Source organism: Bubalus kerabau, chromosome 13 (genome assembly GCF_029407905.1).
Source record: "Bubalus kerabau isolate K-KA32 ecotype Philippines breed swamp buffalo chromosome 13, PCC_UOA_SB_1v2, whole genome shotgun sequence".
Taxonomy (NCBI): domain Eukaryota; kingdom Metazoa; phylum Chordata; class Mammalia; order Artiodactyla; family Bovidae; genus Bubalus; species Bubalus kerabau.
Window position 1 is genome coordinate 46258335 of NC_073636.1, and position 144179 is coordinate 46402513.

General features: G+C 41.4%; 1 pseudogene; it reads left to right on the forward strand.

Moving 5' to 3' along the window:
• The first annotated feature begins 47166 nt into the window (after window positions 1–47166).
• LOC129625179 (small kinetochore-associated protein-like) lies at window positions 47167–92977 on the forward strand (annotated as a pseudogene).
• Window positions 92978–144179: the final 51202 nt, after the last annotated feature.

The following is a 144179-nucleotide window of genomic DNA, read 5'->3' on the forward strand; positions in this document are numbered from 1 at the left end:
CAACCCAGGGGTGGAACCCAGGTCTCCCTCATGGTAGGCGGATTCTTTACCAGCTGAGCCACAAGGGAAGCCCAAGAATACTGGAATGGGTAGCCTTTCCCTTCTCCAGCGAATCTTCTGGACCCAGAAATCAAACCAGGATCTCCTGCATTGCAGGCGAATTCCTTACCAACTGAGCTGTGAGGGAAATATATTATAAGATGCCTCCAAAAGACAGACTCCCACATGTCCCACTAATCCGTTTGTTATTTGGAATCTCACATAAGATGTTTCTGGTGAACCTTTTGTACTTCATTTTTCCTGAAGGAACATGACCTAAATAATGGCAGTTGCTACTGTACAGCGTACCCATGAGCCCAAGGTGGGTCGTAGAAGTCAGGCACCTCCAGCATTCTCCCTCTGCAGAGAGAGTAACCCATAAGTATCTATAGATTCATTTTATTAAATTTCTTAAATTATTGCCTCAGAACAAATAATCAACTTGGTTATTCAGTCTATATAGGTTTTTTTCAGAGTTTTAAAACACTAAGTAAATTCTCTTATCACTCTGCTGTCTGATGGATCAGTTGGAAGACTATGGTTTCTACCCAGAGTGACACAGACATCTCTTCAAACAGATGCTCTGCTGTGCAGAACACACTTTAAATATTTTGAGGTTCCACTCTGCTCCAGCCCATTTACAGGTGTTCTACCTTATCTAACAAGAACATTTTTCTTCAAGCACAAACAATCCAGTGTATCAAAACTAAATACGGATTTATACAGAGGTTGTGTGAAAATTAAAATGAGATATGGTGTGATGCCCAGCAACTTTAAGATGAATTGTTTTAAGCATTAGGGAAAATGTGTAATGTTCGGAACTTAATAAACCCTAGGAGATCTCACAAAGCCTTTGTCTTTAAAATCATTCAATCTTGAATCAACAGGTAAAAATGCTTTGGCACAAAGGTAAGAGAGATAGAAGCTAACGTTGTCTACTCTTTGAAGAGAACCCCATCTGGGCCACAGACCCACTCTTTGTGGAGGTCATAGAACTGGTCCCCTCCTTGCACTCTTAAATTCTGCCAAAGTAACAGAAATCAAGACGATTTATAGAGTCTGCTTTGTAATGACTGAGAAACTTTGGCCTCTCCCCAGAAGGTCATCCAAAAAAACACAGGATTCTTCTTAAAAGTCCATGTCATGTGGTTGACTTATAGGCACAGATCTAAATGATGAACATGCAAAAAACCCCAACATTTTCAAACAGTCAATTAAGACTCTCAAAAATGTGGAGATGAAGATTTTTTTCACTGTTGGACCACTTACAGGTATTCTGAAGAGAAGTTTTATTAACTCCCATGGGGGCACAAGTCACTGTAGCAAATACAAGAAATAAAAAGAGGTAAGAAATGCAGCCTCTGTCCTCCAGTTACCTTTAATACAACTGAAAGAACAAAATTTATTACACAATAAGCACAGCGCAAAGAAGGTACACTTTTATTTGTCCCAATGTATTCATTGAGAAAATATGATGAATCTTAGGAACGTATGTCTACCTGAACCCAATGAATGGTGACATTTCAAAAATAAAAGCAGAGCCCGGGTACTTGGCATGAGAGAAAGCAGCAGAAATTTAAGAAGCCTATGCATAATGTAGGCAAATGTACTCAGTGTAGTTTCTTTATCAGCAGGCATAAATCTCCTAAGGAGGAAGGAGTTCTTTGCATGGATGTGTTGGAGAAAGAATTTAAAACCCTAAAGACACCAGAAGACATATAACCAGTCAATTACATAACCTTGCTGCAATTTATAATTCGAAGTTCAGAACTATGACTATAAATTCATCCTATTTTTATTGGTGCTCTGAGACCAAAGATGAAACAATAAAATATTCACTAACTGACCAATTGTATTGAATTCTGAACTCTTACCACCATTGCATGTATAAGATATTTTTTCTGTATGCATGCATAAATTATATTCATTCATATATATTTCACATGTATATAAAGTATAATAGACAAGAGAAATTTTTATTAAATTACTCTCTCAGCACAAATAATCAACTTGGTTATTCAGGCTATATAGATTTTTTTCAGTACCTTAAAGGGCTAAATGAATGCTTCTCTTATCACTATGCTGTCTCTGACATATCAGCTGGAAGACTACATTCTATCCAGTATTATTTTGGCCATGCAGCAACGATATAATGATCAAGCTGAGGGTTAATTCAATCCATATATCCTGTGGGATTGGCAGGAGAAACAGGCAAAATGGACTTTGACAACCCAAGCACAATTTCAAAAATTACTAACTACATGTATAATTTTATTAAACAACAGTGTCAAGCAGCTGGATTAGGAAGAGCTAATACGTTATTGTTTGTAAAAAGTCAATTAGGAATCAGTGGCATTTAATAAAGCTGATTTTTCAGGATGTCTATCAACATCATATTTTTTATAATTTGGGAAGGTCACATTTTACTCACCTTATTAAAAAGATTCTAAGTATATGAATTATGATAAAGGTATTCACTGTACAAATGAGTCATCAGTGTGAAGACCAATCATTAAAATTTCATGGTCCCTAATATTGAGGAAGGTGTAAGTTGTATGCTGGCCTTCACACACCACCTTATTTTCATTTTATTTATACTGCATTTATACTGCCTGATTAAATTATTTTGTTATCTCTCTAAACATGGCAACTTTATGCAATTTAATTTTGACTACCACATCCACAATGTATTTCCTTGATGATGTGGTCTAAGAATCTGAATATATTCATCAAATCCTAAAATGTTGAACCTTTAAGTTCTCCTTGGTATCAGTAGCTCCCAATGCAAGTATCTTTAATTTGCTAAATGCTTTGCTTGTGTTTCCTAACAGTCCCAAACCACAGAACCAGAGCATTCACCCAACTGTAATTACAATTCAGAAATCATCTTTCGTAGAACCTGATCAAGAGACATTGCAAAATAATTTTCAGAAATGCAATTTTTATCACCTTCTTTACTATCTATCAATATAATTCATAACTGTCATTTTAAAGCTTTAATTTCCTGGTGGATATTGCATTATTGCACACCCAGGATAAAGGATTAGGAAAAGCCACATCCCTTAGCATGCACGTTCCAGCAGACAGGCGTCTGCTTTTCAGAGCTTTGCCCACTAAGCTGATCTTTCTCAATCCCATGCTGTCCTAAAGCTAATTTCCACACCCTCTTTCTCATGCCCATCCGGAAAGAGGTGCAAGAGCTTAAAACTAGGAAATCATCTTAAGTGAATTTCCATATAATTTAACTCTTGACTGCTCTGCTGTTCTTATAGGTTTTCATAAAAATTGACAGGTCAAGAATTTAAATAAAATAAAGGTATATACGTGAAGCATACAGTATCAGTCAGCGTTTTGAGTTTTTTATAGCCTGATTTTCCTGAACAGTGCCCTTTCATATACAGAAATCAACTTTATTTTTTCCAGAAATTCAGAAACATGAAACAAAATTATACTGGGACGTGTGATAGTGTCTGGGATCTCTAAATAGGGAAAGGACAAATATTGAAATGAAATACTGAAGGAAAGGAAGTTTTAGGGAGAGAGTTTTAGAGCCTACTTTTTATCCAGTTTATTAATTTCCTCCCAGTTTCTGATCACATCTAGGAAATCTCTTACCATGATGTATGTAATATGTTCATGTATCTCCAATTCTTATCTTAATGAGAATATATGTTCACAGAAAGAGAGCTACATCAGAAACTTTACAATACTGATTGAGATAAATTCATACAAAAAAATGCATATATACCATCCTAAAGTACTGTGTGAGAGAGTGGAAAGGCTGGATAATTCCAGGGACATGAGATGAGGCATGTATATTGATTTCAAACACACAAAATGATCAACTTACATAGTAGGCTCTGCTGCTGCTGCTGCTAAATCACTTCAGTCGTGTCTGACTCTGTGTGACCCCATAGACGGCAGCCCACCAGGCTCCCCGGTCCCTGGGATTCTCCAGGCAAGAACACTGGAGTGGGTTGCCATTTCCTTCTCCAATGCATGCAAGTGAAAAGTGAAAGTGAAGCCGCTCAGTCGTGTCCGACTCTTAGCAACCTGATGGACTGCAGCCTACCAGGCTCCTCCGTCCATGGGATTTTCCAGGCAAGAGTACTGGAGTGGGGTGCCATTACCTTCTCCGATAGTAGGCTGTATTAGGATGTAAAGAGACTAAATGAGTTGATTACCTGCTCTCAAGTTTTAGGGGAAAAAAAAAAGACATGTTCAGCAGTCAGAAAAATTCCAAGCAACACAGAATTAGAGTATACATTGAGTATTTGTTGTTGTTGTTGTTCAGTCACTAAGTCATGCCAGACTCTTTGCAACCCCAAGGACTGCAGCATGCCAGGTTCTTCTGTCCTCCACTATCTTCTGGAGTTTGCTCAAATTTGTATCCACTAAGTCAGTGATGCTATCTAACCATCTCATCCTCTGCTGCCCGCTTCTCTTTTTGCCTTCAATCTTTCCTGGCATCAGGGTCTTTACAGTGAGTCAGCTCCTCGCATCAGGTAGCCCAAGTATTGGTATTAGTATCAAATTGAGTATTACTGTCAAAGTATATGCTAAATATCATACTATCGAAAGTATGGTTTTGATGGAGGGAAACAAATTTTGATGAAAATAATAACACTTTCTAAAGGAGGTGATATTTGAGTCAGAAATTAATAAATAGATAGGAGTATTTTATCATTATCATATCACTTTTCTACCCCGTTGACTTTAGCTAAACCAATGCTATCTTTTCTAAAGTTAATCAACAAAAGATCTGTCAATAAAAAAAATTAAAATTATTGTTAATTTGGACATGCATCTAGTTACTTAAATGCTGTTTGTGCCAATCTTGTAGATGATAAGTTGTGTTTTGGTTGATTTTTTTGTTTGTTTGTTTTTTGCTTTACTATGATGAATTTGAAATGTGATGATTTTCAGACCTTAAAAACACAAAAAAGCTAAAGTCAGGGAAAGAATGACTAGAGGCATATTACCCTGACCCATTCTTTCTAACAGAAACTGATTTATATTCTGTTCCTGATTGTGATTGTTTGCTCCTCTATGGAAAAAATTGATTTTATCCTGCAGTTCAAGCTTGGGTAAGTCAAAAAACAAAGTGAAATCAGCAAAAGTTATAAATGACCCAAGGCTATGGAAAAATCTTTTTATTGCAAACAGAACTCACTCCCCACTCTCTAGAAGTTCTCATGAGTAAATATCTGGTAATATCCTTAGAATTTTGGATGAGGATTCCCAAGACCATGACACAGCAAAATACAGAGTCTTATGAAGCTTTCTAACATGGGAATGTTTATAGATTCTGCTAATTACTGGATTTTTCTTCCTAAATGGCCAGAGCTAACTTACCCTTGACAACACTGAGTAATTTAAGTGCCATGTGAAATAAAGGAAAAGAAGTAAGGCCTTTGGCAACTGAAGAGTAACTTCAGAGACCATCAGAGATGTTTCAAGAGAATTAAAGTGAGGATCACCATGTTCTGTGCAATGCAATCATTTTTTCCCTGTATTTCAGTGAAGTTTTCTGACAAATGCATGGTAAAATGGCATCTGTTTTGGGAGTTATGACAAAATAGTGAATATATATTCATGGAATAAGAAGAGTCCAAGGAACCCTAAGAAGACACGATGTATGGAATATGTCTGAGCTAACTGAATAGAATCTCATTTTCCTTTTTTTCCCCAAATATTCATGTTCGTGCATAAACATGTTCATTATGTGTAAAATCCTTATATAAAATGTCAAAAAATGAACCCAAACAAACAAAAAACCCATGTCATTCTCTTCTACCTCCATTATCTGAGAGTTATTCTCATGCCCACTGCACTTTCTACCACATTCAGCATCTTCCCACAGTCCTCTTAAGAGTTACTATATTTCCTGTCATCCAGGCCCAGCAAAGGTGTGTGATTATTACTAAGAACAAAGCAAGTACCCTTAATAAAAAGACTGTGTCTAGATACTGCCGTGACAGTCTTAAATGATTAGTATTCCACTTCCTACCTGCATACCATTTTAAACTCAATAAACTAAATTAGACTGAATGACTATTCTGTTTTTGCATTGGTTTACTTCTTTTGTATTGTTCAACTAATCTTCTCTTCCAATAATTTGGCTTTTGTATCAGACTGCTTATAAAGTATAAAATAAACTAGGAGTAAGAAAGAATCAAGCATTTTTCATAATATATAGAAATAGGGAAAACAGCCCCCCCACTGTTTCATGACTTATTTTCAGCCAGGCCACCTGTAACATAATGAGGGCTGAGTAAATACAAAACGTCACCTCTTACTGTCGGTTTCCTTCCAGCTACCTTCCTTCTCTTTCCTTAGAATCCTGAAATGTAAGATTTCATGATCACTATCTTCCAGATTGCCTCTCACTATCACATTCTCATTCCTGCCCTCTTGATTCTTAGAATGGGTCAAGAATAACCTGCTGCCTACCACATTTCTCTAGGCTATTTATCAGAAAAGAAGGGATCAATGTTTACTTTAACATATAAAATCAAATCACAACAAATGAGTGTGTTCTACTAACTCTATGAGCTATTCTCCACACTTTTTAAAAGCATAACATAGTGAATCTATCTAAAAGATCAGGCCCGTGCCTACACAACAATTTCCTAAGAGTTCAGCCTTGATTGAATATGTATACTTTAATAATGGAAAAAAATTATATTTCAACCATTTATAAAATACTGTGCATTTATCCTACATACTCAAAACATTTAGCCAAATTATAAACAATATTTTACTTTACCACTCATAATTTTCAGCTATTATTTAATGCATATAGTTTATTTATTTCCTATTTCTATACTATCCATAAACATTTAAATACCAGAGATATTTTTAAAATATGTTTATTCATATTTATTTACTGCTTATATTCTTTAATGAATAAATCATCTGCAAAGGTATTACTAGCAATTTTTGCTTCCAATAATGTCAGACAATCTTCAATACACTTCAAAGGTTTAAAATCCTACAGAATATATTTTCCTGACAGCTCTGTAAATCACACAGTACTTCTACAACATTACCATAAATTCAGAAATTAAGGAGACTACTTCTAAATTACCCATAGGGTAAAGAATAAATATGAAGAATACTAGAAAGTATTATAACTATAAAACTGCTTTCCCAACATTTTAATATGAAGCTTTTAATATTAAATTTATTGTTCTTTTTAAACTTGAGATAAGTGTTTCTGTAATTAATTTTCAGGAAAAAAATTAAAAGAATATAAAAGATAAGGATAGAAACATGAAATATCCTACAAACATGCTCTAAATAGGTCAGTGAAATCTAGAATAGCTCTTTGAAAAAAATTAATAAAACTGATAAACTCATGGGAACACTGATCAAGACAAAAGACAAAACAGAAACAATCAATATAAGAAATGATAGGGTACATCATTATTAATCTCAACAATGTAACAAAGATAATAACAACAGGGACTTCCCCAGTGGTCCAGTGGTTAAGAGTCTGAGCTTCCATTGCAGGAGGCATGGGTTCTATCCCTGGACTGGGAACTAAAATCCCATAAGATAAAGGATGATGCCAAATATATATATGGGAAAATTTCAATGATTATGGATTATAGATTAAATAGATTAACCTTAGAAAATATGCATATATATATAATTTTTTCTTCCATTTCTAGTTTGTTGAGTGTTTTTGCCATGAAAATATGTTGGACTTTGTCAAATCGCTTTTCTGCATTGAGATGATCATATGTGGTTTTTTTCTTTACTCTGTTACTATTACATACTCTGGTAATGTAGACTGAGTTTCAAATATTGAGCCCACTCCCTCCTCCTCCTCCTCCTCCTCCTCCTCCTCCTCCTCCTCCTCCACTCTATCCTCCACTCTGGATATTTCTATGGCTCAAATCTTTACTCATTTCCATCTGTGTTTTAAATACCACCAGTCACTAATGTCTACTGTGACCATTCCACTAGTCCTGATTTATTCCTTTTTATTTTTTTTCCTATAATACAAGATGGCTAGAAATGGATTCTTTTAGTTTTAATTTATGTTGAAATGTCCTAATTTTCTCTTCATGTTTGATGGTAGTTTCACAAAATACAAATATCTTGGCTGAATATTTTCAGGGTTTTGAATAAGTACCTCTGCTGCCTGCTGGCCTCCGTTTTGATGATGAAAAATCAATGCTGATCTTCTTGATCTACCCAAAATACAAAGTGCCCTTTGTCTCCTGCTGGTCTTAAAATTTTGTCTTTAACTTTGTCTTTCAGCCACTTGACCATGATGAATCTAAGTGTGGTTCCCAAGTGTGGTTCATTGAGTTTCTTCAAGATATAAAGTAATATTTTAAATCAAATTTAGAAAAATTTGGTTTGGTCATTATTCCTTCAAATATTTTTTCTGCTCCCTTTTCCTCTTCTCTAGTTTTTATTTTATACATATTTTTAAATGCTTGATATTCCCCATCAATATTTCAATATCTTTCACATTATTACTTGAGTTATACAGTTTCTGTTTACATATCCTCAAATTCACTGGCTCTTCTGTTAATTCAAATCTATTGTTGACATCAATTAATTGATTTTCCATTTAAGTCACTATAATTTTTAGCTCCCAATTAACATTTTCTTTTTTATAGACTCCATTTCTCTTTTATTTTTCTTAATTGCTGTGAAAGTACTGCACTCAATACACCAGCAAATTTGGAAAACTCAGCAGTGGCCACAGGACTGGAAAAGGTCAGTTTTCATTTCAATCCCAAAGAAAGGCAATGCCAAAGAATGCTCAAACTACCACACAATTGAACTCATCTCACACGCTAGTAAAGTAATGCTCAAAATTCTCCAAGCCAGGCTTCAGCAATACATGATACGTGAACTTCCTGATGTTCAAGCTGGTTTTAGAAAAGGCAGAGGAACCAGATATCAAATTGCCAACATCCGTTGGATCATCGAGAAAGCAAGAGAATTCTAGAAAAACATCTATTTCTGCTTTATTGACTATGCCAAAGCCTTTGACTGTGTGGATCACAATAAACTGTGAAAAATTCTTCAAGAGATGAGAATACCAGGCCACCTGACCTGCCTCCTCAGAAAGCTATATGCAGGTCAAGAATCAACAGTTAGAACTGGACATGGAACAACAGACTGGTTCCAAATAGGAAAAGGAGTATGTCAAGGCTGTATATTGTCACCCTGCTTATTTAACTTCTATGCAGAGTACATCATGAGAAACGCTGGGCTGGAAGAAGCACAAGCTGGACTCAAGATTGCCAGGAGAAATATCAGTCACCTCAGATATGCAGATGACACCACCCTTAGGGCAGAAAGTGAAGAGGAACTAAAAAGCCTCTTGATGAAAGTGAAAGTGGAGAGTGAAAAGGTTGGCTTAAAGCTCAACATTCAGAAAACGAAGATCATGGCATCCGGTCCCACCACTTCATGGGAAATAGATGGGGAAACAGTGTCAGACTTTATTTTTCTGGGCTCCAAAATCACTACAGATGGTGACTGCAGCCCTGAAATTAAAAGACGCTTACTCCTTGGAAGGAAAGTCATGACCAACCTAGATAGCATATTCAAAAGCAGAGACATTACTTTGCCAACAAAGGTCCATCTAGTCAAGGCTATGGTTTTTCCTGTGGTCATGTATGGATGTGAGAGTTGGACTGTGAAGAAGGCAGAGCGCCCAAGAATTGATGCTTTTGAACTGTGGTGTTGGAGAAGACTCTTGAGAGTCCCTTGGACTGCAAGGAGACTTGCATTCTGAAGGAGATTGGTCCTGGGTGTTCACTGGAAGGACTGATGCTAAAGCTGAAACTCCAATCCTTTGGCCACGTCATGCGAAGAGTTGACTCATTGGAAAAGACTCTGATGATGGGAGGGATTGGGGGCAGGAGGAGAAGGGGATGACAGAGGATGAGATGGCTGGATGGCATCACCGACTCGATGGACATGAGTTTGAGTAAACTCTGGGAGTTGGTGATGGACAGGGAGGCCTGGCGTGCTGCCATTCACGGGGTCGCAAAGAGTCGGACGTGACTGAGCAACTGAACTGAACTGAATTGTTGATTACCTGTCAGCACACATTGCTTGAATACTGTGAACATATTTTCATTCAGTTACTTGGGCACTTTTATAGCATCTGCTTTGAAGTTTTTGTCTGCTAAACCCAACATCTGTGTCCACTTGGTTTTAATTTCAAGTGGCTGATATTTTCTTAACTATAATCACACATTTCTGTTTCTTTGCATATCTAAGAATCTGGGTTGAGAACCCAACAATATAAATAATGTATCAGATAAAGTGGTATTCTGTTTTATTTTTCTGAGGGCTGTTGCTTCCTTACTTTAGGAATATGCCTTGACTTTAAACTAAAATGTCTGACCCATGAGTACAGCTCCTCGTATATGATGTGATGTCTTGGCTTTTCCATTCCTTTTTTCTCCTAGATTCCTGAGCTATGTGTCAACTGAAGGACTCACTCAAAGGTTCTCTCACTGCCAACACCTCCCAGTTTCTGGAGAATCTGCTGTGAGCTCCCACTCCAGACCTTAGAATCCATCCAGGAAAGCTGTGGGCATTTGCTGCATGCCTGAACTGAGGCTGTCAACACCAGCTGGTAAAGCTGTGGGGAATCTCTCTCACCTTGTGTCAAGTCCTCCACCTCAGACAAATAAATACTTTGGGGTTTTGCTTCTCACCCAAATAGAGTCCGTTACCTCTTGCTGGCAAAGCTGCTTGGTTTTCACTGCCAACCACAAAGAAGCTATCTTTAATTCTGTCCAAGGCTGGGTGGAAGCACAAGCACTCCCAGACAGAACAGTCAAGTTGAGCATCTTTCCCTAGCACAGCAGCAGTTTCTCATGAGTAAACAATTCTCAACTGATAGTCTGCCTTTTATCATTTCCCTGGGTCTTCAAATGATTGTAAAAATGTTTCCAGTTTTATACTAGACTTAATGGACTATGATTAACATTTCTTTTCATACATATTCAATTCTTTTGTTCCTGCCTCCTTTTGCCAGAATACTTAGAAAAAAAATTTTTAACAGTTTCAAAATCATATTCTAAGCTTAGGCAATAGGCTAGGAGAGAATGCAGAGGGAGAAAAACACAAATCTATGATTCACTTTAAAAAACCACGCTCACACACATCAACTGAGCTTTCATGGTTTCCTGAAAAATATGATATTTTTGTCAATTTATCTTCCAACTCTTCCCAACTGTACTAGTCAGGATTCTCCAGACAAAGAACCACAGGAGATTTTATATATACATATAACGACTGCTATGATAGTCACCACCTAGGTGTGCCTCACAGGAGGATCTTAGGACACTTTACAGATTAATGGCATTTCATAGAATCCATAGGAGTTCCACTATCAAGGTTTCATAACTCTCAAGTGTACCGTTTGTGGCCGAAGAATACTGGCGAGAATTAACATGAAGCCAGTCAAACCATCCTGCCACCTTATGTATAAATGGAGCCTAAATCTCTCCTTTACACATTTAAGTCTTTGGCTAATATTATTTAAGTAATGTTCTCTTTCATGGTAAAACATTTCAGAGTAATCCAGAGGGTTCATGAACACAAAATTTTCCATTATATTAAACTGCTCCTACCTTTAATCCTCTAGCCCTTTTTATAACTTTTCTTGTTCACCATTAATTTTTAGCTATTTTGGTTTGTTTGTTTGTTTGGAAGTCTTTTTCCTTTGAACATCTACTGAATAGTTGAGATGAAAGATGTGTTCAGGTTGATCATAATAAGGAGTCATTTTGATCATGTGTAAATAAGATTCTGAGCAGGAAGCACTGGAGAACTGTTTCTGCTGATAAGACAACATGCTATAGGAATGAAATTTCATGGCTGTATTTTCCTGAGCACATTGAAACTGGAAACCGCCAAAAGTTGTGTAGGGCTAGTCTCAGTCTCTTGTTTATTCTGCCAAGAATGATTGGATGGTATTGGACTCTTGGAGTGTCCCTCAGGTAGAATCATACCAAAAAACTTCTTTCCATTTCCAGTTCTCAATTCAAAACCAGCATCGTGAGTCTGCGGGGTTGTATATACAATCCTACAAATGACTACTCATGGAGATAGAACATGTTGTCACCAGTGGGAGCATACATTATTTTAAACACTGCCATTTTGGAAGAACGCACTTCAAATAACTGTATTTGAAAATAAAGGAAATCATGCACCAATTCCACTATACATATAAATATTTTTATGCAGACAACTGCACTGCTCCATGAGATGAATGTAATTTCAAAGGAGTTTCAGTTCAGTTCAGTTCAGTCACTCACTTGTATCTGACTCTTTGCCACCCCATGGACTGCAGCACACAGGCCTCTCTGTCCATCACCAACTCCTGGAGTTTACTCAAACTCATGTCCATTGAGTGGGTGATGCCACCCAGCCATCTCACCTTAGGTCGTCCCCTTCTCCTCCGGCCTTCAATCTTTCCCAGGATCAGGTTCTTTTCAAACGAGTCAGTTCTTCACATCAGGTGGCCAAAGTATTGGGGATTCAGCTTCAGCATCAGTCCTTCCAATGAACACCCAGGACTGATCTCCTTTAGGATGGACTAGTTGGATCTCCTTGCAGTCCAAGAGACTCACAAGAGTCTTCTCCAACACCACAGTTCAAAAGCATCAATTCTTCCACACTCAGCTTTCTTTGTAGTTCAACTCTCACATCCATACATAACTACTGGAAAAACCATTGCTTTGACTCTACAGACCTTTGTTGGCAAAGTAATGTCTCTGCTTTTTAAAATGCTGTCTAGGTTGGTCATAGCTTTTCTTCCGAGGAGCAAGCATCTTTTAGTTTCATGGCTGCAGTCACCATCTGCAGTGATTTTGGAGCCCCAAAAAACAAAGTCTCTCACTGATTTCACTGTTAGACCATCTATTTGCCATGAAGTGATGGGACTAGATGCCATGATCTTCATTTTTGAATGCTGAATTTAAGCCAGCTTTTTCACTCTCCTCTTTCACTTTCATCAACAGACTCTTTAGTTCCTCTTCACTTTCTGCCATAAGGGTGGTGTCATCTACATATCTGAGGTGATTGATATTTCTCCCAGCAATCTTGATTCCAGCTTGTGCTTCTTCCAGTCCAGCGTTTCTCATGATGTACTCTGCATATAAGTTAAATAAGCAGGGTGACGATATACAGCCTTGATGTACTCCTTTCCTAATTTGGAACCAGTCTGTTGTTCCATGTCCAGTTCTAACTGTTGCTTCTTGACTTGCCTACAGATTTCTCAAGAGGCAGGTCAGGTGGTCTGGTATTCCCATCTCTTTCAGAATTTTCCACAGTTTGTGGTGATCCACACAGTCAAAGGCTTTGGCATAGTCAATAAAGCAGAAGTAGATGTTTTTCTAGAACTCTCTTGCTTTTTCAATGATCCAGTGGATGTTGGCAATTTGATCTCTGGTTCCTCTGCCTTTTCTAAAACCAGCTTGAACATCTGGAAGTTCATGGTTCACATATTGCTGAAGCCTGGCTTGGAGAATTTTGAGCATTACTTTACTAGCGTGTGAGATGAGTGCAATTGTGCGGTAGTTTGAGCATTCTTTGGCATTGCCTTTCTTCGGGATTGGAATGAAAACTGACCTTTTCCAGTTCTGTGGCCACTGCTGAGCTTTCCAAATTTGCTGGCATATTGAGTGCAGCACTTTCACAGCATCATCTTTCAGGATTTGAAATAGTTGAACTGGAATTCCATCACCGTCATTAGCTTTGTTCATAGTGATGCTCCCTAAGGCCCACTTGACTTCACATTCCAGGATGTCTGGCTCTAGGTCAGTGATCACACCATCGTGATTATCTGGGTCATGAAGATCTTTTTTGTATAGTTCTTCTGTGTGTTCTTGCCACCTCTTCTTAATATCTTCTACTTCTGTTAGGTCTATACCATTTCTGTCCTTTATTGGGCCAATCTTTGCATGAAATATTCCTTTGGTATCTCTAATTTTATTGAAGAGATCTGTAGTCTTTCCCATTCATTTTCCTCTATTTCTTTGCACTGATCACCGAGGAAGGCTTTTTTATCTCTCCTTGCTATTCTTTGGAACTCTGCATTCAAATGGGTATATCTTTCTTTTTCTCCTTTGCCTTTTGCTTCTCTTCTTTTCATAGCTGTTTGTAAGGCCTCCTCAGACAACCATTTTGCTTTTTTGCATTTCTTTTTCTTGGGGATGGTCTTGATCCCTGTCTCCTGTACAATGTCACGAACCTCCATCCATAGTTCTTTAGGCACTTTGTCTATCAGATCTAATCCCTTGAATCTATTTCTCACTTCCACTGTATAGTTGTAAGGGATTTGATTTAGGTCATACCTGAATGGTCTAGTGATTTTCCCTCCTTTCTTCAATTTAAGTCTGAATTTGGCAATAAGGAGTTCATGATCTGAGCCACAGTCAGCTCCCAGTCTTATTTTTGCTGACTGTATACAGCTTCTCCATCTTTGGCTGCAAAGACTATAATCAATCTGATTTCAGTGTTGACCATCTGGTGATGTCCATGTGTAGAGTTCTCAAAGGAGTTTAGGGCACAATGTTCAACAAACTATTGATTACATCTGAAAAAACGATTCTCATGAGACTCAATTCTCAGGTGAGGTGTAGGGAGAAAACATTCATTTTGAAACCTTTAACACTTTGTACATAGGAACTTTTACTAGAATAGTTTCTGGTATCATTAGTCAACCTTGATTAAATAACTTTTTGTTGTTGTTTTTGTGTGTGTTTTTTGTTTTTTACCTGGAATGAATTTTCATCATTCCTTCTACTATTGACTTTATTGGTCAATAGTAGTTGGGGTATATTTCAGTCAAAATTAAGTCAATTAGACAAATGATGAAGCTAAGAATTTTTTGGTTGTCATTGATAACAACATTCAAATATTGGATTTCCATATTAGTCTCCTTCCTCTGCAGGCTCCCTGGTGGCTCAGTGGTAAAGAATCTGCCTGCAGTGCAGGAGACATGGGTTTGATCCTTGAGTTGGGACGATCCCCTGGAGGAGAAAATGGCAACCCACTCTAGTAATCTTGCCTGGGAAATCCCAGGGTCAGAGAAACCTGGTGGGTTACAGTCCATGAGGTCACAAAAGAGTCAGACACAACTTAGCAACTAAACTATAACAACCCCTTCCTCTGCATCCTAAAGTTTTTATCACATGCCCAAGGAATGGAGACTACTATTATGATTTGGTAATTCCACATGTAAAAGGAAATTCACCATTTGTAAGAATTATCACATGACCTGACACCACTTTATCATATAATTGTATCATCCCTTTATATAACCAAGAAGTAATAGAAATAATAATAGTAATCCTCTTTCACAGAGATTATTTTATATAATCATCACAATAACTCTATGAAAAATGTATTAATCACCCTGAGCTACAATGCCAGAAAAGAAAATAGAATCCAAGTCTATCATAGTATAAAGTCTGTTTTCTTAACCACTTGAAAGAAACATTTGAGGTAAATTACACAGTTCTCCAAGAAAGATTAGCCTTGATAATGTCACTTTTAGTGATGTGTGTAGAGGGGGTTGAAAGTGACAAGACACCTAGATAGACTGGAGCAAAAAAAAATTAAAAAAACATAGGATTCCCCCCATTTATGAAGAAAATAATTTTCAGATGTGTTGAACAACTTCCCCCAATCATAGAGCTATTATCTGAAGCTCCATACCACTTTAAATAAGACCTCTGAATCTTCAGATTCCAATTTTTCAGACTCTTCCAGTTTTCACTGTTACCTCCATTTCTACTAAAGAGGGAGTTGGAACAGATGAGAAATAAAGGGAAATATTTCTCAGCCGTGAAACTGTACAGCAAGTATCGGACCCCTCTAAAAAGATCATACAAGCCTTCAATGATACACGAGCACTCCATGTGATTTGGAGTGTCTCAGAAAACAATACTGAATTTTGACATGAAGAAGAAATTGTGTGTCAGCTAAGCTGCACCTGTGTCAAGGCTGTGAAAACTCTAAGTCAGGAAACATAGGGTTCCATCACTGATCCATTACTTGCTAGCTGAGTAACTTCTCTCAAGTTACTTTACTTCACTAGACCTTAAGAGTTACAGAAGCATAGTGCTATTGTGTGAATTAGATATGATGATCCATGTGAAGTGGTTAGTACACTGTTCCATACATCAGTTCAGTTCAGTTCAGTTTCTCAGTCATGTCCTACTCTTTGTGACCCCATGAATTGCAGCACGCCAGGCCTCCCTGTCCATCACCAACTCCCAGAGTTCACCCAAACCCACGTCCATCGAGTCGGTGATGCCATCCAGCCATATCATCCTCTGTCATCCCCTTTTCCTCCTGCTCCCAATCCCTCCCAGCATCAGAGTCTTTTCCAATGAGTCAACTCTTCGCATGACGTGGCCAAAGTACTGGAGTTTCAGCTTTAGCATCATTCCTTCCAAAGAAATCCCAGGGCTGATCTCCTTCAGAATGGACTGGTTGGATCTCCTTGCAGTCCAAGGGACTCTCAAGAGTCTTCTCCAACACCACAGTTCAAAAGCATCGATTCTTCGGCACTCAGCTTTCTTCACAGTCCAACTCTCACATCCATACATGACCACTGGAAAAACCATAGCCTTGACTAGACGGACTTTTGTTGGCAAAGTAATGTCTCTGCTTTTGAATATGCTATCTAGGTTGGTCATAACTTTCCTTTCAAGGAGTAAGTGTCTTTTAATTTCATGGCTGCATCACCATCTGCAGTGATAGTGTCTACTTAGTACTTGTTAGCTGCTGCTGTTCGTTTAATATGAACCAAGGGAAATTGTCACATCCAAACAAGATGCTTTGTAAGTAGTGAAAATAGCATTCTCTGACTTAACCACGATGAGATACTATCTATTGTGCTGATTCAAATGTAACATTATAAACCTACTAGAAGAAATGTGATAAATATCTATAAAGAGACATTTATAACCCATGAGATCAAACCAGGGAAACAGTGTAGCCGAGACACATTTTGGCTTACAAGTGATGGAGTGCAGTAGTAATTTCAATTTCTTGACTCAAGTATTAGTGCAAAGTAACAAAGAAAATCAGAAATGCAAAATCTTCATTTAATAAAATTTAAACACAACTGCCATCACCGTCCACAATATCTGAGTATAGCTGCAAAGCTCAGCAAAGACAACAGAGAAAAGTAACCTGAAGGTGGTGACCAAAAGAAGTAAAAATCGGTCTGATCTCAAATTTCTCCATGGCAAAATACAATTCCAAGAGACAGAGAGCTCTAATACAAAGTATGGAGTGAAAGTGTAAACCAAAAATTTTATAAACAGCCAAACTGTCACTTTAAATAAAAAGTCATAAAATGAAAAAAAATTAAATCCAATAACCTATAAATCCTTCCTTTAAAAAAAGGACAAAATTCAACTAATCAAAAAATGATTTAAAAAATTACTATTAAAAGTTTGCAATGTCATGGAATTTACTTTACTTTAGTGTAAACTAAAACAAATATGTTATTTACGGGTAAAGAACAGAATGTGTGTGTCAAAGGTCATAATAATGCAGCTATGAAACAAAAGTTGTGAAGAAAGACATAAGAAAATGGAAGATAGTATAAACATACAATTTCATCTTTTACAGAAAAGAGATGCATGGTGTGAATAATAAAGATGATAAATACAAGCATAAAGTTAAAGAGTAAAAAAAGTTTCATATACTAAAAATAGGTAGTAAATTAAGAGAAGCATACAAAGGGAATAAATATATTTACTGCACTCTTACTCATGGTGTGAATCAATTTTTACTACATAAAAAAGGAACTTGAGTAAAGTACAGAATTGTTTTTATAGATTTAATGAAAGCCTAATTAAAATTCCTGCATTTATTTTTCAGAAATCTCCTCTTATTCTAGAATCCATTCCGAAACACAAAGGACCAAGAACTTCCAAGGATATCTGAAAGCAGATAAACAAATCTGAAAGACTTAACATGACAAGATAACAAGGTTTATTATAAAAAGATAATGTGGCATCAACACAAGCATTAACTAAATTGCCAATGAAATTCAGTAGCTAATCCTGAAACAGACACAGCTATATGTGGTTAATGGCCAATGTGGCCCTACAATGCAATGGGGGAAATACTGCATTTTTCAATAAGTAGTTTTGTGTCAACTAGTGCATTAGTCTTCTATGGCACCATAAAACAAGAAAAATTACCACACATGTACTGGCTTAAAACAATCCAAATTTATGACTCATCTTTTCTGTGGGTACTGATACAGGTGAGCTGGGGCCTTTGTTCAGGGCCTCACATAGGAGGATGCACAGGAACTGTAGTCAGGGCTGGAGACTCATTTAAGGCTCTGGGTCATGGTTGTTGTTGGAATTCACTTCCTTTTGGTCGTTGGGCTCAAGCCCTCATTTGATAGAGACTGCTATCCTCTCACATGTGGGCCCCTCTCCAAAACAGAAGTACACTCCTTCAAAGTCAACAGGAAAATTTCTCTCATACTTTGGAGCTCTTCCTTCAGAAAGGGCAAAGGCCCTCTGAAGAGCTCATCTGATTAGATCAGAGCCAGTTAAAATAGTCTCCCTTCTAATTAAAAAGTTAGCTTTAAGACATCTGAAAAATCACTTTACCTTTGTTCTGTAACATAGCCTAATCAATCACCTATTCTAGGGGAGGAGACTATTCTAGGCACAAAAGGCTGGAATCTCAGAGGGCATATCAGAATTTTCCACCACAATGAGATATCCCTAGAGACAAAAAAAGAGTTAAATCTTTTTCTCAAACTATAAACAAAATTCAATTCTTATCTTACCTTATAAACAAAAATCAAGGAATTGCAGATTTGGGTGGGGAAAAAAATCATGCTTTAACAAAAGTGGAGAACAGTACATTAGTGATTGTGGTTTTGGCAAATAGCTCCTAAGACAGAAAAATAATACTAACAAACAAAAATGATAAGCTGACTATTTCAAAGTTAAGAACTTCTGTTTATTAAGTGCAAGTCACTCAGTCATGTTTGATTCTTTGCAACCCCATAGACTAATATAGTCCATGGAATTCTCTAGGCCATAATACTGGAGTGGGTAGCCTTTCCCTTCTCTAGGGGATCTTCCTGACCTAGGAATCAAAGTGGGGTCTCCTGTGTTGCAGGAGGATTCTTTACCAGCTGAGCTATCAGGGAAACTCTTCTGTTTATTAAAGCAGAATAAAAATCCAAAGTATGAGAAGACATTTGTAATATATATATAACCAACAAAAGACTCTTATATCCACAATATATAAAGAATTCTTACAAATCATTATAGGAAACAGGAAATTTAGTGGTATACTGGAAAAAAGACTTGTAAAGGCAATTGAAAAAATGTATGCAAATGACAAATAAGCGTATGAAATGCACTCAATTTGATTAACAGTCAGAGGAATGAAAATAAAAAATACAATAAAACATAACACTCACTAGAGTGGCCAAAATTTACAAAAAGATTAAAATGTGAAGTACTACAGAGCATGTGAATGAACTGGGAACATTACTGGAAAATGCTTTGTCCATGCCTACTAAAACTGAACATACCCATCCCTGTGTACAGCAATCTCACTTTTAGATTACACTTAATAAACATGTACCCAAATATATATGTACCATGAGATAGGCCAGCATGTTCCTAGCAGCACTATTCCTCACATCCATAAAATGTAACTACTCAAGGGCTCTTCAGCAGAAGACTGGATAATCATGGTATATTTACTTAACAAAATAATATTCATAACAGGAATGAATGTCCTAAAACAATATATAGTAGTGAAATAAACACCCAAACATAAAGTTTAACAAAATAAGTGATTTGTTAAGGAGTGATTATATAATTATAATTATATAATTTATATATATATTATAAATTATTATTATTATTATAAATTATATAATTTATATCCAGTACATCCAGGAAAACATCTAATTCTGCTTTATTGACTATGCCAAAGCCTTTGACTGTGTGGATCACCACAAACTGTGGAAAATTCTGAAAGAGATGGGAATAGCAGACAATCTGACCTGCCTCCTGAGAAATCTGTAGGCAGGTTAAGAAGCAACAGTTAGAACTGGACATGGAACAACAGATGGGTTCCAAATCAGGAAAGGAGTATGTCAAGGCTGTATATTGTCACCCTCCTTATTTATCTTATATGCAGAGTACATCATGCAAAATGCTGGACTGGATGAAGCACAAGCTGGAATCAAGATTGCTGGGAGAAATATCAATCACCTCAGATATGCAGATGACACCACCCTTCCACCCTTATGGCAGAAAGTGAAGAACTAAAGAGCCTCTTGATGAAAGTGAAAGAGGAGAGTGAAAAAGCTGGCCTTAAACTCAACATTCAGAAAACTAATATCATGCATCTGGTCCCATCACTTCATGGCAAATAGATGAGGAAACAGTGGAAACGGTGAGAGATTTTGTGTTTGGGGGCTCCAAAATCACTGCAGATGGTGACTGCAGCCATGAAATTGAAAGACCTTGCTCCTTGGAAGAAAAGCTATGACCAACCCAGACAGCATATTAAAAAGCAGAGACATTACTTTGCCAACAAAGGTCCGTAGAGTCAAAGCTATGGTTTTTCCAGTAGTCATATATGGATGTGAGAGTTGGACTACAAAGAAAGCTGAGTGTGGAAGAATTGATGTTTTTGAACTGTGGTGTTGGAGAAGACTCTTGAGAGTCCCTTGGACTGCAAGGAGATCCAACCAGTCCATCCTAAAGGCAATCAGTCCTGAATATTCATTGGAAGGACTGATGCTGAAGCTGAATCCCCAATACTTTGGCCACCTGATGTGAAGAACTGACTCATTTGAAAAGACCCTGATACTGGGAAAGATTGAAGGTGGCAAGAGCAGACAACAGAGGGTGAGATGGCTGAATGGCATCATTGACTCGATGGACACGAGTTTGAGTAAACTCCAGGAGTTGGTGATGGACAGGGAGGCCTGGTGTGCTGCAGTCCATGGGGTGGCAAAGAGATACAACTGAGCAACTGAACTGAACTGAACTGATCCAGTACATAAAAGGAAAAAACAGGCAAAACTAACCTATACTATTAGAAGTCAAGATAAAGTTTACCTTTAAGGTATGCAAACAACTGAAGGGAAATGTGGGCAGAATTTTGAGGCTTGGATAATGTTCTTTTCCTTGAGCTGGATGCTATTTACACCAGTGTGTTAAGACTGTGAAAGATCTTTGAAAGGCACACTTCTAGGATATTTGCACTTCTATGTATATTACACAGCAAAATAAACTTTTTTACAAATAGAACGGAATGCCTCCAATTGCATTTAATTTCCAAGTTCAAAATTAAAATAAAACAATGTTAAAGATATCAGTTGCAACCAAAACAAACACACAAAAAAAGGTTAGAGTTACAACTTGAATATCAAGCTTTTATTTCAAGACAGAAAAACAAAATGAAAGAGAGCAGTGAATACCTTTATAATGATAAATTTGAAATACACAATGGATATCTAACAATTTTGCATATACAGGCAAAAAATAACACTATGTTCATCCAAGATGGGCTTATAACAAGCTCTGAAAATTTGCATCTCCATAAAACCAACAAAAAAAATGGCAATAATTCTCATAGTCAACACTTTCAGGACTCTGGAAATCAATCAAAGACTAGCTACAGTAATAAAAAATTGGTATGGTATTGCCATAAGAATAGACATTGCCAAAGAAATAGATTTTAGAATTTAAAAATAAACCCATAGACCCACTGCCAATTTATTTTTGGCAAGCAAGGCAATACCCATCAACTCAGACAAATAATCTCTTTAATAAATGGTGCTCAGATAACTAGACATCCACTTTAAAAGAATGACAGTGGGCCCCCCACCTCCACCATATATAAAAATTATCTTAAAACAGATCAATCACCTAAATATATTGAAATTTTGCAAGAATCTTGGGAGGAAATAAGGAATGAATTAGGGTAATTCACATCTTAGGTCAAAAAGCTTCTGAGTTGAGAAACAAAGTTTATGGTTCAGCTCAGTTCAGTCACTCAGTCATGTCCAACTCTTCGCCACCCCATGGACTGCAGCACGCCAGGCCTCCCTGTCCATCACCAACTCCGGCTCCCACTGGAGCAGCTGTGAGGAGATACCCCATGCACAAGGGCAAACGAGAAGCCCCGGCAAGATGGTAGGAGGCTGAAATTGCATATAGAATCAAACCCCATACCGGCCAGAGACGTTCGAAGGGTTCAAACAAAACATTGTGGGCACCAGGACCCAGAGACTGCATAGAGACTGAGCCAGACCTACCTTAGAGTGTCTCCTGCGGAGGTACGGGTCAGCAGTGGCCTGCTTCAGGGGCTCTGGGTGCAACAGACCTGGGTATGGCATAAGCTCTCTTGGAGGAGGTCACCATTAACCCCACCACAGAGCCGCCAGAACTTACACAGGACTGGGGAAACAGACTCTTAGAGGGCACAAGCAAAACCTTGTGCGCACCAGGACCCAAAAGAAAGGAGCAGTGGCATCACAAGAGACTGACCCACAGTTGCCCAGGAGTGTCCAGGAGTCTCCAGCAGAGGCGTGGGTCGGCAGTGGCCTGCTACAGGGGCGTGGCACTGAGTGCAGCAGTGCCTGCATGGGACCTTTTGAAAGAGGTCACCATTATCTTCAAAGTTTATGGTAAATAAACAAAGTCACTAAAGAACCATCAGAAAATCTAACATAAACTCAGATTAAGGCATGTCCTCCTAGGTATGTTTCAAAGCTCAGAAAACAGGAGGAAAGCTACATCACAGCCACAGTCTTCAGAGCCAAAACCCAGAAACACTAGGAATGGTCACAGGGAGGCAGCCAGTGACCCGGCCCAGGAGCAGCCCCGGCACGGCAACGACTCGCAGGCTGCAGTGCCCAGAGCTGGGGCGGCCATCTCGGCCAGCGCCCTCCGCCAGCAGAGGAGGTCCTCACTGTCACCCCACTGCGGAAGACGAGCACGCTCACCTCGCGCGGCCTCCTGTCACCGAGGCACCTGCGGGCCGGCGTCTGGTCAGGGCGTTCTGTCAGGCGCAGTCGCCTGAGGGCGGGCGTCAGGCCTGAGGCATGGCAGGCGCTGGGCGTTCGCCTCTGGTGCCGCAGAGCGCAGCCTCTGGGGCTCGGCTTTCGTCGGGACACGAGGTTTATGACATGGGGCTTACCTCTGAGCCCTGGGTTTACATCAGGACCCCAGTTTACGGCTGAGCCCCCTTTACAACGTGGGGTGTTAGACAAGGGCTTTAGTCAGGTGACGGTGTCCGGCCCCAGACCATGCCCTGAGTTCCCACAGGACCGTGCCCATCGGAGGGCCGAGGGGTGAGCTCTGCGGAGGCAGAGGCGACCCTCTGGGGCCCCAGCAGCTTCCCGGTCTCTACCAGGTGTGTGTGCGGGTGACCGGGCAGCTCGGGTGGGAAGGGAGCCGGTCCACCAATGGTGACCGTGGCCTGGGGTGGCTCTGCTGCCCTGCAGGCCGCGCCGTGGGCACCCGGGGCCCTCAGGTTTGCTTGGGTTTCGGGGACCCTGTGATTCCAGGATAGGTGGTTGTGTGTGTACTATGCATGTTAAATATGTAGTTTATATAATATTTATAGTATATGCAATACCTATAACATTATAATGCTTATAGTATATATAGTGCATATATAATAGTTATGTACAATACCTATAATATATATAATAGCCACTGTGATTCCAGGATCAATCATTGTGTGTGTACTGTGCGTTTTAAGTATGTAATTTAAATAATACCTATAACATTATAATACTTCTAGTATATCTATAATATATATACCTATAATAACACCTATAATAATACCTATAATATATATAATACCTATAATATATAGTATATATAGTAGTTATATATACCTATGATATATAGCATATATTGTGCATATAATGTATATAACTGTGTGTACATATGTACATATATATACCAAGTGTGTTAAACACACATTTATCAGAAAAGGAAACATTGTTTCTTAAACGTAGGAAAAGATGCTCAAACTCCTTTTTAATAAAAGAAATAAAAATTTAAAAACAATTGACAATTTTTCACCTAGTTAAGTGGTAAAGATGATAGATGAATAGATAGGTAGATATACTTCCCACCAGAAAATAGGAAAACAGAGTGTCTCATTTACTGTTCACAAAGGATAAGTCAGCAGAATTCAGTGAAAGGTAATTTTTACAATACCCAGTGTGTGTTCACATATACACAAACATAAGTATGGAAATTACTTTGATCTAGCGGAATTTTTCTCCTTAGCAGTTATTTGCTCATATTCTTTCACCTGTGGGAAATGAGGCGTGCACAGATTGTTGCAGCGTGGTTTATACAAACACAAATTGGATGAGACATAAATACCCATTAATGGAAGACTTGTTAAATAAATTATGTACATCAATAAAATTGAGAACCCGGTAGGGAGCATTTAAGGGAAAGAGGCAGCTGTATATGTATTTTTAAGTAAAACAGTAGGAATAGATGAATGTGTGTCTATGAGTATGTATGCTTGCAAACAAAAATAAATGTGAAATAAGTAAAGCTTGTTACTTCTGAGGAAGAACATTGGATAGATGGGGACAAATGAACTTCACATTCTTCGTATACATTTGTGTATTACCTGCTCTACAGAATAAATATCAGAAAAGTAAACAAACACCCAAGTTAATAACAATGAGATGCTGTGCAGAGACTGTAGCCCAGGGCTCTAATCTCTGACTTTTCCTTTAACAATCTGTGTCTTAATTAAGGTCAGTCCCTTAACACCTGGACATCCCTATTCTTATCAGGTAGATGAAGAGGGGACTTATAAAGAGCATTTTAGGGATCGTTTGATTTCCAGTCATCTATCAAGCTATTCATGTCATAAGACAGATGCAGCAAGACCCAGTGTTTTATGGGTATTGTGGTTTTTGGGTTTTGATGTCTCTCTCCCTTTTTTTTTTTTAATTGAAACCATATTCATTGGTCAATATGCTTCCTGCACCGTCTGACGGAGGGAAGAGAGACTTTGCTCAAAAACTCCTTTTATTTTATTCATAATGTAAGTCAGTTGCCATACAAACACTGCCTTCAGTTTCTCCCATATTCTAAAAGAAAGACAATAGTCCAATCAGAGTATTATTCCTCATTATGTAATTTTTCTATCAAAAGCTTGGGAGGGTTTTAAGTTCTATCTTGATTTGTTTGCTGCTTCATGCATATGTGCTGTAATTACATTCAAATTGACACCTTCAGAGTAAAAAATTTTTTTCTTCATCATCTCACTGCCTTAGGTAGTTTCTCAGAGTGTGCACACCCCCAAAATAAAGTTATGTGATGCTAAAAATGAATTCATTATGCGCAAATTGTTGCCTAGGAAAAGAGCCATTTAGAGGAAATCGCAGATGCACAGATTTGAGTGAACAACTGCTCATCATTTTCCAATTAGTTCTTGTCTCTGTGTGTGTGTTTTCAGTCTTTAATGCTGTACCTTTCTGTCTTCACTTTTTTGTGTGGATTGTACTGCAGGCTTATTTCTCTGCCTTCGAGCTGCTGTTGAAAGGTTTATGGGATGTTATGCTTGTGGATGAAAGTCTATTGGCCCCACTCGGAAATCTGTTGAAAACAAGCTATCTTGTGTATTCAATTTGAATCTTAAACTATGGAGTAGAGGATCTGGTGAGAATGGCCTTGGCTTATCCACTGAGGTGTGTGGAAGATGAGTTTTGTGAGAGAGACTAAGGAGTGCTGAACTTAGAGAATAGTCCTTGATTATTTGACTGACAGGAATACATGGTGAGGCTTGGGAGCCAGGGATTCTTAGGTCATCCACAGTCATGTGTTTGCTTCCAGGACAGAAAATACTTCTATCCCCAAAAAGTGTTTTCTAATTGAAGAGATGCTTGGGAAACTCAGGTGACTGAATTGACTTCCAAGAGGTTGTCAAACATAGTACAGATGTTCTAGATTTATTTTAAGGGGCATGGGATTTTCACCCTATTGCCCGCGCGCTATAGATGCCAGTAACGCAAGGTGTTGCCAGTAGTGCATTCAGTAAAATGCCATCACATTCAACATTTCATACCGTCCAGCTCAACACATACCCCTTATCTTCACTTGTGACATATGGGCACTGAGCTCACATCCATGAAAGTACTGTGGGTGTGAATGGTGTCCAACAGAAACATTGCTTAAATCATGGGCAAATCCATAACGATAAGACAGAGAATATCCACAGAAAGAAGGCCAGCTATGGACTAAGGACAAAGATCTTAAGGCACTGTGTTTGAGGCTGTTTAGGGAATAGTGAGCTAACCGTCCAGCTGTTTCTTTGTGAGCACATACCTGCTAGGTTTCTGCTCCAGCCATGCACCACAGTGGGTGCTGTGATCCTGTGATTCCACCATAACTTGATCAGTGGCACTACAGCTAAGTAACTGATTGTACATCAGGCAGCAGAGAGATCTTTGATTAATCTCCTCCTGGTATGTTTAAAAGATGGAAAACCCCCTACGGGTTCCCGTTTGCTCTCCTTCTTTGCAGAGATCTGAGACAAATAGTTCCTTGCCGTGTTATTCTTGTCTGTGTAAAGAGGATTTGTACAAGAAAAGTCCCTGGTGTAAACAGTATTGAAAACTTGTCTGAAGGATTAAAGCACCTCTAGTGATCTGCCCCCAGGACTGTCTTCTTGCAGGCTGCACTGATGATGCCAGGAGCAAGCTGCTTTGGATGGTGCTCAGCACCGGCATGGAAAATAAGTACAGACTGACACAGTACAAAATCAAGCTTTGCCTCCACATTTTATTGTAGATATAAAAGGATGGCAGGCTCAAGATATTAGGATATATGCATAATGTATCAACTGAAATTAGAGATACAATGAGCTGTTTTTTATGGGTTCAGTGGGCGTATTGAGCTATGTAAATGGAACTGTTAAGAATAGAGAAAACCAAAGCAAAGAGAAATCAAAGTATAGGCACAACAAAATACTAACACTTGAAAACACTTTAGAGCTTGTGGAAGTAGGATTCAGGATTTTTTCCTGCTACATCAGAAAAGTAGTTCAGTGTCATTTACTAGTTCCCAAACAGGAAATTTGGTTTGACTGTCAAAATAATCTCTTCGGATCAGTGAATCGTTAACAACTTAATCCAGCAAAGCTCTGCTTTTATTTCCAGGCCAAGGTTAGTAAAGAATGTTTGACACTTAAGCCGGGACTCACTGGAAGTCCTCTAATGCACTGACAACATTCTGAAGATTACAGATAAATCTAAAAATCACAGATAGAGCCCTGCCCAGGATGGCACCCATCTGTTCATCTTCTCTGCCCTCCAGAGTGGACAGAAGTCCTCACACACCAGTAACCACCTTTGTACCTGCTCTGTCACGGGTGGGGGTGCTCTACTGACCATTTAAGCTACTCTTTAAGATGGGAAAGTTAGAGTGGAGGAGAGTCCCTGTGAGGAATCTAAACAAAGTGTCCTTTCTGAATTCACTGGACACTTCTACAGGTTCCCATTCACTTAGTGCTGCTTAGCCCATATGCACAAATATTTGAAAGAGAAAATTACTTGTTGCCAGTAATCGCACCACTTGAGAAGATATATCTATAAATATAGATGCCATGAATCAGCGCACCTTAAAAAATTTTTCCATTTAAAAATGACATTTGAGATGGGATCCTGTGGATTAAAAAAAAAGCAGGAACCTGTGGGTTTAACAAGGTAGGAGAGTTGGTTTTTTTTCACCCCTTAGTTTCCAATATTGTATAACATGATAATGTTTGTTGTGAATCTGCAAGATTACATTGCACGTGTGTGCTGTGAGGTTTCTAACTGTTGCCTCCAGCTATTTCACAAGATTATTAAGTGCTCAGAGTAGGTTTACTTTGGATGTCAGTTGTCCAGGGAGCTTTAACTGGTATGCTTTGTCACATATATTTTACAGCATGGTTCAAAGATACTGGATTACTGGGAGCCTTTTCCACAAACTGCTGTCCCATTTCCTTGGCTCAGTGTGTCCTGGACTACATAATGGGGAGGGGCAATCATTTATCTTCCTCATTTTCTCTACAGTTACACACACACAGGGATGAAACATTATATTCCATGTGTCCTACTGCATTTTCTAATAGTCTGTAAAAATCATTAACATTTATTGTTAATATGGACTACTGTGGGCTTCCCAGGTAGCTCAGTAAAAGAATCCACCTGCCAATGCAGGAGACACAAGAGACGCAATTTCAATCCCTGGGTCTCGAAGATCCCCTGGAGGAGAGTATGGCAACCCACTCCAGTATTCTTGCTGGAAAATTTCACAGGTAGAGGAGTCTAGCAGGCTATAGTCCACGGGGATGCAAAAGAGTTGGACACGATTCAGCAACTAAACAACAACAACATGGACCATTATACAGATTTCTACTGAAATGCCAGCATACATTTTTAAATTTCTAGAACACATCCAGTGAGGGACTGTACTCTATTGTGATTTTGCCATTTAGCAATAATTTACATCAGTAAAAAGTCACAAGAATGTTGAGAAGACTTTTTTTTTTAGATTGCGTGTGGTAGGATTAAATGGGAGAATGTTGATGTTTCATTTTGTGATTCCAGAAAACTCTTTTTCTTTTCTTAGTTCCATAAACTATAGGTATGGCATCATTATTTTTATCTGCTACTTTTATTTCATTTTTGTTGTTTGTATATATTTTTAAACTTCCCATATTTTGTATATTCAGGGGGTAGATGGAAACTGCCAGAAAATCAGTTTCTTTACTCTTGGGCCCATATACTCTGTGCTTTCAATAACTGGAAGAAAAAGGAAAAAAAAAATATTCAGTGAGAACGTGAACTTTCCCCTTTTGCAGGCTCCCTCAAAGTGTTCAATTGTCTGCCCACTGAACAGTATGCTCTACTATAAGTTTCAAAATATTGTTGTTCTCACTTACTGTACTTTTTGTGTTTGCATAATTATAACATTTTCTTTCTTTCCTGTACTCCTCAGTTCAGTTCAGTTCAGTCACTCAGTCGTGTCCGACTCTTTGCGACCCCATGAATGGCAGCACGCCAGGCCTCCCTGTCCATCACCAACTCCCGCAGTTCACTCAGACTCACGTCCATCGAGTCGGTGATGCCATCCAGCCATCTCATCCTCTGTCGTCCCCTTCTCCTCCTGCCCCCAATCCCTCTCAGCATCAGAGCCTTTTCCAATGAGTCAACTCTTTGCATGAGGTGGCCAAAGTACTGGAGTTTCAGCTTCGGCATCATTCCTTCCAAAGAAATCCCAGGGCTGATCTCCTTCAGAATGGACTGGTTGGATCTCCTTGTAGTCCAAGGGACTCTCAGGAGTCTTCTCCAACACCACAGTTCAAAAGCATCAATTCTTCGGCACTCAGTCTTCTTCACAATCCAAATCTCACTCCATACATGACCACTGGAAAAATCATAGCCTTGACTAGACGGACCTTTGTTGGCAAAGTAATGTCTCTGCTTTTCAATATGCTATCTAGGTTGGTCATAACTTTTCTTCCAAGGAGTAAGCGTCTTTAATTTCATGGCTACAGTCTCCATCTGCAGTGATTTTGGAGCCCAAAAAAATAAAGTCTGACACTGTTTCCCCATCTATTTCCTATGAAGTAATGGGACCAGATACCATAATCTTCGTTTTCTGAATGTTGAGCTTTAAGCCAACTTTTTCACTCTCCTCTTTCATTTTCATCAAGAGGCTTTTTAGTTCCTCTTCACTTTCTGCCATAAGGGTGGTGTCACCTGCATATCTGAGGTGATTGATATTTCTCCCAGCAATATCCCGTACTCCTGTACTCTTACCACTCCATATACATATATATATAAAGTCCAGAAAAAATGACAAAAGAACCAGAGAGAAAAATCACAAAATTAAATTTGAAGCAGTTTCTATTCCTACTGCTTCAGCTGAACTTTCATTTCTGCTGCTCTGGGCTCTGTGGCCAGCATGCCAACTGCTTGACCTCCCTTGTCCTCATTCCTGTCCTCCAAAGTTAATTAGTTTGCACTTTGTGACTGGCTCCTGTTGTCTAGAGTCCCTGGAGTTAATCATGTCACGAGGGAGCGTGTGTTCACTCAGGGACTTTCTATCACAGTGCTAATTGTACAGTTAGTCTAAGGCGGGTGCAGCGGTGCCCATGTAGTCTCTTGCAGAGGAGGGAGCATAAATCTGAGCGCGGCAGCTCTTCTCTCTGGCAGCTGCTTGTGGAGGGCACGAGACGTGCAGATTGCAATGGAATCTTGGTGTGGATTGCATGTCTATCTGTAATCTCTAAATACAGCTAGAGGAGAGTACTTGTTAAGCACTCAAGTACAGGAACTAAATAAAACATAAAATTTCAGGGAAAGAGTATGGGGCAGATGGCATTACCATATTATGACAGTGTCATATATCAGGACAGACAAGTGTTTCCCATGTTTCTCCAAACATTACAGATATGTACACTGATGCTTTAGAAGACCCCTGAAAACATGAAAAAAATTTCAGTCTTTTTAACTTTACCTCTTCAGTGTATGTGTAGTGGTAGCTCATGGTTTTAAGTTGCAATTTTCTGATGATTAATGATCCTGAAAACTTTCTGTTTGTTCCTTATTTTTATATCTATATTTGCGATGTACCTATTCAAGTCTCTTTTCCAGTTTTTATACATTGGTTTTCTTTGTTTCTGATTTGTAGTATTTCTTTATATAATATATTACAATTAAAAGACCTTTGATAGACATGTATATTGCAAATATCCATGGATTGAGATTCCATTTCTTAGTGTTTGTTGATGAACAGCGATGTTTAACTATGATGAAGCAAAACTTTTCTCCTTGTCCATGTCCAACACTTTTATTGTTTGCCTTGTTTATTTAAAAAATCTGCCAAACTAAAATTTCTAGTGCTTTCTTCAAGATGGTTTATAGTCATGGTTTACATTTCAATCCACATTACTTGTTCTCTATGTGGTAGGGGTCAAAGTTAATTTTTTTTCTATATCAGTAGCCTCTTTTTTAGCAAAAAAAAATGAAAAAAGTGACAAAAATTTGTATGGACTTACCATTAGCTATTGAATTGCTTTGGAGCCTTTGTTGTAAATCAGATGACCAAATTAGCATGAGTTTTTGGACTCCATATTTATTCTATTGGTTTAATTTCCTAGCTTTATTGTAAATATTCTCCCATTCTATTATTTTTATTTAAGCTTAATTATTCTGGGTGCTTTAAATTTCCATATAAATTTTAGAATCAGCTTGTCAGTTTCTACAAATACAAACGAATACTGACACTTTGATTTAGATGCAAAGTACCTACCAAATAATCAGTGTGTGGGCAAAGGGTATATGGGAAATCATATACCCTCCCCTCAATTTTGCTACAAACCCAAACACGTTCTAAGAATAATCTATTAAAAATGACTGAGTCTGTAGGTATGAAGGATATTGATTTTGTGTTTGATTTTTTTATAATATCTTTTTCTAGTTTAATGCTGGGTAAATGCAGACATAAACTGAAAGGTTGGTATAGAATTGTAATTATTCTTTCTTGTATGCTTAATAGAATTCACCACTGAAACTGTTTAATTTTTTTAATAGTTAAAGGGTTAGTCGTACTTTTCTTAAGTGAGCTTTGGTGATTTGTATCTTCCAAGGAATTTTCATCTATTAATACAGAATTATTTTTCCCCTTGTCATTCTTTTACTGGCCATGGGATCCTATGGCCCCCATCTCATTCCCAATGTTAGTAATTCGTTTGCTCTTCCTTTCTTAGTGTATTGATCAGTATAGATTCAGATTTATTCACTTCACTGATCATCTTAAAGAACAAGATATTGTATTCTCTTATTATACTGTGACTATTTTCCTTATTTTAATTGAGTTGATTTGTGCTTTAATTTCCTTCAGCATACTTATCTCACATTTATTTTGCTCTTCTTGGTCTAGTTTATTAAGGTATGCACTTTTCTCATTGACATCAAAGCTTTCTTCTTGTCTGACATGAGCACTCGTTCCTATAATTTTTTCTCTATACTACTTTAGCAAAGCTTCGAGAACTCTCCTGTGCTGTGATTTTATTCAGTTACACGTAGGCTTTGTCTGGTCCTCTCCCCACAAGGTGCTGCCTACCAGTGGCCAGGGGTGGTTGTAGTGCAGCCCATGATGGGTATGTTATTCATAGCATTTCTTGTGTTTCTTATCCACATTTAGATCTTTTATGAGGAGTTGCATTTTCTCCCACTTTGACTAGGAAAACTCCAACAGACCCTACCCAATGTGACCTTTAGAATCTCAGTTCTTAACCTCAGAGCACTCTTTTTGCCTGACGTGATTTGCTGCCCCTCACCCTGAGCATAAGAGCCCTGCTCTGTGAGCTCCTGTTCTCCATGGCAAACCCTGGAGATTCAAGCCCCCACCCCTGCTCCACCCCCAACTCTGAGCTCTCAGCTCAGTGGTATCACAGCACTCTGCTGGGATGCCTTAGTTTTATCCTGTGGTAGGAAATTGCCCACAAATGAAGAACCAGTGTGGTTGTGGCACTCACCCCACGAGCTTCCCATTTCTAAAGCAAATGCCCTCGGATGGATGGCGCCTTAACCGCCTTTACCAGAGCCTGACAACAGTGCCTCGTGTGTCTTGTCCAGCGTTGTGGCTGTCGAGAGTGGAAGCAGTTAGCCCTGTGCCAGCTACTGCATCACAGCTGGACATCAGAATCTCCCTTGTACACCTTTCAAGTAGAGGGATCCTTCAAAAGACAGACCTGTTTCCTCCCAGCAAGTGTGATGTTTCTGAATTGTGGTTACAAAAAGAGCAACAAAAGCAAAAGTGTAAACAGCACATCTGTCTCCCACAGTGTAGCCCTCACGGTCATGTGAAGAGTGTCAGACACACCTGCCACTGTGAGTGCCCTGCCAGACACTGACAGCTGAGAACCCATGCCTACACCAGTCACAGAAAGCCACAAGCCTTTAAAATCACACATCTGGGGGACATCTCCAGCTAGAGCGATTGGCAGTATATATTGCCATGTTTCCAAAATGATAGTAATAGCCACAGAGTGAGAGCATTCAGAGGACACACCATGAAAAGACATGTCACTGGGTGCGTCCATCTGGAAAAGCAGGTTACTAGATGCATCTGCCTCTTATGTCAGCACACTGCTCTGTAGTTACGGGGTTTTTCTTTTTTTCCCAGATTTATTGAGATATAATTGACATACAGCCCTGTATATGCTTAAGGTGTACAGCATAGTGATTTGATTTACATATGGAGCATGAAGTGATTGTTACAATAAATTTAGCGAACATCCAATTATAAGGTAAATATATGCAAAATTAAAGAAATTTTTAAAACATTTTATTTGTGATGAGAATTCTGAGGATTTACTCAATGTAATAACATGAAAACTGAAAGTGTTAGTCACTCAGTCGTGTCTGACTCTGTGCAAGCACATGTTCTGCAGCCTTGCTAGGCTCCTCTGTCCATGGGATTTCCCAGGTAAGAATACCGTGGTGGGTTGCCATTCCTTTCTCCAAGTGATCTTCCCGACCCAGGGATTGAACACGGGTCTCCCACATTGCAGCCAGATCCTTTACTGTTTGAGTCCCCAGGGAAGCCTCAATGTAATAACATACCAGCATTGATTTTATTGTTGTTGTATATTACATTTCTATTATGTATTTATCTTATAATTGGAAGTTTGTTCCTTTAGATTGCCTTAATCCAATTTTTTCTTCCCTGACCCCTTGATTCTGGTAACCACAAATCTGATCTCTTTTTCTGAGTTTGTCTTTGAAGCATAATTGATCTACAACGCTATGTTACCTCCTATTACACAAAATAAAGATTCAATATTTCTGTACATTTTAAAGTTATCACCGTAAGTCTAGTTATAATATGGTTATTGATTATTCCCCACACTGTACATTTCATACCCATGTCTAGTTCATTTTGCAACTGAAAATTGGCACTTCTCGTTCACCTGTGCAGGTATGTTTTTTTACTTCCTTAAAGAAACACCTTTGAATAGTCACCACATCCTATCTTTCTGCATCTTTCTTAACACTCAGCTTTTCTCTGTTCTTCCTTCCTGTTTCTCGTCTTCTACTCACAGAGCACAGGTGGGTAGAAATCTTGAACAGTTGACATGGTCCACGTGTACTGGAAGAACAGGAAATCTAAGCAACTTGTTTCTCCTACTATAAGCCAGAGGAAATCTCAACTATGCTATCTGTGGAAGATAACCATGGCCTAGGGCATGGGTGCATTATCTAAGAATGGTGTGTCCAAATAGTGGAGTACTTTGAAATGCCATAAAACTCACAGCAACATTTATACCTCAGTTGAAAATTAAAACATAGATTCCTGTCTTTACCAAATACCAGGAATTTGTAGGAGGCATGTGTTTTTCCCCAGAGTCAACTTTTGTAAGATAATGAAAGTTGATATGCTAACCTCTGTTTCAATGAAGTAGTTAAGAATTTGTTGCCTGGTAACAGAGTTAGTATATTTAATATTTCTTGAGAAGTACACATCTTGATATATTGTTTAGAGATATTATGAATCAGGTGAAAATATTGATATTAAAATGGTTTATTTCTAATGGCTTTGAAAATTATAATAATAAATAGTACATGTTAGCTCAAAAATAATAGTTGTCTTTGGGACACAAAAAGCTCAGGGGCATATATCAGGCAAACCCCAGTGGAAAATGAGTCCCTTAGGACAGCTATTGATTTGAATCCACTGTGGGCTGTATTCCCTGTGTCCGTATTTCAAGGATTCATCTTCTTTATGTTTTTTCCTGTTTTCACAACAGCTCTCGCTCCAACTCAGGCTTGATGGGCAAAAATGATGTTTGACGCTGAGTACACATCTGGTCACTGCTGACATTAAGTGCTCTGAAAATCCATCCTTGTTGACAGTGGGAAGGGCCGTGTCCTCAAGGAAGTTACTTGCCACTTCGTTGTCATTCGGTCACTCACTCAGTCGTGTCCGACTCTGCCCCCCATGGACAGCAGCAGGCCGGGCTTCCCTGTCATACCATTCTCCTATTTGCAGTTGCAGTAAGATAATTTTGTGGCTGATCTGGTGGCAGCATAGTATAGCTTTTAACTATGTAACACTTTAAAACTGAACAGCTAAAACCATAAAAATACAGTGAAGCTTTATGTTTATTTTTTACACTTATAACACTAAAAACGCACTAATATGGTGACATAAGACAGGAGAATGTCATGTGATTACATTAACTGTGACAGAAAATAAAGTGTAAAACCCCTTCAAGTAAATTTTCATTGATCATTTTTGCTAAGCACCCCATCCAAGGATCCCTTCACTGTACTGGAACTCTGACTCTTCAGGAGAGTCTGATTGCAGGTGTGTGTTAGGTAGAGCTGGCATTGGCTTCCTGGAGCTCCTGGGGTCTCTGCAAAGAGATGTCCCCCTGACACCCACAGCCCCTCCCCATCCACTGCCTCATAGAGAGCCTCCTGCCTCCTGCAGCGTCTGAGCGGGTGGTCTGGGTCTCTGACAGCATACCCCTGAAACTCATCTCAGTTTGGATCATCTTTGTGTTGGATTCAGTGAATATTTAGTTGTGTGCTCATCCTTACCATGAAGTTCAAGTTCTGAAGTTTTATTCAAACCAAAGGGAAGAGTGGAAGACTCACTCTTACTCACCCTTATTTTCTCCCTCCCTGAGAATAGAGCCTCTTCTCCCATCTCCCACCCAGGACCCCAGGGACTGGCTATGATGCTTGTTTCTTAACATGGTAAAAACATCCTGATGCAGAGGGCTTCGTAGGAGGCAGGCCAGGAGGGTCACCTGGATTGTGAAAACTTCGTGGACACCCCTCACACCTGACCTGTGGTCAGTCTTCTTCGTCTTGCATTATTTAGTCATAAATCTGGCCTTGAGATATTGGACCCCCATACTGAGGCCAGGAAAAAAAAAAAAACCAGCTCATCATTGTTTCCTGGGGACAAGTTCACCAGATGTGTCCCTTAGGAGATATCAGTTGGTTGGACATGGCCACTAAAGCACCTGACAGATCACGCCATCCATCAGGCCACCTCCTCCACCCACATCCCTTGGACGCAGCAACAGGAAACAGCCACTCAAGAAAGGAGCGCATCACATTCATACCCACACAGTAGCCTCCCCGACACACCGAATGGGCTCTTGAGGCTGCAGCGGGGCCAGGTCACCTCTGTAATGGGCTGGAGTGCAGTTTTAGCCAGAGTTAAAGGGGATCATCATTAGAAACTGTTTCCTTCCTAATGGCTGTGATGACGACCTTCTACTTAGATAGCTCCACTCAGCTGGAATGGCCACAGCTTATTATGCACTTAAAATAATGCACTTTATCAATCACTAAAATGCCACTTCTTCCAGGTGGGAAAATCACTGTCCTATTAGAGCCAGTGGCCATTGGACCCCCACACTGAAGAAGAGGGGAAGAACATTACCTTCTGCGGGGTGACTTTGTTCTGAGTAACGTGTTTTGGTTTATTTGTTTTACTCACAGTCAACTGTGTCCTTTTCAAACATGCTAATGTTTAATTGTTTTCCTAAGAATACTAAATACAGGCTTAATTTTACAGCTCAACTAAAAGACAGATTCAGTTCAGTTCAGTCGCTCAGTCGTGTCCGACTCTTTGAGGCCCCATGAATGGCAGCACGCCAGGCCTCCCTGTCCATCACCAACTCCCGGAGTTCACCCAGACTCACGTCCATCGAGTCAGTGATGCCATCCAGCCACCTCATCCTCTGTCGTCCCCTTCTCCTCCTGCCCCCAATCCCTCCCAGAATCAGAGTCTTTTCCAATGAATCAACTCTTCACATGAGGTGGCCAAGGTATTGGAATTTCAGCCTCAGCATCAGTCCTTCCAATGAACACCCAGGACTGGTGGTCTTGAGGATGGACAGGTTGGACCTCCTTGCAGTCCAAGGGACTCTCAAGAGTCTTCTCCAACACCACAGTTCAAAAGCATCGATTCTTCGGCACTCAGCTTTCTTCACAGTCCAACTCTCACATCCATACATGACCACTGGAAAAACCATAGCCTTGACTAGATGGACCTTTGTTGGCAAAGTAGTATCTCTGCTTTTTAATATGCTATCTAGGTTGGTCATAACTTTCCTTCCAAGGAGTAAGAATCTTTTAATTTCATGGCTACAATCATCATTTGCAGTGATTTTGAAGCCCAAAAAATAAAATCTGACACTGTTTCCACTGTTTCCCCATCTATTTCCCATGAAGTGATGGGACCAGATGCCATGATCTTAGTTTTCTGAATGTTGAGCTTTAAACCAACTTTTTCTCTCTCCTATTTCACTTTCATCAAGAGGCTTTTTAGTTCCTCTTCAGTTTCAGATTACTCATCTATAAATACAAATAAAAACCATTGAAGTCCCCCCTAAAATCTACTCATCTGCTGCCTATATTTTTTAAGGAAATGTATTTTGGAGAAAAAAATTTTTCTCTTACCTACAACAGTTTGAAGTAAAATCCTCCACACTCAGGGTGTCTTCTTTTGTGGTCACCATTTGTTGGTATGTCTGAGACTGAAGTGCAGTGCTGTTCCTAAAGCTGTCCTCTGACAAGTGCACCTCACAGGGTGACCACCTGGAAACATCCTTGCGGAGAACTGCTGTTTCCCAGGCCCCTGGTATCCAGCTCTGCCATCTCCCAAGGCACACAGATGGTGCATTAGCTCCTGTGAACCCAGTCCTTTCTCTCAAGAAATATATGGGGTTCATCACAGACACCCCCAGAACTCTGACTATGGCAGCCCCCACTCATCTCACTCTAGCCCTAATCCTAACCCTGTGACTACCTCCATACTTGTCTTATTACATGGCCCTTTCCTGAGTGTTCCATCACGTAGTTCTGTTTTCTTACCTGGATCTGAACTCCAAGGGGGCAGAGATCCTCTCCTTTATCCAGACACCTATAGTCCATGGGGTCGCAAAGAGTCACCACGACAGAGCAACTAAACTGAACTGACAGCACTTTGCCCATCCAGGCTGAAATATAGCGTCTACGGTGTTGGCTGATTTTGGCCATGTCCCTGCTGGACTGGGCAGCACTGTCTCCATCCATACCCAACACAGCCAGGTACCTGCTAAGCATGTCACAGCTTAGTGTCTTTCTGGGAGGGAGATCAAAACCAAACGCCCCAGTTCCTGTGCTTTTAAATGTATGTAGGACTCTCTTTTGTCAGAATGACTCAATAACACACATCACAGTTTGCCAGTGAACATGGGATGGGATCCGGGGCCAGTAGTTGCAGCATTTGAAACTTTGAGGTGAACATTCTCTCTTCGAGTTTCTCTGTCTCTGTCCCTGAGGCTGTCTGTCTGTTTATTCTTTCCCCACTTCCCCCTTCCCTTCCAAACCCTTGAATGCAGACTGACTGACTGTGAGCCAGGTGACAGACACCAGTTTCAGGGACAGCTTTCCAGGTCCTCACCACGTCAACAGAGGTGGGAAATACAGCTGCCTTTAGCACTTTGTCTCCATCATTATCCACTGGGTTTTATCAAGTGCAGACTCAGAAGTGCATTTGGCTTCCAAGCTATAAATCATGAACAGGAACAGTATCAAGGCTGAAGGGGAACAACAAACTGAGATCAGCCCTACAGCAAAGTACAAACCAGTAACACCCATTGTCCCTCTGGAGAATTGGATGAGATTTCCTCATGGGAGATTGTCCACAATGTATGGCAAAGCAATTTCCACCCTAACCCGAGGGAACGGTTCCCAAGGGAAGGGACATGGGTCTGTTTCATTTACATGCAGGTCAAACCTCCAATTGATTTTTAACTGTACATTTTATTGTTTGTCAATAAAAAAAAGAGAAGTCCAATTTTAGGGACTTGGTCCCCACAGGCAAGCTACTGTGTATGTAACTGTATCCTGTTTAGCCTCTCTCAGTGACAAGCTTCTCAGCCATGTGTCCTCCCAGCCTGGAGAGCTGCAGGCATGGCTGACAGTTCAAAGGTCATGGGCTGAGTCCTGGAGAAGGCTGTGCACAGTGGTTGTCAGGAGCCACAAAGGCTTTGTCACCTTCTTTACTGCTAAAAATGCCAGTCTATTCACTTCTGAGGTTAAAAGAGTAACAGGTTTCAACAAGTCACCAGCCATTTGTACCTGAGTATGAATTAGGTCCCTCAGATTAACATGGAGCTTCCAGTACACTGGAGGAGACAATGATGACAAGGGCTCAGAAGGCACAGGGAAATACCTAGAGTGTGGTTCTCAGCATTTATACCAGCTGCTCCAAATCACCTGGAGACACTTGTCATAACTGCAGAGTCCTGGCTCCACGCCCAGGAATACACATGCACAAATGGTCTGGTCAATGTGTCTGCTCTTTAATACAAAATATCCCCAAATGTCCTAGTCCAAAATACTGTGTTTTCCCTTAAAACATCAAAACCTAATTGGGCCTGGTTGGGAAAATCCTGAGATATCCATGGCGATGTGAAGCAGAAGGCAAGCAAGGAGGAGGTGGAGGAGGCAGGCCAGTGCAGGCAGCCACCGCCATCCTCAGAAGAAAGACAGCACCTTCCATATCAGCATCCAGTGTGGAGACAGCATGAGTGGGATCCAGCTGGTGTGATGTTGAAATCCCATGTCTAAGGGCAGAAGCAGGAGTTCTTGCTGATGGCTCTGTGTGTGCCTCAGTATACCTGGCACCTTGTGCCACACTGCTAGAAATGGCATCTGCAGCCCCCATGATATCAGCCAGTGACGGTGCAAAGAGAAGCCAGGGGGAGAATTGCTGAGGGTCAACAAATCCAACTTTGGCCAAACCCAGCAAGACCTGGTGTCCAGATCAGACTGTCCTACAGACTACAGATGGGGAAGCTCTCTGTGATATTTAGAAGGAAAAGCTACCATGGTGAGGCACACAGATGCAGAACTTGATTCCCGATTGGAAGACATTTCTGATAACTCCTCCTGGCATGAGCTGCTAGGAAGACATTTCTGACACCTCCTCTGGACATGAGCCGCATTCTGGGAGTGATTTCTCAGCATTTCTCGCTAGAGGCTTTGGGGAATATCAGCTTCCAAGTTCATCCAGTTTTGGCAGGATTCGGTTCCTTGTGGTTGTAGGACTGAGGTTCCTGATTTCCTCGCTGGCTCTCAGCCAGGGCTGGTCTTTGCTCCTGGAAGCCCCCAAATGTCTTCTCAGGTTTCCATGTTTCTCCATCCAGCCATGAAGGTCAGGTTTGCTTCTCAGACTTCACTTCTGCCAGCCTCTCTTGTCTCCAACCAGAGAAAATTCTCTCCTCTTAGAGGCTCATGTGATTAGATGGGCACACTGAAAATAATCCAGGGTAATGTCCATGTTTTAAGGTCTTTGACCTGAACCACATCTGCAGGGACCCTTCGGCCATGTAAAACAGTGTATAATTAGGTTGCAGGAATTAGTGATATCACTGGGATCATTCTACTGACACATCCTTCCATGATGCCATCTGTATGGCATATGAAGAGACTGCACTTCGGCCACAGCAGAAAAACTCTGGCCACTCCCTGAAATGAGGATTCAGCAGGTTTGTGGCAGAGCCCAGGGATCTGAATAGCTTACATGTCTCATTTGATTCTATAAAGGGCTTTGTCTGTATCCTACCACAAGGCCTCTAGAGAGATCTTGGGAGAATTGAGTGCTTGTGGGAATATTTGGAGAGAATAGAGATGATGCAGAGTGAGGCAGGATAAATGTTAAGAAAAATGCCATCTGATTGAAAATGAACGCACCACTAGGAACCTCACTCTGCCAAAGATTCAGCTGTACCTTTAGTTAAATTCCTGGAGGTACAAGTTGTGATGTGTTCCCTGGTGGAACAGGCTGACAGCAGAAGTCAACAGCAGGATGTGTATGGGGATGGATTCTGGAGGACTGTTGGTGAATGACAGAAATGAAGGTGACAGAAGCAGTGTTTGGGGGTCAGGTGCACCTTGGTTTACATTCAGATAAATTTCTTTGAAAAGAGTTCATGTTCATTTACCAAAACTGACTTTTGATTGATATGAAAGGTAAACATCTGTGTCTATGCTTATTTTCTAATTTAGAATATGTCTTAAATGTCAGATGCCACAAACATTTCTTGATAACATATATTAATTGTTCCTAATAATTTAATACATTCAAAAATTATGAAAAGGAACTTTGTGGAAATGTTTCTTAAAGGTTTTGGGTCTTACTTTTATATTTGGTAAAGATCTAGAAGAAGTTTGAGCTAACCAAATGTAAAGAAAGATTTTTAGTGTATGAGAGAAAAATAAAATGCAAATTGTTTAACTGGTATGACCTTGAGATGAATGCAAACATCACCACATTGTTAGTATATGGTGTGGTATTTATGCACATTATGTGGTGTGGATTTATATGCATTTATTACACTTGGAATATTTCTAATCAAATGAAGAACTGTATTGATTACAATAAATTATCTTTTGGTGAAGTCAATTCTAACCATTTGTTCTTTAATAGAAAACTTTCAGAAATAGAGAAGGTTATTACATAATAGCCCTTGGCCACTCTTCCACATCCTGTGGGATTTCACACAGCAGAAACACAATTTCTCTCCATGTCCAGGCTTGATATCTTTATATATCTGATCAAGTTCATCTCACTATTAGGAGCAACCATTAAACTAAAATGGGAACATTTATCTGTGCAAAAATCTCTATTCACCTGATGTAGATACTGAATAAAGAAGGTGAAAGGAGTTTAACAGTTTGTCTGAAGTTATAGGCATGTAATTTACATACATATATAAATATGCAAATATTATTAAAATATTTAATGTTAAATTGATGTTAGCATATATAGAGACAGGCAGATGGAGAGAGAGAAAGTCACATTCCTAGTGTCCGATGTTGAGGAATTCCAAACCAGACATTTGGAAAGAAGAGATGGTTCAGAAGATGACCAAATCCTTTGGTGTGGACTATTAAACAAATTTATCTACCATATAGCAGAGTCCTAGTAAAAAGAGAAACAATTTGTGCCACTTCGTGGATACAGAAACGGTCCAGAGCATGAAGCACTCTTCAACAAGCAGCCTGGGTCGCTTGAGCAGAAGGCGATCTGAGGGTATGCAAAGCAGAAAAAGTACAAAACAAAACAAAGTAGAAGCTCATTCCCACATTGTGTTTACCCTCAAGGAAGTGTGTATGATTGTGTTTTAGGGAGTTCTATATTATTTATTACCATTACTCTGGTTATCTGGATGAAACTGAAAGAATGTCAGGTTTACAGTAGACAGTTTGGGTTTAAGGCCAGCTAGATTGCTGGACAGGCTTGGGCAAGTTGCAGACACACTCTGAGAACCACACAAAATGATGGAAACAAGCCATCTTCAGTGCCTGGTTTATGAAGGGACTGTAAATGTCTGTGATTCATCATATAAACCCTCGCTCCTGCCTGTGTTCACTATTCGTACTTCAGTAACTCCTGTATCTTATTATAACATTGTCCTCATCTTCCAACCCTTGGCTCCTTTTGACTCCTCAAAGTGAGTTCTCGTTCATCAACACAGACCAAAGCAAGGTCTGACTGTCGGGAAAGGTCATTGTGTTTGGCAGGATGAGTCCCATTAGCTGCGGTCCACTGAACTCCAGGGGGAGAAAGTAGACAGCTTCCTCTCAGGCAGGATGAGCATGGACGCCTCCGGAGTCCTGGTGACAGCTGCATTCCTGCTGCCGTGCGACTGGGCCTCCTCCTGCGGTAGAGGACTGGGACCTGGCCCCAGCTTCACCACTGATTCTGATATGACCATGGTCAAGTTATGCAGCTTCAAGCTTGACTCTCTTTATGTGTGAAATGGAGGCCGTGACAACTCCTGTTGATGTTGGCATTGAATGGGGGAGTCCACGTAAAAATCTTCAAGCTCACACTATTTAACACAGTGCTGCCACTCGAGCAGGGCTGGTGGGTGATGGCCTCCAAACCCCATCCAAGAACATTCTGCTGTCACAGTGAGTCCCAGCCGTCCTTCGAGATGGGCACGATCATCCCCGGAGGTCAAGGGAAGAAAATGAGACTCCAGAAACTTACAGCCAAAACCAATCCCAATTTGTACAACCAGAAAATCACCTTGGGCCCAAACCCTCATTGCCCTTGAGACTGTGTGTGGAATAGTCCTCCCTTACCTGTGAGAGGGTTATGTAAAGTCCCCGCCCCATTAAGCTCAAGAGTGCCCTGACACATGGCTTTGGCCTATGAGCAACACATGGAAGCAGGTGTCACCTGTTCCCAGAAGCTTTCAGAGCTTGTGCAGGCTTTCTCCTCACCCATCCACCTGGTCCAGAGAGAGGGAAGACATGGGCATCAAGACACACAATTAATGCTCCTTTCTGCTGAGTTACCTTCCCTCAGACTGAACCATATTAAAGGCCTATTGTCTTTACCATTTAGTACCAAGAAATGATCAATCAATCATGTCCAGTTACCAATAATCTCCTGCTTATTCAATTTGCAAAGCTTCTTTGCAGTGCTTAGTGATTGGGATGAAGTGAAATTTCCATGTAACATAAATACTTGTTGTTTTCACTAAAGTTGTGTTAGCAAATGTTTCTTCCTTAGGCAGTGAACAGTGAATAAAGCTAAATGTGAATTTAATTATTTGGGATAAGGCACAATTCCACAGATTTAGCTTCAGAAACTGTTGAGATTTATTGTTATGATTATACATCTGAGGTGAATTAGTCTTTGAGTCTTAATTTTAAGAAATCCAAATTCAGAAATGAAATTGTTAGTCACTCAGTCATGTTTGACTCTTTATGACTCCATGGACTATAGCCCATCAGGTTTCTCTGCCCACAGGATTCTCCAGGCAAGAATACTGGAGTGGGTTGCCATTCCTTTTTCCAGGGGATCTTCCCAAATCTAGGGATCAAACCCAGATCTCGCGCATTGAAGGCAGATTCTTTACCGTTTGAGCTACCCAGGGAAGTCAGAAATAAAATTAGATCTGGATAATGCACATTTAGTAGATTCTGGTTTGAATGTAACTGAATCATGATGCCATGATCTGATCTGGTAACAGCATTAACCAGTTTACAGGGTAAGCTAATCAGATAATCTGATAACCCATAAAATAATCCTGTGAAGGATTCAACATTTAAAATGATGGGGACACGATATGTAAGGATTAAAGGTATCAGGTCAGAAGAAAATGACTAGTCACATGGAAAAAATGACATTTTATATAGTATCCTTGCTATGTTTAGGATTGGTCTCCTAATGTAATTTTTAAACTATAACACAAAAGGAGCTAGTAGATTTTTATATCACAATGTAAATCAGAAGATTCCTATGCCAACTGCATCACCTACAGAACGAATGAGAAAGTCTTCCTAATTTTTTTTTTGTTTGTTTTATTGTGTGATGACTTTCTGTGTTTCTCCTGCAACTGCTGTATGGGGCACTTAGGAAGCAATGGTATGAAAGTATGGTCAAAACCAGGAGCAAATAAAAAAACGCATTTTTGTTCAGCAATACAAAACATGAAATAGTAGAAACATTTGAAATATAAACAATGAATATATTGTAAACCCAAGAATACCTAGCATTCTGAAACACAAGAGCCAGTGTTTGAAAACACGCAAAAGTGACCATCAGACATGCCAGAAAGATGTGTGTGAGTGTGATACTGTAGAATATTATGCTCACTTTGCTCTTAATTTGATATTACAGAAATGGAACTTGAGCTGAAGAGGAAAGCAAGATCCATACTGACACTCCAGGATCTTACTAGCTCCTCAGAAAGGTTAGTGAAAGTCAAAAGCATTCTTTGAAATGGAGGAGTTGAAGGAGACACAGCTCCTTGAGAGGAGTAAACCTCTTCCGGAAGCAGAGGTCTGCAATGGGTGCTGGAAGGCTACCTGGACAAAAGTCATAGCGTTTGAGGTAAGAAAGGGATGAGCAGCAAAGGAGCCCAAAGGCCTCTCTCTTTCAGAATAAAATTCTGTGGAGACTTTCTCGCCCGTAGTTGATCTGGAAGTGTAGTTTCTGAGACCTTTCCAATTCAGAAGTCTAATATAATGACTCTGGCATCACAAGTCTTTTGCCCCATGTTAACTCCATTTATGCATCATCCCCTCTTCATCAGTCAACAAACATTTGCCAAACTGCTCTCAACTGCCTAAGCCTGTGAAGGCACAGAATGGAGAGATGGAAGGGGCATCATACCTCTCCTCAGCGAAGTTTCTGAAACAAGGACACGTGTGCCCTGAGGACCCCAGAGGGAGGACTGCACTCTGAGCACCTGTCTCAGAATCTGACGTGAAAGGCGCAGCCCTCAGGTGGGGCTCGCTGAGAACAGTCCTGTGGCGCCTTAGAACATGGTCTGAAAAGAGCCACGTGTGGAAGCGACTGGTACCGTTAGTCAGTTTTTACCAATGGCATACAGGGACCTGGGATTTTAGGCATTTTTAATACTCTTCTTCATAAGAGGTTTAACCACCGAGTTGAGCAAGCCAAGTACATCCCTTGATAACTATTTCATTACATGCCTCCTGCACATGATTTAATTATACATTTTGCTGGGTGGTGGTGGAAATTTTAAACATCTGATGTGTTTTGATGTGGAAGATCTCAGTGACCAAATTAGTTTTATTATCTATCCAAGTCATGTCAATACAATCAATAAATAGATGCTAAGGTCCATTAATATACAGAGATTATATAGATTATATCATAATATAATACAGGTAAAGAGATTATCTCCATAGATGATAAATAGATAGAGATGATAGGCAGGTAGATAGATGACAGGTAGAAATGAGACAGAGACAAAGGATATCCATAGCTTCCACCTGGAGTATAGGGAATTCCCTTTATTTTTGAGGGTATCCTGTGACTACACTGAAGAATCTAATTTCATCCATATATTTTGTTAAGAAAACTTTGAGGGAAATATATTAACAGTTGTCATTTCTGAGTTGTGAATATTCAGTTGTTTGCATCTCTTTCACATCTCTTTCACCTTTTTTTGTTTAGTTAGCAAATATCTTACAATTTTAAACAAATCTATTGATTTTCCAAAACAATTTTACGTTTCCATATTTACATGCAGTTGAAATAGCTTCATCTGTCACATATAAAAAGCTTTCCTAGGAAGAATGTTTCTGAAAAGTTTACTTCCCTGTCATGCTAGTTTACTCCCAGAAGCTCTCTGCAGCAGGCATTTTATGAGGAAAGAAAGATTCAGTCATAGGGAGGAATGTGGATAAACATAAATGTTAGACACTGTTAAGAGAAACAGTTACCTTAACAGTACTTGTATTTATTCATTGGGATTCAGCACATACAACCCTATAAACAGACTGGGAGCAGAGGGTTATAATACGAGGCTGTTCTGATGGGATGGGCTAGGACGAGAGTGGGAGTGGGCCAGACCCATGGAACAGAGATGTTGCCTGGTCAGGTTAAGTGCACATGGTGACTTTCAGAAAAGAACCTTTTGAGAATGCAGATCGTGTCAGAATTTTAATGTGATAACAGTGGAACTGGCACACAGAATGGACCAATAGTGGATATATTCAGTTCCTACCATGACATTCTTGAGCTGAAATTTAATCTGAGGAAGAGACAAAACTTCCATGTGTGTAGAGTCTGGCATGAGCTTGAGAGAGCATCACTTCAGATCTTCAATCCACCCCTAAGCAGGAGAGGCCAGGAGAGACTGGCTCAGGGTCCTCCTCTGGTGACTTCCTGGCTCATGAAATCTGCAGAGCCTCTAGAGACCCCAGCCAGGACACACAAGGAGGGACCATGACCTCCTGTTTGGTTCTCTGCTTGTGTCTGTGCCCTCAGGGACCAGGCAGTAATCTGCGGAGGACCAGGAGGGCCACAGAAGTGAGGGTTTAACTCACTAGAGTGTTGTGGTGCTCTGTGAGTTTTGTTGTTTTGAGAACATTTATGTAAGACTGGCCAAGGGAGCTGAGACTGCAGGTGCCAATTTTATGAATCAGATAAATCCTTACTTGTTAGCTGCAGTTGCATACATTTTCCCCTAAAGACACTGTAGCTTCCAGTTTTATTAGTAAACATGACACTGGAGATCAGGTTCTTTGTGAGGCTGGCCATGTGTCTGGCCCAGCAGTGAGTGTTGCTTGTGTCCAGACACACTCATTTCCCGTGAGCCAGCCGTTCAGGATCCATGCAGTGTCATTTGATTTGTTTGCCCCACTTTGTTCAGATATCTAGCTTTTGCCAAGAAGCCAGGAGATACTTCCATCAGGAATGCAGAGCAACAGAGCCATTCTGTGTTCTGGAATCAGACTTGGCTCCCATTGTGTGCGCCCTCAGACTTAAGAGTTAGATGCACTTGGCAATCACTTAAACCTCACAGCTTTAGTTTTCTCATCTGTAAGATGGGTAGGATGATATTCTGCATCGCCCTCAGGCCTGATGCATAGTAATCAAGAGCCAATATATGTTCATTTGGGGCATGAGAGCAGCAACAGAAAAATGTTAGCACAAGCAGTGCTTCTGTGAAGAGGAGGTCGTAATGTGACCGACCTGAGGCATGGCTGAGTTGAAGCACTCTCGGAGGGGAAGCCACCGTCCCATGAACCCTCTGCAGATTGTCTATAGAACAGTTTATTAGAGCAGCTCCTCCCCACACAGGTATCATGAAAACTCATGGCCATCCTCGTGATAAAAGCAGAGAAGAGGAAAACCACGTGGTTACCAGGACAACTTCAGAGGCTACTAACTGAGCAAGGGTTTAACTGACGTCCTTGATAGATGACAGTTTAAGGTGTAGTGAAGACATTTGAGTATGAAATATGAGTGAATCTCTCCACCCATCTGGACTTCCAGAAATGATCTCAAAGGAAATGAAAACAGCAGTCCAAAAGCACTAAATGTGGGTGTTTCCATAAGAGGAACATGAGGAGGGGAGAGTAGTGATGAGCTGGTTAAAGGAGTCTCTAATAGAACAGACACCTCATTGGAATCAACGGAAGATTGTAATAGGAATGACTGAAGAGCAGGCTGGGAGGGAGAGAGGTTTGTGGTTACGTGAAGATTGTCAGGGAGCATAAGCCCAAAGTCCTTTGTCCTAAAACGTCTATGGTTTACCATACTTTCATGCTGATTTCCCATTTCTTTGGACATTTCACCCACAGTGTACTGACATCATTCCGCTACCAAAGTTCATAGCTGGGATTGTTCCAAAGCCTCAGATCAAGATGCACAGTTAGGACTGACATCATTATCATTGCAAATTATGAGTTTTTACCTTCTGACCCTCAATTTAGATAATCGCCTGTGGACTAGAGGGCTTTTGTGAAGTCCAGGGTCCAATAGAGAAGCTCCACACCCCTTTGGAACAAACCAGTAGAGGAGCAGATGCACTGAGAGGGGCCCAGGAGTAGTCTGGCTTTGCCCATGTGGGGCATGGTCTCTCCCGTGGGGAGAGTGTACAATGTGTTGCCCCCTAGGAGTGCCGAGCCTTGTCACAGAGACCCATCTGGAGCACTGAAAGTCCATGAAATCAGGAAGACAGTACACAAAATACAGCAAAGTCCTAACCTGTAATAAACATGCTGTTTTGTTTGTGAGTCAGTCATTTGAAAAGAGGATCAATAGAAACATGGGACGGTCCAGAATAAGACGGGTCATCTGTGTCTGAATGTGAGACCAGACAGGTCCTGCTTGAACAATTTGGGAGGAAAATCATGTGAAAGTTAAAAGATGTGAAACATGACTCCTGACTCAGACTATGTGAAAGACAATAGCATAGAGGAAACACCAGGTCTTCCCTGCGGCCATGGGGCAGTCTTGACCTGCCACAGGGGCCGTAACTCCATCTGGTGAGTCGTGACTTGCTCTTAGTGAACTCCCAGCCATCAGATGCCCGCCTGTGCACTGGTTTGAAAAGTTGAGATAATACTGAGACCTGCTCACAGCCATGCCCCTTAGGGAATCAGAGGACAAGAGAATGCCGCTTACTCTGCTGTTAGCATTATTACACTTGTTATGAAAGAAACGCAGTGTCTGTCAGATTATTCTTCTGCTCGCTCCTGCCTCGGGTGGGAAGCCTGAGCACTTGTCTGTATCCACATATGTGACCAAGACTCATGGGAGTGGGTATGTGTGAGGGAAAAGAAGCATGAGCTATGATATATGTTTAGAATGTTAAGAAAGGATCAAATGGAAGAACTTTTGAGTCAAGATGTGAAACTGAAATTTTCAGAAACTGAACTCTCAGGCCAGTTTCCGGCAGGGAGATAAAAATCCGAGTAACGCTCAGCATCCAGCTTCAGATCCGACAATTCGGGTACTCGCAGGCCTGTGTTTCTGAGAGTCCCTGGGAGGAGGAGCCCCCAGTCTGGTGAGGTCCAGCTCTTCAGAGGGCGTGGCCATACCAGACACACTGCTCATCAGCATTTACATGCGGTTCATTGGCACTGCAGAACGGAAGGTCCCAATTTTGTTCAAAAAGAAAGAGCCACCGCCTTGTAAGATGCCACCATCTGGTTAGCTCGTGCAAGTTCATGGTGCTCTGTCTCACTTTCTTTCCAGTAGAGCACCATATTCCGCATTGACAAGGAGGCCTTCCTGCTCTGCTGCGCCAGCCAATTTTTTCTCTTTTTTAGCCATTAGCAGGGAGGGTGTCCTTGTGGTGCCAAGAGAGAGCATCCAGGGCTGTAATTTTTCCAAATTGCTGGTTTTGTTTAGCAGAATGGAGTTGGCTGTCCACAGCGATCCCGACAGCACCATGGGGGATGTTTAGACCCGCAAAGCAATTAGGAGACTCTCAGAGGAAATCCCACATGCAGCTGATCTCCTGTGAGAGCCAAGCTGGTGTCTCAGAACCAGGTCACACAGAAAGGCTTGTCGACCTTCAGCTTGGATCTGCTTTTTCGTCTGTTCCTGGAGGGTCACTCTGCCCCACGCGGCTCATGGGCCCCTTCCCCTTTGGCCCCTCTCCTTGGGTCCTGAGGAGGGGAACTGACCAGCTCCCCACTGTGTCTTGTTAGGTCTGTGCCTCCCAAAGGCTGACACTCTTCGTTCTGGCACATGCACCTCTCTCAGAGATCAGCATTTTCTGCTTGTCAAATTCCTGCCGATGGTTCATGATCCAATTCAAGTATCATCTGTTTTTAAAATTAAAAGACCCCTGCTCCTTGGAAGAAAAGCCATGGCAAACCTAGGTAGCATATTGAAAAGTAGAGACATCAGTTTGCCAACAAAGGTCCATCTAGTCAAAGCTATGGTTTTTCCAGTAATCATGTACAGATGTGAGAGTTGGGCCATAAAGAAGGCTGAGTGCCAAAGAACTGATGCTTTTGAACTGTGGTATTGGAGAAGACTCTTGAGAGTCCCTTGGACTGTGAGGAGATCAAATCAGTCAATCCTGAAGGAAATCAACCCTGAATATTCATTGGAAGGACTGATGCTGAAACTCCAGTACTTTGCCCACGTGATGTGAAGAGCCAACTTTTTGGGAAAGATACTAATGCTGGGAAAGACGGAAGGCAGGAAAAGGGGGTGACAGAGATGGTTGGATGGCATCACCAACTCAAAGGACATGAGTTTGAGCAAACTCTGGGAGATAGTGAAGGAGAGAGAACCCTGGCATGTTGCAGTTCATGGGGTCGCAAAGAGTTGAACACTACTGAGCGACTGAACAACAATTTGTAGTTACCCTAGCCATAAAATTAAAAGACACTTACTCCTTGGAAGAAAAGTTATAACCAACCTAGATAGCATATTGAAAAGCAGAGACATTACTTTACCAACAAAGGTCCGCCTAGTCAAGGCTATGGTTTTTCCAGTGGTCATGTATGGATGTGAGAGTTGGACTGTGAAAAAAGCTGAGTGCCAAAGAATTGATGCTTTTGAACTGTGGTGTTGGAGAAGACTCTTGAGAGTCCCTTGGACTTCAAGGAGATCCAACCAGTCCATTCTAAAGGAGATCAGTCCTGGATGTTCTTTGGAAGGAATGATGCTAAAGCTGAAACTCCAGTACTTTGGCCACCTCATGCGAAGAGTTGACTCATTGAAAAAGACTCTGATGCTGGGAGGGATTGGGGGCAGGAGGAGAAGGGGACGACAGAGGATGAGATGGCTGGATGGCATCACCAACCCGATGGATGTGAGTTTGGGTGAACTCCAGGAGTTGGTGATGGACAGGGAGGCCTGGCGTGCTGCGATTCTTGGGGTCGCAAAGAGTCAGACACGACTGAGCGACTGAACAACAATTTGTAGTTACCCTAATTTCCCCAACAAGTTCCTTGGTCATGAATGTTCGTTACATAGAATCCACAGGTGCCTTGATCCCAGACACCCAGCCTCCGGAACAGTGAAGGGTCCCTCCTGGATGTCAGCTGCCTGCCTGTGGTGTCCTACTGGAGCATCCTGGGTGGGCTGAGACAGGAGTCAAGCTCTGTTCTTTCAACACAGTGTTGTCTAAACTCACACCTTCCATGAGAGACTCTTGGTCTCCAGTCTGTCATGAGGCTATAACACAATGTCCTTTATAGGGGAAGACAGTTGGCAGCTGATAAAGGTTTGAAATCCAGGTCTGAGTGTGAGGCCAAGCAGTTGCCCATCTGCTTTTTGCTGCCCAGTCCCTTTCTAGTCTCTCCCAGTGGACAAGAGGACCCTAGATGAGGCAAACAGGTATGTGTGGACACAGATGAGTCTCCACTTAAGACTCTATGCCTTGTGAACAAGAGTCAGGTTACTGAAGTGACAAAGATCTTTGGTACCTGAATAAAGACTGCATGGGTCCTTCTGCCCCACTGCAAGCAAAAATAATAATAGATTGTCTAGTCTATTTCACCCATTTAAAAAACCACACTGCCTTTTTCTTACTGTTATATTTAAGATATGATAAATATCACATAAATATTTTAAAAGATCCACATAAAGTTGACAAAAATAGCAGTAGCTGCTGTTTATTAAGCATCTTCTATGCATAAGCCACTGTGCTAGGAACTTGAGAGATGGTTTCTCAGATCTTCCCAGTAGCCTGGTATGGTGATTATTGTTATACTCTGTGTTATAGAGGAGCAGGCTGAGCATCATCAATTAAGTGAAGAGCTGAAAATCAAACCTGCTTCTTCTAGGTTTAAAGGCAGTGTCACACCTGGATGGGTTTCCTTGATGTGTTCCTGGGCAGTAAGGTTAAGCCCACAGGAAGTCGGCAGCTTACCGGAAGGTTGAAGAAGCCAGACACCTGATGTGCCTCACTTTGGAAGGACTGAAGTCCACCTTGAGGAGACGGCTCCCAAGACCCAAGCTCCATTGGCCTTACACCGGTAAGGGGCCTCGGGATGTTCAACTTCATTGTCCTGCAGACGTGTGAGTAGATAGATGCTTTGTCAGTGTGGAATGTGTGTGTGTTGATCTAAAGTAAGGGGAGACACCGCAGTCCTCTGACTGTGCCCCAGTGTGAGGAAGTGTATCCTGGACCAGGAGGCAGCCCCAGGCGTCGCGTGTGTGTGCTCAGCACTGGTCTCCCAGCCACCTGGGCCCCTGCTCCTGCTTTGGCCTATTGGAGAAGTTGGGTTTTATTTAGGGAGATATGAGGTTATTCCAAAATAGTTGAGTTTTGTGGGGAGGGTAAAAGCAGTTGTGAGAATATTAAATTTCCATAGGACATATTAAGTGCAACAGACTGTACAGGGTTCTCTCGTGGGTGAGATTCCTTAGACTGTGAGGATGAGTGGAGGTTATCAGGACTGGGCACGTTACATCATTGAAGATGAAGGTGAGAAGTATTAATAAATATTCCAAGAACTCAGGGATTCCATAGAAAAAGAAAACAAGCTCTGATAAAAGATACTGGCTCATGAAAAGTATTTTATGCAAAAGGACTCTGAATAAAACTAGGAAAAGGGTGAAAATCATTCACCAATACTGAAATATATGGGAAAAGTCCCTCTTTTTATTATCAAAAGTGCTTAAAACCCCACTGGGCAGAAAGAGTTCAGTCCATCTGTTCCTTTGTCCCTGGAAACAGAGCCAGTAAAAGCCAAAGAAAGCATTCTCTGTCTACATTTGGAAAAGGAAGAGGCCTCGAGGTAAGTTTTCCTGCTGTTACTGTGAGACTACAACCCTGGAGCCTCTTGTGAGGAAGAGGTTTCAAGGTAGGTTTTCCTGCTTTTACCATAAGACTGTAACCCTGGAGCCTCTTGCAGGCCTGAATCCAGGTTCAGTGTCTTTTTATTCGGTTAACTGTTCAGAGGTGGGGGGGCCTATAGAATAAAAACACTGGTTAAGCTGAGATAATATTCTGGGCTTCTTTTGCTAAAATGTGACAGCACTAAATGTGTTACCATACTTTCATAATTTTAAAAAAAAAGTTGTTATCCCTTTTGGCGGGGGAGGGGGGATAAAAGGGGACTTTTATCTTAAAAAACAAAATGTTACCATTAATGTTAAATGTTTTTTTAAAAAAGGGAATGTAAAGATGGATATAAAGATGCCTGATCCTGTTACTCCTGCATAAAATCCTTAGCAGATTAAAAAACTTTCAGATTAAAGAATAAGATTCAAAACTGAAAAAAAAAAAGTGCTAAAATATTTAGGGTCTTCACTCAAGTGCATATGAAAATGACTGATGTTTATGGAATTACAGAAGCACAGAGCCATGTTTTGTACCTTCATTCTTTCAGTCATCAAATTGGACATGGCAGTGATTCTGGGCAGGCTCGCTGCCACTGACCCACCTCACTCATTCCTACCACATGCACCTTCTTCACTTTGCAATCCATGTACACATTGTAGTGAGAGATTTCAATTTCTTTTTTATCTGTTTGTTAGATGCATACATGAAAAGTGGGATTTGGTTTTTTAAAAATTTGGTGATTGCTCTGTTTGTTTACAAGGAATACTGTTTTGTAATATTTTTTCTTGTAAATTTTTTATGGTTTTGCTTTCAGAGTAAAAAAGCAAAACCATTTAAAAAAAATTAAGCTAGGCTTTAGTACGTGAACCAAGAACTTCCAGATGTTCAAGTTGGATTTAGAAAAGGCAGAGGAACCAGAGATCAAATTGCCAATATCCACTGCATCACAGAAAAAGCAAGAGAACTCCAGAAAAACATCTACTTCTACTTCACTGACTATGCTAAATCCTTTGACTGTGCGGATCATCACAACTGTGGAAAATTCTTAAAGAGATGGAAATACCAGACCACCTTACCTCTCTTCTGAGAAATCTGTATGCAGGTCAAGAAGCAACAGATAGAACCGGACATGGAACAATAGACTGGCTCCAAATCAGGAAAGGAGTACATCAAGGCTGTATATCATCACCTTGCTTATTTAACTTGTATGCAGAGTACATCATGCGAAATGCTGGACTGGATGAAGCATAAGCTGGAATCAAGATTGCCGGGAGAAATACCAGTAACCTCAGATATGCAGATGACACCAACGTTATGGCAGGAAGTGAAGAGGAAGTAAAGAACCCCTTGATGAAAGTGAAAGAGGAGAGTGGAAAAGCTGACCTTAAACACAACATTCAAAAAACTAAGATCATGGCATCTGGTCCCATCACTTCATGGCAAATTGATGGGGAAACAATGGAAACAGTGACAGGCTTTATTTTCTTGGGCTCCAAAATCACTGCAGATGGTGACTGAAGCCATGAAAGTAAAAGATGCTTGCTTCTTGGAAGAAAAGCTATTCCGAACCTAAACAGCATATTGAAAAGCAGAGACATTACTTTGCCCAGAATGGTCTGTATAGTCAAAGCTATCGTTTTTCCAATAGTCATGTATGGATGTGAGATTGGACCATAAAGAGAGCTGAGCGCCAAAGAATTGATGCTTTTGAACTGTGGTGTTGGAGAAGACTCTTGAGAGTCCCCTGGACTGCAAGGAAATCCAACCAGTCCATCCTAAAGGAAATAAATCCTGAATATTCATTGGAAGCACTGATGCTGAAGCTGAAACTCCAATACTTTGGCCACTTGATTTGAAGAACTGACTCATTTGAAAAGACCCTGATGCTGCACAAGATTGAAAGTGGGAGGAGAAGGGGACGACAGAGGATGAGAGGGTTGGATGGCATCACCAACTTGATGGACCTGAGTTTTAGCAAGCTCCAGGAGTTGGTGATGGACAGGGAAGCCTGGCGTGCTACAGTCCATGGGGTTGCAAAGAGTCGGACACAGCTGAGCAACTGAACTGAGCCGAACTTTGCTTTCAGAGTAGTTTTAGTCTCATTGTGCAAGTCGAAAAATGTTATTTTATTTTCAGGAAGACTTTGTGTTGAATTGCTATTATTTATTCCAAAATTGTTTGGTAGATTTTACCAAAAAAGACATCTGGAGTTGGAATTTTATTTCTTTAGTGGAATCATGGTTACTCTGGTCATCTCTTCTTGGGTGAGACTGCATAATTTCTATTTAATCTATCAAATATATTGCCTTACAATTTTTTAATATTCTTTTATCTTTTAAGTGCTAATAAGGTCTATGGTGAGCTCACACTTTTACTGATAATATTGGAAATTTGTGCATTTTTTTTTCTTGATCACTCTAGCTAGACTTTTAATAATCTTCTTAATCTTCTCAAAAGGTCAGTTTTGGTTTAACTGATTTTCTCTAAGTTTCTGTTTTCTTTTCACTGATTTTTGTTCTTTATAATTTTGGGGGTATGGAATTAGCTTTTCTTTTTTCTAATATCAAAATTTGGAAACTTACACCACTAATTTGAGACTATGCTTCATTTTCTAATGTAAGCATTTCATGAATTAAAGCCCCCTCCAGGCACAACTTTAGGTGCATCTCACCCAGTTTCATAAATTCTGCTTCATTTGTATTCAGTTAAGATATCCTGTAACTTCCCTGAGATTTCTTCATTGGCTCTTGGATTATATAAAAGAATATTGTTTAATTTCCAAGTTTTGGGATATTGCCAAGATACCTCTGTGTTTCTGCCATTTTTAGTTTAATTCTGTTGTGCTCAGAGAACGTACTTAGTATAATTTCAGTGCCTTTACATGTTTTGATATCTGTTTCATGGCCAAGAGGACAGACACTCTGTCCTCAAATGTGTCATGTGCCCCTCACGATCACATGGTTCCTCCGCTTTGGGTGGCATATCCTACAGAATGTTGACCAGGTGAAGTCAGCAGGTTGGTACTGTCCAGGGCTTCCATGCTCTCATGTTTTGTGTGTCTATTTATTCTATCAGTTACTGAGAACAAGGTGTTCAACCCTCTGGAAATGATTTTGAATTTGCCTATTTTCCTTTTCAGTTCTATCAGATTTATCTTGAATCTTTATGATTAGTTCCATGAACATTAATCACATTAATTCTTCTTAAAAATTATCTGTTTTTTATATAACATCTCTCTTTACATAATAATAGACTTGTTATACAGCCTACACATTTAATGTTTATACCTTAGATATACATGTTTAAGTATTTAAAATAATGCTTCATAATTTTAGTACAGTTTTCAAATACATAATAAAATATATAAATAAAAACACATACATCTAATGCAATTTTAAAGTAGTTTCTGATTTGAATATAAAACTGACAACTTTGAATACCTTGAAAATTATATCAAGGTACACATTAAGATGAAATGTTCTTCTACTTGATCCTTCTTAACAAATCTTCCTGCATTTCACCCAAGCAGGTCATGTATCACAAATATGTAATTGAAAAATTGTTTCTGCACTATAATTATTCAAGAAATTGATAACTAAGAGACCATTTAATCAGTTAAAAATCAAATTTGCAATGATAGACCTGAAGCAATTCAGAAAATAATCACTATAGCATCAAATCTGAATTCTGAAAAAGCATTTGGGATTCAGACAGCTTATTAATGGCTGTTATTTAGTCTGTTTGAATGTTAGCGAATGTACTTACATTTATACTACCTGTAAAAGTTACAAAACTGCCTTTATTTCTCTCAGAAGCTGGATTTGAGATGAGATTTATTTTCTTTCTTCAGGACCATACTACTCTTGCCTCGCAACAGTGGTCCTCTGTCTGCACTGACCGCAGCCCTGAGCATGAGCACGTGGGAACAGTAACAAAATTCTGGGTCTAGACGGTGGGATGGGTCATCGCAGGCGGTGGGATTTGAGATGTGGTTCACTTTCCTTTTAAACACATCGACACTCCTCTCGACTCTGTTACTGTTCTCACATGCTCACATCCAGGACTGCACTCAGTGCAGACAGGACCACTGCTGAGAGGCAAGAGTGGTGTGGTCCTGAAGAAAGACCCCAGCAGGCTTGTGACCCAAGTCGCTGTGACCCAAGCTCCTATGACACCCACACGTTTAACACTGCTGGAGAAGATGGATGTACCCTGACATGCTGGCAAGTCTTCTTCCAGTCACTCCTGGGGCCTGCTTTGCCTGGTCCACTGGACTTACGAAGAGGTGGGTTTGTTGGTCTGGAGTGGAGGTCAGTGGAATAACTTGAGCTCCAGAACAGAGCTTGCCATCAAAAGAGAGGAACTTGCCAAGGGGACAGAAGGAAGCTTGAATGCAGAAGAAACATGTAGGAGGGGTACATGAGAAGGAAATTTTTAACATAGAAGCCTGATCATGGATTTGCCCAGATCTTTCTTACATGCCTAAAGCAGTTAGACTCTTACCAGTGCCTGCTGCTGCTGCTGCTAAGTCGCTTCAGTCATGTCTGACTCTGTGCGACCCCATAGATGGCAGCCCATCAGGCTCCACCATCCCTAGGATTCTCCAGGCAAGAACACTGGAGCGGGTTGCCATTTCCTTCTCCAATGCATGAAAGTGAAAAGTGAAAGTGAAGTCGCTCAGTCGTGTCCAATTCTTAGTGACCCCATGGACTGCAGCCTACCAGGCTCCTCTGTCCATGGGATTTTCCAAGCAAGAGTACTGGAGTGGGGTGCCATTGCCTTCTCCATTACCAGTGCCTACCTGTAGGTAAATAGCTTCAAACCACAGTGCCCCAGCCTGCGTATTGGCAAGGGGCTTGGTGGAGGCCCTTGTCCAGTGTCCGATGTTTAAACTCCCCACAGCACCCTCTAAGTCTGTGCAATTCCTCAAATTCACAACAGCCCATGGCAGCGTTTCACCCTCAGACACTTCTGAGGAGCAGCATCTTCACAGGGAGCCAGGATCTGCCAGCTCTGACCATCACGTGGTAGTTTTGGTTGACGGCAGAGGTCAGATGGAATGAATTGCCCTCCTCTTCCAGAGGTCAGCCCTTCATATGCTTGAAACCCTGCTGCACCTCCACCAATTCTCCATGTCCCCTTCCACAACAAGCTCAGTTGTCCATGTTCTTTCAACACTCAAAACATTCACCATTCCGGCCACTGCTATAAAAACCCTACTTTGTCCATGTCCTTATTAATGTGTGATGCTGGGAACTAAAGAAGTATCTTTCTCTGTTGTCTGGGAAAGGTAGAGGAAAAGAATCAGTCTCTTCCTAAACAATGCTTCTAGAAAAATCAGCGTTTATTATTGGGGTCATTGTACACTATTACATCAGAGCAGGTGATAAACATGATTCCACCCCTTTGTGTTTTCAGAAGAACTCCAGAGACAAAGCTCTCATGTGCTTCAGAAAGGTTACATGATGAGGAGGAAGAAAATGTCGAGAATTCCATTTTATTTCCTCACTCCTACATTTTTTACTTTTAAGAAAATAGTTTTTTCAACTCCCAAAGGAAGTAGATAACAAAAATAATTCTCAGAAATTTTTGTCCCGAATGCTATGACTGGATAATTTTTTTACTTTAGAAAGGATTTTTGAGAAGTACATAACCAAATGCACATTCTGAGCACCTGAAGAGACACCGTTTTTCTGTTACACATACATATTAATAGGAACCTTTATAGAATACTGTATCCATTGAACTATATCTTCATTAAATCTGAGAAATGTAAAAATCCCCATCCTTGAATAGGTCATCATTTCAAGAAACGTGAATTACGCCAAATGTTGACTTTTTTAAATAATATTAAGCTGATAAAAATCAGTGTTCTTTCATTGCTCTGCAAAATGTACCTTCTACCTCCAAACCAGTAATTGTATCAAGATAAGGAAGGAGACAGTGCTGAGTGACAATGGGGAGAATTCTGCATAGCGCAGGCTCTGGAGTTGCACAGGACTGCCTCAGAATTGCAGCTTTCCCATTTAGTAGTTGTATGAAATTGGGGAAATTACTTAACAGCTTTAGGACTTCATTTTCCTACGTCAGACAGAGGCAATGAAGAGGATTCTGCTGTAATGATGTACAAAACTTCTCAGAAGACATCCGTCACCATAAGCAGCACCCAGCACCCCTGTCATTTCCTATAATGAAGGCCTGGGCTAATGCTCACCCTCCAAGCCTCCCTGCATCTGTGTGACTAGCACAACTAAGAAACGCTGGGAAGTTTGCAGAAAGGCCTTTCTCATGCATGCGCACCAGGCTATAGGCTACTGCCCATGCCTGAGTTTGCCTTCAATACAAATGCCTTCCTCTTTCAAAATATACTGTTTTTTACCCCAAAAAAACGAACTGTAAGTAGAAACCCAGATGGGCAAATGTAGAGCACAGCATAAGCCAAACCCTGGCCACTCAGAGCAACCCCAGGTACAGAGAACACCAGCATCACCTGGAGAGTGTTAGGAACACAGATTCTCCCTTATCAGCTTTACTAAGGCATCCATTGCCCAAGAGATGGATGGGTGTACCCGAGCCTAAGCCCTTGTGGTCTGGACGCCACCCTGCACGTGATGAAGAGGATAACAGAACAAGACGGCGTGTGGGCTCCCGGAGCAGCCCAAGTGAGAGCCATGTGGCGAGAGCTGGTGGAACCCCTCACTTTACACACAAGGGAACTGTCAAAAAAAATTGCTTTGCACAGACCTGAACCCTTGAAAACTGGATCCCAATTCTACATGATTTTTGTAGAATGATAATTCTGCTGAGGGACACGTGGAAGAAAGAGGATTGAAGAAACAAAACCAGAGGATAAGTAACTTCAGTTTAAATCCCCTGTGTCTACTCAGCACTAAATACCAAACTGAGGTCCATGGAGATGTCATCCCTCTTCTTCACCAGAGGATCTCTGTGCCTGACACCGAGTGTAGGAAGCAGTGTTGGATGCACGAACTGGAGCCAAGGAACAGGAAGTAAGAAAGCTTCCTGGCATTTACAGTGGAATAGTAGATCTTTCAGCTTCTAGGAAGGATCTGTGGAAGAGTTTGCTGGTAGCAAGAATACTGGGAGATTTGTGCAGACTGATTAATTGAACATTTAAAAGCTTGTTTTCATGTACAGTTTACTCAATTTATATAAGCAATTACCGAATTTGCATGTACAAATGGATGCAGCTGCAAAGCCTAAGGTATTTTTTTTTTCATTGGATCTACTAAATTTGAATCAGAAAATAGGTTTAAAAGTCGCATTTGGCATAGCTCTCTGCTAATGATAAACACAGCCCAGCATCCTGTACTCTTGAACAAGGTTACCGGGAAGGTCACTTACAGCAAATAAACTAATAGGATTTGAAATGCATGAAATCCTGTTTTACAGTTAAAATGCAAGAAGAGAACGGATCTTAATCACTTCCTACCTTGATCAACTCCCAACGCCTGCCTCAATGATTAGTTACATAGAAATAGGCCAGAGGAGTTCAGCAGCAATCCAGTGAAACGTGTTTACAGTAATGACAATAACACACAGTTCGAGTTGTTGTACAAAGTTGATGCTATTTTATTTCCATTTTTTTTCTCAATTTCACAAGGGAGTTTAAAGGATGGGCAAGAATTTTAAGGCTGTGGTAGATAAAACTATCAAAATTTGACTAGATTCATACTGAGAAATTTTGACTATGTCTCCCTAATTTTTCTGAGCTCTTTCTCTGGTACTGACATTTTGCACTGCATAAAAGTGGCTTCATGTATAAATAAGAAAAAGGATGTTGTTTTTAAGTACTGATTTCTTCTGAGCAAAGAGAATTTTATGGTGGTCACCTCCCAACTCTTAAACCTCTAAAATCTTGACCAGATATTGAATGTACAAGGTTATTAGTAAATACACATTCTTGGGAGTTTCTTCATGTCCTAATAGTAAGTTAATACAGAAAGCATCTGTCTGATAAATTTTAATGTCATTTGTACACAGACAGGAGTGATGATCTTGGTTTTCTTTTGAGGCTTTCCAAACCATACTGAAGTGCTCCAACATTGGTGTATTTTAAATTGTGTCAGGCATTGTAAGCTGAAAGGGTTGCTTTTCCCTGTTGTAAATCCAACATAGCTTTTTCATCCCAGATAGTTCTAACATTTTTATCTTCATTAAAGTACATCAGACAGGGTTGAGGTGACAGAGACTCCCAACCAGATGAAACAAATCCAATAAAGTTCAACTTCTTTGAGGCATTGCCACAAAACCCAAACTGCCCTTATGAGAATATATAAGGAAATTTGTTCCTGCAAGCTAACAAGGAGGTTCTATCTTACTGTTTTTCTTGATTTATAAATTTCCTTAAAAATCTTTGACCTTGGAGTCCCATAACCTTGCCTTTAGGATTTCGTGAACTCCATGTTTCCCTCTGATGAAAGCATTTCCTATGTAGTGGAATTCAGCAACAGCCCACCTCCACAGAATGATTTGACATCTTCTAGTAGTCCATCCAGAGAAGGCAATGGCACCCCACTCCAGTACTCTTGCCTGAAAAATCCCATGGACGGAGGAGCCTGGTAGGCTGCAGTCCATGGGGTCATGAAGAGTCGGACACAACTGAGCGACTTCACTTTCACATTTCACTTTCATGCACTCGAGAAGGAAATGGCAACGCACTCCAGTGTTCTTGCCTGGAGAATCCCAGGGACGGGGGAGCCTGATGGGCTGCCATCCATGGGGTCGCACAGAGTTGGACACAACTGAAGCAACTTAGCAGCAGCAGCAGCAGTAGTCTAGACATAAGTGAGGCTTAGCTGACTTCCGTGTGGAAGCACACACTCATACTCTGTATGTTAGTGTTTCACTTACATCACTGAGATTTCTCACTGCCATTGTTTCTCATAACAGTGGCTGTGTGAGTGCTCACAGGTGTGCCTGGCTTGTGTGGTCTCTGCTCATATAACTTGCAGCACAGCTCTGCAGTATAGGTAGTATGATTATCCCCACTCGAGAGATGAGAAAATGCAAGTCACTTGCAGGATTCACATCTAATAAATGACTGGTTGATGATCTAGGAAATGAGATTGAAACCCACTTATCTCAGCTGCATAACCAACAACAGCTAGGGTTATACTCGGGGTCACTGGATGTTAAGTCCGGGCACTACTGTTACCTAGGTTTCTAGGATTGGCTTCTGGTGTATATAGTTTCTCATATAGTAGTGTAAAAGTTAGGCTTTTTAACTGCTAAAGTGTGTCCCAACTGAAAAATCATAAAGAGAATCTAATAAAAGCAATAAAATGCATTTAAAAAAAAAAAGTTCTTTGGGCCCTTTAGATTATTATTCTGAATTTTATATCTCACCTTTAAATAATTAGATTTAAAATGTTTCACAGATTGGCTTGTATATGGTCTATATCTCTGTAAATCTTCTGACAATTATGCTGGCTTTAAAAGTGTATATTCTTGGTTTTAACTTACCTTATCAAGAGAGTCTCAATTCCATTATTCCTAATTAAAGCTACTAGTTGAATTCTGAAGCACAGCACCTGGCATCCAACCATGTACTTTAAAGTCCTTGTCTCCACTTCAACCCCTCGTAGTGAGAGCCGCACCCTGAGGTTCCAGCAGTGGTCAGCAGCTGGGTCAGACGCAGGAAGCTGCAGCCCGTGGGTGCCCTCTGAGGCAGTTTCTAATTTTAGCTTCAGTTTGTGTCTGGGAACTACATCCCAAAGTGTTTTAAAACATCTTTGCTTATCCCCTACTGCTTTCATTTACTTATACCTAGTTTAGCATCATCATTAGTCTCTTTAAAAAAGAAGAACAGAAAGAGCAGGATTGTGGTAGGCAGGTTAGAAAAAATGACGGACTGACATTTGGAACTAATTTACATGAGGACTATTTGAATGCAACTACCTGTGACTCTATCCTACTTGCTTCTTCTCTGAAAACCATGGCCTGTGGCTATAGCCCTGGCCTCAGGCTGACACAGTCCTGATTCCTCTGCTCCCATGGCCACCAAGGTGGCTCGCCTAGACTTCATCACAGGTCAGCCACTGCTGCTGACTGACTGTGTCCAATAGCAACTCAAAAGCGTTAAGCCTCTGGGAATTAAAATAAGGTTGTCCGTGATTCTCCTGATCTTTTGAACCAAATCCCTCTTTGAAAGGAAGCTCACCAACTATCACTCTGATGACTGCATGTAGAAATGAGCCAAGACCAAGCTTCATGGACCCAATCCATTAAATCAGCATCAACCAGATAGAGCCATTTCTTCTATATTGCCTGCAATAGAATATATTCAGAGCACTTCATATTTCACTGTAATTATCAACAAAATGATTTTCATTGAATTTCATTTCTTCTCTTAATAAAAAGAGCCTTCAAAATGAATAATACAAAATTTTCTGCTCATTTTTTATACTTATAATCCACAAAGCATTCACCGGAAAAGAAATGACCCCTAAAATGAATCACAAAGGTCATTCACTATAGGGTTAAGACACTTTTTAAAAAAAATCCTACAGAGCTTTGTGAATTTTTCTGTGGATTGAACTATTCAGACCCCCACAAATTGTTAGTCAGAGTATGAAATGTGATACAGTTTTTTTGTTTATAGATTTTCATACTGCTTCTGAAGTGCAATTTAGAAAGCTCCAGCATATTTAGTTCATTCGCTTATAAAAAGTCTGTTAAAGTCTTGTCAAGAAGCTTTGTATAAATTGTGAAATTTGTGTGTTTTCAAAGCTGTTAGGAGAAGTGAAAGCTGTGACAATTAGATTATTTTAATATGATGTGGTCAATGTGTTTATTCAAATTATATCTGTGAAAGAAAGATTTAAATAATCTCAGAAATATATATGTATGTATGTATATATATATATGTATATACACACACAAACACACACAAAAACACACACAGAGAGAGAAAGAAACCCTATTGTAGATTTCTGACGTGAAATTCAGATTTGTATTTTGAACGATCACCTCCTGCCATCCCCTCTCCATCTCTGGTTCCATCAGTGAGTTTACTCTTTCCCACTTTACCAGCAGATTCCCAGTTCCTTCCCAGCTCAACTCTGTCCTCTGGAGATGCTGGGACTGCACTTTCTGTGCCCAGTCGCTGACAGCTGCATTGTTGAAGGTCATGGTGCCTCCAGGAGCCTGATAACCAAATATATTTCTTCACTTGGTTTAGTAGTTCAACCAATCATGATTTAGTATAGAATATAACCCTGAATGTTCACTGGAAGGACTGACACTGAAGCTGAAGCTCCAATACTTTGGCCACCTGATGCGAAGAGCCAACACATTGGAAAAGACCTGATGCTGGAAAAGACTGAGGGCAGGAGAAGAAGGGGCGACAAAAGATGAGATGGTTGGATGGCATCACCAACTCAATGAACATGAGTTTGAGCAAGCTCTGGGAGATAGTGAAGGACAGGGAAGCCTGGCGTGTTTCAGTCCATGGGGTCGCAAAGAGTCGGACATGACTTAGTGACTCAACAACAACAACCATTCATAACTATCAGTTACTGATATGTATACAGTACATGTGCTTTATAATCCCAGTAAAGAATTCACCAACTTCAAGATTTTGCTTTGTTTCATTTTCCATTCACATGAAACATCCAGGCTCTACGGTTAGATTGACTGGATTCAAATAAGACTCCCACCACTAGTGCTCTGTGCACCCAGAGAATTCACTTTCTCACGGTGCCTCAAATATATATAATATCCAGGGCATTCATAGAAGCTACATGCATAGTTTGAATATTTAAATGTAGGTAGGTAGATAGACAGATGTTACGTGACAGTACAAAGAGAGAGATCATAATGATGATGAAGACATAGAGATGTACTGAATCATATCAAAGACTTCAGTAAATATTAGCTATTATTGTTGCTGTTACCATCTATCATCACCATTGTCATAAGCATTTAACTCCAGGTATTCTGAAAAGCAAAATGTTAGACTATTATTCCCTAAATTTGAAGAATGCATTTCAGATCAACTGAACAAGGAAATATATATATGTATACATACTGTATTATAATGTATTTGTTACCTGTTTATTATATACACACATATATAAGTTCAATTGAGTTTTCCAGGCCCCTCACTCCTAGGAATGTCTCCCATCTGCATTCTCAAAGCATGCACCCCCTCACACCCTGCCACACAGATGACCACTCTGGGGGGGTTCTCTGAGTGTCTGTCACTTCACACTGAAAACACAGAAGCTGTGCTTCTCGGTGGTGGTGGCAGTGTGGGTGACGGTGGCAACGGAGACAAGGCTAGAAGCTGGCTTACTGAGGACTCACTGAGCACCCAGCACCGCATTCTCAGCTGTATTTTTCATTAAGTGGTTTATTCCTTTCAATAACTCTGACACCACTGCAGCACACTTCTTACCTTACAAATCAAAGTGTCAAAGTTGGAGAGTCTGAGTAAGTAGGACCAGCTCAAGAAGCCGGAAGCCAGGGGCTGGAGTTTGTGTTCTCACAGAGAGACTCAAGGCAGCTGCTGGGGCTCAGCTCTGGGGCAGTGATGACGATCATGATATTTTCTATGAAAAATAAGACTTATGTCTTATTTTTAAATGCAGCAGCGTTAACGTCAGAGTCTTCTTGATTTTGTTCCCTGTTGGAATCAGAATATTGACCGGAACTCTCAGGCTTTAGGCAGCTCAGAAATCTCTGTCAAATTAACTGGATTCTAGTTTCAAGACTCTCTCCACACACAGACCAATCAATACATAACATGAATCATTGGAGAATGGTTATGCCTTAGCCATGAGATGGAAGTATTATGCTTGAGTGTGAAATGCTCTTTGTTCTCCAGCCAGCTCATGTGCATTTCATGGAACAAAGAATAAATGATGTAAAATAGGACTCTAGTTTCATTTCCCCTTCACTAAGGGACCGGTGGAAATTCTTAGGGTTCTTTGTGTATTTCTCCTTTCCATCTGCGGGATGTCCTAGTGTTCTGCTGTTCCACACTGTGTCGTCCTATTGGATCTACGTTAGGCTGTCACTCCCTTGGTTTCCAGGATCTTACTCTCAACCCTGGTTTATAAATTTTCTGAAAGTTTATATTAAGTACAAACTTACCAGGGTCTCTATAGAGATTTGCTTTATACAGTGCCTTACATTTCTGTTATTACTCTAGAAGATGATTTTTCTGCTAGATGGTGATCCAATCCTTCCTGCCATCTCTCCCCAACTTTGTTTTATTTCTGTCCCACTGTGGAAGACCAGAATTGTTCTCTTCAGCAGGACTTCTCCCCCTCAGCTGAACCTGAGGCTCCATTTGGGTAGACATTTAGTCTTCATGAAAGCTGCCTGTACATAAAGTGTTGAACATCTCATGGATGTAGAGGGTTTAGTATTTATCATTTTATGCTCAGTGAATATCATGCAGGCCACACTCTTCCAAATGACCACTGTGTCCACCCCACACCTGCAGGAGTCAGTCACTGTGACTGACAACCAAGTATCCTTATACGTGCTTTCCCACCAATAAATACATCTGACTTATTTAGAATCACTCTGCCAGTTAACAGCTCTTTATACAGGTCCTCGTGTATGATGGGAACTATTCTGTCCTAGATCCTTAAAATGTTTGTGAAACTGAATATTTTGGCTAATATAATTTTCTGATTAACTGTGGTTTATCTAGAAATGTTTTCTTAACTGTCATTTACTCATGAAATCATAGAAGTGGAAGAAATTTCAAATCCCATTCTGGTTGGCACCCTTACAAACTTTTGAGCTGCAATGCCAGAGACCCAGCTTGACTTTGTCTGGCCTGTAATGGGTCTTCCAAGACGAAATGTGGGAAAGTCAAGATGGGCTTTCCCTCAGGAGGTCTGGAATCTGGGACTAGGCCTATGATTTCTGCTTCTTTTGGTGGCAAGCTTCTTCCTCTGAGCTGAACCTTCATATGAGATGCGGAGTTGGCCCTTAAAATTCTGGGCTCCTATTCTTGAGATCTCATAAGCATTTAAAAAAAAAAAAAAGATCTTTCACAGCTCCAGCTTAAAAGAAATCAACCTAGATGAGCCCTAGGTCCAGTGCCCACCCTCACACTAGCTCAGGGGTGGTGATGGATGGGTGCCCAGGCACTGGTCACTCCTTCTTAAACTCTGTGCCAAAGCAAAGGCAGGATGTGTTTCCCCAAAGGAGAGACTGCAGGAGTTAAAAAAAAGAAACTCTGCTGTTCACTCTTCATTTTGCAGTTGCTGATACCATGCACAGATATTTAAGGGGCATCTCCTGGGTTCATGTTGACCATTGGTTGCACAGCTGAGATTAGAATCTGGAGTTCTCCAGGCTCTAGGAAAAATGTGTGTGTCCCTGATGAAAGTATTTCTAAATTTTCTGACCCCCGTAGAAAGAATTTAAAATGTGTTCGATGACTGGCAATCATACATGACCTTGGCTGCCCCCAGATAGTCACCTTATAGTGGCCCATGTTGAAGTATGGAGTTCTTCACTAACTGAATAGGATGCACCCCTTGACATTTCCTAATCTTGGACACCCAAGTGAAATGAAGCTGTTTTTCTATCATTTCATTTCTCTTTTAAAATAGTAGGGAAAAAATCATTTCAACTGTGGGTTCCAGTTAGACATTTTAAAACTTTTGAAAGATCTATGGCCCTCATTTGAACTTGGGAGCTCCTTAATAACCAGATAACATTCTGTTAACTAATAAATACACTTCCCTGCCTCTTCAGCTAATAAGCCTGTCATAGCTTGCCCCCCGTATGAAGAGGACGACAGGAGTAAACAGACTCCCAGTGAGAGGCGTGTGCTGTGCTTGTGATGAGTCAATTCATGTCATGATCTTATTTTTAATGAGAGCATTTTAAAGAAGCTAAAAATAAGTCCATAAATGTAATACTATACATGATATAAACAAATCACCTCCATCTGGCTAATATCTAACCCCAGTCTTTGAAATGGTAATTACTGATTCTAAAAAGCAGTTGTGGAGAAATGTACAAAAAGCATTCTTGGCATCTACTAGATGGGATCTAACTGCAAAGCTCACACCTCTACAAAAATCTTGAAGGGTGTGTAAGTAAAGGTATGTTTGTGCAAGGTTCCTGGGGAGGGAAGCAGGGCTGGGGAGCAGCTGTGTGCTTATTTCTGAGTGTCCCGTTACCTTGCTTTTATTCTTAGTTTTTTCTGCTCATATCCACCAAGTGCTCTTGTCTAGTGCTCGCTAATGAGGGCTTTAAAGACAAACTGTGGGTCATAAGCATTCACAGCCCCTCAGGGAGCTGAGTGAAATGGCCCTTCTCTAATCTCCCCTCCAGTTAGGACCTGGGTCCCTGAACCCAGCCTGGGGACTGATGTCATGAGATCTGTCAACCCTATTAGAGCTACTTAATCTCTCTATGCTTTTGTTTTCTGAATTTTAAAATGTATGTCATAGAATGTGGGACAAGATAAACTCTTGCAGTTTGTGTGAAACACTGGGGCAAACACACATCGTACACACTTAAAATGCTTCTTGTACTTGATATGCCTGTGCAACAGAATCACTAGAAAAGTGCTGTAACAAGCATGTCTTTCAACATACACTGTGGACAGGATCCTCAGAAGAGCAGGAATAAGAGAGGTGTGGGAGGAGTCGACCCACATGGGTTGACAGTATGGGTCAGAGGTCAGCTAAGTCTTGCTTTAGAAACAGCAGGTACCTCACCAAGCAGGACTGCTCTATAAAAAGTAACCGAGATTGATCTTTTTCATTGCAAACTTGGTGATAATTCCAAACAATGTATAGAAGTTGCTATGAGATCATTGCATAGCAACCACATGATACAACCTGATTGCCCCATAATTTTTTTCATCTGGAATATTCCATCTGAACTTTTAAATACACCCTCCCATGCCCTCTGAAGCTCTCCCTCACACAGCAGCAATCTGGCTCCTGAAAGAAGCGTAGCCGAAACATCCATGGTGGTTTTAGGAGATACTCGAACAGTCAATGGGGTTTATATTTCAGCCCAAAGTTTTTCCACAGTGCCCCCTGTGTTCTAGAATGTTCCATGCTGCACCAGATGTTGCAATCCAGGAGCACAGTTTGGCAGTGACTGCTGCATCATACCAGAGCCTGCTCCTTTGGCATCTCTCATGCCTGCAGTAGGAAAGCCAAGCCTCAGAATCAGAGAAAACTCGAATTATGTTCTTCTTGTTAGCAGTTTTGCAACCCTGTTAGAATTACTTAATCTCTCTATGAGTTCATTTTCTGAATTTTAAAATGTATGTCACAGACTGTGGGGCAAGATAAACGCTTGCAGTTTGTGTGAAGCAACTGAAGCACGATGTCCCCCTTGGGTGTTGCATAGAGCCCAGCCCCTCTGTGAGCCCACCCTGCCCCATTTCCCTTCATGTCCATCAAAGGCTCCTCCCCTGCCGGCCCCCCAACAGCAGACTCTCAGGAGAGGAAGGCGTGGACAGAGGTAGACGGGCTCAGCCTCTGCAGGGACTTTGGCCTGTGGCCTCTGGGGGCTGCTTCCAGCCCGGATGTGGGAGCCTCCCTCTGCCTTGCGAGGACGCCCCACTTACCTCCACATCCTGTCCCATCACCTGTTTAACCGGTTTCCTGCTAAACTCTCTGCATTACAAAGCCTCAGAGTTGCTCCTGTGCTCTTAGCCCATCACCATAGGTCTGTTTCTGTGCCACACAACTAACACTTGTAGATGGCCATCCGGCTTCCAGGTGCACAGGGTACGCTCAGTTGGGGTGCCCCCGCCTCCAGAAGCTTCCTGGTCGTCCGGGCACAGTGCTGTCCCACCTGGGCCTTCACCCAGAACCCCACTTCTCTTCACTGCTCCCGTGACATTCAGTACTATACCGTCAACTTGCTGTCATTTGACTTTCATTTATTTTTGTTATTTCTCAAAAACAATCCCTAGAAGGTACAAATTGTGTCTTTACATTTTTTCCTCCCTCAAAGCTATCACAGGCACCTCAACACAATATCAGAGGTTAACACTGTTGAAAAAGTCTCAGCAGTTTGTGTTTTAATTGCTGGGATGTTAGTCACAACAGCACAGAGGGCCTTAAAGAGATAGATGGAAAAATATATAAAATCTTCCAGCTGAAAGAGGCACTGTGGGTAATATCATTTACTTTTTATTTTATACATGGGAAAGTAGAGATTAAGAAAAGCTGGTGAGTTTGTTTAATGACACAGAGCTCTAAGGAGAGACTCCTGCTTTCTAACCTGGTGTGCATTCCAGCAGAAGAGAGGGATGTGCGTCTCAGACTTCACAACAAGGCTGGACGTCCAGAAGGAACAGTGTTTAGTTATTGGTCTTTATTCTTTTTGAAAAAATTTTTTAACTTGTTTAAATTTATCTGGCTGAGTCAGATCTTAGTTGCAGCAGTTGGGATCTTTAGTTTTGGCATGTGGGATCTAGTTCCCCAACCAGGGATCGAGCCTGGGCCCCCTGCATTGGGAACACAAAGTCTTGGCCACTGGATGACCTTGGAAGTCCTGGTTCTCATTCTTAAAAGTGAAAATTTATTACAAAAACAAGCCTATATGGCATTAAAAATATCTTTATACATTATTTTAAAATATCTGAATATCATACTATTTTAGGTAAATGATTGAGAAATACCTAAATGAATTTGAAACTTGACTCTGTGCCCTCTGTTCTGTTATTGTTTGAATATTTATATTTTCAAGATAGTCAATTCTGCTGTGTCATGGATCTACTTAATATACTATCAGCATGGTTGAAATACTGATTATTGGCGGAGGGTGGGGAGGGGGCGGGGGGGGTGGTTTTCACAATGAAAAGTGGGGAAAAAATTAAAACAAAATCATCTTGACCTCTTGGAGTGCTGGTTGTGAAGGGGCTCCAAGGGTATTCTCAGAACAAGTTGTTGGACAAGACCAGACTGAGCCGAGCAGATCTAGGATCAATTCCAAAGTTATTCCTCAATGATGGTCCCAGACTGAAGTGAGATACTGGCATTTTAAGAGGACACAGTAATCTCAGCTATATTGTTGAGTATTGATCCCTTTGAAGCACTTTAAGTGTAGCAGACACTGAATACTTGGGCTCAGAACACCAGCAGGATCTGAGCCTTTTCCCTTGGACGTAAGATCCTCATAGGAGAGATATGAGGGAAGCACCTGGGCATCCTGGGATGTCAGTGGCACCTGCCATGACGTGGAGCATGCGGTCAGGACCTGTGGTGGGCGGTCGCCCAGCATCCTCACGATGGCCTTCAGCTGGTACAGAACCGTCCTGTTGAGGGCAGACAGACGACCCACCCAGGCCACACAGCAGGGGCACACCTGTACAGCCTCCATCCAGGGCTGGAGAAAGGAGGGCCTCTCTATTCTCCTTCTAGCCAGCCTCCTTTCCATCTAAAAGAGTGAATTCACACAGAAATGGGTATATTTGTTTTTGTTAATAAGTAATAAAAAGAGGCATCAGTTCCATCAGTATCACTTCTCATCATAAGTAAACACATGACCGGCCCTGTCAGAGAGCCCTGCAGGCAGGCTGCAGCCCAGAACAGCAGAGCGAGGTAGACAGAGGGCCTTCTTACCACACTCTGGGTACCTTGCTTGGCCCTTGAAGCAACTTGTTGGGGCATTTTTTTTCCTGGGCAAGAAATGGGATCTGGTCCCCCATGTTGGCAATCTAGAAAAAATGCTGAAATTATCAACTCTGCAATAAGGAAAATGAAAACAAAACATGACTCTAGCCATTTAATTTCTACCGAGGACACCAAAGACAGGAAGCAGAATTCTGTCTCTCAGTAGAAAGAACATGTTAAAATGAAATCAGTGTTTAGAAGTTTGTCAAGTACAGATATCATTCTGATAGCTTTGGACATCACTTTTAGATCAGCTATTGCAACAAGATAGCTGTGGCAACAACTTTTATCTGTACTCAAAATAGATATTTATTTAACAGTCTGCATGTAATATCAACATGCCGTGTGCAATATAAACAATAAAAGGAATTTTCAAGAAACACCAGAGGAACTAGAAAGTCAAAACATAAAATACTTCACGCACAGAGTTTATAGGTCTACTGTGAGGGAACACGACACAAGAAAGATTTTAGGGAAAATAGCTAATTAAATGTGCAAACTTTAAAAATGTAAAGAGTGGTCACTGAGTAAATTATCCATAATGCAGTCTCCCTGTGAGAGAGAACACAGAGTTACACAGAGAAATGGGACATTCAGTGTACTCCACGGAACTGGGTCCCTGTGAGAGAGAACACAGAGAGTTACACAGAGAAATGGGACATTCAGTGTACTCCATGGAACTGGGGTGTGAAACAAAGCTGCCCAGGACTGCTTCATCCGTCGCCTCGTCACGGCTGCCAGATGTGGTCACACTTGGCTCTGGTCCCTTCTGCTCAGACACTCATTGTACCATGTGTCACTCTGAGTCACAGCTGCAGGATGGGTCCTGACCCATTTCCATAGCTCTGGGCCCCTCAAAACTCCAATACTCCGAGCCAGGTATACTGACATGTGACCTGAGACTGGTGAGGATGGGCCATCTCCTCACTGCAGTTCTGTGGTGTGAGGAACTGGCAGATGTCGACATAGACCCCTCGGAGGATGGTGGAATAACAGAAGACATGGAGCAGGGTCTTCCTGATCTATTGCTAAACCAGTCCTCTAACTAGAGCACCTCCTTCACAAAATGAACTTCGTACACGTCTGTGGGAGTCTGAGTTCTGCAGCACACCTGGACCCCTCAGTTCCAGACAGGCAGTTAAGGGCCTGTACGAGTGGCCCATGGAGCCCTGAAGATGAGACTCGCCTCCCATCATGTCCGCTTGCCTCCTCATGATTCCTCCGTCTCCCTCCAGCTCACCAGACGCCCTCTGTCTCAGGACTTTGCACTTGTGCTCCCACTACTGGGAAACCACTTTCACCAGGTATTTGCCTCACTCCCTTCCTCACCACTTGAAGGACTCCCCTAAAACCTAGCTTTCCCAGTGAAGACTCCCCCCAGTGACACTATTTCAAATTGAAATTTTTTTTCAATTTTATCATTCTCCATGGCATTTTTCACACCTTCATATGCTCTACGTTTTACTCATCTTGTTTGTTTCCTCCCATGCCAAATCCGAGCTCCCCAAAGGACAAGGATTTTTACAATGCCTGTCCTATGATAGGCACTTGATAAACACTTTGGTAATTTCTGTGTGGAACGTGTGTGTGTGTGCGTGCTTCAGTTTCTTCCAAATAGTATGTATAAGCCCCACTTTCAGACATTTTGAACCCAACTTTTTAAGAAAAAGTTGTATTGCATGAGTTGGATAAGCTGGCTCATGGTTCTTCCTTCTAACTCACATTCAGAGGTGAAGATTTGATTCTCCAATAGGGTATATTAATAGTTACTTTCTCTAGGACAGAAGGCTGTCAAATAACCTACTGATTTCATCTTCTGATTTTCCTTGAGTGCTGTATTTTTTAAGCTCTAAAAGACCTTGGTTTCCAGGGGAGTTAGAACTTTGAATACATCATCTTTCAACTCCAGTCACTTGGGATTTGGGGGCACATCAGGAGAGTCACAAGGGATTTGTTCAAGGTTCAGTAACCTTTCCTGTTTTATTTTTCTGGGCACAATTTGACAGATGTTTACTGAGTGCTGTGCTTGAGGCTGAAGATACAGCAGTGGGCATGACAGAACTAATCACCCCTCGTGGAGGGTGCAGGCCGTGGGGAGAAAATGAAAATAATAGAATCACAACTTCTTGTAAATGCAGCAAAGTATAAAAATGGACTGTGATGATCCAGGCAGAGAGCCTCAGGGAGAAGTTAGCAGGAACCTGTGTGCAGTGGTCCTTGAGCCGACCTGAAACACAAAAGGATTCACTGGCCTTGAGCCTGGACCAACCCTGTGGCTATGGCCCTGATGAGTATGTTCCTCCCAGAGCCTGTGTTTTGTTGACCCTCAGGGTTCAGAGGTGAACCCATCTTCTGCAGAGATGAAGGTGCTTCCCAGAAGCTCCAGGCCAGGACGCAGCTTCCAGCTGTTGGGCTGTCTGTTAGTGCGGCTGCCTGTGTGTCTCCTCCCTGTCGTGTGGTTCTGGGTGCTGGGACATCAGCTCTCCAGTATCCCTGCCCATCTCCCTAAGTGGTTGCTGCCCGTCAGGGTTTCCTTTCTCCTCCAGCACTGTCCACTGATGGCCTTCATGTTATTAAAGTAGCCCAGGCTTAAGGGCATGAAAATCTTGAACGGGATGGCATAAAACAGAGGCAGGGAACATTATAAAACAAGTGTTGAGTTGGGTAGATGTCACAAGAACCTCTGATGAGTTATTAGGAATAAGAAATAGTCAGTGAAAATGCTGTATCTGACAAGTGACAAACAGCATAGGCAGAAAATCAGCCAGCTTACCAACTAATGAAGGATCATTAAGTAATTTAGTTCCCTGTGACCTTCTTGATATCCTAATACGGGGGTCAGAAATGAAAAACAGCACATATTTCAAAGACCATGAGATAACTTTGAGGGAACGGTAATGGCTTCATCTAGAGTAATGTAGCTACACATCTTTGAGCGCGTCTTTTCTCGTGTAAACATTTGCAGGCAGTGATTAGCCTGTGCCCTCCTATGCAGCCCATATTAACCACTCTGACAGAGCAGAACACGTTCTAGTGGGGCACAGAGTGCTCATGGCGAAAGGATTACAGCATTCCTCACAAGTGTTCTAAGCATCACTTTCTCCCAGAAAATTGTTGATATAAATGCATACTATCTTTGGACACATTTCTGTTCTTCATTTCAGATTCTTAAGAGAAAGGTACAAAGTTAATGTTGCATATTATTCACACTTATTTTCAGGTTAGCTCAACACCCCTTTGTTTAGAAAAATAATACAAACTTTTGCTTGTAAAAACAGAATTGTAACATGACTTTGCTTCCTGTCTTTGGTTTCTACTTACTTTACTAATTATAGTGTTGCTTATGCAAATATGAGAAAAATAGTTTTACTGTTTTATAGCAAACCAAAGACATAACTTTCTTTTCTCTATTGAATTAATAGTACATTTATTTCCTTAGAAATGTCTGCTTGTTTTCTTATGAGAGTCCCAGTAGAAATCAAGCCATCAGAATTCCATTTGAGATGGCACAATTTATTCATTTTAAAGTTCTTCATGAAAATGTTAATTCTCCAGGGATTATACAATCAAATATGCCGATTAGTATAAGCACAGTCAAATATACGTGACATAGTTCAGGATCATTTTCACAGAAAGATATTTTTGGATAATCTCTCCCCAAATTGTTGTTTAGAACAAGCAGGTCCTCCCTAGAGCCACTCGTGTTTCCTCATAACAACCAAGACCAGGAGAAACTCGGCCTTCGAGACAAGCAGTGCCCTCACAGGAGATGTACATTTCTTTTGCTTTAATCTGCATTTGTTCTAAAGAGATTTTCTTTCCTAACCTAAAATCAGTTATGAATTTAAGGACAAAATTTTTTAAGATCCTTTATAGTGTATTACGTGAAAAACCAATAGCCAGCCATTAGGTGCATACACACATGCACCTGCTGAGCTGAAGGTGTTAATGACTGGGCTGATCAGGACTAGCTTATGAATTACTATCAGTGTGACCCCATGGCTGGGGGCGTGAATACAGCACCGGATATCTTGGTTTCTATTCCAGGGTTTACCACTTACTAGCTGTGTGATCACAGGCAAGCTACCCAACTACTCTGTTCTTCAGCTTCTTCATAAAAAATTAGACATACTAGTTGTAGTTATATCACAGAGCTCTTGTGAAAATTATATGGAGATGATACTTAAAGCACAGCAGAACTCTAGCACATATTAAGCACTAGATAAGTATTAGCATTTATGACTTTTGGGGGACTCTGAAGACCTAACCTGAAGTATGTGAATATGAGTCAATGTAAAAGCATGTTTACATTGTTTGCTCTGAATTAACTATATTTTGGAGCCTACCATGTTCACAGAGTGTCTGTCTGGTTTTACAAGTCGTCAGCCAAAGTGAAACAATATCTTCCCCAGGGTAACCTTATCCCCTCCCTCACCACCGCCTCTAGACAGCTGGCACCTCTAGAATGACCTAGAAAAGACAAAGATCAAACCAATTGTGAGTCTCTAGGGAAACTTTCATATCCTAGTAAAATAGACAGCTCAGGAAAGAACAAAAGGACATTTTATTTAAAGGAGATGTGGAAGAGTAGCACTGAACGAGGAAGGGAGCGCTGAGAAATCACTTCCCCTCGACATGTAGGAGGAAGGAACATCTGCTGTCCATCAGAAGTTCAAATCCATATTTCTTCTTCCATATTCACAGGGAAAAGTCCTCTAGGCATCAGCAGTCAAGACTTCCAGCAGCCAAGACCTGCATACGGCACTGATGAATAGTCAGGAATGGAAAACACCGCAACTGAAGGGCTCCAGAAGTTCAGAAGGTGACTTGAATAAAATGAAATCCAATCACTATCAAAAAACAAAGGAGGAGGCTCTCTCAAAATTCCTCTGATGGTGCGTGCAAGCTGTATCCCTCCATGTTTAAATGGTAAGTATTTATAAATGTGATGCTTGTCAACACGGTTATGTTTCCATGAAAATGTTTCCCTCTCTGACTTCTCTGATTGGAGTCTTTGCTAGCCTGCACTCCCAGCCTGTGGACCCCTTGGTTTCTGTTCAAGTCCCAGCTCAAATGCCCCCATAATACGATCATAGCATACTGTGATCCTGACTTTAATCTGCAGTCCCTCAGTAGCAGCGCCACCCCATACAATTTTTATGACATCCCACTGGGTAATAAAGGTATTTGTATTCCATATACAAATGATTGTCCTAACCTCCCAGGTGGACAGCCTGGGAGCAGAAATGTCTGACTCACTGATGTAAATTTCACAACTCCATCAGAGCACCTGAGTAGACACTGCAGAGTTACGTAAATGCCCTTGTTAGAAGTATATGCTGCTGCTGCTACTGCTGCTAAGTCGCTTCAGTCATGTCTGACTCTATGCGACCCCATAGACAGCAGCCCACAAGGCTGCCCCGTCCCTGGGATTCTCCAGGTATATAGATATTAATAATTCCCTGAATCTCAGCTGAAGGTGAAACTCAAGGTTGTTTATGAAAGAGAGAGAAATATTCGATGCCTCATGTTTAGCTGATGATGTGAGAAAGTAACAATTTCAGCCAGAATAGAGAAATTGATACAAAGCATTAGACAAAAGTGAAGATGAAATAACATGGAGTATGGGGCTGATGAGAATCAACTGAGAGATTCATTGCTGAAAGAGGCACTCAGCTGACGGTAGGTGAGCTCCACCTCGTCACTGGGAACAAATACCCAGCATGAAATAGAGAATCAGAGTTAACAAGGCAGTACGCTAACAAGCAGAGAAAAATTATGTGCAATGCTTGAGGGGATAATAGGATTGGAAAAGAGAAACTGAAAGAGAAAGCGAATGAGGCAGAGAGGAGCTGTATAACAATTGTATCTGCAGTAGTTTAAGGGGTAACTTCTGCGTGTATGCAAGACAAAAATAGCACACTCTTAGGACTGGAAGTTATGAAGAGTGAGAGGGACTGAGCCAAACTTTGAACAGCAGGTCCACCTGTCAGACTGTCTCTTCAGAGTTGCCCTTTGGGACCTGCACTCAAGCAAAGCTCAGAGATGCAACAGGGAGAAGAGGCATGAGGTCCCATTTATCTTATCTCCTCCAGGGTGAGAACATCTACGGGGGCAGGGTTCTGGGCCAGAAATAAACCATCTTACTGAGATGCAAAAAAAAAAGACCAGAGATTACCAATTTCATTTGGACATTTTCAAGAGTGTCTGAATCGTTAGGGACTGAATATTTCCAGATCACCTGGACCCTGACAGCAGCCAGGACTGCCCCCCACCATTCACATTGTCCCCACAGTGCTGCCAACTGTCCCCTGTACCTCTATGCACTCTTCCCACCTCGTGTTCCAGGCACTCAGGGTTTTACACTCTTGGATCTCAAACCAAAACCCATTTTTATTTGTGATGATTCACTTTTCATTTCTCAGCACTGGGGTGGCCTTGCACACTTCTCTGTGTAGACATTCCAATCTCCTTGCTTTACCTCAAGCCCACCACTTGACGCTCCTCTCTTATGTCCTTAAAGGACCACCTCAAGTTCAAATCAAGGGCAGATGCAGTCTGCTCCTGCCCAGAGACGCTCAGAGCTCTCAGCTGGTTGGACTGGTGTGTGGGGGGGATGGAAGGAGTGCTGTGTGACCCCACAGCCATGGGGTGGCAGCAACCATTGTCCAGATCGCTGGTGGCACAAAAGAGCTTCTCATCTCCGGGGTATTTACAGGCCCTGAGTCACGTGGCCCAGAAGTCTTCAGGAAGCTTCCTGTGAGGGCGTCTGAATAACCAGGACGGCCTCATCTCAGAATCCTTAGCCTGACTCTACCTTTGGAGACTGTCCCCACGGGAGATAACATTGTGTGATGACAGTAATACCCGCCTCACAGCAGCAGTTGTGAAGTTTTCCTCCTCGTCTCTTTTTTGGAAGAGTTTGAAAAAATTGGTGTTCTCTATTACATATTTGGTTGAATTTATCAGTGAAGCCAACTGGGTCTGGGTTTCTCTTTTTAAGGTAGTTTTTGATTACTAATTCAATTTGTTTTGTCTATTCAGATTTTCTATTTCCTCTTGAGTCAGTTTCAGTAGTTTACTTCTTTCTAAAAACATGTCACATGGTTTGAGTTAGCTACTGTGTTGGCCTGCAGTTGTTCATAAGCAGTCCCTTATGATATGTGTTATTCCTGGAAGATGGTCAAGAAGATTTCCTGTTTTATTTCCAACTTTAATAGTGAACTTTTTTTCTTCTTCAGTCTAGCTAAAAATCTGTCCACTTCATTGTTTCTTTCCCATAACTGCCTTTTACTTTGCTGGTTCCCTATTGTTTTTCTATTCTGTTTCATTAATTCCCACCCTAATTTTCATCATGCTCTTTCTTTGTTTCACCTTGGGGTTATTTTGCTCTCCATTACCCTGTGTCTTAAAGTGAAAGGTTAGGTTATCAGTTTAAGATCTTTCTTTTTTAATGTAAGCATTTATGTATAAATTTCTGTTTACATACTGCTTTGGTTGTATCCCATAATTTTTAACATGTTGTGCCCTCATTTCATTAATTTCATAGTTTTTTTTAAACCATTAAAGTATTCAGAAACTTCTCTTGTGATTTGCTGTTTTATCCATTGGTTATTTAAGAATGTGTTGTTGGTGATGGACAGGGAGGCCTGGTGTGCTGCAATTCATGGGGTTGCAAAGAGTCAGACACAACTGAGTGACTGGACTGAACTGAACTCTGTAAGAGTCACATATGTATGAGTTTCCCAAATTTCTTCCTGTTATTAATTTCTGACTTCAAGCCTTTATGATCAGATAACATACCGTTTTATGTTTCAGCATTTTAAATTTATTGAAGTTGGTTTTATGTCCTCCTATGGTCTGTCCTTGAGGATAATGCATATCCTTATGTTGTCAGGTGTTTTCTGAAGGCGTCTGCTGTGTAGAGTTGGTCATCAGTAAGCTGTTAGTATTTCATTATTAAGCTCTATGTGTCTCTGGAGGATAATAATGGCAAAGACTGGATCCAACTGCAAAGAACTCATAACTACCTGGAAAAGTAAATATTTGAGAAACTGATGTACAATAAGCACAGTAGCCACAGGACTGGAAAAGGTCAGTTTTCATTCCAATCCCAAAGAAAGGCAATGTCAAAGAATGTTCAAACTACCACACAATTGCACTCATCTCACACACTTAGTAAAGTCATACTCAAAATTCTTCAAGCCAGACTTCAACAGTACGTGAACCATGAACTTCCAGATGTTCAAGCTGGTTTTAGAAAAGGCAGAGGAACCAGAGATCAAATTGCCAACATCCATTGGATCATCAAAAAAGCAAGAGAGTTCCAGAAAATCATCTACTTCTGCTTTATTGACTATGCCAAAGCCTTTGACTGTGTGGATCACCACAAACTGTGGGAAATTCTTAAAGACATGGGGATACCAGACCACCTGACCTGCCTCTTAAGGAATCTGTATGCAGTTCAGGAAGCAACAGTTAGAATTGGACATGGAACAATAGACTGGTTCCAAATCAGGAAAGGAGTACATCAAGGCTGTATATTGTCACCCTGCTTATTTAACTTATATGCAGAGTACATCATGAGAAATGCTGGACTAGATGAAGCACAAGTTGGAATCAAGATTGCTGGGAGAAATGCCAATCACCTCAGATATGCAGATGACACCACCCTTATGGCAGAAATCAAAGAAGAACTAAAGAGCCTCTTGATGAAAGTGAAAGAGGAGAGTGGAAAAGCTGGCTTAAAACTCAACATTCAGAAAACTAAGATAATGGCATCTGGTCCCATCACTTCATGGCAAATAGATGGGGAAACAGTGGAAACAGTGTCAGACTTTATTTTCTTGGGCTCCAAAATCACTGCAGATGGTGACTGCAGCCATGAAATTAAAAGATGCTTGCTCCTTGGAAGAAAAGCTATGACCAACCTAGACAGCATTTTAAAAAGCAGAGACATTACCTTGCCAACAAAGGTCTGTCTAGTCAAGTCTATGGTTTTTCCAGTAGTCATGTATGATGTGAGAGTTGGACTATAAAGAAAGCTGAGTGCCAAAGATTTGATGGTTTTGAACTGTAGTGTTGGAGAAGACTCTTGAGAGTCCCTTGGATTTCAAGGAGATCAAACCAGTCAGTCCTAAAGGAAATCAATCCTGAATATTCATTGGAATGACTGATGTTGAAGCTGAAACTCCAATACTTTGGCCACCTGATGCGAAAAACTGACTCATTGGAAAAGACCCTGATGCTGGGAAAGATTGAAGGTGGGAGGAGAAGGGGACGACAGAGGATGAGATGGTTGGATGGCATCACCGACTCAATGGACATGAGTTTGAGCAAACTCAGGGAGTTGGTGATGGACAGGAAGGCCTGGTGTGCTGCAGTCCATGGGGGAGCAAAGAGTTGGACATGACTGAGCCACTGAACTGAACTGAATTGTACAATGAAGGGTAATGTTTGTGTTAGAAACTGTGAGTAGAGAAAATATTGTTCAGAAGTGTCTGATAAACTGAGAAATATGGTATTTGTTTTTTTTTGTTGTTTTTTTTTTTTGTTTTGTTTTGTTTTGTTTTGTTTTAATTTTATTTTATTTTTAAACTTTACATAACTGTATTAGATTTGCCAAATATCAAAATGAATCCGCCACAGGTATACATGTGTTCCCCATCCTGAACCCTCCTCCCTCCTCCCTCCCCATTCCATCCCTCTGGGTTGTCCCAGTGCACCAGCCCCAAGCATCCAGTATCGTGCATCGAACCTGGACTGGCATCTCATTTCATACATGATATTTTACATGTTTCAATGCCATTCTCCCAAATCTTCCCACCCTCTCCCTCTCCCACAGAGTCCATAAGACTGTTCTATACATCAGTGTCTCTTTTGCTGTCTCGTACACAGGGTTATTGTTACCATCTTTCTAAATTCCATATATATGCGTTAGTATACTGTATTGGTGTTTTTCTTTCTGGCTTACTTCACTCTGTATAATAGGCTCCAGTTTCATCCACCTCATTAGAACTGATTCAAATGTATTCTTTTTAATGGCTGAATAATACTCCATTGTGTATATGTACCACAGCTTTCTTATCCATTCATCTGCTGATGGACATCTAGGTTGCTTCCAGGTCCTGGCTATTATAAACAGTGCTGCGATGAACATTGGGGTACTCGTGTCTCTTTCCCTTCTGGTTTCCTCAGTGTGTATGCCCAGCAGTGGGATTGCTGGATCATAAGGCATGTCTATTTCCAGTTTTTTAAGGAATCTCCACACTGTTCTCCATAGTGGCTGTACTAGTTTGCATTCCCACCAACAGTGTAAGAGGGTTCCCTTTTCTCCACACCCTCTCCAGCATTTATTACTTGTAGACTTTTGGATCGCAGCCATTCTGACTGGTGTGAAATGGTACCTCATAGTGGTTTTGATTTGCATTTCTCTGATAATGAGTGATGTTGAGCATCTTTTCATGTGTTTGTTAGCCATGTGTATGTCTTCTTTGGAGAAATGTCTATTTAGTTCTTTGGCCCATTTTTTGATTGGGTCATTTATTTTTCTGGAGTTGAGCTGTAGGAGTTGCTTGTATATTCTCGAGATTAGTTGTTTGTCAGTTGCTTCATTTGCTATTATCTTCTCCCATTCTGAAGGCTGTCTTTTCACCTTGCTAATAGTTTCCTTTGATGTGCAGAAGCTTTTAAGGTTAATTAGGTCCCATTTGTTTATTTTTGCTTTTATTTCCAATATTCTGGGAGGTGGGTCATAGAGGATCCTGCTGTGATGTATGTCAGAGAGTGTTTTGCCTATGTTCTCCTCTAGGAGTTTTATAGTTTCTGGTCTTACGTTTAGATCTTTAATCCATTTTGAGTTTATTTTTGTGTATGGTGTTAGAAAGTGTTCTAGTTTCATTCTTTTACAAGTGGTTGACCAGAGTTCCCAGCACCACTTGTTAAAGAGATTGTCTTTAATCCATTGTATATTCTTGCCTCCTTTGTCGAAGATAAGGTGTCCATATGTGCGTGGATTTATCTCTGGGCTTTCTATTTTGTTCCATTGATCTATATTTCTGTCTTTGTGCCAGTACCATACTGTCTTGATAACTGTGGCTTTGTAGTAGAGCCTGAAGTCAGGTAGGTTGATTCCTCCAGTTCCATTCTTCTTTCTCAAGATCGCTTTGGCTATTCGAGGTTTTTTGTTTTTCCATACAAATTGTGAAATTATTTGTTCTAGCTCTGTGAAGAATGCTGTTGGTAGCTTGATAGGGATTGCATTGAATTTATAGATTGCTTTGGGTAGTATACTCATTTTCGCTATATTGATTCTTCCAATCCATGAACATGGTATATTTCTCCATCTGTTAGTGTCCTCTTTGATTTCTTTCACCAGTGTTTTATAGTTTTCTATATATAGGTCTTTAGATTCTTTAGGTAGATATATTCCTAAGTATTTTATTCTTTCCGTTGCAATGGTGAATGGAATTGTTTCCTTAATTTCTCTTTCTGTTTTCTCATTATTAGTGTATAGGAATGCAAGGGATTTCTGTGTGTTGATTTTATATCCTGCCACTTTACTATAGTCATTGATTAGTTCTAGTAATTTTCTGGTGGAGTCTTTAGGGTTTTCTATGTAGAGGATCATGTCATCTGCAAACAGTGAGAGCTTTACTTCTTCTTTTCCAATTTGGATTCCTTTTATTTCTTTTTCTGCTCTGATTGCTGTGGCCAAAACTTCCAAAACTATGTTGAATAGTAATGGTGAAAGTGGGCACCCTTGTCTTGTTCCTGACTTTAGAGGAAATGCTTTCAATTTTTCACCATTGAGGATAATGTTTGCTGTGGGTTTGTCATATATAGCTTTGATTATGTTGAGGTATGTTCCTTCTATTCCTGCTTTCTGGAGAGTTTTGATCATAAATGGATGTTGAATTTTGTCAAAGGCTTTCTCTGCATCTATTGAGATAATCATATGGTTTTTATTTTTCAATTTGTTGATGTGGTGTATTACATTGATTGATTTGCGGATATTGAAGAATCCTTGCATCCCTGGGATAAAGCCCACTTGGTCATGGTGTATGATCTTTTTAATGTGTTGTTGGATTCTGATTGCTAGAATTTTGTTAAGGATTTTTGCATCTATGTTCATCAGTGATATTGGCCTGTAGTTTTCTTTTTTTGTGGGATCTTTGTCAGGTTTTGGTATTAGGGTGATGGTGGCCTCATAGAATGAGTTTGGAAGTTTACCATCCTCTGCAATTTTCTGGAAGAGTTTGAGCAGGATAGGTGTTAGCTCTTCTCTAAATTTTTGGTAGAATTCAGGTGTGAAGCCGTCTGGACCTGGGCTTTTGTTTGCTGGAAGATTTTTGATTACAGTTTCAATTTCCGTGCTTGTGATGGGTCTGTTAAGATTTTCTATTTCTTCCTGATCGAGTTTTGGAAAGTTGTACTTTTCTAAGAATTTGTCCATTTCCTCCTCATTGTCCATTTTATTGGCATATAATTGTTGATAGTAGTCTCTTATGATCCTTTGTATTTCTGTGTTGTCTGTTGTGATCTCTCCATTTTCATTTCTAATTTTATTGATTTGATTTTTCTCCCTTTGTTTCTTGATGAGTCTGGCTAATGGTTTGTCAATTTTATTTATCCTTTCAAAGAACCAGCTTTTGGTTTTGTTGATTTTTGCTATGGTCTCTTTTGTTTCTTTTGCATTTATTTCTGCTCTAATTTTTAAGATTTCTTTCCTTCTACTAACCCTGGGGTTCTTCATTTCTTCCTTTTCTAGTTGCTTTAGGTGTAGAGTTAGGTTATTTATTTGACTTTTTTCTTGTTTCTTGAGGTGTGCCTGTATTGCTATGAACTTTCCCCTTAGGACTGCTTTTACCGTGTCCCACAGGTTTTGGGTTGTTGTGTTTTCATTTTCATTCATTTCTATGCAAATTTTGATTTCTTTTTTGATTTCTTCTGTGATTTGTTGGTTATTCAGCAGTGTGTTGTTCAGCCTCCATATGTTGGATTTTTTAATAGTTTTTCTCCTGTAATTGAGATCTAATCTTACTGCATTGTGGTCAGAAAAGATGCTTGGGATGATTTCTATTTTTTTGAATTTACCAAGGCTAGCTTTATGGCCCAGGATGTGATCTATCCTGGAGAAGGTTCCATGTGCACTTGAGAAGAAGGTGAAATTCATTGTTTTGGGATGAAATGTCCTATAGATATCAATTAGGTCTAACTGGTCTATTGTATCATTTAAAGTTTGTGTTTCCTTGTTAATTTTCTGTTTAGTTGATCTATCCATAGGTGTGAGTGGGGTATTAAAGTCTCCCACTATTATTGTGTTATTGTTAATTTCTTCTTTCATACTTGTTAGCATTTGTCTTACATACTGCGGTGCTCCCGTGTTGGGTGCATATATATTTATAATTGTTATATCTTCTTCTTGGATTGATCCTTTGATCATTATGTAGTGACCATCTTTGTCTCTTTTCACAGTCTTTGTTTTAAAGTCTATTTTATCTGATATGAGTATTGCTACTCCTGCTTTCTTTTGGTCCCTATTTGCATGGAAAATCTTTTTCCAGCCCTTCACTTTCAGTCTGTATGTGTCCCCTGTTTTGAGGTGGGTCTCTTGTAGACAACATATGCAGGGGTCTTGTTTTTGTATCCATTCAGCCAGTCTTTGTCTTTTGGTTGGGGCATTCAACCCATTTACGTTTAAGGTAATTACTGATAAGTATGACCCCGTTGCCATTTACTTTATTGTTTTGGGTTCGAATTTATACACAATTTTTGTGTTTCCTGTCTAGAGAATATCCTTTAGTATTTGTTGGAGAGCTGGTTTGGTGGTACAGAATTCTCTCAGCTTTTGCTTGTCTGAAAAGCTTTTGATTTCTCCTTCATACTTGAATGAGATCCTTGCTGGGTACAATAATCTGGGCTGTAGGTTATTTTCTTTCATCATTTTAAGTATGTCTTGCCATTCCCTCCTGGCTTGAAGAGTTTCTATTGAAAGATCAGCTGTTATCCTTATGGGAATTCCCTTGTGTGTTATTTGTTGTTTTTCCCTTGCTGCTTTTAATATTTGTTCTTTGTGTTTGATCTTTGTTAATTTGATTACTATGTGTCTTGGGGTGTTTCGCCTTGGGTTTATCCTGTTTGGGACTCTCTGGGTTTCTTGGACTTGGGTGATTATTTCCTTCCCCATTTTAGGGAAGTTTTCAACTATTATCTCCTCAAGTATTTTCTCATGGTCTTTCTTTTTGTCTTCTTCTTCTGGGATCCCTATGATTTGAATGTTGTAGCGTTTAATATTGTCCTGGAGGTCTCTGAGATTGTCCTCATTTCTTTTAATTCGTTTTTCTTTTATCCTCTCTGATTCATTTATTTCTACCATTCTATCTTCTAATTCACTAATCCTATCTTCTGCCTCTGTTATTCTACTATTTGTTGCCTCCAGAGTGTTTTTAATTTCACTTATTGCATTATTCATTATATATTGACTCTTTTTTATTTCTTCTAAGTCCTTGTTAAACCTTTCTTGCATCTTCTCAATCCTTGCCTCCAGGCTATTTATCTGTGATTCCATTTTCATTTCAAGATTTTGGATCAATTTCACTATCATTATTCGGAATTCTTTATCAGGTAGATTCCCTATCTCTTCCTCTTTTGTTTGGTTTGGTGGGCATTTATCCTGTTCCTTTATCTGCTGGCTATTCCTCTGTCTCTTCATCTTGTTTAAATTGCTGAGTTTGGGGTGTCCTTTCTGTATTCTGGCAGTTTGTGGAGTTCTCTTTATTGTGGCGTTTCCTCGCCGTGTGTGGGTTTGTACAGGTGGCTTGTCAAGGTTTCCTGGTTAGGGAAGCTTGTGTCGATGTTCTGGTGGATGGAACTGTATTTCTTCTCTCTGGAGTGTAATGAAATGTCCAGTAATGAGTTATGAGATGTCTATGGTTTTGGGGTGACTTTGGGCAGCCTGTATCTTGAAGCTCAGGGCTGTGTTCCTTTGTTGCTGGAGAATTTGCTTGGTATGTCTTTCCCTGGAACTTGTTGGCCCTTGTGTGGTGCTTGGTTTCAGTGTCGGTATGGAGGCGTTTGATGAGCTCCTGTCAATTAATGTTCCTTGGAGTCAGGAGTTCCCTGGAGTCAGGGTTTGGACTTAAGCCTCCTACTTCCAGTTATCGGTCTTAATTTTACAGTAGTTTCAAAACTTCTCCTTCTATACAGCACCACTGATAAAACATCTACGTTAAAGATGAAAAGTTTCTCTACTGTGAGGGTCACTCAGAGAGGTTCACAGCGTTACATGGAGAAGAGAAGTGGGAGGAGGGAGTTAGAGGTGACCCAAATGAGATGAGGTGGAATCAATAGTGGAGAGAGTGGGCTATCCAGTAGTCACTTCCTTATGTGCACTCCACAACTGGACCACTCAGAGATGTTCACGGAGTTATACAGGGAAGAGAAGAAGGAGGCAGGAGACAGAGGTGGCCAGAAGGATAAAAGGGGGAAATGAAAAGGAGGGAGACAGATCCAGCCAGTAATCAGTTCCTTAAGTGTTCTCCACCGTCTGGAACACACAGAAATTCACAGAGTTGGGTAGAGTAGAGAGGGGTTAGGGAGGAGATACAGGTGACCTGGTGGAGAAAATGGAGAGTCCAAAGGGAGAGAGAGCAGTCAAGCCAGTAATCTCGTACACTAGTGAAAAATGGGTCCTGAAGATTGGGTTCTTAAAGGTACAAAATTGGTAACAAATACATAAAAACAAAAATTAGAAATCTAAAGTAGAGTTTGGAATTTCAAAAATGCAATGTTAATGAAAATAAGAAGGAAAAGAAAGAGAGAAAAAACGAACAAAGAAAAACAAACAAGGTCGTGAAAGTAATAAAGAAACTACAGGTACAAAACTGATAACTAATACCAAAAAGCAAAAATTAAAATCTAGAGTAGAGTTTGGAATTTCAAAAATACAACGTTAAAAAAAAAAAAAAAAGAAGAAGAAGAAGAAAAATAAAGAGAGAAAACAAACAAACCAACAAAAACAATGTCACAAAAATTATAAAGAAAATACAGGTACAAAATTGATATCAAATACCAAAAAGCATAAATTAAAAATCTTGAGTAGAGTTTGGAATTGCAGATATATGATGTTATATAAAAGAAGAAGAGAAAGAAACAGAGGAAAAAAAAAGTCACAGAAATTATGAAAAAAACTATAGGTACCAAATTGATAGCATATATCAAAAGGCTAAAATTATAAATCTAGAGTACAGTTTGGAATTTCAAAAATACAATGTTAAAGAAAAGAAGAAAAAGAAAAAAGAAAAAAAAAAAAAAAACCACGGTCAAAAAATTATAAAATATATATATGAAGTTTGCTGAAGAAGAAAAAAAAAAAAAATAGGGTCTTTTTTTTTTTTTTTTTTTGCAAAGTAATAGTTATAAAAGTGAAAATTAAAGGACAATAGAGGACTTAAAAAATTTTTTTCTTTTTTAATTAAAAAAAAAAAAGAAAGAAAGATTGATCGTAAAAATAGTAAAAATATATCTAGGTCTTTCTCTGGTTTTGTTGTGAGTATTTTGGGTTCAGTTCATTTTTGGCAGTTCCTTAGTCCGACTTATATTTCTCAAGATCTATAGGCCCCTTCCTATGTAATCCGTAGTAAACACAGGGTTTTAATCTATGGCCTGTAGCTTCCAAGGCGTTTCCCTCTGTTACAGCTTCTTCTGTTTGCTGGTCTCTTCAGTGTCTGGTTCCCGCCCTCCTTTCGAAGAGTTGGGCTGCTTTTCTGGGTGCCTGATGTCCTCTGCCGGCATTCAGAAGTTGTTTTGTGGAATTTACTCGACGTTTAAATGCTCTTTTGATGAATTTGTGGGGGAGAAAGTGTTCTCCCCGTCCTACTCCTCCGCCATCTTGGTTCCTCCCTCCAGAAATATGGTATTTGAAGGACAAAAGATTTTAGGGGAAGAGAGATTTGAGCTGTGTGCATCAAAGATGGGTAGGACTTGCCTGAGGTATGACCACAGAAGAAGTAGATATAAGCCATTAAGAGTAATAGGAGTTAGAAACTGTGTGGTTAGTACAAATCAAACTTGAGAATTGTAGATTAGCGGAGTTGACAACTGGAATGCAAATAAAAGATAAAGTGATGGAGAAAGGGTAGACAGGAAATTTAGAAATACAGTGAAGATTGTGTGAGTGGTTGGTCATCAGTCATGTGATGGACTAGCATGACTCCCAACCACTTCTTATTTGGTGGTGCCATATTTCGTGTCATATCTTCTCTCTTGTGCCCTTTTTTACACTTGGCTTGATTAATGCTCAGATTATTGCTTAAAATCTCTGTTACCCACCTGACCTCAAAAGTTATCTGTTTTTAAGTAACGCTGTTACAAAGCCTAAAACCCCACTTCCAGTCTGAGGGAGCATCTGCATTCTTTCTCCTACGCTCTTAAATCTATCAAGACTGATTTTATTGAATAGCTACAAAACCACCAATAATTGATCATTTTGACTTGTAAACACATTAATTTCACATGGCTCAATTTAATATGCTCCTTTCTTGGGCAGTTCCAACACACAAAGCCCTAAAATGTTCATCCTTGTTGGGGATTGAGCCTTTCCCTGCATTTCTTTATCATTAGATTGGGGCTGCCCATCGCACAAAGGAGCTGTGTGATTTTATTAGTTATAGGAGATAAAGGCACACAATCTTGGGTTCTCCTTTCATCCACATGCTCTAATTTACATAATAGATTCATTCCAAATTGTTTCTATTTGTCTCTCAACACAGCATGCTCCATATGGAGGCCTAATGAACACATTAACAGAACCTGTGGTGATCCATTTGTAAAGGACAAATTGGTTCCTCACTAGAAGAATCATTCCCGACATATATCTACAAGTTCACACACACACAGCCCTGTGGATGAACATAGGCCATACCCATTTTAGGCAGATTTAATGTCTTAAAATCCAAAGTAGTATTTTCTTTCTCCTTTAATCTGAATTTACTTACACTTGAAATAAAGAAGAAAAGCTGTTTCTAAAATGTTAGCTTCATTACATTTGCTTTATTAACTCAAGTAATTCTTGATACTTCTATGCCACATTATTTATATGTATTACATAATGTGTATACATATAATATATAGTTGATACTATTTCCAAGATTTCTTCCTGTTGTATATGGTAAGAAAATTTCGACCTGTAAATCTGAATGCATGTACATAGCTACATTGGATTGAATATATTAGCAAAAAATGGAATGCTGAGATGAAAATATGTTCTAATGAATGGTCTCACATCAACTCTTTCTGAAATGACAAGGTAGACAAATCACTTGGCCTGCTCTTGAATTTCTTTGTACTGAAACCAAGAGCACCATTCTACTCACAGAAACATTGATTATCCTAGTGTTAAGGGAAAAACATAAAAACAGGTTTTAAATCATTCAGAACTAGAGAAAAGTGACTGTCTTTTGTGTGTTTCCTCAAGATTGCCTCGTATTTTAGACATTTTTCAGCTGCTGTATTGTGGATATATAGTGGTTAAAATTGTTTTTTCTATTTGAGTTCCTATGAATGAGTCTAAAAAGGTATTTTGTATGTAGTTGAGGATATATAACCCTGAAAGGTTAATGAATCTCCACCTTCTTCAGAGCTGGTCAGTAGCAGAGTCGCCTCTGGAATGCTAGGGTCTTTGCACAGGCCTCTCTCTCTCCCTTTCTCTCTGTCCACATGAATCCATGTCTGTATCTATCCCTGTACCAGTATCTATAAATGGAGATATGAAATGATGGTTCATTTTCTTTGTGAATTTGACTGGGCCGCGGGGTGCCCAGACATTTGGTCAAGCTTTGTTCTAGGTGTGTCTGTGAGGTGCTTGTGGACGGGGTGAACAGTTGGTCAGTAAACTGGGCACTGCAGACGGCCCTGCTCTGCGTGGGTGGGCCTCCCACAGGTACTAAAGGAAGGCCTGCACAGAGCAGAAGGACTGAGTGAGCAGGCGCTCTCTCCTGCCCGTCGTTGCGCTGGTTGTTGGGCTTCTTCCAGCCTTTGACTCAGACTCAGACTGAAATCACAGTGTAGGCTCTCCTGTGCTCCAGCCTGCAGACTGCAGACCCTGGGACTCCCATGTCCATGAGCGCTGAGCCAATTCTTACAGCAAATACATTCCATATCTTTGCGTGTGTGCCTAGTAGGTGTGTGTGTGTGTAGTGTGGACATATGTATGTAAATGTTCATATTGTGTGTACATGTGCACAAACGCCTCCGTGCATGCACACACACACCCCAACCCGAGCCCCCAAGAAGGTTAGGACACACTCCCTGAAGTCGTTGCTAGTTTGAGGAGGAACGCTGTGAGTCGTCATCCACAGAGACCCGGGACACTAAATGTGACGGTGACAGTCCATCACTCAGGCCTGGAATGTGACACGTGCGCTGCCCGCTGGTTTGGGCCTCTGAGCTTTTACAACAAACATAACTTGAAAGTTAATCTCATATTTTTTCCCTTTAAAAAAAGTCAGCAGTTATGACACTCATTTATGCAGGGTTTTCTCTTCACTGTTGTCACAGATTCTGCCACTCTTCCTGAATACTGTCTCCGCGCTGTGTTGCTAGGCAATTCCTGCCATGACTGGATTTAAATAAACACGTGGAGGAGCGCAAGTGACTGCATCCTCCAGAAAAAGCCAGCAGCCTCCGCCACCGAGCTCTCCTCATGCCACACTGAAGCCACAAGGGCCCCTTCAACACATTTGGAAAAGTTATTTTTTTTTAATTTGATATGGAAACAGTGGTAAGATTTTTAAAATTGTAAAATATAAAAGGATATATTTTAATAAAAAATTGGAATTTTGCAACTAGTGATGGCTCATCATATCCTATCCCAAGAAAAATTTTAGTGCTGAATCTTCTTTATTAAACTTGACTTGCATTTTCAATGAAACTGATATTAATACCTTTAATTGGTATTCAGCTATTTTACTAATATTTCATGGGAATGAAATTTCTTATAGAGAATATCTAATGTCTTTAGACCTCAGAATTGGTTGTTCAGAAATATTTGCTAGAGACATATGTGAAAATCCTCAGCTAGACATTTTATGGAGCACAATGACAAAAAAAATGTAGTTCTTGCTCCAGAAAATTATAGTTGAATCTTGTTATACTCATTCATATTTCACAGAGAACATGGCTTCATTTTTATGGGGTTTTTTTTCTATCTAAATAACATATGCTTGTTGTAAAAAGTAAATAAAATAAAAAGAAAATAAGAAACAAATAACAATAAGAAAGAAAATATTAATCTGTAAAAAATCTGACCCCTGACACGAAGAGGCCATCCTTGGTTGATGTGTCCTGGTCTGCACAAGTGGGCATCCATGGAAACAGGGTCACACCATCACACTATTGCAGCAAATATGCCTTCCCACTTTCAGCCCTCCCCAGCAAAGGCAGTTCCCCCAAACAGGTGGACACTAAAGCGTAGATTCAGCTGCCAGACGACCCAGAAGGCAGTGGGGCTCCTGGGCCATCTCAGCCTCAAACAATCGGAGCTGAACACACCCACATTTTAACAATGAAGGAGGAAAACCCAGGCGGCAGACGCGGTCGGTGGTACGGCAGTTATTGCCGAGCATCTTTTGAACCAGAGCGACAAGGCATGCGGGCAGGAGCAGCAGGCACCTGGGCCCCAGCCATGCCGCCTTGTTACGATGACCAGCATGGTTAAGACAGTGTACACCCTGCAGCCCTCCTGTGTGCTGAGCAGTGGTCTGCCCGCAGATGCACAAACTCGAGCCACTTTTAAGAGCCAGTTACCTGTTAAGTCCAAAGAAGTTGATGTTTCCAGACCTCATTCAGGAGCTTCAGAGAATGATGTTACAAAAATCATCAAACCGAGACGAGAGAATGGGCAGGTGAAGGCTACAGACACCTCCAGGAGGAACCTCAGGAAGAGCTACAAACCATTGAGTTAACAGAAATCGGAAGAAGAGCTCAAGGATAAGAACAAGCTCTTAGAGGCTGTCAACAAGCAGTTGCACCAGAAATTGATTGAAACTCAGGGAGAGCTGAAGGACCTGACTCAAAAAGTAGAGCTGCTGGAGAAGTTTCAGGACAACTGTTTGGCAATTTTTTTTTTTTAATTTTATTTTATTTTTAAACTTTACATAACTGTATTAGTTTTGCCAAATATCAAAATGAATCTGCCACAGGTATACATGTGTTCCCCATCCTGAACCCTCCTCCCTCCTCCCTCCCCATTCCATCCCTCTGGGTCGTCCCAGTGCACCAGCCCCAAGCCTTGGCATTTTTAGAAAGCAAAGGCCTCAACCCAGGCAGTGAGACCCTGGCGTCACAGCAAGACTCCACCGCAGATCACGTGGACTCCATGCTGCTGTTACAAACTTTGCAAGATGAACTGAAGCTTTTTAACGAAACAGCCAAAAAGCAGATGGAGGAGTTACAGGCCTTAAAGGTAAAGTTGAAGATGAAAGAAGAAGAGAGAGCCCAGTTCCTTGAACAACAGACCTTATGTAGCAGTCAAGTAAATGATTTCACAACAGCCCTTGAGGAAATGGAGCAGCTATTAGAAATATGATAAAAGCAGGTGGCCACATGGCTCTCTCTTGGAGATAGACTCTCAGAGGAAGCTACCTAGGACATCTGATTCTTGGCCATGATCTTCTAGGACTCACCATCCCCAGAATGAAAACAGTTTCTGCAGTAGGATTAAAGATAGTTGATGTTGGAATGGCAATTCCTCCCTTAAGCAAGCATTTGTTCCCAGCCTTCAGATTGTCCAGCTCTCCTGAACCTCACAGTTCATAATTAGGGCCTACAGGAGAGGAGGCCTGAAAGCTTGGATCAGCCTCCTAGGATCAAAAAGCAGCACATCATTAGCATCAGGAGACTCTAAACCAGCCACAACCAGAGAAGCCAAAAGATGTGCAGGAAGAAACAGTGAAGCATACATGCTCCATGGGAGACATCACTGAAGAGTCACGTGGTCCCTTCCTAACTTGGAACACATTCTGTCCCATCCTGTCTGGGCTCTGTAACCTCACTGTAAATTTATGAACTGAAAGTTACCTGAAGTGGCTTAATAATGGAGTGAAGGTATAGATAGCAATAACAGGTATGAAACAATACACCTTGGAGCTTTTAATCTAAATCATTTCTGTGTTGTTTTTTTTATAAAGTGTTACTTTAAATAAATATTTCTGTAACTAAAAAAAAAAAAAAACAATGAAGGAGGTGAGGGACCATGTCTCTCGGGGGTCCTTCACTTCTGCCTGGAAGAGGGGTCACTCTCACAGGTTCTCCCAGGCCCTAAAGTCAAATCAACTCGATAAATTAGATGAAATAAGAACGCCTTATATTTGTAAGTGCTATGAATGTTTCAAAGTGCTTTCTAGTTCATTAGCTTTACACAGCACCTCTCTGAAATCAGAACCCTGGAGAGTCTTAGCAGAAACAGAAGTGGAGACCAATGCCCTCCCTCTGCTCAGGGAGGCCTGGTTCTGGTGTCACTCACCCATGTGCAGTCACAGGGCAAGGAGCCCAACACCTGGTGGCCCTCAAGGAGCATTTGGTGGAGGAGGGACAGATGGAGTGAATGGACACAGCCTGATGGACATCAGACACGCATAAACTGTCACCACTCCTATCCCACCTGACCCCCACACCCTCCAGTCTCCCTAGGGATGCGCAAGATACAAAGAGATGCAAAAACACTGGCATTTGTAGATTTTCGTGTGAGTGGACAAAATCAAGTTAAAGAAGGAGGAGCTGTGCCCTAAATCACTGCAAATGGTGACTGCAGCCATGAAATTAAAAGACACTTGCTCCTTGGAAGAAAAGTTATGACCAACCTAGATAGCTTATTAAAAAGCAGAGACATTACTTTGCCAACAAAGGTCCATCTAGTCAAAGCTATGGTTTTTCCAGTAGTCATGTATGGATGTGAGAGTTGGACTATAAAGAAAGCTAAGCATCAAAAAATTGATGCTTTTGAACTGTGGTGCTGGAGAAGACTCTTGAGAGTCCCTTGGACAGCAAGGAGATCCAACCAGTCCATCCTAAAGGAAATCAGTCCTAAATATTCATTGGAAAGACTGATGTTGAAGCTGAAACTCCAGTACTCTGGCCACCTGATGCAAAGAACTGACTCGTTTGAAAAGACCCTGATGCTGGGAAAGATTGAAGGCGGGAGGAGAAGGGGACAACAGAGGATGAGACATGGCATCACTGACTCAACAGACATGAGTTTGAGTAAACTCCGGGAGTTGGTGATGGACAGGGAGGCCTGGCATGCTGCAGTCCATGGGATCATAGAGTCAGACATGACTGAGCAACTGAACTGAACTGAACTGACTGAGCAGAGGTCACACACAGTCGCAGACAGCTTCCTTTCACTGTCCTGAGGTGAGGTGTCCAGAGTGAGGCGGTGTACTATTGTCACAGGGCCCATGGTGGAATCCTGGCTCGCCTGCAGGCGCTCATCCTGGAGTCTGCTCTGGAAGCTTCCTGCGTTTGTCTGGCACCCTAACTTTACTGGTCACAGCAGATGCAAGTTGGGGATAGGACGCTTAAGAAGAACATCATAGAAACAAAATATTGTTTGTGACCGGAAAGGTTCACTCAGCTCTGACAGAGTGGTACAGAATGCTTCATGGGAGCAACAGTGGGTCTTAGTTATCAGGAGAAATGTCAGTGGAAGAAGATTTTAATCATGAAGTGAAGCCTTTTTTCTTCCTTTGGATTTGTTGCTTCCAAAAAGAAAGTGTGCAACAAACTTAGGAAGAATTTATGGGGCATTTCCCACATCATATTTTATGCAAATTGTAATCATTCCATATGTTGTTTGGCTTGTTTATGAAGTTTGAGGGTAACTATTTAGAAAAATGCATGCCTAATGGGATCTGAAAAAGCTTATGCTTTTAAAGAGAAACCCATATGTCACTGCTAACAGATACATTTTTCTAAGATATAGATTCTCTCTGTAAGTAATATCTTCCTCCATAAGTTGATTCTCCTTAACCACCTTGGCTTTGGTTTTATATTAAAAAGGCAAGCTATTTCATTGTCTGAAATAGGAGTTAGATTGAGTAGTACATTTGGTTATTCCTTTCTGTTCAAGTTTGTTGCAAAAAAAAAATCTTAGATTATTTTTATCAGTGTTTATCACCAGTTGTACTAACATAAGAAATATTATGGTTTTTTAAAGAAAAGCCTGATCTTTATGTATCTAATTGCACTAAAAGATAACTATCTTTGCATCTGTGTGCCAGCCAACCAAATGTATAGTGAGAATCATAGTGAAACAACTTGGACCCCACCAGCTTCCCAAAGCTGAAAGTGTGTTTTATTATAAATCCATACGGTCTGGAGTTGGTGCCTAGAGAAACAGAGGGGAAATGGTGAAAAAAACATGATTGCCCCGCTTCTTCATTTCCATCATGGGCAGTTCCATGGGCCTGTGTGGGCTTTGGGCTGATTTAAGGAGGAGTAGGATGGGTCTGAAGTCCCAAAGACCTGGAAGTTAAAGCTTACATGGCAGAACAATGTCATTCCTTTAGAAGCAGAAGCTGTCAGTGTTGGGGGCTGAGGACAGAATGTGACTGTGTTCGGAGATGGGTTTTTAGAGAGGTGAGGAAGGTAAAATGGGGTCCCTGGAGTGGGCCCTGATCCCATAGAACTGGTATCCTTATAAAAGGAGCAGAGGACACAGACCTGCACAGAGGGATGACCACGTGGGGACATGGGGAGAAGACGGGATCTGCACACCCAGGAGACTGGCCTCAGGAGGAACCTGCCCTGCAGACACTTCCGCTACAGATGCCCCACCTCCAGGACTGGGAACAGCGACTCCCAGTCTGAGCTCCCGCTCCTGGGATGTTTTGCTAAAGGAGCCTGAGCTCACTGACACAGGGGTCAGTGGTGGGCTGCTGTCCATAGGGTCGCACAGAGTTGGATACGACTGAAGCGACTTAGCATGCATGCATTGGAGAAGGAGAATGCATTTGAGGGGGCTCTGTGGGCTCAGAGGGATTCTACCAGGACAAATTCCCTGCGAGGTATAGCTAGGAGCAGCTTCCTGGTAGGTGACCCAGACCCCAGCCTCCAGAGGGAATCGATGGGGCCCTATCTTCTTGGTCCTTAGAGGTTTACAGATGTGCGTGGAGCATAATGTGGGAAGTTCTGCTTCCCTTTCTGCCTCTGTAGACCTGCACTACTTACTGACCATAAGAGATGACGCATCCACGGGAGCAGAGAGGAGAACCCTGACCACAGCTATGAAGCATAAAGCACAGCTACTGATGGCACTGGTATCCATTTAGAACAAAAGTGCAGCCTTCCCACGGTGTTCAAAGGTTTTAGCTGTGGCTCTGAGTCAGAAAATAGGAAATAAAAATAAATCAGGATTACTATTTGGGGGGTAAATTTTATGCATATTTTTCTGACTCTGTGCAGACTAATTTTTTCAGTCACAAGATTTGAAAATGTCTTTTGGAATGCCAAGAGGAAGGCAAGATTTTATTCTCAGATGTCAATCAGAATTGCTCCAACTTTTTAGTTATTTTGACAAATATCACAAATATTTTCTTGGTATGGAAAAATAATCTCTATATTTCTGCTGCTGCTGCTGTTTAATCTCTTCAGTCGTGTTGACTCTGTGCAACCCCATAGACAGCAGCCCACCAGGCTCCTCTGACCCTGGGATTCTCCAGGCAAGAATATTGAAGTGGGTTGCCATTTCCTTCTCCAATGCATGCATACATGCTAAGTTGCTTCAGTCATGTCCAACTCTGTGTGACCCCATGGACAGCAGCCCACCAGGCTCCTCTGTCCACGGGATTCCCCAGGCAAGAATACTGGAGTGAGTTGCCATTTCTATATTTCTAGGTAGCAACTTTAAGAGCTCCTATAAATGACAGACAAGAAATATACATGTTCCTTCCAATGAATTTTTACAAATGTCAAGCTTTGGTCCTCCATTTGTGCTGCTGCTGCTGCTAAGTTGCTTCAGTTGTGTCCAACTCTGTGCGACCCCATAGACGACAGCCCACCAGGCTCCCCTGTCCCTGGGATTCTCCAGGCAAGAACACTGGAGTGGGTTGCCATTTCCTTCTCCAATGCATGAAAGTGAAAAGTGAAAGTGAAGTCACTCAGTCGTGTCTGACTCTTAGTGACCCCATGGACTATAGCCTACCAGGTTCCTCCACCCATGGGATTTTCCAGGCAAGAGTACTAGAGTGGGTTGCCATTGCCTTCTCTGGTCCTCCTTTTACCTTTTCTTTATTCTAGTGCTGAAGAAAGAGAAATAAGGTTTATACAATAAATGAAGATCTTCATCCATGAGATTTCTTACAAAAACGAGTAAGGAGAAGCAGTAACAGACCTTTCAAAATACATCAGGACAAACATTATTTTCCAACACTGAGTAACAATTTCTAATTTCTTGGCAGCCAAAAGTAACATGTATTTATTGTCTCAAAGTTCCCATGATTGGGTCTCAGGGAACTGCAACAGAGACATCAGATACTCTGCAGTCTCACCTGCTACTTGAGCTTTTCTCCCTGGTCCTTGGGGTTGTTGGCAGAAGTCAGCTCCTTGCAGCCGTGGAGATGGAGACCCTGAGTTTTGCTGGCTGTCACTGGCAGGGGCTGTGGTATCATGCTCTTTGCTATAGGCCATGTGACCACAGGTCCCACCTGTGCTCACAGGGAATAGACTCCATGAGGTCATCAAGGCACCCCCTCAGCAGGGAAAGGGAGCCCTGAGGATTGAGAAAAACATGTAATGCAACCAGAGGTGAGTTCCTGAAAACAGCTGGGGAAGCATTATACAGGCAGAAAATGATACTTTACCAATTATGCCCAAAGAAAACTCATTTGCAAGTACAGATGATAACCATACTGTTTTTCTTTTGTGTCTTTATTTCCAGTATAGCCCTAACCCTTCAGTGTATTGTTTAGAATAATGAGAGGATTTATAAATGTATACTTTCATTTACAAGCTTCAAACACAGAAAGAGTAGTTGTATCATGGATAAAAAATCATTTGGATGTGTAGAGCATCTTTTGCTTAAATATCAATGAAAATGTTAACTGTTTGGTTGATTCTATCAATAGCAAAACATTTTGGGACTTGGGGATGGATTCTGGAAGGCAGATAGGTCAGTTCAGACTCAGAAACGCCCAGGCTGACCAGGAGTGAGGCTGTCCCTCTACCCTCAGCAAACTGGGGAAAGAGCTGCTATCCATCACTGTTTCCAAAGAGCTTGCTCAGAAGACTCCGTGGTTCATGAGACAGACACTGAGGAAGAGAGTCTGGTGCTGGGAGCTGTCCCAGGTGCTGAAGCCAGAGCAGGACACAGAGCAAGGGACTCGCCCCTCTCTCACCACACAAACTAGACAGCGTATTAGAAAGCAGAGACATGACTTTGCCAACACGGGTCTGTCTTGTCAAAGCTATGGTTTCTCCAGTAGTCATGTATGGATTTTGAGAGTTGGATGTTAAAGCAAGCTGAGCGCCGAAGAATTGATGCTTTTGAACTGTGGTGTTGGAGAAGACTCTTGAGAGTCCCTTGGACTGCAAGTAGATCCATTCAGTCCATCCTAAAGGAAATCAGTCCTGAATATTCATTGGAAGGGTGGATGCTGAAGTTGAAACTCCAATACTTTGGCCACCTGATGCAAAGAACTGACCCATTGGAAAGACCCTGATTTAGGGGTGTTTTTTTGTTTGTTTGTTTGTTTGTTTGTTTTGGAAAGGAAAGATTGAAGGCAGGAGGAAAACGGAATGACAGAGGATGAGATGGTTGAATAGCATCACCGACTCAATGGACATGAGTTTGAGTAAGCTCCGGGAGTTGGTGACAGACAGGGAAGCCTGTCGTGCTGCAGTCCATGAGGTCACAAAGTGTTGGATATGACTGAGCCACTGAACTGAACTCCCCCCTCAGGGAGCACTGCTGTGAGAAGAGGCCGATCAGGAGCCAGTGTGTACATGCAGAGTGCTGACAGGTGAGAGAGAGGGAGATAGATGTATAAGGAAGGGTCCAACTCACAGACAGGACAGTGCAGAGGGCCTTCCTAGAAGGGGAAAGGAAGCCAGGCCCAGCTGAGGCTTGTTCCAGGTGGATGTGTCAAGGATCCAGGGGCTGAAATGTGGAGGCAGGGAGGATGGAGGGAACCACAGGAGAGATGCTGCATGAATGAGGGGCTCAGACCTATTCAGGACATTCAGAGGCTATGGGGAAATGGAGGTGGAAACAGATGGACACCGGAGAGAGAAGGGTGGACCCTCACCTGGCACTGGGAGGGGTGGAAGGAGGGTCCAGCCCTCAGAGAAGCTGTGGCCTTGAGCAGACCCGGTTTCAGCCCACCTGGGAGAGCCCTGGGGAGGACTGAGATCCAAGATTTTGCTAACCTTTGACTCACAGTTCTGTAGGCCAAAGTTGCAGGATTATATGAATATATTTTAATTTATTTTATTTTTATGTATTTCCTTTTTGGGTGAGCTGGGTGTTCATTGCTGCTTGTGGGCTCTTCTCTAGTTGTGGTGAGGGGGTGCTCCTCTCTAGTTGTGCTGTACGGGCTTCTCACTGTGGTGGCTTCTCCTGTTGTAGAGTACGGGCTCTAGGCACATGGGCTCAGTAGTTGTGGTGCACGGGCTTAGTTGCTCCACGGCATGTGGGATTTTCCTGGGCAGGGATCCAACCAGTGTCCACTGCATTGCAAGGCAGATTCTTAACCACTGGACCACCAGGGAAGCCCCTGGATCATAGGAATTGAGGAAGAATGTGAACTGCGTTCAGGAAAGAAGTTGATGTGGGCACAGGAGGAAGCAGGGCCTCAGGTCCTGGGTACTCAGTTTCCAGGACCTTAAATGATGGTATGTCACTGACAGCTGGTTATGACTGTTGTAGGTCACATTTCTTTGGTGTAGTCATTGCACAACTCCCTGGCTTATTTATATCCCTTCCCCCTACAAACCAAACCTATTCTCTTCTTTCAGCCTCCACTACTGCAAAGAAAATTTCCCCTATTTCTATCCAAAAGTGATCACTCTTTCATATTTTCACAGCACTGTCTTGTATTTTAACTCAATCGCATTCTTCCTTTTCTAGTTTCTGTCCATGGGTGCATTGTATCTCTTCCAAGCTCATTGACATCTCCATAAAGCTTACCATGGTGCATTTCCAATAGGAAGCACTTACTGAATTAAACATTGATATGAAAACCTCTCACATATTTAAATAGAATAATATAGTTAGCATTCAGTTGCCATGTAAATGCAACTTGAATTTAGGTTGTCCTCTGCCATAGGGGTTGCCTGGCTCCCCCATTTCTCAGCCAGGGGAAACTCAAAGGCCCCCTACCCCAAGTCCTTACTTCATGCTCTCCAAGATCCCCCAGCATTTCCAGACCTGCGTCGTGTGGTCCTTAGAGCTGACCTGAAGAAAGCATTTGGAGGAAAGTGCAGGCAGCCATGGGGATCCAAGAGTGGTCACAGTTCCTACAAGGAACCAAGTTCATACTGGCAACTCCACTTTCTCTGCTTGCCTGCCCTCAGGCAAAGCCCATCACATGTAGTTTTGCTGGCTTCCTTCATGGTCCAGCTGCCCTTCTCTCCTGCCCTCTTCTTCCTTCTTTCTGCAGAGCACTAAGTACATTCAAGCTGGCTTGTCATGCCAAGAGGATTCCTTTTTCCTGCCATTTTGGGGCACTGCAATGCCCAGGGTCTTTCCTGGGGATAGAAAATATTTTTCCAAAATATGATTTTCCCCCTAAAATGAATTCTGATGCCTAATGTAGAACCACTCCACAAATAGTGTGAGAGATGGAAAATGTCAGAGTCACAAACAGTTTTATGTATTTGGTTTAAAGGTGTGATGTCATTCTTAGTATTTCAGTGGTATCTACACTGAGCAAAATAAAGAGAAATGAAAAACTCATTCTTTCAGATTTTCTGCACTCAAAATTCCAAACAATTAACTTGCATGCTTGCATGATTTTGTACTGATTTGGTAGAATGTGTGAGTTGCTCAGGTATTACATGGAGGCAATCTGAGACATTCGTCTTCATTCTCTTATTCCCCCAGGTACCATTTCCTAATAAATATATGCACTCTATAAAATCTATGTCATAAATATAGACAGCTGACTCATAATGCTAACTAACAGGATTTCAATCTTTTCTCCAAAGAATGTGCAAAGCAATTCAGCTCCAACCCAAGTGGAAAAAAAATATCTGAAACTTGTATTTTTAGAAGGCATCTTCATTATGTAAGATGCTGAGAAAAAATGTAAAACCCATACCTGGCATAGGAAAACCATCCAGAGGATGTGCTCTGCCCTTTCGCCCAAGTGTGGTTATACTCACACTTCCCAGAAAGGGAGTCATGATCAGTAGATCATATTAGTCATGATCAGTTGATTACCAAACACTAATTAAGGACCTGTTCTATACAGAGCCCTGTGCTTGATGCCTTGGGACAAATAATGGGACATAAGCTTTGGTGTCACACAAAATTACATAATATTGTTGCAGTCCTACAGTTGGCATAAGCTTCACAGTGGACTGTGAGATTATGAGTAGCTTGAAGCATATCGCATTATAGAAGCTCAGAGAGATCAATAGTGAGTCAGAAAGATCAATAGTAAGCACTGAAAAGGTAGAGTATGTGCATGTGTGTACATGTGTGTGGTCTGTGCACATGTGAGGGCCAAAACGCTCTGAGAAAGAAACAATGCAAGGTTCATACATCAGCCAGTCCAGGAAGTCATGAAATGGCCATGATAAAGGGCAGTGAGCTTGCAGGGAATTTTGCTCTGATTTCTAGTAGAAGAGTGATGTGGAATCAGCTGTTTTCATTGGTGATGCACTTATGGCAAGGATTGTAGCCCTCCCTACAGAGGTCAATGACTTGTCTGGCCTCTGCATCAGTGGAGTGAATGCAGCAGAATTAAGACAGGGCTGTTTAATCTTGCCTTGATAAATTATCCATCAGAGTAGTGTTTTTCCCCATCATCTTCCAAGCCCCACAATTAAAACCTTCCTTATCTCTGTTCTTCTTTTTAAAGGCCAGTCTTTCCAGTGACCCCTGTTCCATGATTCTGGAGAAAAATAATGGCATATTTATATCAGTGGGAGCCATAGAAATGTTTCTATTCTATACATGTTGGTAAAGACAAAAGTTTAAATGTATTTATAAAAATTTAAAGGATTAGGACTTTTAAGATATGATATGAGAAAAAATAGCATTCTATTAATCAGTAGCAGTTATCAAGGTGGTATAAGAAAGCAACAAAAATGTATAATAAAGAAAAATATAATATATTGTGGCTGCTGCTGCTGCTGCTAAGTCACTTCAGTTGTGGCTAGATTAATATAAATAATTTCCATTTTAACAAAGGTAAGTGGGTTCTATTTTCCTAGTAAAATAACATCAGATTAATGTAAAAAACATCTTTCAGTCATACACTCATTCAAGATAAACATATTTTCACATGACACAGAAATGTTGAGAAAAATAGAACTAGCCCATTACAAAGAAAAATAAAAAGGGGGTCAGAATATTGATAAATAGATTACAAAGAGATATGTAACATGTAGAAGAGGTTGAGCTCTGTCAAGGGTAAGAAGCTATGGGCAAAAGGAAAGGGGAGAGAAAAGAAGAAATTTGTTGGTAAATCTGATTGGGAAACAAAGGACTACTGATTATCAAACTTTGAATTCAATAAATGTGTGTGTGTGTGCACTGTAAGCAAGAATGGAACCAAGCATGAACAATCACTAAAATAATTTCTTCTTACATTTCTATATGTGATTATGTTATATAGATTGCCAGTTTTTCTCTCTCAAAGCAGAAAATTTCACTTCATAGCAAGACACACTAAAATAATTATATTCATCATCAGCAAAATGGAATTCAAGTCACATATCTTCACTGGAAACCCTTATAGTTTCCAGTGGATATATTCACTGGAAAAGTGATATATATTCATTTTTATTGAAGTATAGTTAATTTTGTTAGTTTTGTTAGTGTTTTGTTAGTTTCTGGGGTACACCAAAGTGATTCATATAGATATGCATATATATGTGTGCATGCATGCTAAGTCACTTCAGTCATGTCTAATTCTTTGTGACCCCATGGACCATAGCCTGCCAGGCACCTCTGTCCATGGGATTCTCCAGGCAGGAATATAGAGTGGGTTGCCATGCCCTCCTCCAGGGGATCTTCCTGACCCAGAAATTGAACGTGCATCTCTTACGTCTCCTGTATTGGCAGGTAGGTTCTTTACCACTGCCAGCTGGGAAGCCCCATATGCATATATATGTATATGTACATTTGCTAAGCTGCTTCAGTCCTACCTGACTCTTTGTGACCCCATGGACTCTAGCCCACCAGGCTCCTCTGTGCATGGGATTCTCCAGGCCACAATACTGGAGTGGGTTGCCATGCCCTCCTTCAGGGGATCTTCCCGACCCAGGGATTAAAGCCAAGTCTCTTATGTCTGCTGCATTGGCAGGAGGGTTCTTTACCACTAGCACCACCTGGGAAGCCCATGTATATATACATATAAAAGTATATATATATATATATACTTTTTCAGATTCTTTTCCACTGTAGTTTATTCCAAGATGCTGAATATAGTCCCTTATCTATTTTATATATAGTAGTGTGTATCTGGAGAAGGCAATGGCACCCCACTCCAGTACTCTTGCCTGGAAAATCCCATGGACGGAGGGCCTGGTGGGCTGTAATCCATGGGGTCGCTAAGAGTCAGACATGACTGAGCGACTTCACTTTCACTTTTCACTTTCATGCATTGGAGAAGGAAATGGCAACCCACTCCAGTGTTCTTGTCTGGAGAATCCCAGGGACGGGGGAGCCTCGTGGGCTGCCGTCTATGGGGTCGCACAGAGTCAGACACGACTGAAGCGACTTAGCAGCAGCAGCAGCAGTGTGTATCTACTAATCCCAAACTCCTAATTTATCCTTCCCACACTTGCCCCTTTGATAACCATGAGTTTGTTCTCTATGTCTGTGAATCTGTTTCTGGTTTGTTTGTTTTTTTTTCATTTGCAGTTTATTTTAAATATGTAGCATATGTGATATCATGATATTTGCTTATCTGTAAAGGAGTGGGATACAAATGCTTACTCATAAATAGTAAGCATCCCACTTCTGACTCCAAATGCTATACTAATCTAAGTCTTTTCATTGTATTTAAAGTAGATATAAACTCTTTGTATGTTCAGTTTGATGCTGTAGGATTCTATGTCACTGCATAATTAGAAAAAGCCAAGATTAGGAATGGTTTCCAGACTATTTCTTCCATTCTTTCTGAATGAAAGGATTAATTTTCATAAAAGAACTTCATTAAAAGATGTCCTGCTCCTACTCAGTTTAACCCAGTAAGAGGGTCTCACTGCTTGTCTCCTCCTTGCCTGTATGCAGTCCCCCTGCATTGCTTCTCTCCCACCCTTTGTTCCTGCACAGTCTCTCCCTCTTTCATCCTCTCTGCCCCCATGTCCTTCTTCAGGTCTGACTCCATATTCCTATAACTTTCTAAGGAGGATGTTCTGCACACCAGCCTGGGTTCTACTGCTACTTCACCAGAGTGCTTAGTACTACAACATATTTTCATTTAAAAAATGAGCACAAATAGTAGAGAATGACTTGGGACTATGAGACATGCCTTGGGATAAATAACGCTGGTTTTGGTGTTTTATAACCAACTAAGTCACTTCCAAAAGAATGTTCGGAATATTTGAAAAAACCAGGCCTGCGAAGGTCTCTGAAAAAATCAACACAGTGGAATAGCTAGTTACCAAGATCCAGGACTGATCAACCCAGAATATATATTAGGATATAATTGATCCTAATTATATCAGGGCTTCCCTTGTGGCTCAGAGGTTAAAGTGTCTGTTTGCAATGTGGGAGACCCAGGTTCGATCTCTGGGTCGGGAAGATCCACTGGAAAAGGAAATGGCAATCCACTCCAGTATTCTTGCCTGAAGAATCCCATGGAGGGAGCAGCCTGGTAGGCTACAGTCCACGGGGTCGCAAAGAGTCGGACACAACTGAGCTACTTCACTTCCTAATTATATCTAAGTATTAATAAAATGTGAACATGAGGATATTTTGATGGAAAAAGTCAATCTAATTATAATCAAAGTTGGACTTTTTAATGACTCAGCAGTCAGAGGGCTGAGGAAGCCACTTTGCACCCTGAGTTTATATTCACAGTCATGTATGGATGTGAGAGTTGAACTGTGAAGAAAGCTGAGCGCCGAAGAATGATGCTTTTGAACTGTGGTGTTGGAGAAGACTCTTGAGAGTCCCTTGGACTACAAGGAGATCCAACCAGTCCATTCTAGAGATCAGTCCTGGGTGTTCTTTGGAAGGAATGTTGCTAAAACTGAAACTCCAGTACTTTGGCTACCTCATGCAAAGAATTGACTCATTGGAAAAGACTCTGATGCTGGGAGGGATTGGGGGCAGGAGGAGAAGGGGGTGACAGAGGATGAGATGGCTGGATAGCATCACCGATTCGATGGACATGAGTTTAAGTGAACTCCGGGAGTTGGTGATGGACAGGAAGGCCTGGCGTGCTGCAATTCATGGGGTCGCAAAGAGTCGGACACAACTGAGCGACTGAACTGAACTGAACTGAACTGAATGGAATATGTGAAACTTCTATTTGAAAAATCTTCAAAGAAAAACATCAGGCTATCTTACTCTTTTTTTACTTCTCAGAAGACAAATCAACTTATATTAGAAACATCATATTGCCTTTTTCTGACATACTGAAAAAGCCATCAGCTAATTCTCCAATTATTATACTTTTTGAGTTTTATGCTAACATCTGCCAACCAGACCGTCAACGTCTAGTAAGTCAACCTCTGAGAGCCTTGTCAGAGAGAACAGATGCTGCATGGCATCACCACGCTCTGCAGTTTGGAACAAACAGTCAGCTAGGCAGTGCGTGTTCACCCATTTTTAGATTGCACTGTAAAAGAGTGAAACAGAAATGTGGGAAACAGGAAGACCCAGCACCTTGCAGAACAAGCCCTCCCCAGGGTCACTGATTCTCAAAATAAAATCTGTGTTATGAACAGTTGAGTCTGTCCTGACACAAAGAAAAGAAAATATTTAACAAAATTATGAGTAAGCAAATTGGAAGAAATAATAGAAATTGTTACCTGGGGATACAGGGTTGGGGAGACAGGAAATTTTGAAGAGTGGTGTATTTGTGCATTATCTTGATTTCAGTAATAGTTTGTTGGTTATATACATTTGTCAAAACTCATCAAAATTCTGTGTTTTAAAATATGTAGATAAATGCATGTCAATTATACTCAAATAAAGTTGTAAAAAAAAAGTGACAGGAATTATATCTAAGCAATTCCTGGCTAATGAGTACATTTTGATGAAGAATCTTTAAAGTAACTTACCCAGCAAGGTTAAGACATGATCCTCAGTGGATAGACCATCATAGCACAAGGAGCATTAAATTGCATGCCCCATTAGCAAGAATGAGGGCAGAGAAATAACTTTATCCAGTGAATTATTCATGTGTGGGTTTACTGAAATTTTATTTCTTTGTCTTAATTAGTATAAAACTTCGAGTTGTCCCTTCCACCAGTGCATACTGGTAGAAGTGGTGAGATTTACATGAAACGTTCTACCAAATATTGAGTAAATTGACATTTGGGTCTTATAGAAAATCTTCCCAGGAAAAGCAGAAAGAACATCTCCAGTGCATTTCTTTTATGAGGCTAACCTAATCTTGAAACTAGTTCCTACTGAAGACTAAAAAATAAAGGAATATTAAAAGTCAATAATCACTCATTAGAAAAAGCTAAAAGTTGAAAAAGTAATGCATATATATGTATAATACACTTTATATTCTATGTTAATTTAATATTATATGTGTGTATATGCATATATAAATAATATTTAATCACAAAATCATATTGATTTCTGGAATGCAAGAGTAGTTAATATTTGGGGGCTAAAATATCACTCAATTCTTAATCCCTTCAGTGCACAGAGTTTATTTTCCAATATAAAAAATTCTCAACTAATGTGAGTCTAAAAATATGCTTACCTTCCCATTTTCAGCACACTATTTTAACACAGGAGATGTGTTAAATTGTATTTTAAGTAAATTGGAAGAATATCACACCCTTGTAAGTAGTGTGCAAATCTTGCTGAGCACCAGCAAAGGGAGGTGCTTCCCTTGTTGCATTATAGCATCCCATTCAGGGCCGTCCCGGAGAAGGCAATGGCACCCCACTCCAGTACTCTTGCCTGGAAAATCCATGGACGGAGCCTGGTAGGCTGCAGTCCATGGGGTCGCTAAGAGTCAGACATGACTGAGCGACTTCACTTTCACTATTTACTTTCATGCATTGGAGAAGGAAATGGCAACCCACTCCAGTATTCTTGCCTGGAGAATCCCAGGGACAGAGGAGCCTAATGGGCTGCTGTCTATGGGGTCGCACAGAGTCAGACACGACTGAAGCGACTTAGCAGCAGCAGCAGCAGGGCTGTCCTTCTGTGACACTCGTCCCCAAATGTGCTTCCATATGACCTTTCAAATTTATCATTTGTGTGTTTTCCCCTAGAATTCCTAGGTTCTAAAAACTGAAAAAAAAAAAAAATTGAAGAAACAAGTTTGTCAAGCTCAATAGCCAGCAGGTGGTCCTGCCGCTGTCCACTGCAGCCATGAGAAGGGCTGTCCCAGCAGAGAGCGGCACCTTCTGGGTCCTTGGTCCCTTATGCACATGCTGCTCACTAAAGCAGGTCTTTAGGTTGGAGGTAAAATTGTATGAATTACTGGCTCTGCTAGTCAGGCCATTTTGGCCTCAGCTGTTGCCACAGCGTAGGATATCCCCAGCAGGGAAGGCACCCATGTCTGCAGGGGGCACAGCCATGGTAAGGCCAATGACTGCCCCCTCTTGAGCAGCGGTAGTTGTCCTGCTGCCCCTTGTGTGACTCCCCTCACCTGGGAATGGTGCCTCACCCAGAGTCATGCACCGTCCCTGCTGCCGGAGGGCTGGACGTTGAGCATTGCTGGTGGCTGGGTGCCTACAGGGCCAGCTCTCTCCACATGGCGTGTGTTCTCCACGCAGAGGCTGTGGTCTTGCCCCACATTCAGGGCACAGGATCCCCTACTGCAGTAGGGTTCACCCTCTCCTGCTGAGCTGAGAGCTGAGGTAGGGGCAGTTATCAGGAACATGGCATCGTAAACATGGGAAGACAACAGTTTCTTTTGTATTCTTGTTAATCTGAAATGTTTCTATGGTTAACACATCTATTGAATTATCCATAAAGTTTAACATAAGATTTTTCTAATATTCATTCTATGAATACAGTGAAATCACAGAACTGTAGATACTGGTAAAAAGTAACACTGAGGGTCATTTTAATTTTCATTATTATTAGACTGAAAAAATGTGTCTGCTGAAGTCTAACCACTATGAAAAAAGGCCAGAAGTTCATCTATTCAACTGTTATCTTGTTAAACTGAGTCATGAATTAGTGAGAAGCTTTGTCACTTTTTGTGATATAAATTAATTTTTAAGCACAGATTAAATATTAAGCAAATGAAAACTTGAAACAGGTGGCTAAAGCTTATTATATGAAAGAATCACTGTAGACTTTCTGCAGGTTTTCACAAAATACATTAATTTTTATTTTACCTGCTGAGGACTAACTCTAAGACTTAAGAGGGAAAGTGCGGTGAGTGAATTTCTTCCATAATTTCCAAATGGCAGCTACATTTTCAAGTTCTCCCCATTCTACACTTCATATTCAGAAGGACATCTGTGCATTTATTTCTCCCTGAAGAACAGTAGTTCTCTGCCTTTTTCCAAAACATAAACTCCTGCTCGTGTGACCTGGGAAATTTTGAAGACTCCCTGCTCTCTATGGTGCAGCAGACCCACCATAGCCCAGATTCTTTCTCCTTTGTTTGTTTCAGGTGTACAGCAAAGCGATTCATAAGTAAGTTCATTTGTGTCATATTTTAGATTCTACATATAAGGCATATCAGATAGTATTTCTCTTCCTGACCTACCTCAGAAGGTTTATATAGGTCTTCTAAGCCTCTCCTCATGGACCTTAAATTAGCTTCAAAGCAACACTTCTCTGAAATCTCAAAAAGGTTTGTGCCTTTTATTTTTGCTTTGCCCTTTTTGACATAATAATTACTCAAGAAGTTAAAGACGTCTCAGTTGTGATTCTGAACACCTTCTAATTTTCAAAGTCCCTGGATTTTTTTGACCACAGGCTGTGTTGATCCCTCACATCACTTCCTGGTCACTTTGTGCCCTGTCCATGGTGCTGCCTGAATTTCTCAGGGCATAGCTTCTCTGCCCTGGTGGCTCAAACAGTAAAGAATATGCGTACAATTCATGAGACCTGGGTTCGTTCTCTGGGTCAGGAAGATTCCCTGGAGAAGGGAATGGCTACCCACTCCAGAATTCTTGCCTGGAGAATCCCATGGACAGAGGAGCTTGGCAGGCTACAGTCCATGGGGTCACAAAGAGTCAGACACGACTGAGCACCTGACACTTTCACTTTCACCACAGTGCTGCCTGAATTTCTCAGAGAGAACATAGGTTCCTTAGGAAGAAGACACAGAACAAACTAGTGGTAACATGAGATTTTATCTTCACACATTCGCAAAGTTCTGGTAAAATAAACAGACTTTCATGCATAATGTTCCCTTCCTAAATACATCTTCAGTGGATGCAATTTATAAACTGGTTTTGTCAGTAAATCATTCTACACATCCAAAAAAAAAGAGGAAAAGATTGATTCAATCTTTGCCTTTTTGTAACATGATGAGAAATACTCACACTGAATCTTTGAAAAAATTATTAGATACAGGTAAACCACTATAAAACAATTTTTAATGTAACTATTTATGGCCCTTAATTAAATAATCAACAACTAAAGAACAAACTTAAACACTGTGTAAACATAATAAAATTCTCCGCTCTGAATAAGTACATTTAAAATTGGGCCAAACACTGAGTAGGGGTGTGCTTAGTTGCCCAGTTGTGTCCGACTCTGTGCAACCCCATGGACTGTAGCCCAGCAGGCTCCTCTTTCCATGGGGATTCTCCAGGCAAGAATAGTGGAGTGGGTTGCCATACCCTCCTCCAGGGGATCTTCCTGAGCTAGGGATCAAACCCAGGTCTCCCACATTGCAGGCAGATTCTTTACTGTCTGGGTCACCAGGGAAGCCCAGTTAAACCTTGGCCAATGTGTGATTCTCTTAGGAAACAAATCAAAAGAAGGAAAACAATATTAAACCCCTCTATCTCTCTCTCTTTCTCATACTCACACACACACACACACACACAAACTCAACAAACTCAGAAAATTATTTGCTTCAAGAATTGCAGGGTTTAGAGCTTTAACATATAAAGATTCTTACAAATAAATAATAAAATATGAACAGAAAGTAAGAATAAATGCAAATATCTAAAGAGAAAAATCTCAATAAATATATAAAATGTGTGCAACATCACCAGTAAGCAGCAAAATGCAAAAATATACCAGATTCCATATTTTACATATCAAAAGGAACAAAATGTATCTAAATTAGAATGCTAATTTTGTCAAAAACACAGTGAAAAGAGACTTGTCATGCACCACTTATGGGAATATAGGTGTTAGTACACTGTATATTGCTTTCGGATTGTCCATCTGAGCTCTTTCAGAGTTCAGATCCTTTTACTCATTATTTCTGCAATAGGAATCAGCATCATCTTCCTAATCAGAGACTCATGCTGGGATCTGTGTGCAGATATGTTTGCAATGGCATCATTTATGAAGATGTGTATTAGAACAGCTGAAACGTGCAGCTCCCCAGGGGCTCAGTGGTAAAGAACCCTCCTGCCATTGCAGGAGACTGGGGTTCGATCCTTGGGTGGGGAAGATTCCCTGGAGGAGGAAACAGCAACCCCCTCCACTATTCTTGGTGAATAAAACAACAAAAACAAATGCAGCCGGGGGGTTGTGACATCCTAAGGATGGATGCTCTGGGATAGCCTGGTAAAGTTCCCCTGATGTGCCCTAATCTTCCTCATGAATATTCCTTTCCTAGACTATGGACTTCATATATCTTAAGTTTCAGCACGATCTGTGTGTCATTTTATGAAAGTCTAGATCATACTGTGTACATTTTTAGAAGTTCCTCTGTTAGTTACAGTCTCTTTGAAGATCATGTGTGCTTGATATTCATGCTACTGGTTGAGAATCTCAAAACTGTCCACTCAATGTTTTTAAATGATTAATGTTAGATGACAGATATATGAGAACTGTGGTGATGGAGAAGACTCTTGAGAGTCCCTTGGACAGCAAGGAGATCAAACCAGCCAATTCTAAAGGAAATCCACCCTGAATATTCATTGGAAGGACAGATGCTGAAGCTGAAGCTCCTATACTTTGGCCACCTGACATGAAGAGCTGACTCATTTGAAAAGACCCTGATGCTGGGAAAGATTGAGGGCAGGAGGAGAAGGGGGCGACAGAGGATGAGAAGGTTGGATGGCATCACTGACTCAATGGACATGAGTTTGAATAAACTCCAGGAGATAGTAAAGGACAGGGAAGCCTGGCCTGCTGCAGTCCATGAGGTCACAAAAAGTCGGACACAACTCGGCAACTGAACAGCAACAACAAAATACTAGAATGAATTTGCTAAATTATTAAGAAATTCCCGTACATAACCCTTGAATCAATAATTTAAAAATTAAGTCCCCCAAACACCTCAACTTTTCATTTTGTATTGCATGTAGGTACTGAGTACACACATTTTAAATTTCTGTCCAGACTTTATAATTCTTCTGTGATATTCAGCATCTTCATGAATAGTAGAAATGCAGAAGACTTTATTTTTTTTCTACAGTAAAGTCAAAGCCATGACAGTGTATTTTTAGAAAACTCAATAGAGCACAAGTATTTGAGCACCTAACCAGAATCTCAGGTTGTACTTTTGTTATTTATTTCTTATTATAAAAATGGTATTTATTAATTTTTTCCTAAAACCTTGAGATAAAAATTTAAGTCATTTCCCTGGATGTAGCTAGCTTAGATTTATTGAAAATAAGTATATTTTCCTACAGCAGACCTTCATTCTGGTTGTGATTTTCTCGTTTCTGGAGCCTGTTTGCAGCTTTAGAGTAGATCTGCTGGAGAAAAGCCCTCTCAGTATCTGTTTATCAGAAGATATCTGCATTTACTCTTCTTGGAAGATGCTTTTCTGGATACACAGACCTAAGTTACTATATTTTCTCTCCGCACTCTGAAGGCACTTTCCCTGTCTTCTGATTTCCACCTTTGCAGTTGAGAAGTTCCTTAGCAGACAGTGTGCCTTTCTGTCTGTATTTAAGATCCTTATTTTTTCTCTTTCCCGGAGTGTCATTATAACATACTGGGATGTCTGTTTCCTTTTGTTTCTTCTCCCAAGTGGTACTTGTGCTCTCTGCATGTATGATCAGTGTCCCTCTGCAGTTCTGGTGGCACTTGTGTCCCCTTGGGCTCACTGCTTCCCCTGGCAACTGTCTGTATTTCATGTTAAATACTCTCACTAAAGCCTTCATATCGCTTAATTTCTCTCCAATTTCCTCCCTGTCACACATCCTGAGTAATTTCTCAGACTTATCTTGTAATTCATGAATTCTCCCTTCATGTGAAACAGATCTTATTCTTAATTCGCTCATTGACTTTTTAAATTCAGCCTTTGTAATTTTCATTTCTATTTGTTCCATGTGTTTTCAGACCTCCTTAATTGTCTCTGGATGCTTGCTCACTTTTCTGTGGTGATATTTATCTCTTTAAATACTTCACATTTAGTTATTTTATAGCCTCGGTTTGGTAATTCCCATTTCTGAAGCATTCCTCCCGTGTCCACCAGGCCCCACCTCCAGGACCACCATCAAAGTAAACATTCAGATTTTTTATTTCAACATGGAAAGTATTGCCTACAATATATAATCTTTTTTATTAATGCATAATTCACTCAGCTTATTTATTTGTGGCATTCATCAATGCTATTCATGTATCAGGTTTTTTTTTAGTTGCTAATTATCCAACATATGTAGGGCTATATCACAGTTTGTTCACGTATCCTTGTATTAAGCCACCTGAGCTGTCTCCAGGTTTTGTTTATTACAAAGAGAGCCTCATGAACATCCTTGTACAAGTCTCTTCATGAACTTGCATTCTCACTTCTCCATAAATACCCCGGGAGAAGAATGGGCATGCTAGAGTGGCTGCATATTTATTTTTATAAGAAACTGCTATGTGTTATTTCAAAGTACCTTTAACATTTTTACACTCCATCCAAAAATATACAAGTTCTGGGTGCTTCTCATCCCCACCAAAACTCAGTATTTCAGGCTTCTCCACTGCAGCGGCCGCACATTCTCCTGGGTTTCACCTGCTCGTCTTCCTGTGGAAAGGGCCTCATGTCACACTTTACCTGTGTTTACGGGCTGCTTGAAGATTTGTTACTGAGTTATAGGAGACTTGTCTGTGCTGGATGCCGCTGTCCTTTCAAATATCTATTCTGTGAACACTCATTCCCACTACTGACCCTCCTTTCCCTTTCCTTAATGATGTCTTTTGGAAGAGATTAAAAATTTTTGATGATAGCTAGCTTATTATTTTGGAGAAGGAAATGGCAACCCACTCCAGTATTCTTGCCTGGAGAATCCCAGGGACGGGGGAGCCTGGTGGGCTGCCATCTATGGGGTCTCACACAGTCGGACACGACTGAAGCGACTTAGCAGCAGCAGCAGCAGCTTATTATTTAACTCTTCTACGGTTATTGTTTGGGAGATCTGTCTAGCGAATTCACCCCTCTTGTGAAGATTTTCTGAAGATTTATACTTCCGTGTTTACATCCATAATGCATTCAAAATTGATTTCTATGTATAATATGATGTCCAGGAGGTAAAGTCTACTTTGGGGTGAATGAAAATAGCATAGTTCCAACTCCATTTATTGAGGAGATTTCACTTTGCCTGTTGCACGGTTTGGTGTGTTTGTTGAAAATCAGTTGTCTGTTGAAGTACACGCTTGTTTGTGGGTTCTCTGCTCTGCGACTTTACCCATTTGCCAGTATGTGTTCTCAATCTACACTATCTTGATCACAGTAACCTCTGGTGGGTCCTAACATCAGGTAGAAGAAGTACCCCGTGTTTCTTGTTATTGTTCATGACTGTGTTTGAATAGTCTCTGTCCTTTGCACTTTCATATAGATTTTGCAATCAATTTATCCATTCTTCAAAGCAGGCTTCTGAGATTTTGATATGAAAGGCATTAATCAACCTATAGATCAGTTTGTGGAGAACTGACATCTTAAAATCTACTCTTCTAACTCATGAACATGGTAAGTCCACCATTTATTTAGGTCTTCAATTTCTCTCATTAATATCTTATGATTTTTCAGTATAAAGATCTTGCACATCTTTTGCTAAATGTATTCCCAAGTATTTTGTCTTTTTAGAAAGCATTGTAAATTAAATGTTCTTTTTAGTTTCATTTATCAATTTTTGTTGCTCATATGTAAAAATACAGTTGGCTTCTTTATACTGACCTGGTATCCTGAAATCCTCTGAATTCAATGATTTGTTTACCAGGTTTGTTGTGGATTATTTAAGATTTTCTCTCTGCTTAAAAAAAATTCTCTGAAAATAGAGTTAATTCTTCCATTCAAATACTCATGCCCTTTGTGTATTTTTCATTATTTATTGTAATATCATCTAGGGCCACTGGTATAATGACTAATAAAAGTGGTAAGAGTGAATATCTTCCTTGTTCCTGATCTTGCTGCTGCTGCTGCTGCTGCTAAGTCACTTCAGTCGTGTCCAACTCTGTGCAACCCCATAGACAGCAGCCCACCAGGCTCCCCCATCCCTGGGATTCTCCAGGCAAGAACACTGGAGTGGGTTGCCATTTCCTTCTCCAATGCATGAAAGTGAAAAGTGAAAGCTAAGTCGCTCAATCATGTCCGACCCTCAGCGACCCCATGGATTGCAGCCTTTCAGGCTCCTCTGTCCATGGGATTTTCCAGGCAAGAGTACTGGAGTGGGGTGCCATTGCCTTCTCCGTTCCTGATCTTAGGGAGATAACTCATATTTCACATAACATGTGAGATTAGCTCATAGATAACCTTTACCAGGTTAAGTAAATTCCTGAGATTCTTATTTTCAACATTAGTGGGTGTTAAATTTTGTCAAATTTTGCATCTATTGAAATGATTGCATGTCTTTCCCTCTTCATTCTCTATTACAGTAAAACATATTATTTTATTTCAAAAAGTTAAATGTATTCCTGGGTTAACTCCATTAGGTTATGATATGTTATCTTTCTATCTGTTGCTGGATTTAGATTGGTAATAAATCATTAATGTTATTTGCATCTATGCCCAGGAGTAATTTTGGTTTTTAGGTCAGTGTTCATGAGAAATATGCTTCTTAAATTTTCCTTTTCTGTCTTATTGGGACGTGCTCCCTTCTGCTCTGTTTGAAGCATGTAAGATGGTGTTATTGCTCTCTAAGAGAATTTACGATGAACCCACCTGGGCCTGAAGCTTTCTTTGTGGGAGGATTTTTTGATAATTAGCTTAATTGACATAGGGCTATTTATATTTGCTGTTTCATCTGCACTCAGTTTTGGTTAATTTTACTCTTCTATGAATGCATCCCTTTTATCTAAGTTGCCTTATCTGTTGACATTAACTTGTTCAGAATGTCATCTCTTTTCCCCTTAACAGGTTTATTAAACCTGTAGTAAAATTTTCTCTTTCATTTCTGGTGTTGGTAATATAATACAATGCTTACAAAGGAAAACAAGATTATCCCAGAGAAATTAAAGGTAAAATATGAATATAGTTATGCCAGGTGAATGCAAATGAAAACAAAGCAGGTGTCACACCTTGATATGAGACAAAAGCTGGCAAGAAGGAAGAGAAACTCAGATGGAGCATTTAGTAACAGAGGGTTAGCACTTCATGACCCACTCCAGTGTTCTTGCCTGGAGAATCCCAGGGACAGGGGGAGCCTGGTGGGCTGCCATCTCTGGGGTCGCACAGAGTCAGACACGACTGAAGTGACTTAGCAGCAGCAGCAGCACTTCATGATGCTGAGGGATACAACCACTGGTATAGAGCTAGCAGTCATTACGAACTACACCCAGATAAAGCAGCAGCATTGTTTATAATTCGGACACTAGAGTTAGAAACATAATAATAAGAGACTCTCACATATTTGTCTCAACATAAAACATGGCAAGGGCTACAAAAAGAATAGAGAAGACAGAAACCACAAATCAGTAAGGCAGATTGTATTGCTGTAAATCATACTCTAAACCCACGTAGGTGGTTCTGCATTGTATCTGAAGAGCATTTCAGTGCATTTGGATAATATCATATATGAAACAAATTGCCAGTCCAGGTTCAATGCATGATACAGGGTGCTTGGGGCTGGTGCACTGGAATGACCCAGAGGGATGGTATGGGAAAGGAAGTGGGAGGGGGGTTCAGAATGGGGAACATGTGTACACCCATGGTGGATTCATGTTGATGTATGGCAAAACCAATACAATATTGTCAAGTAATTAGCCTCCAATTAAAATTAATAAATTTATATTAAAAAAATGAAAAAAAAAAACTTGGAATGACTTAGGTTACAGACAGAACTTCAGTGTCCCAAAGAAAAATAACAAAATCAACAATCTCCAATCATTATGAAAGATATTGAAAATTGGAATGGATATCAACATTTATAGCCAGAAAGCCTTTCTAGAGCTTTTTAAACTGCTAAGTTAAACCATGGCTAGAAGTGGGGAGAATTGAACACACACATTTGAGTAAGACAGGAAATTCAAAACAAAGTTTCAGGAATGCAGGAGTGCTTAAATAGTAGGAAATCTGTAACTTTTAGCTTATAACTTTTTACTTTTAAGAATTAACTTTTTTAACTTAATGTGTTATAGATCTCATATTAATACAGTTAAGGAGAAATCATATGGTCATTTCTAAAGATTCCGAAAATGCATTTTTCAAAACCAAAACATATCATTTTTTCAAGTTAAAAACACTCAGTATGATAGAAAATGACAGCACTTAACAATACCTGTAGAATCCATATATATGTAAGAAACTTTCTTTAAATAATTTTATTTTGATAATAATTTTATTTTGATTATAGTTTTGCCATTGTTAATCTCAGATAATTTCTCATTGTTATATATTTTTAAGTTCAAATACAAATATATTGTATATCCCCTTTTCTTTAGCATCATGTGGAAATATGAAACAGTACAATCACACACATTTATGAGAGAAAGCTAAAGTCACTCTTACTTGCAGATGATATAATTATATATGAGATAAAACCAGAGGAATTGATAGAAATGCACTAGCAAAAGATAATTTATAAGTGAAAGTGAAGTCGTGTCCAACTCTTTGAGACCCCGTGGACTGTAGCCCACCAGACTCCTCCGTCCATGGGATTCTCCAGGCAAGAATACATGTTGTAAAATCAACACACAAAACTAATAACTTTTATGGAAGTGAAAGTGTTGGTTTCTCAGTCCTGTCTGACTCTTTGCAACCCTATGGACCCTAGCCCACCAGGCTGCTCTGTCTGTGGAATTTTCCAGGCAAGAATACTGGAGTGGGTTACTATTCCTTCCTCCAGGGGATCTTCCCGACCCAGGGATCCAACCCGGGTCTCCTGCAGTTAAGTAAATGACACTTACAAGACATAATGGAAGGAAATAAACTATTTAGGAAGGAAGGAATGGAGGAAGGAAGGGAGGGGGAAGGAAGGAATAGGAAAGGAAGAAAGATGGATGGAGAGGAGGGAAGTACAGAGATTCAACAGTGAACAGAAGTCTCATGTCAGCGCAATAAAGTAATTGTCAGCCTCATAACAGAAAACCATGGATGCCCTTTTGCTATCATAGTGGTTCTGCCAGTTGTTTGTTTCTGGTTTTGTTCTTTGCTTGTGATTCAGTCAGTGGTTTTACTGGGAGCCACTGGACTCAGCCCCAGACCTGCCTTTGTTGCACTGTCGGGACTCTTGCAGGGGTGAAAGGGTGTTTGAGCAGGACCCCTTCTGCTGGATCCTGCCCACCAGGGGAGGACACCCCTCTTTGTCTCAGGATCACGCCGCCTGGGCTCAGAGGGAGGGCGGAGGTGGTGCCCTCGAGATTGGACTGAAATGGAGCCTACTTTTTCCTCTGACATTCAGCTCCCAGTTACATCAGGATGGATCCAGCCTGATTAACCACTTATGAGATGTCGGGAAAATCACCAAATACATTTCTTGTGCAAGATTGCTCTATTTGAAAACTCTCAACCTCCCATTACCATGGAAACCACAAAGATTCTACAGTGGATTACAATGTGAGATTTTTTTTACTTGGCTGGTTGTGTGTAATTAACTTTTGTTATATCATATTTTTTCTTGATTCACCAGAAAAGGCTGCTGTAATACTTGCTGTATCACTAACAAGCCCACATCTGAGCTTTGAAAGGAGGAAGCCTGGGAGGGAGACCGGGTTCCTGCTCTGGCTCTTCTGCGGGCTGTTATTAGCTGTCTGACTTTGAAAAACGTGCTTTTCCTTGGCCTGGGTATCCTCATGCATGGCGGCTGCAGCAGGGCTGGGAGGGTGGGTGAAAGGGCTCAGGAATGATTCAGAGTCCTTCCCAGCAGAAAAAGTCTGTGATTCTGCAGTTACTTCTCTTTCCAATTAAAACACAGTCACCATCACTGTCTGAGCACTTGAAATAAATAACCCCCACCTCTGCAGCCTGAATACTTTTCTCAGTGAAGTTAGCTTGATTTTCTACCTGGGGGATATTAAAGAAGTGTTTGAAGTAACTAATGTTGGACCAGTAAGTAAGCCAAAGTAAGCCAGTTGCCCCCTTACCCAGAGCAATGATAATAATAGCAACAATTACCATGATAATAGTCTCTCTACCACTTGTGACCATCCCTGTGCGCCCAGCATGAACTAGGCTCTCCTCAGTGCTTGATTCAGAAAACTCTTGACAGGGGATTATCATTCTCCCTTCTCATAAGGAAAGTTCAAAAACCAAATAACCATCCTACAGCCTCTGACTTCTTAACTGGTAGAACTAGGTCTCAGTTCATGTTCGTTCACCCTGTTACTTCCTGTGGGGTCTTAGCTGTGTACTTACCACACAGAGTCAGGCATTAGTTCCGCTGACATTTTCTACAATTACTACCCTACAATTTGTAGATAACCACAATTCCATGCAACCATTTAATTTCTGACCAAAAAGTTAGGAGTAACACTGAAAGCTTATATTTCCAACCCTCTTTTGGTCATCGCTAATGGCAAAAAAAAAAAAAAAATCCAAAGTAAAGTGTCTCCCTCCAAAAAAAACTGAAAAGTGTCAATTCTTGTCTAGTAAATATGACGTTGTCACAAATGATCAGAGGTATCAAAGATGATAAGTTAAAAAAAAACCTTTGTGCACCTTTACGTATACCTCCTACTCCAGTGTTCTTGCCTGGAGAATCCCAGGGACAGGGGAGCCTGGTGGGCTGCCGTCTATGGGGTCACACAGAGTCGGACTCAACTGAAGCGACTTAGCAGAGGAAGCAGCAACGTGTTTATAGTCATAGTCTTTCCCTTTTCTGTAACAGTGTCTTGGGTGGGGGAAGGGTTCGTTGCACTATTTCATTGTGTATACTTGTGTGCTGATTAATATGGAACTCTCAAAGGAAGTTCTGTCAGTCACAAGTTCAGTGGTTGGCACGCATCGGAGAAATAACAGCCAGTCATCGGAAAGCATGGTGGCCTTAAATATCCACACACACAGCCCAGCAGTTTAAAAGGTCACCATATACAACCTAGTCTCCTTTTTATTATACTTTTTATTTTAAAATTTAGCTGAACGTCTGTTGAGATCACCCTGTCTTTGAGTTCTACGTGAAATGAGTAAAGCCTTCCTCCCAAAGTGAATGGGAAGCTCTGCCCCCACCCCCAGTCCTGAAATCCCCCAGCTCCCTTCCCTGTGGGACTCCTCGGCCCCCCTGACACCCAACCTCCTTGTCTTCTCGGCAGCAATGTCAGGGTATAAAGTGATGTCAGGTACCAAGCACATGATGTTGGAGTACCAAGTGATGTTGGGGTACCAAGTGACATCAGGGTACCAAGCGCATGATGTTGGGGGACCAACTGTGTCGGGGTACCAAGTGATGTTACGGTACCAAGTGTGTGATGTTGGAGTGCCAAGCATGTGATGTTAGGGTACCAAGTGTGTCAGGGTACCAAGTGATGTTGGGATACCAAGCACGTGATGTTGGGGTACCAAGTGTGTCAGGGTACCAAGTGATGTCAGGGTACCAACTGTGTGATGTCAGGGCACCAAGTGATGTTGGGGTACCAAGTGATGTCAGGATACCAAGTGATGTTGGGTACCAAGCACGTGGGACACTGCAAACTTTAATGAGGTTCTAGAAGTGGGCCCGGAGGTGGCTTCCCAGGTGAAGAGCTCAGAGGTCTTGGGAAAGCAATGATGCTGGGAGCTTCTCTCCAGCTGATTTCAACCCTTGGCCACCAGGCTCCTACTTGTTTGCTGCCTCAGAGCCATCTCAGCTCCCGGTGCCCTGGACCCACCCAAATGACCATTTTCTATTATTTTGCCTTGTGGAGCTCCTTAGCAACTTTTAAGTGTTTGCTCTCTTCTTTAACAAGTTCTCATTTGAAGTGTAGTTAACAGTAGATTGCTGGAAAAAAAGGCCATTGGGGTCAGGATCAACTCGGGTCATTGGTAGTTGATTTCAAATAACATTTGTTTCTCACTCTCTATTTTCTCTCACATCTGTTTATATTTTTGTGGCTGGCGTCCACTGTCTTTTGAATGGACTAATACACAGGAAGTTATGATTGGCAGTATTTGGAAATATCCATAGGCATCTGAATACAATCATCTACAACTAACTTGACCCACTGCTTGCCATGCTCCACGTAGGGCCATCCGGGCCCAAACAAGTCAGTCAATCATGCCCACCTGGAGAAACAAGCAAAGCCTGCCCACCCAGGGCTGGGCTGGCAAGAGAACAAGACAGGCAGGGCTCTTGCGACACAGAGAAGGGTGCAGGTCCGCCTGCTGGAATGGCCCTCCACCGCACCTCTCAGGGAGCAGACGACTTTCTCTGCTGTGCGTGGGCTGGAGACAGGAGTGCAAAGCAGAGGAACTGGCACTTACTGGCCTACACTGGCCAGTTGCCGGAGAGGCTGTAGTCAGGCTCGCCATCAGGTAGCTGCCAGACACAGCAAGGCATTAGGCAGAGGCTCACCAAGTGAAGGAAGGCCCAGTCCATCGTTTCAGAGACCTTGGAACCAGCTCCCACTTCCCAGCTCCATCCTTGATAAGAGCTTTGAGCATCTGTATTTGTTTTATTTCAAACCCAAAGGCCAAAAGTGGGATTTGCTGTTGACAAGGACTCGGTTGTGAACAGTACTCATTTGTGACCCCTACATTCCCCACCCAAAGCCACTCATGGGGGGACAGCCAGTGACATTCCTGGTTTTATCACCACCATCAAGCAGCTCAGTACTGGGTCTCTTGGTCACCTGTCCACAGGCTCTCCCAGTCTGCTTCCTAATATCCCATCTTTTTATTATTATTACTTGCATTTATTTTACAAAGAACTGTGGATTTCGCTCTTCCTGTTTTTCCCTGATAAGCGTCCTGCTAAATGAAATACAATGAGGCTATTGGTGCAAATTACTGAGTAGATAATGTTGCCTGACATTGGGGTCAATGGTGTTGTTAGCAGTGGAAGGTGGTTACATTTAAACAAAAGATTGTTCAAATGAGGGAGCCTGCAAGTTACTGGCCGGTCACAGAGGCTAAAATTATAAATATGCTAATATGTCATGCTATCATACTATGACTCTGTTGTTAATAAAATACTGAAAAATTATAATTATGTCTAAATATAGTAGACACAGTGCTATTCAAATTATCTGATATTTGACCATATTTTAAATTTTTATCTTGTCAGCCATAATTTAGGGGAAAGAAAAAAGAACTCCACAAATATGATTGATTTTGCTGTCATCTCTTTTAAAGTATAAAACACCTCCTTTTTTACTTTGGATCTTTTAAGAAAAAGCTTTTGAATTTAATTCAAAATGAAAATCACTCTGGGGTCATTATGAGTCTTTCTGTTCCTTTTTTTCACTTGATTTTGACTGTAGAAAGTACATCCAAGTCATCCTACCCTCGCCCTCATTTACAAAGTATAGAAAAATCGCTGTTTTAGAGGTTTATTCATGGGTGGCTACTGTATTATTTACAAACTAACATGTATTGGCTAAATATGGTTATTCTAAAATAAATATATTTCATGTTTCTGCTTAATGTCCAAAATTCACAGATTCAACCTTTTACACACCACTTTTTTTAAGAAGCTAAGAATTAAAATCCCTGGAGCATATTACTACCCTGTTGAATTTTTAGCCAGTTGCCAGGGAAAGGAAGGAGTTACATGGGTCAGGCAATTCACATGGTAAAGCATCACACCTGAATATAGCCATACCTGTGGCAGAAATTATTTCCTCTGAGCAAATCAAGAAAGTTTCCTGAAGGGGGCTTCCCCAGTGGCTCAGACAGTAAAGAATCTGCCTGCAATGCAGGAGACCTAGATTTGATCCCTGGGTCAGGAAGATCCCCTGGAGAAGGAAATGGCAACCTTCTCCAGTATTCTTGCCTGGAAAAATCCCATGGACGGGGGAGCCTGGAGGGCTGCAGTCCACGGGGTCGCAAAGAGTTGGACACAACTGAGCAACTTCCCTTTCACTTTTCACATTCATGCATTGGAGAAGGAAATGGCAACCCACTCCAGTGTTCTTGCCTAGAGAATCCCAGGGATGGGGGAGCCTGGTGGGCTGCCATCTATGGGGTCGCACAGAGTCGGACACGACTGAAGCAACTTAGCAGTAGCAGCAGGAAACAAGGTCAGGACTTTTTAAGTGTCCTCTCTCAGATAGGGTTAACTAAACATCCACAACCCTCCTCTCCTGGTATCTCTGGACCCAGAAAATATGAAGAAAAGGTGTGTGACAAGCTCAGTTCTCTCCAAAGAGCCTTGAGACTAAGTCTAAACAAATCGGGTCAAATTTGTGCTCATTTCTGTGCACTGGCCGGGGTTAGGTCTGGCTCTCTGTCCACGTTGTTCAGTAGAGCGATGGGCTCAGTAGATGCTGGGTGGCCAGGTGCGTGTTAAGGGAGCTTTATACCTGGGAGGAGCCGCAGAGAGATTGTATAGCAAAATTTGCACATTTCACAGCAAAGGACAAAACTGGAGGCCATAACTGTGTCCTCAGGGGCTGCCAGCAGCCTGGGGGAGAGGGTGGTCTGAGCTCTGACTCCAACACTGTCCTCCTTCCCTACCTGGTCATTCAGCTGGGGCTGCAGGCCTCTGAAGGGACACTGAGAGTCCGGCTTCATGAGGAGACACACCTGAGGGAGGACACCTGGCTTGGCCTGGGCTGGGTGGAGGACAGGGGCTCCTCACAAAGGCACCTGTTTCCCAGAGCTGCTCAAACCCATGCCCCCGCGCTCCTGCACTGAACCCAGAAGATATATTCTCACAAAGTGAACCCAAGAAATGGACAAAGAATCATCCTTTTTCAGCAGCACATGGGTCAGCATTCTGTGAGAAAACCAAAAACTGTCTCTGGCATTTCAAGGAAAGTTGGATTTAAGCAAGCTTCAAAAGGACTGGGGAGGCAGGACTTGAGGAAATCCCAGAATTCAGGAAAGTGAGACATGCTGACTCTGGTCAGTGATTCTCAGGCCCCCCGCCTGCCCCTCGCCACCAGAGACTCCCCTCTGGCGAGGAGAACGGCATAGGTAACCAACCCCAGGCTTCCAGAGAGTCCCAGGCGAAGACTGAGGAGCCGTGCTGGTGCTCCTGCCCCACCAGACATCTGCTTGCCTTCTTCACCTCCTGCCAAGAAATGCCCACCCGGATAGCTGGTCCCCACAGTTAGGAGAGTCTTGCATTTATACAAAAGTGGCTCCTTTTGGATGTTTAAACCTTCCTCTTCGTCCAGTCTCCTGAGCCACATGGAGCAAATGCTGCAGCCCCTGGACTGAAGGCACTTCTCAGAACCGTCCTTTGGGCTTCCTCAGGATGAATCGGACAAGTTCCTGCAACCACAATCAGTGGACCGAGCGCAGCCGGGCCGACAGTAGCAGCTGCTGATTGAGCATCATGCTGGTTCTTCTCTGGATAGACTCTAGGTTACTGGTGTCACTTCCTCAGAGTGACCCCGGCACGTCCCTGGAGGCCCCTTCACTGGCCTCACAAGCACTCAGAACCTCGCTGTCCACTCTTTGTCAAGGTTACTTCCACTGAAGTGCCAGGTTTCATGCTCAGGTATCGGCCCCAGAGAAGGCTCTCCAAATCTGGACACAGAGATTGATTCTTTGTAGTTTTCTCTGAACGTGAGCCTTTTATTGGCCTTGGTCCAGAGTTACCACCTGCTTGATATCTGAGGAAGGGGAGGGAGACAGATTGTGGTATAAAAAACGTGGAAAGGAACATAAGGAAACCTTGGTGAGGTGAGTGTAGAACAAAGAGGCCCCCAAACTGGGGAAGAATCGTGGATTTCAGGGACTGGGTCAAGAGTGAAAGTCCCATGAAACCAAACAACTTCTGGGGTAAGTAAAGAGACATTTTCTTCAGCTTTGTCCAGTTGTAAGATGGGCGAGGTATCCACTGAAATCTTCACTGTCAGAGGCAAAAACACTCTCTGTGAAAAGCAGACTGTCTCTCAGCAAAGCCATTTATCTCACAAGATATGGATTTTTCCGTCGCTTTAGATATGCCAGTCAAGTAGAGGGGACATAAAAATAAACCGATCTTAACGCGGTCTCTGTCCCATATTAGACACTAAAACTGAGTTATATGTCCACATATTCCCAGCTGGACAATAATCATTTTCAATCCCTTTATTTATGGCATGCATCTAGGGAAGAAGTACAAAATACATAAAATTCTTAAACAGCAGTAAATAGACTAAAAATTATTAGACTTGTATCATTATTACTACTATAAGTTTTTATGTTTCTATTTTAAAGGATCACATAAGTCCAAGGGGATTTTTCATTTAATGAATGATCCTGCCCAGTAAAGTAAGAGGGGAAAAACCCTCCTTCCGGGACACGAATCCCATCCTCTTCTCCTTAGTAACCCAGTCTGTGACAGCAGGGCCCTCCCACGACATCCCAGAACTGAAGAGTCTGGGACACGCATCCTGACAAGGGAGCAAACAGGGTCATTTCCTCTCTGACCGTAAGCCAAGTGTCCCTGTAATTAGTACAGTCTCTCCTAAATGCAGGGGTCCAATATGCCGTGGTTTATGGGCCGAACGTGTGTGTTTATGAGTGCCTATCAGCTGTCAGAGACAGCTCTTCTAAGTTCTGTAGCATTTGGGTCACAGTGGTTGGACAGACATCACGACCTACTTTCTGAGATCTTTCATGTTAATAGATACATTGCATGGGTCAATATGATTTTTATATTAACATACTGGAATAAAGACATAATTTTAAATAAAAAGCACAGTACATGCTCTCCAGTTTCTTCTCAGTCATTAAGCAGGAGAGTATTAAAATCCATTTGCTGGGACAGCCCCTGTTTATAGTGATCAACAACTGGCTCCCACTTGACTTGTACTCGATACTTGGAAACACCAAGGTCTGGAGACAGTACGGTTTTATCCAGGAGAAATGCAATGGGTACCGTCGTGTGCCAGCTTTCAGCAAGCTCTTACATTTGCTACAAAATGGCTCTGAAGTAACTTTCCGCTCTTTCCCATGACGCGGGTCGATTTCTGGCGCTTCTACTTTGGGCAGTCGAGTCAGCGCACAACTGTTACTCGATACTTTCTAGTTATGAGGTGTTTTAACTGCAGCAGAGGCCTGCCGTCAAGCCTTGCTGACGTGGGTGGCCAGGTGGATGCTTCCCTGTCTCCCTCACATGGGCACCTCTCCCGGAGCTGTGAGCTTGGCTCCAAAGGAGAATGACCCCTCCAGGGTGTGGGTGTGAGAAGACTGCCGCTCTGGGGGACACAAGTAGGACACAGGGGACACTGCAGAGTTCAGAGGAGCCGTGGCCCTCCTTCAGATCCTGCCCCAAGATCTATCCCCTAGGAGCCTGAAGTAACAGCTCCTAGGGGCTGAGGGTCCCTATCTAAAAGCAAAGGCTTGGGATGCATTCTTTTCAGTGTCCCGTCCAGCTCTCAGACTGCCTGCTCTTAACGAGTGAGGTGACTCCTCACAGCCATGGGTGTGCCCGGAGACAGAGCAGGGGGTGGACACAGCCTGGCCCCAGCCCTTGCCTAGGATATGAGGCAGTCCTGTAACAATGCAAACAACGGGGCAAAGCTAAAAGAAAGACTCATAGGCTTAGAGAAGACGGTCAGGTGTCACCATGTGGACAACAAGTAAAATAACCTCAAAATCCTATTTCATCTAAATCCATCCATATCATTTTATTAGAATTATTGATTTTTTTCCCACATTCTTGCTGAATGGAGATGGATTACTAGGTAGCAAATTTGTAGATAGTAAAACTTACAGGAAATCACTCAATACACGGAATACATACATAGAAGGAAGTCCAACCCAGTAAAATACAGTCTAATTTGAGGACATAAGTATATAAGAATAGATCTAATGTAACCATTTACACAAAGAAAGAACATCATATTATGTATATTATGTATTTGTATAAATACATATAATGTGTGCATGGATATAAATATGTATTTAATATAATATATAACAGTCAGTGACAGTCTGACTGAAAAAAGGACAGGACTCTTCTGATGGAGAAACCTGGGGCTCTAGAATCAGATAGAGTTGGCCCTTCCTGATGGCTCTGGGCCTCTGTCTGTGGGACCAAGGTGGGGCATTCACCCTGTCCCCTTCCCTGTGTGTCCAGGATAACATATCTCTTAAATGGACTGCATGCATGCTGATTTGCCCAAGAGCTACACAGTGGATAAGTCTTACCTCGCAGATAATCAGGTGCCCAGATAGGTCCCACACTCCTAAACTTTAAAGGGATGAAAGGAACCAGCCGATTCCAACCGTCTGCTCCCATTTGAACAACGAAGATTCATTGAAAACATACCAGAGAGAGGAGATGCTTCTCATTTTAGTGTACTGTTAGGGACAAGAGAAGACAAGAGAAGAGAGGTTAGTTACTATGGGTCACGATGGAGTGGACGAACTGAGAGAAATACAGTCATTTCTCCTCCATTTAAGAAGTAATGTTTGTTTCAGGCGCTCATCAAAGAAACGCCAATGAATAATTATTAACTTAGGTCTATAATAGGTTAGAGATCTACCAAAAATAAATATGAGCAAAGACTGGCTCTGAGAGTGCCCTGTCTGGGAAGAGTTAGACATACAACCAAATAAATATGCAATGATACATATATTTACATAGAAGTGAATTACATTAAAAAGTCAGGCACACATTTTCCCTCAATTTAGAATTCACATTTATTTCAAGTTTGAGTTGGACTTCAATCTTGACAGATTTAAGTGGTAATCTGTTATAGTATGAGATGGCATGCAATGTATTTATTGACATTTCAAATTACAGCATTTTCAATGAGAAAGGTATCTAATTTTGAGCTACTGAAACAGCATGGTGTAGTCATATATTTCCTGTTGAATAGTCATCACCTAGAGATACAGGATTCTTATTTATAGCAGGTATCTAGGATGGGAGTACAAAAAATGATGCTAAATAGATGAAAAATTGCCATCATGATTATTAACATGCTGCACTTCTATTTTAAAATGCTAAGGAATCCTATGATATTTCTGCATTTAATAATTGTGTGAGCTCAATAAAAAAAATCATTATTTCCTGACATTAATGAAGTCAACTTTCCCAGCACAATTTGAATAGGCAATTGAACAACGGGACTCAAAAATGCATTAAAACCAGGTCAGCTGCTCGGCATTTCCAACAATATGTCCACAATTCCATGAAGGGTAATCTTAAACCATTTTTCAGAACAGCCTGTACATCTTTATCTTAAAATTCCAAATGTTTCAACAATAGACGATTGTTAGAACTAGACAATTATTTTTCAGCACCCATTGATTAATGACTTAGTCTGTGACACAGGGAGAAGCTGTAGAACAAAGGAGTCCATTATAATAATGCACGGGCATTAAACCATCTTCATTAATAGAATCTTCGGAATGCAGTTTAGCATAAAACCAAATATGCCATAAAGAAAGTGGAGAGGTGAGAATTTTGAATATATTTTGGAAACTCACTTAATATAAAAGAAGATTAAATAATGTTATTGCCTTCTATTAAAATTCTCTCACACACACACACAGGCACACACAAAGATTTAACTGGTAACAACTGTCTTAAAACTGCATTTTTAACACTATAAGAAATTGATAATACTTTTAAATTCATATATTCATAGTGGTCATTGGCCTTACAGGGACCAGTATTTTTTTAGGAAAATATTTATCTATTTATTTGGCTGCATCAAGTCTTAATTGCCACACACAGTATCTTCATTGCATCATATAGAATCTTTTATTGGGCACACAGGCTCTCTAGTTGTACACAAAGACCTTCTAGTTGTGGCACATGGGCTCTCTGGTTGTACACACAGACTCTCTAGTTGTACACATGGGCTCTCTAGTTGTGGCACACAGGCTCTCTAGTTGTGCACAAAGACTCCATAGTTGTGGCACATGGGCTCTCTAGTTGTACACACATGGACTCTCTAGTTGTGCACACAGACTCTCTAGTTGTATACACAAACTCTAGTTGTACACACGGGCTCTCTAGTCACACACGGGTCTCTAGTTGTACACAAAGACTCCATAGTTGTGGCACACAGGCTCTCTAGTTGTGCACAAAGACTCCATAGTTGTGGCACATGGGCTCTCTAGTTGTACACACATGGACTCTCTAGTTGTGCACACAGATTCTCTAGTTGTATACACAAACTCTAGTTGTACACACGGGCTCTCTAGTCACACACGGGTCTCTAGTTGTACACAAAGACTCCATAGTTGTGGCACATGGGCTCTCTAGTTGTGACACACGGGCTCTCTAGTTGTGCACAAAGACTTTCTAGTTGTGGCACACTGGCTCTCTAGTTGTGCACACAGACTCTCTAGTTGTACACACAGGCTGCCTAGTTGTGGCACACAGACTCTCTAGTTGTGCACACAGACTCTCTAGTTGTGCACACGGGCTCTCTAGTTGTGCACACAGACTCTCTAGTTGTAGCACATGGGCTTTCTAGTTGTGGCACACGGGCTCTCTAGTTGTGGCACACAGACTCTCTAGTTGTACACCCTGACTCTCTAGTTGTGCACACAGGCTCTCTAGCTGTGGCACACAGGCTCCAGAGCGCACATAGGGCTCTCTAGTCACAGTGCATTGACTTACTGGACTTGTACAAACGTTTGTAACTTATACTATTCTCTAACTAAACACAAACCAGTAAAAGAACAAACAGCAACATCAATAACAGCAACTAAAGAATCTTGCCATAGCAGTAAACTGAATGAACTTCTGAAAGCAGCTTTTTACAAGTATATATAAATCTATGTGTGTACATACATATGCATATATGAACTTATGCAGATATGAAGGTGTTTCTAAAGAAATCAGATCTCTGGACATTTTTAAAGTCCCAGGTTATTTTGGAGCGGGGGTGGGTAATGTTGCTGTAATGTAACTTCTCTGTAGTACTCTAGACCACTCTTACCCATTTCAATCTTGTGGACATCAGCTTTTACCAGAGTTGACCTGTTCTGACCTCAAGGTTAATGATACAGAATGCAATTAATTAATGAGGTTTCCTGGGCATTTAACCCTGGCAGGCATGAGGCTGTCTTTGTAGGTCTGTTTTAGATGAGCGTCAATCCTGGTTTTCTTGGAAGAGAGGAATTAAGACTTCAGGGCAGGCTCGGGGAAAGAGAAGGTGTTTTCTCTGCCCTGTGAAATAAGAAAACGGTGCTCAGAAAAGCTGCTGTGCTGAAAGTTGGGTGGAGGAGGTACAAGGTGTGGAGTGGGGAGGAGGGGTGGAAAAGGGAGAAGGGATGGAGGAAGGATGGGGTGGAGGACAGGGGGATGGAGGGTATCAGGGGGTTTTGCATCCCAACTGCAGGCAGCCAGCACTGCCCTGGTGAATGTGGGATCTTCTCCAAGCTGCTTCTCTTCCTTAGTCCCTGCTCCCTGAAAGGAGGTGGTGATCCCCACCCCTGCCCCAGCAGTTGTGTGTTCTATTAACAGAACCTTAGGAAAGTCACTGTTGCTCTGGCCTCTTTGGGGTTGCTCCCCAGCCCTCCGGGTGAGGTCCCCCCGGGGCTGCCTCACTGAACAGATGCTGCTGTCTTCACCGAAAACAAGCAGGAAGGGCTGCGTCTGCCCTGTCCTCAGAGGATAGTGTCCAGCACTCAGAAGACATTGAAATGGGCACCTCTTCACCTTATTCATCCGCCTGCTGATGCAAGAGATGCAGGAGATGTGGGTTCAATCCCTGGGTCAGAAAGATCCCCTGAAGGAGGAAAATGGCAACCCACTCCAGTATTCTTGCCTGGAGGATCCCATGGACACAGGAGCCTGGTGGGCTAAGTCCATGGGGTCCCAGAGAGTCGGACCGACTAAGCACATTCTCATTACTCATGGTGGTTATATTCTACAATTTTGTCACGAACCCTGAATTAGTGAATATTGAACCACTCTTATAGAGGAAATACAGGGTTAGGTTCCTACAAGCTTCTGGTCACATTTTACTCAACCAATCAATACCTAACTTTGAGTCTATGTGTTTCTGTTCAAAGATAGCTTGTTCAGTGTAATATGGATCCATTGACATTGACCCTACTGCCCACAGCGCTGTCATTCACGTCTGAACACTGCTTAGCACATGGGTATTTTTCCCGGATCACATCCTTCTTGAGCTTAGGCACAGAGGACTAGGCTGGAGCCACTTTAACAGCAAAGTCGCCAACAAAAAGCACAAACATGCAGAAGGGACCTACGCTTGCCACCTGAAACAAGAAGGCAGAGCACTGGCCCCCGGCTCCTCCACTGGGGAGGTCCGGGCTAGGCGACTCAGACATTCACTCTGCACAGGTCAGCGAGCCAACTGCACAGAAGCCACCCTGGTGCTGCTTTAGGGACACAAGCTGTACTCTACCCAGTGGACAGGTTCACACACAGGGAAGCTGAGAGTAATGAGGGTGAAGATACACATTCCATAAAAAAATTTTAGTACTCAGCTCAATAAAGAAATGCTCATAGTAGTGTATTATCATTGGAAGATAATGATAGTTCCCGGGAGGGCACAGCAAGGGGCAAAGAGAACCAGGCAGCTTGTTAGACAGCTTACGCTCATTCACAGACATGGTAAGAATCCAGGGGTGCATTTTGGGGTTCTGAAATAACTCATCTGAGGAGTCCAGTAATTATGTTACATCCTTCACCTGAGTTAAGAAAGCACGCAAACTGAAACACCACTGTTTCTTGAAGTGTTTCTTTTAACTTTTCATAACACTTAAAAAATGTGTATAAGATACAATACTCACTTATAGATTATCTGACTAGAGGTCCAATGCACAGGCCTCACTATGCAACTTGTACATATTTCATCGTCTAATTTGTTGGTCAGTGTCTAACAGCAAAATGCTCCAACATGTCACTCTGTTGACTGCACATTGCTAAGCAAACCCTACAACTTCTAAACATATGAAAACTTCCTTTCTTTATTATTGGACTCTCCACACTAAATCAAATCAGAACTAATTAAAATGTATGGCTATAGCAGAACAACCTTTGACATCTGCAAACTTTAAAACATTTTGGCATACATAGAATTTTTGTTTTTTATGGATATGACTGGTCACCAATGCAGACAAGAAACTGCTGCAAGAAGGAGACCAGGTTATCTTGACTGGCCTTGTGTTCTCACCACCAACACACCACAACTTTCTCTTCAAAGCTTAGGTTTCAGACTATACTTAGCACTTCAAGGAACATGGATTCCAGCACTTCCCATCATTAAGTTACAGATTCCTGCTAACTGTCCCCTGAATTTTCAGATTTCCATTGGGCTGAGCAGCAAACCCAGAGGCCCCCATTCAGGATCATGTCCATAGATTCCTTGAATGAAGCAGGGAAAGGGGCATCCAGCCAGAAACCGGAGAATGAGGGCAGCGGTGGCTTATAGAAAATGGGAGGGCACCGTGTCCCTCTGGGAAGGCAGTCAAGGTCAAGGTTCTCAGACCCCATGCACCATCCAGACAAGACACTGGCCGATGGGCTCTGACCCCACGTCTTCCCAGAGTCACAACAGAAAGAGGCTCTTCCCTCCCTACAATCCCCCCGCTACCTGCACCACAGGAAGGGGAAGGAGACAGAGGAAAATCTGGGGATGGGCTCTGATTCACGGACCAGTCCTTCTGTCTAGGTAGATCGATGTCCATCCTGCTGTCCCTTCCTGTAAAGGGTCCTGCTTCTACCTCAGTGACCACAGGCTTGGCTGATTACATGCTCTGGAGCAGGAGGAGACTGGACTCCTGGACGCCACATCTAGACCAGGCCCTGAGAGCCACTGGGGCATGGTTCTTTCCCCTCTACCGTGAGCACAGCCCTGTCCTCGATCTGGGAAGGAGGAAGACCTGCTGGAGAAGACACATTGAGCGTGGACCCTTATTATTGCTGTGAACCCTTTAGACTTGGGACTGTTTGTTACTGCAGCATAACCTACAAAGGATGACAAATAATGTCTTATTGGCTTGGGTCAAATGCTCTTCAACACCTCATCAGTCCTGGGACGCTCCCACATAGACACATTAGAGCCAGGAAAATGGGAGGCGGGGAAGAAAGGATTCCTGAAGGTAGAAGGAGCTTCACAGGGAGAGTGTTGATGCAGGTAGTCATGACTGTGCTCAGACAACCAACCATGCTCCCACTGAAATGTTTCCCATGACTTCTGTGCAAAATGAAATTCGGAATCTTTATCCTCCTGTCAACAGCCTTTCAGTGCTCCTCTCAGTTCATCTAGCCAGATCTCCTGCTGTTTGTAAAATTCTGGGTAAGCCAGAATGATTTCCTCAGAATCCCTGGGGAAAAAAAAGAGAGGGAGAGACAGACTGCCTGAAATGTCTCTCTGGTCTTCAAACCCATAAATCTGCAATGCCGGGGAAAGCTGGTTTTCCGCAGCAGGGTTCTTATGTGCTCAGTAATGTTTACTGGGCTGAGAACTCACCTGCTAAATGAGGAGTTCTCAGACCACTCCTGTCATGTCTGTTCTTAAGCCATAATCTCCTCTTGTTAATACCAACACTCCCAGAACTTACTGTATGGTTGCTGTGAGTTACTAGTTAGCTTCTTCCACCCACCCAGCTGCTGGGTAAGCAGGTCCCACCATCATGAGACACACACCCCTCAAGGGCTGTCCCGTGGCCTTGCCTGCAGCAGGTGCTTGGGGTCCTTGGCCGGGTTCTCCTTGCCATCACTAAAGCGGATGTGCACGACTGATAACTCACTCCTGGTAATGGGAAGCTCTCAGAAACCTGCTCCACCTTTCTGGTCCAAGTGAGCCATCTCTCTCTTATTTGAAGTAAGACTGGACGTGTGTGTGTCACGTGTCCTTCAGGAGTGTTGTTGCCCAGGATTGGACATGCCTGCCAATGTGGTGAGTTGCACCCATTCCTTCTGACTCAGTGGATTAAACCAGAGAACAAAACAAGACACAGTCTTTTCTCACACTTTAGGTTTAGATTCAGCATGTCAATTTTCAATTTCCTTTTACTAAACCAGGCACAACAGTTATTATTATGCTCTTCAAATTTATCCTCTAACCACTATGGTATTGCATTATTCATTTGTGTGGACTTTTTTTTTAATGATTCCCTTAGCAATAAAACTAGTTCTTTTTTTAATTCTAAGGTCTCATTCTTTGGCACTCTTTTCTGAGATCTCAACATCTGGGCACTTAGCCACCAAAACTGCTGTCTACAGCAGCCTCTGTAGAGGAGGCATCTTCACGGGGTGATTTATCTAAGGATCTTGTTCCCCTTTATTAAATCCTTGGGAATAGATTTCCCTCAAATATTCTCGCTTAATTAAAAAAAAAAACAAAACCCTATTACTCATAAGAGAATTCTAAGGCAGAGCAGGATGACCTGGATGCTGTATGGGCACAGAGTCAGGAGGAGGCCCCTCTCTTGAGGCGGGATCTGGCCTGCTCCGCAGTGCCCCCAGGTGGCTGCTCGGGGACACTCAGCTCTGGGTCCCAGTGTCCTGAGGGCTCGGGTTGCTGGTGTGTCTGTCTGCATACGTAGGCATGTGTGTGTGCGTGTGTGCGCATGTGCTTGCATGCATGTATGTGCACATGTGTCTGTGTGTGCATGTGCTTGCATGCACATATGTGCACGTGTGTCTGAGTGCACATGTGTGTGCACGTGTGTCTGTGTGAGTGAGTTGGAGAGAACAAGTGGACAGATTTTATGATGAGTAACCTGGAAACATGGCTCTTTGAAAACTCATTCCTTCTCCTTCTCAGAACCAGAAACAGAAAACAGATAGCATTTGGGACAAAGACTCAGATGGTGATGAACATTTAGGGTTGAAAATGGAGGCACCCTGAGAGGTGAGTGTGTTGTGGGGAGCTCTGCGGATGTCACTCCACAGGCACAGAAGAGAAAGCAAGCCTCAGCCGTGCATACTCACTGTTGCCAAGTGCGGGGGGGCAGCTAGCCCATCACACACACACAAGACAGGGGACTGCAAACGGGCCCTGTCTGCTTCCTGTGTCTTCCTTTGTTTCTCCCTATTGTTTTCGGCTGTGTTTGTTTTATCGTGTTGTGCCCTTCTTCCCTGAAACGCTGGCATCTGCCTCAAACCCGAGGGCTGCAGCATCCTTAAGCCCAGGCCAGCCTCTGGAGGAGCAGGGTGATTAACCCCCAACTCTGCTGTGCTAGCAGAGAGGCGGCGGGAGGAGCCCTGGCTCCCTGGTCGCCTGCTCGGGGCTCCAACCAAGCCTGTGTCTCGGAGATAAAAGGCAGCTTCCTCTCCCATGAACACAGAGACAGCAGGTCCTCTGAGGGTCGTCACAGCTGCCGACTGGGTCTGTGCTGGTGGAAGCCTGCTCCTCACGTCCCAGGCCTCCCAGTGACAGGACGACCACGTCTGGCCCTGCAGAGGCAAGCAGGGCTGGAGTGACGGCACTCTTGCAGCAAACAGGCCATGGTCACGCCCCATGCTCAGGAGGCACAGGGGAGCCGTGATCATCCCTGCCCCTCGCCAGCAGAGTGCCCTGGGCAGAGGTCAGCTGGCCGCATGGCCTCCACCTGCAGTCCATGAGGGACTGTCTCTTCTCCATCTCCTCTGATGAAATGTTACAGAGTGTCCGTGTGGGCCAGGCGTTCGTGACACAGGGAAAAAAAAACATCTTTACACTGAAACTCTGTTTGTAGCTGAGGTGACTAGACCCACACACCCCCTTGCTGACCAACAGAACCACTTAACATACCAAAAAAGTACTGGTCTTTTGTAAAAGACCTTGATTTCTGCTATCTCAACTTGCGGTTCATTTCTTGAGACACTGATGATGTAAGAATCCCAAAAAAGCCTTAGTCATCATCTGTACCTAACTGTCCATGGGGGTAAAACTGGAAAGTGTGTTTGAGCCTCTTCACTTTAACACACATGAAGTGCGGCTTTGATGGGATCACTGTTTATCACAGCTTTGATGGCTGACAGACACAAAATCCTTGTGCAATGAGATATCACAGGCCAAGAAAAACAACAAAAATAGAAAGGAAAATAAAAAGCTTATGTACCTCAGGTAAATATTCAGGAAGCCCAGAGAAGATTATACTGACCCTATTTCCTTAAGGTCAAAGATCCAAATTAATGTATGAAAATTCTCTTTCATACCTTTTATTCTGATTTTTACCAAAAAAAAAAAAAAAAAAACTTGAAAGAGTAAGTAAAAGTAAAAATATAACATAAATGTGAAACAAATAACTGGGGAATTGAATGCTTGGGTGTTCATTGAGCTTTAGAAATAAACTATATCTTATCACATGGTGCAAGGTGTGAAAATTACTATTATGAGGTTTGGGGAAAGCATTTAGACTAATGTGCTTAGTAGCCACATCCAGGTATAGTTAGGATCAAAATATAATAGTATTGGTTGGAAGCATCTGGGTTTTATAGAGATGTGGATTTACTATCTTTCCTCGCTGCCATTTTTAGAAAGCCACCTCTTTTCCTGGTCCTCTGGGATGTCATGTCGAGAGGGATTGTGGCTGTCACATCCTGAAACTTCCCATTAAAAAAAAGGCTCTGATGCATTTCAAAGCACAACTGAGTGGATGGGGGTTCACTGACCTGCTCAGGCCAACGCATTTCTCTTAACCGTGTGTCCCGGGGTGACCCAATGACCCCATCTGTCCTCAGAATCTCCCATAGTAGACAATTAAAGACACAGTGTTTTCCTCTTTCATACTATCAATAATGTAAGCTGCTCCCCTCACACAAATACTTCATGTCTAGTGGTAAAGAGCAGTGTGCGCTAAAGGATTTTCTTCTTTGAGTGCCTGACGCTTTCAGAGCTCACCTTCCACTTGATATACATTCTATAAACATTACCACTTGCCTTCATTACGGAATATGCCTTAACTGTAAAGACCAGTGAGGTCAAGTTTATACAGAGTATGCAGTGATCGGGCTTCCCTGGTGGCTCAGATGACAAAGAATCTGCCTGCAGTGTGGGATGCCCATCCAGTGATTAAGAGAGTGTCTGTTCCTTATGATATACTAAATGCATATCAGTGAACGAGACTGACTATCATGGTGACTGTGCATGGTGCAGGGTGGGGTCCTCAAACTTGACTGGACATTCACTCACCTGTGGAGACCTAAAGATGCTAACACTTGACTCTACCTTTAGAAATCCGATTCCCGTCTTGCATGGAGACTTTGAGATCTGCTTTTTATTTAACACTGAAGTAAGTAACCAAGGTTAAGAGTCATTGTGTAAAAGTGGATCTCACAACGTAGTGACCTCAGGAACTTTTCTAAAAGATGTTTTGAATTTTTATAAATTTCTAGTACAATTTTTTTTCTTTTTTTGCCATTTTCTGTGTTTTCCAGTTGTTAAGAACTGAAAATTATTGTGTCCAACTGAATGAAGGCTCTTGCGGTTAGAACACCTATTAAACTTCACTAGTTTAGGGTTCTATAGAAGATGCTATTCCTGGGTGGCTAGTGTCACCCACCAGGAGACAAGATAATTAGTGTCATCTAATATTTTTAAACATATGCCTCATTAGAACTATTTTCATTTTCAAGAGGACTCAGTATCCAATATCATGAAATAATTGGCCTCATCGTAAGAAATACTCTCTTTCTAAAGGGAGCTTAGAGAAGTATGTCCCTTATCATATAACATTGGCATGTGTTGTAAAGTAGGGAACACGTGTACACCAGTGGTGGATTCATGTTGATGTATGGCAAAACCAATACAATATTGTAAAGTAATTAGCCTCCAATTAAAATAAATAAATTTATATTTATAAAACAGTCTTTTGGACTCTGTGGGAGAGGGAGAGGGTGGGATGATTTGGGAGAATGGCATTGAAACATGTATAATATCATATATGAAACGAGTCGCCAGTCCAGGTTCGATGCACGATACTGGATGCTTGGGGCTGGTGCACTGGGACGACCCAGAGGGATGGTACAGGGAGGGAGGAGGGAGGAGGGTTCAGGATGGGGAACACGTGTATACCTGTGGCGGATTCATGTTGATATATGTCAAAACCAATACAATATTGTAAAGTTAAAAAATAAAATAAAATAAAAATAAAATTTAAAAAAGACAGGAAAAAAACAAACAAACAAAAAAAGATGTCCTAATTTTTAATCCCATGTGATTTACTCACATATTTTGCCTTCTTTTCAGTATCTCCAAAACAGGAATGGTCATGGTACTTGAATATACATTTATCAAATCATCTGGAGTGAGAGGGGGAGTTTTTTAGCTTTTTTATATGATTGTAATTAATTGATTTATATTTTAGAGCAGTTTTATATTTACAGAAAAAATTTACTGAGAGTTCCTATATAATCATTCCCAGCTTCTACACATTCTGGGTTGGTGGGTTTTTTTTTTCTTTCTACATTTTATCACTTCATTCTCTTGTTCACATGGTTTCTGAAGAGAAGTCTAATATAATTCATGCCTTTGTGCCTCTGTATATAAGGTTTTTTTTCTCAGCTTCTTTTGAAACTTTGTCTTTGATTTTCTGCAGTTTAAATATGAGCCTGATTGTAGATATTTTTATATTTATCCTAATTGGTATTCTCTGAGATTCCTGGATCTGTGGTGTAGTGTTTGCATTAACTGTGGAAATTTTTGGCAATATTGTTACAACTATTTCTTCTATTTATTTCCTCCTTCCAGTATTCTTATTATACCTTTTTTAATTGTCCAGTAGTTCTTGGATATTCTATTGTGTAATTCTTCCTTTTTTTTCTCTCTCTCTGTATTTTAGTTTTGCAAGTTTCTCTTAACATTTCTCAAGCTCACTGATTCTTTCCTCAGCCACACCCAATCTACTGAAGGCTCATCAGAGGTGATTCTCATTGCAGTTACAGCTTTCCTAGCCTTTCCTTCTGGTCCTTCCTTAGAGTTTCCATCTCTCTACTGACATGACTCATCTGTCCCTGAATGTCGTCCATGTTCTTCATTACAGCCTTTAGAATGTTAATCACAGTTATTTTAAATTCTCCACCTTACAATCCCATCTGCCAAATCTGAGTCTCGTTCTGGTGCTTGGTCTATCTCTTCAACCCATGGTTGGGGCGGGGGGGAGGGGGTTCTGTTTTGTTGTCTTTTGTGCACACCTAGTATTACTTTGTTGTTTAATGCTGCACATGAGGTACCAAGTAGAAGAAAATGAAACAAATAGACTTTTAGTGTGAGGATTTATGTCTATGCAGCTAGGAGTTAGGCCATGTTCACTGTTTGCTATAATTCCAGGTGTCAGAGGCTAAGGTTCCTCCGGGTGCCCTGGTTTTGTCTCCTCTTCTTTGGGTTTCCTCCTCTTCTTAGATGAGGTCTCTTTCAAGCATGTGCCCCATTATCACATGGGAGCCCTGTTAACATGGTGGTGATGGAGCAGGGGAGGCAGACGTGTTCTGAGTCTGAGGACGAAGGGTCAGGGCTCAGTCTGTTAGGGAGCCTGTGCCCTGGGCTGTGACCCTCAGTGAGCTTCTCAGTTTGGTTTTCTGCCTCCTTTTAGGTGGAACGGGATGGCTGGCATGGACTGGAGTTCAGTTTTCCTGTCCCACTGGTCATTTAGGCTCTGATAATACCAAGAGCGCAGGTCCAGGTTAAGTGGCTTCCCCTGAGGCAGGTCTTGTTAAGAGGCACAGAGTGCTCTGTCCTGTTTCACAATGGGTCCTTTCCCCTCCTCCTGCTGGAAGCCTTTGGGGACTTCTCTCCAACACCCACTATCAGAACCTAGTAGGGCTCCAGGAGGTAAAACTCTCAAACTCCCTGTGACTGGGTGCCCCTGGAGTTCTTAAGTCTCAGACTCATCCACACTGGGCCTCCAGCAGCTCGTCAGCTATGGGTCTGATCTCCCAAGGAGGCTCTCCTCATGTGTGTGTTTCTGCTCCTGTGAATTATGGTGTTCTGTGTCTGCTTGTCTGTCCCTCCAGTTTTCCCTGTGACCTCACTGCTCTGATGCATCTGAGAAGAGTTGCTGATTTTTGGTAGGTTCAGCTTTCTTCTTGTAATAAAGATGAAAGTGATGACTTTCTTCACATGTCCTGCAGGAAACTGGAAATCTTATCATCCAAATAGAAAATCAATATTCTTTTGCTTGATGATCAAAAATTCAAACTGAAACCTCACTTCTGAAGATAAAGGGATTTTAAAACAAAGGTCACCTGTCACCTTCCTGTCTCTCATGGGCAGAGGGGCTGAGGTCCCATGTGATTAACAAATTCAGCCACGTAGCTGCTGGAATGAGGCACCCAGGTCTCAAGGGCATGAAGTGAAGCTTCATAAAGGAAGTTTCAATTTAATCATGATTGAAAAACAGATGAAGATTTTAGAAACAAGATGGTTGGGTACATTCTCTCGGATGGCCTCCCTAGGAGATCCCTGGGCTCATTTAGTTGACGTTAAGGCCTCTGGTTCCCTAATTGGGAGATGAAGGGGGTGGAGCCGAGAAATGATGTTCACACGGCTCCTCACAGACGCGGGGAGTGGTTGTGCCTCTGAGGGCTCTTGGAGAGTGGGGGTGTACCCTCCACAGACAGTCTCTTCTCAGGGACCCCACGCACTGGCTACCACACTCCTGCCTGAATAGCAGCACCCTGGGCTAAAAGAACTTTGAAATGCCTTGCTCAGGCCAGTCATTTAAGGTCTCCTTTGGTTCCAACTTTCTATAAAATCCACGGAATGTTACAATGAGGAAGATCAAGTTATTTGGAGAAGAGAGGGAGGAGCAAAATTTACTTAAAAATTTAGCTCTGACTTGCCTTTAAAATTGTGCCCAAGGTGAATGGTGTTGACGCCAGGCCATGAGCCTGTTCCCCTTTCCCCGGCATCATCTCCCATCCCCGGGGACACTTTACCTGTATTTGTTCTTGTGGATGAATCAGAAAATGCCTTCAGAGTAAATGGGCCAGCACAGGGGCTGGTGCTGACCTGCAATGGCAGCCCCCCACCTTCCCCACTCAGGACCTTGTGGAGATCATATCCTTGCAGAGTGGTTGGAGGGAAAGATAGATGTTTCTCAACAGGAAACATAAATATCATGACAGTCATGACCACTGTGCACAAGGCTGTTAACCACAAGAGACACACAGCTGAATGTGCGAATTGAACATCGTGGTTGTTGAAATAGGAAGAGAATGAGTGGGATTACACCCTCGTGAGTGGCACGTGCTGAGATGCCTGCAGTGGTGGTTACCCCTCTTCGGGAGCTAAGGGAGCCCACTTTCTAAAGTGAGAAGCTTGTGTTTGATCTTCAGTTGCTGTTGCATTTACATATCATGAGAATGTGACTGACTTGAGTGTATGGACCTCTCCCATTTATTTAAAAACATTTTTAAAGCAAGCTGATTTACAGTATTATATTATCTTCAGGTGTATAACATAGTGATTCAATATTTTTATAGTTATACTCCACTTAAAGCTATTGCAGCATGACAGCTCTATTCCTTGTGCTATAGAACATATCCTGGTTGCTTATCTGTTTTATAGATAGTAGTTTGTACCTCTTAGCCCCCATCCCTATCTTTCCCCTCCCTCTTTCCCCTCCCCACTAGTGTGTCCTCTATATCTGCACATCTTCTGTTTTGTTACATATATTTGTTTGTTTGTTAGATTCCACATATAAGTGATAACATAGAATATTTGTCTTCTGACTTATTTCACTAAGCATAATACCCTCCAAGTCCATCCATGTTGTGGCAAATGGCAATATTTCATTCTTTTTTACGCCTGAGCAGTACTCCACTGCCTATATGTACCACATCGTCTTTATCCATCCATGTGTTGATGGGCACTGGGGTTGCTTCTATCTCTTGGCTAATGTAAATAATGCTGCTGTGAACACTGGCGTCTGTGTGTCTTTTCAAATTAGTGTTTTCATTTCCTTCAGGCATATACCCAGGAGTGGGATTGCTGGCTCATGTGGTAGTTCTATTTTTAGTCTTTTGAGGAGCCTCCCCACGGTTTCCCATCCTGGCTGCATCAGTTTGCATCCCCACAGCAGTGAATATAGGTTGCCTTTCTCTGAGTCCTCGCCAGCATCTTCTAGTCCTTATTTTGGATGATGGGCATTCTGCCTGGTGTGAGGTGGTGCCTCATCATGGTTTTGATTTGTGTTTCTCTAATTATTAGGGGTGTGGAGCATCTTTTCATGTGTCTTGGCCATCTGTATGTCTTCTTTGTAAAAATGGCTATTCAGGTCTTCTGCCCACTTTTAAATTGAGCTGTTTGCTTTTTTATACTGACTTGTATGAGCTGTTTATATCTCTTAAAGATATCATTTGCCAATATTTCCTCCCATTCAGTAGCCACACCCATTTATTTTGGTGTTTTCAATATTTAATACACATATTACTATCATGACTCAATTATAAAATAGTTTTATTTTTCCATTGTATTTAAAGATTTAAAGAATCTAAAAAGCAACATATTTATCAATACAACAGTTTTCAGAGACATAAATGATCATTTCAGTCATGAAATTGTTAGTCCCTTGAAAAAGTGCAATTATGGCACATCTAGTAATATTTTACTATAATTTCTAAAATAGTTTTAGGGAAATAGAAATATATTCACAAATCATAGAAGTCAAAAGCTCACATTTCAAAATTATTAAAATTCAGTACTAAAATTATTGAAATGCCATTGTACGTATAGGTTATAGATGTAAGATTAATTTTTTCAAATTGCATCTCTCAAATTTTCCTTTTTAAAAGAAATACCATATTAGCATATTTCCCTTCCTTTATCACAAACTGTTTCCTGGATATGGAAGAAATTGCAAACACTTTAATAATAGCCCAAAGTGATTTTCCGATTCAGTCCTTTACAGGAGAGCCTGGAATTCATTATTGCTTTAATGATGGGCCTCTTGACTCCAGCCAAGGAGGCTTGATATTTTTGCTGGTGTCTTGTCCACTGGGAGGTGGTCACTGACAGGATGGATCAGCAGCCTGCACTGCATTGAGATGCAGAACAAATGGGGCTGAGTCCCTCCCGTGTGGCTCTGTGGGCTCCGCTGCCACTAACAATTACCAGGGACAGGGGCACAGACGCGCCGCAGGAAGCCTGACCCCAGCGCGGCAGCTCATTTTGCACCCCACTTATTCAGTGCGCCCTGCCCTGTAATCTCCCCACATTGTTATCTGTGCGTTTACACAGTCACACCTTCATTATGTCCCCAGGGCCAGCATCAGCTGTTTGTCACATCTATTGATTGCACTCAAACTGCAATTTACAGAGATCGCTCTCCAAGGTCCTGAGAAAATCCCGTCTCTGTCTGATGGGCTGGCGGCAGGCTGGTAAGAACCATCACAAGTGTCGGACAGAAACCACGGGGACCCAAAACAGCCCCGTGTCACTCTTGGGAAGCAAACACCAAGGTACCCTTAGGACTGGACACCACTCAGAATGACAGAATTTCACCAAAG